This window comes from Pleurodeles waltl, chromosome 12 (genome assembly GCF_031143425.1).
Source record: "Pleurodeles waltl isolate 20211129_DDA chromosome 12, aPleWal1.hap1.20221129, whole genome shotgun sequence".
NCBI classification, from domain to species: Eukaryota; Metazoa; Chordata; class Amphibia; order Caudata; family Salamandridae; genus Pleurodeles; species Pleurodeles waltl.
The window spans coordinates 34,602,723-34,746,901 of NC_090451.1; the positions used below are offsets into that span (position 1 = coordinate 34,602,723).

At 47.2% G+C, this 144,179-nt stretch overlaps 1 protein-coding gene across 3 annotated transcripts; it reads left to right on the top strand.

Annotated features, from left to right (window-relative positions):
• The first annotated feature begins 34,226 nt into the window (after positions 1-34,226).
• LOC138267584 (occludin-like) lies at positions 34,227-91,907 on the top strand. 3 transcript variants are annotated; one of them, XM_069216641.1, is made up of 8 exons: positions 34,227-34,584; positions 46,349-47,188; positions 72,369-72,530; positions 85,171-85,343; positions 86,872-87,066; positions 88,926-89,097; positions 89,721-89,762; positions 91,359-91,907. In XM_069216641.1, the coding sequence occupies exons 2-8, from the start codon at positions 46,430-46,432 to the stop codon at positions 91,458-91,460; spliced, it is 1,605 nt and encodes a 534-aa protein (XP_069072742.1). In that variant the 5' UTR covers positions 34,227-34,584; positions 46,349-46,429; the 3' UTR covers positions 91,461-91,907. The 3 variants fall into 3 exon arrangements, with proteins under 3 accessions (XP_069072742.1, XP_069072744.1, XP_069072743.1); XM_069216642.1 differs by lacking the exon at positions 34,227-34,584 and adding an exon at positions 40,388-40,467 and having other exon boundaries at positions 91,359-91,595; XM_069216643.1 differs by lacking the exon at positions 72,369-72,530 and having other exon boundaries at positions 34,446-34,584; positions 91,359-91,595.
• The last annotated feature ends 52,272 nt before the right edge of the window (positions 91,908-144,179 follow it).

Sequence of the window (144,179 nt, forward strand, 5' to 3'; positions counted from 1 at the left end):
GGAGGAAAGACCTTCTTTAACCCCTCTAAAAAATCTTTTATTACTGGAATTCTGAAGAAAGAAGTTTGCGAAGGAGTCTTCCTATAAGCCGTTAAGGCTGCCAAATGGACTTTTATGGAAGAAAGCTGCAGGCCCGGCCGTGCCAATTGCAACAAGTACAGGAGAATGACATCCTCCTTGCAAGATGTAGGATCTATCCCTTTAGAGGAACACCAGATGCAGAATCTTTTCCACTTGAAGGAGTACGCCGAACGAGTAGACGGCCTCTTCGCCTCCTTTAAAATGTCCATACAATCCTGTGGCAGGTTTAGATGACCATACTGGACTAGCTCAGGAGCCATGCCGCCAAATTCAATGATGAGAGATTGGGATGCCTCATTTGTCCGCCGAACTTCGTCAGGAGGTCCGGTCTGCAGGGTAGCCTGAGATGGGGCTGGAGTGATCTCTGAAGGAGATCCGGGAACCACCACTGTCTCGGCCACTCTGGTGCAATGAGGATCATTGTAGCTGATGTCATCGACAGTTTGAGGAGGACTGCTGGGATCAGCGGAATCAGTGGAAAGGCGTACAGAAATTTGTTGGACCAGTCTATCCACAGAGCATTCCCCAGCGATTCTGGGTGGTAAAACCTGGCGGCAAAGTCGCAGCATTTCCTGTTTTCTTCTGTGGCGAATAGGTCGATAGAAGGTGTGCCCCACAAACGGAAAATGTCTCGAGTGACGTCTTCGTTGAGCACCCACTCGTGGTTCTCTTCTAGAACTCTGCTGAGGGCATCCGCTTGCATGTTCTGAACCCCTGGAAGATGGGTTTCCCACTATGTTCAATTTCCTGGCTAGGAGCCAGTGCCATATTGTCTGGGATTCCTGAGACAGGATTCTTGATCTGGTGCCCCCCTGTTTGTTCAGATAGAACATAGTGGTGGTACTGTCTGTCTGCACCAGCAAGTTGTCGGCTGTGATTGAGGGTAGAAACGCCTTGAGAGCTACATGTACCGCTCGTAGCTCTAGGAGATTGATGTGGTATAATGATTCCTTCTGTGTCCATCGACCTTGTATTTGAAGGTGATCCATATGAGCTCCCAACCCGTGGAGAGAGGCATCTGTGACAATAGTCTGCGTTGGGGGCTGTGCCTGGAATGGCATCCCCTTTAGTAGATTGGTTGGAGAGCACCACCAAGTCAGAGATCTGATTGCATGGGTGGATAGGCGAATTCGATCTTCCCAGCTCCCCGACAACTGATTCCATTGGTCCTCCAGGCATTCCTGAAGCGGACGCATGTGGAGGCGAGCGTTGGGTGTCAGATACATGCAGGATGCCATGGATCCGAGAAGTGAGGAGACTGTCCGCACTGTTGGGTGACGCGTTGATCGGAGATCCCGACACTTCCGGAGAATAGACACACGTCATTCATCCGAAGGACACACTTTTGCCTGTAGTGTGTCTATGGTAGCTCCTAAGTAATGCAACCTCTGGACAGGCACTGTCGTTGACTTTTGAAAGTTGATATGAAGACCTACTTGGTACAGAAGGTCGCAGGTCATCTGGAAATGCCGTTTTGCTTCTGCATAAGTGGACACTTTGATTAACCAGTCGTCGAGATACGGGTATATGAGGATTTGCTTTCTCCGGAGGTGAGCTGCCACCACCGCCATGCACTTGGAAAAGTTTCTGGGTGCAGACTTGAGACCGAATGGTAGGACCGTGTATTGGAAGTGATCTTGACCTACCAGAAACCTCAGGAATTTCCGATGTTTCCTCGCAATGGGGATGTGGAAATACACATCGCGTAGATCCACTGAGCAAAGCCAGTCTCCTTGCTGGATCTGAGGATATATCTGGTGTAAGGATAGCATCCTGAACTTTTCCTTTCAGATCCATTTGTTGGCCATTTTGAGGTCTAGAATGGGCCAGAATTCGTTCTTGTCCTTTTTTGGGATGAGAAAGTATCTTGAGTAAATACCCTTCCCCCGTTGGCTGAGGGGAACCGATTCCACTGCTCTCTTTTCGAGGAGGATGGAAACTTCTGTCTTTAGGAGATCGAGGTGTGCAGTCGAGGGTTTTGGCGGTATAGCCGGAGGTGGTGTGGAAAATCTGAGACAATATCCATTCTGTACAATGTCTAAGACCCAAGTGTCTGTTGTAATTTTTTGCCACTCTACCAGGCAATAGGTGACGCTTCCCCCCACCGGAGTAGTTGACGAAGCTGGGGGGAGGAAATTCTCAGGGCTTTGAGGTGGTAGGCTGTTGGGCGCTCTGAGTGGACTGATGGGCTGATCGTCCCCTCTGTGCCTTACGCTGGTGCTGGTAGGACTGCTGGTACTGCTGGTGAGGCCGCATAGGGGCCCATTGAGGGGCTTGAACCTTCTGCGTGGTATAACGGCAATGGAAAGGACGGAAGGACCTACGCTGTTCTTTAGGTTTGTCCAATCCTACTGCCTTTAATGTGTCCACCTCCGCTTTCACCCTTGCCATTTCGTCATCTGCGTGTGAGCCGAATAATGTGGATCCTGAAATTGTCAGATTCTAAATTCTTTGCTGCGCGTCCGGTTTTAATGCCGTGAGCCGCAGCCAGGAATGTCTTCTCAGCGACACACCATGGCAGTAAGAATGTGCTGAAAGCAGGGATGCGTCCACTGCCGCGCTTATGATTTGGTTAGAGACCGTAGCGCCTTCTTTAGCTATTTCTAAAAAGTCCTCTCTGTGATCTCTTGGGAGATGTTCTGCAAACTGCAAGATTGAGCCTCACAAAGATCTATCATACCTGCCCAAGAAGGCTGTGGCGCTCGCCGTTTTCATAGAGGACGCCGCCGAACCACAAACTTTGCAGCCTGTCGAGTCCAATCGCTTACTCTCCTTATCTGGAGGAGAGGTAGAAGTTGGAAAAGTTGCATGAGCCTTGCACGCAGCCAAAATAACTACAGAGTCCGGTGGCGGATCAGAGCGCAAAAATACCTGATCTTGCTCCGGAGGGCGATACTTCTTCTGCAGCCTGGGTGGTGCAGGTCTTGTTGTTGCCAGTGTGAGGAAAACCTCCATAGCAGGCTCCAAGAGGCCAGGCACTAGGGGTAGTAGTGGTCTGGCAGCTGAACGCTGTTACAGTGTTTCGAAGATGACAGAGGCCGATGGCGTAGGGGCGACCATCGGTATATTGAGTCTCGACGCACCTTGGACCAGTACCTCATAGAAGGTGTTAATGTCATCCACCGGTGAGGACCGTGGAGGAGGAGGAGTCCAACAAAGTAGGTGAGTAGTCTCTCGTGGAAGACCAGGAATCCCTCTCATGTTCTCTTGAACTTGATCTGCGCCTCGATCTGCAGTGCGATCTTGATCAGGATGAGTCATTGCCATGGCGTGAATGGTGGCGCGATGTAGAGCACGGTCTAGACGGTATATTAACCGGGTACTTGAGGTGCCGGAAGCGGTGCTAGTTGTGGCAACTCTTGGCCCGTTGGCTGGGGTGACGTTGCCGGAAGCTCTGGAGGAGGAGACCTATGTGGAGAAGGACGAGAAGAAGGTGACGAAGGAAGCAGCACTACTGAGGAAGAGTGCTCCGATGAGGAATAGATTCTCCGCCTCTTGTGGCTCCTCGACGTTGATGGTCTTCGACGTCGATGGAGTCCTCGACGTCGACCTGTCTCTCCGTCTCGACGTCACGCTGTGCGGGGTGTCGACCCATGACGTCTACGTCGACCTCTTGACGTCGACTCCGACAACGCTGAGCTGCTCCTCTACGTCGTGAGCCTTGGGGTCTTCGACGTCGTACGGTGCCTTGACATCGACTGGTGACTTCTGTTCGACGTCGAACTGGACTTTGACGGTAAACATGTCTGCGCCGTACCCCCTCTCTACGTCGATCTTCTCGACGTTGATCGGGACCAATGCTGTTTACGCCCTGAAGAGCGTCTCTCAGACCTCCCACGACCACTGGAGGCTGAGGTATGAGCTCTGGTGGAAGACTGACCTTCCCCTCACTCAGAGGTCCCACTGGTTCCTTGGCGTCTTCTCTCTGCTCTCCCTTGAAGGCGAATTTTCTCTCTGTCACGTAAAGTGTGCCTGGAGAACGTCTTGCAGATGTTGCAGGAGGCAGGAATGTGTGATGAGGGCAGACAAATAATACAGACCTAATGAGGATCAGTTTTAGCCTTCTTTCTGCCACATTTTGGGCACTTGTCAAACAAGGAAGGCATTTGGAGTAAAAAAGCCTTAAAGTTTTATCAGAAAACATCAAAATCTAGTAGAGAAAGACAAAAGACGTCGAATGAAGCCTTTTTTCTAAATGTTTCTCTATCTTTTTGAAGGAAAAAACCTAAAAAGGTCGAGTTCAATGCTCCAGGGTCCTGTCAGCAGGTGACAGAAAAAAGAACTGAGGTAACAGCCTCTCTCTAGGCATGATGGGATACTGGAGGGCTGGCTGTTCTTAAAGGCACAGTATCCTTTTTCTTCATTACTAATGGCAGCCTATGGGCTACACTGTTCTGCACTCCTTCTTAGAGGTTTTTCTGAAATAAAAGAAGTTTGGAAGTAGTTTGTCTGAAAAATGGCTTTTATTTGTCAAACACTTTAATGTTTTTACTTCAAGGGCAATCTGAATGAAGAAGCTTGAACACTGTAACCCTTCCTATAGGCTGCATGGGAACATTCTTAAGTTTCTTGGCAGGCCTTTCTGAAGTAAGGCGAACAGGGACACTTAAGAAGTGATATTGGAAAAAGTGCTCCGGGGTCCCCGCAGGGAAATCCCCTACGAGATAACTTTTTTTTTTTTTAATCTTTAAAAAATCGTGTTGTGTCCACTTTAAAAACTTATGACTGCGAAGAGGACAAGGCAGGTAGGATAGTGAGATTGTACCCCAAGAAATGAGACTATCCTAGCTAGGCACTGCTCTAATGTGTAAGGTTTGTACCCAATAAGGGGGACCGAAAACCAGGGCAGGGGATTCGCAGTCAATGAGAGTGACCGTGCATCTAAGGTGTGGACTCACACTGAATGAGGGAGAATGTGCACTTTTGGACTCACACTCAATGAGTGACACTTCCCACCAGGTGTGGACTCACACCGAATGAGAGAGTCTGCGCACCAAGGTCTGGACTCACACCGAATGAGGGAGACAGTGCAGTGGTGGACTAAAACTCTGAGTGAGACTGCTCCACAAAGTGTGGACTCACACCAAATGAGAGACTATGCACCGAGCTGTGGACTAACACCAAATGAGAGACTGTGCACCAAGGTGTATACTAACACCAATGAGAGAGACTGCAGTTGTGGACTCACACTCAACGAGTGAGGCTGCTCACCAGGGTGTGGACAACGACTGAATGAGTGAGACTGCTCACCAGGTTGTGGACACCCACTGAATGAGTGAGACTGTACACCAGGGTGTGAGGATCACGCCCAATGTATGGCATTTGCATCAAGGAAGTGAAGTGATTCTCAAAGAACTGAAACCTATAAATGATCGGTGAGACCGGGCTCTAAGGCGTGAAAGTCGCACTCAGTGAGAAGTTAAATCATTTAATGAGATAGATATGATGAGTGCGTTAATAACATTTTGGGGACCACTTAGGAAAATAGTTGATAATTAATATATAGGTAAAGTTGCTATGGACGTTGGTGTCAGAAGACTCTCCCTCCCACCAAGTATTTAGGGGTTACCCACACATCCCTCTTGTGCCTCTGTGTGTAAATCCGAACATGGCCTTCTCTGCAAAATAATACTCCAGTACCACAGGGAGTTTCAGCCCCCCCCTCCCGTGAGTCCTTTCACGGGTGTGCCATTGACCCAGCAGCTCCCAGATAACACTGTGTACCCGGATCACACCTCAGCTAATTCAAACATCGAAACTCCACATCAAACAACGCCAAGCCCTGTGCTCAACTGGGTATCGCTCCCTATCGCACAGGATTTATTTGTATCACGAAAATGTGAAACTGTGTCGCAAAACATGCGCGCAGGCCTTCCTTTGTAACATTCCAGTTTTCAAGCAGCAGCTACCCCTGGTAGCTTTATCTGTTTCTAAGCTGCCGCTGGCCCCCCAGGCTGTACCTATTCTGTGGCGAAGAAAGCTTGTACTGCTGCCAACACGGCTCTTATGCTGTGTGAGTTGGAAGCTTTAGCTACTGAAGTCCATTTGGTGCATGTACTGTTTGAAGTGAAGTTTCCATCACTGATGCCCACGTGCTGCTGCTTCAGTGTGTGAAAGAAGCTTGCACCACTGATGCATGTGTGCTGCTTCTGGTGTGTGTGAGAGACGCTTGTGTCACTGATGCCCATGTGCTGCTTCTGGTATGAGAGAAGCTTGCACCTCTGAAGCCAGTGTGGTGCTTCTGCTGCGTGTGAAAGAAGCTTGCACCACTGATGCATGTGTGCTGCTTCTGGTGTGTGTGAGAGAGGCTTGTGTCACTGATGCCCATGTGCTGCTTCTGGTATGAGAGAAGCTTGCATCACTGAAGCCAGTGTGGTGCTTCTGCTGCGTGTGAAGAAGCTTGCACCACTGATGCATGTGTGCTGCTTCTGGTGTGTGTGGGAGACGCTTGTGTCACTGATGCCCATGTGCTGCTTCTGGTATGAGAGAAGCTTGCTCCTCTGAAGCCAGTGTGGTGCTTCTGCTGCGTGTGAAAGAAGCTTGCACCACTGATGCATGTGTGCTGCTTCTGGTGTGTGTGAGAGAGGCTTGTGTCACTGATGCCCATGTGCTGCTTCTGGTATGAGAGAAGCTTGCTCCTCTGAAGCCAGTGTGGTGCTTCTGCTGCGTGTGAAGAAGCTTGCACCACTGATGCATGTGTGCTGCTTCTGGTGTGTGTGGGAGACGCTTGTGTCACTGATGCCCATGTGCTGCTTCTGGTATGAGAGAAGCTTGCTCCTCTGAAGCCAGTGTGGTGCTTCTGCTGCGTGTGAAGAAGCTTGCACCACTGATGCATGTGTGCTGCTTCTGGTGTGTGTGAGAGACGCTTGTGTCACTGATGCCCATGTGCTGCTTCTGGTATGAGAGAAGCTTGCTCCTCTGAAGCCAGTGTGGTGCTTCTGCTGCGTGTGAAGAAGCTTGCACCACTGATGCATGTGTGCTGCTTCTGGTGTGTGTGAGAGAGGCTTGTGTCACTGATGGCCAAGTGCTGCTTCTGGTATGAGAGAAGCTTGCACCTCTGAAGCCAGTGTGGTGCTTCTGGTGTGTGTGGGAGACGCTTGTGTCACTGATGGCCAAGTGCTGCTTCTGGTATGAGAGAAGCTTGCATCACTGAAGCCAGTGTGGTGCTTCTGCTGCGTGTGAAAGAAGCTTGCACCACTGATGCATGTGTGCTGCTTCTGGTGTGTGTGGGAGACGCTTGTGTCACTGATGCCCATGTGCTGCTTCTGGTATGAGAGAAGCTTGCACCTCTGAAGCCAGTGTGGTGCTTCTGCTGCGTGTGAAAGAAGCTTGCACCACTGATGCATGTGTGCTGCTTCTGGTGTGTGTGGGAGACGCTTGTGTCACTGATGCCCATGTGCTGCTTCTGGTATGAGAGAAGCTTGCATCACTGAAGCCAGTGTGGTGCTTCTGCTGCGTGTGAAAGAAGCTTGCACCACTGATGCATGTGTGCTGCTTCTGGTGTGTGTGAGAGACGCTTGTGTCACTGATGCCCATGTGCTGCTTCTGGTATGAGAGAAGCTTGCTCCTCTGAAGCCAGTGTGGTGCTTCTGCTGCGTGTGAAGAAGCTTGCACCACTGATGCATGTGTGCTGCCTCTGGTGTGTGTGAGAGAGGCTTGTGTCACTGATGCCCATGTGCTGCTTCTGGTATGAGAGAAGCTTGCTCCTCTGAAGCCAGTGTGGTGCTTCTGCTGCGTGTGAAGAAGCTTGCACCACTGATGCATGTGTGCTGCTTCTGGTGTGTGTGAGAGAGGCTTGTGTCACTGATGCCCATGTGCTGCTTCTGGTATGAGAGAAGCTTGCTCCTCTGAAGCCAGTGTGGTGCTTCTGCTGCGTGTGAAAGAAGCTTGCACCACTGATGCATGTGTGCTGCCTCTGGTGTGTGTGAGAGAGGCTTGTGTCACTGATGCCCATGTGCTGCTTCTGGTATGAGAGAAGCTTGCTCCTCTGAAGCCAGTGTGGTGCTTCTGCTGCGTGTGAAGAAGCTTGCACCACTGATGCATGTGTGCTGCTTCTGGTGTGTGTGAGAGAGGCTTGTGTCACTGATGCCCATGTGCTGCTTCTGGTATGAGAGAAGCTTGCTCCTCTGAAGCCAGTGTGGTGCTTCTGCTGCGTGTGGAAGAAGCTTGCACCACTGATGCATGTGTGCTGCTTCTGGTGTGTGTGGGAGACGCTTGTGTCACTGATGCCCATGTGCTGCTTCTGGTATGAGAGAAGCTTGCTCCTCTGAAGCAGTGTGGTGCTTCTGCTGCGTGTGAAGAAGCTTGCACCACTGATGCATGTGTGCTGCTTCTGGTGTGTGTGAGAGACGCTTGTGTCACTGATGCCCATGTGCTGCTTCTGGTATGAGAGAAGCTTGCTCCTCTGAAGCCAGTGTGGTGCTTCTGCTGCGTGTGAAAGAAGCTTGCACCACTGATGCATGTGTGCTGCTTCTGGTGTGTGTGAGAGAGGCTTGTGTCACTGATGCCCATGTGCTGCTTCTGGTATGAGAGAAGCTTGCATCACTGAAGCCAGTGTGGTGCTTCTGCTGCGTGTGAAGAAGCTTGCACCACTGATGCATGTGTGCTGCTTCTGGTGTGTGTGGGAGACGCTTGTGTCACTGATGCCCATGTGCTGCTTCTGGTATGAGAGAAGCTTGCTCCTCTGAAGCCAGTGTGGTGCTTCTGCTGCGTGTGAAGAAGCTTGCACCACTGATGCATGTGTGCTGCTTCTGGTGTGTGTGAGAGAGGCTTGTGTCACTGATGCCCATGTGCTGCTTCTGGTATGAGAGAAGCTTGCTCCTCTGAAGCCAGTGTGGTGCTTCTGCTGCGTGTGGAAGAAGCTTGCACCACTGATGCATGTGTGCTGCTTCTGGTGTGTGTGAGAGAGGCTTGTGTCACTGATGCCCATGTGCTGCTTCTGGTATGAGAGAAGCTTGCTCCTCTGAAGCCAGTGTGGTGCTTCTGCTGCGTGTGAAAGAAGCTTGCACCACTGATGCATGTGTGCTGCTTCTGGTGTGTGTGGGAGACGCTTGTGTCACTGATGGCCAAGTGCTGCTTCTGGTATGAGAGAAGCTTGCTCCTCTGAAGCAGTGTGGTGCTTCTGCTGCGTGTGAAAGAAGCTTGCACCACTGATGCATGTGTGCTGCTTCTGGTGTGTGTGAGAGACGCTTGTGTCACTGATGCCCATGTGCTGCTTCTGGTATGAGAGAAGCTTGCATCACTGAAGCCAGTGTGGTGCTTCTGCTGCGTGTGAAGAAGCTTGCACCACTGATGCATGTGTGCTGCTTCTGGTGTGTGTGGGAGACGCTTGTGTCACTGATGCCCATGTGCTGCTTCTGGTATGAGAGAAGCTTGCTCCTCTGAAGCCAGTGTGGTGCTTCTGCTGCGTGTGAAGAAGCTTGCACCACTGATGCATGTGTGCTGCTTCTGGTGTGTGTGAGAGAGGCTTGTGTCACTGATGCCCATGTGCTGCTTCTGGTATGAGAGAAGCTTGCTCCTCTGAAGCCAGTGTGGTGCTTCTGCTGCGTGTGAAAGAAGCTTGCACCACTGATGCATGTGTGCTGCTTCTGGTGTGTGTGAGAGAGGCTTGTGTCACTGATGCCCATGTGCTGCTTCTGGTATGAGAGAAGCTTGCTCCTCTGAAGCCAGTGTGGTGCTTCTGCTGCGTGTGAAGAAGCTTGCACCACTGATGCATGTGTGCTGCTTCTGGTGTGTGTGAGAGACGCTTGTGTCACTGATGCCCATGTGCTGCTTCTGGTATGAGAGAAGCTTGCTCCTCTGAAGCCAGTGTGGTGCTTCTGCTGCGTGTGAAAGAAGCTTGCACCACTGATGCATGTGTGCTGCTTCTGGTGTGTGTGAGAGACGCTTGTGTCACTGATGCCCATGTGCTGCTTCTGGTATGAGAGAAGCTTGCTCCTCTGAAGCCAGTGTGGTGCTTCTGCTGCGTGTGAAAGAAGCTTGCACCACTGATGCATGTGTGCTGCTTCTGGTGTGTGTGAGAGAGGCTTGTGTCACTGATGCCCATGTGCTGCTTCTGGTATGAGAGAAGCTTGCACCTCTGAAGCCAGTGTGGTGCTTCTGCTGCGTGTGAAGAAGCTTGCACCACTGATGCATGTGTGCTGCTTCTGGTGTGTGTGAGAGACGCTTGTGTCACTGATGCCCATGTGCTGCTTCTGGTATGAGAGAAGCTTGCTCCTCTGAAGCCAGTGTGGTGCTTCTGCTGCGTGTGAAAGAAGCTTGCACCACTGATGCATGTGTGCTGCTTCTGGTGTGTGTGAGAGACGCTTGTGTCACTGATGCCCATGTGCTGCTTCTGGTATGAGAGAAGCTTGCACCTCTGAAGCCAGTGTGGTGCTTCTGCTGCGTGTGAAAGAAGCTTGCACCACTGATGCATGTGTGCTGCTTCTGGTGTGTGTGAGAGAGGCTTGTGTCACTGATGCCCATGTGCTGCTTCTGGTATGAGAGAAGCTTGCTCCTCTGAAGCAAGTGTGGTGCTTCTGCTGCGTGTGGAAGAAGCTTGCACCACTGATGCATGTGTGCTGCTTCTGGTGTGTGTGAGAGAGGCTTGTGTCACTGATGCCCATGTGCTGCTTCTGGTATGAGAGAAGCTTGCTCCTCTGAAGCCAGTGTGGTGCTTCTGCTGCGTGTGAAGAAGCTTGCACCACTGATGCATGTGTGCTGCTTCTGGTGTGTGTGAGAGAGGCTTGTGTCACTGATGCCCATGTGCTGCTTCTGGTATGAGAGAAGCTTGCTCCTCTGAAGCCAGTGTGGTGCTTCTGCTGCGTGTGGAAGAAGCTTGCACCACTGATGCATGTGTGCTGCTTCTGGTGTGTGTGAGAGAGGCTTGTGTCACTGATGCCCATGTGCTGCTTCTGGTATGAGAGAAGCTTGCTCCTCTGAAGCCAGTGTGGTGCTTCTGCTGCGTGTGGAAGAAGCTTGCACCACTGATGCATGTGTGCTGCTTCTGGTGTGTGTGGGAGACGCTTGTGTCACTGATGCCCATGTGCTGCTTCTGGTATGAGAGAAGCTTGCTCCTCTGAAGCCAGTGTGGTGCTTCTGCTGCGTGTGAAAGAAGCTTGCACCACTGATGCATGTGTGCTGCTTCTGGTGTGTGTGAGAGAGGCTTGTGTCACTGATGGCCAAGTGCTGCTTCTGGTATGAGAGAAGCTTGCTCCTCTGAAGCAGTGTGGTGCTTCTGCTGCGTGTGAAAGAAGCTTGCACCACTGATGCATGTGTGCTGCTTCTGGTGTGTGTGAGAGAGGCTTGTGTCACTGATGGCCAAGTGCTGCTTCTGGTATGAGAGAAGCTTGCATCACTGAAGCCAGTGTGGTGCTTCTGCTGCGTGTGAAAGAAGCTTGCACCACTGATGCATGTGTGCTGCCTCTGGTGTGTGTGAGAGAGGCTTGTGTCACTGATGGCCATGTGCTGCTTCTGGTATGAGAGAAGCTTGCACCTCTGAAGCCAGTGTGGTGCTTCTGCTGTGTGTGGAAGAAGCTTGCTCCTCTGACACCTATGTTCTGCTTTGTGTGACAGAAGCTTTCACTACTGATGCCCATGTGATGCTTCTGTTGAGTGAGAGAACTTTTCACCAAGAAGCCCATGGGCTTCTTCTGTGTGGGAGAGAAGCATGCACTACTGATGCCCATCTGCTGCTGCTTCTATATGTGAGAGAAGCTTGCACCACTGATAGCTATGTGCTGCTTTTTCTGTGTGTGAGGGAAGCCTGCACCACTGATGCCCATGGGCTGCTGCTGCTGTGTGTGTGAGGGATGCTTGCACTGGTCCTGCCACTGTGGCACCTGTTCTGTGTGCGTGAGAACTGCTGCTGTCGTACCCTAAAAGAGCACAACCCTTGCTGTGTCAATGCTTTCCCTGGTGGGAGAGGATAATCACAGGGCGATAAAGTGAAATCCTGACAATAAAACAATTTGACTAACGGAAAGTCAGGATTCATGCTTTAGTGTCAATAACATGAGACCGCGCAAGGAAGGAGCGACTTGCAGGTGTGCTACTCATCCCAGTCACACTCCCGGAGCAGCGCGGCTCTCGCAGGTGCGTGACAGGGTCTGGGAACTGCGCGGCTCTCGCAGGTGCGTGACCGGGTCTAGGAACAGCGCAGCTCTCGCAGGAGCGTCACAGGGTCCAGGAACAGCGCAGCTCTCGCAGGTGCGTGACAGGGTCTAGGAACAGCGCAGCTCTCGCAGGTGCGTGACAGGGTCTGGGAACTGCGCGGCTCTCGCAGGTGCGTGACAGGGTCCAGGAACAGCGCAGCTCTCGCAGGTGCGTGACAGGGTCCGGGAACAGCGTGGCTTCGCAGGTGCGTGACAGGGTCCGGGAACAGCGTGGCTCTTTCAGGTGCGTGACAGGGTCCGGGAAGAGAGTGGCTCTCACAGGTACGTGACAGGGTCTGGGAACAGCGCAGCTCTCGCAGGTGCGTGACAGGGTCTAGGAACAGCGCAGCTCTCGCAGGTGCGTGACAGGGTCCGGGAACAGCGTGGCTTCGCAGGTGCGTGACAGGGTCCAGGAACAGCATGGATCTCGCAGGTGCGTGACAGGGTCCGGGAACAGCCGGCTCTCGCAGGTGCGTGACAGGGTCCAGGAACAGCGCGGCTCTCGCAGGTGTGTGACAGGGTTTGGGAACAGTGTGGCTCTCCCAGGTGCGTGACACAGTCCGGGAACAGCGCAGCTCTCGCAGGAGCGTCACAGGGTCCGAGAACAGCATGGCTTCCACAGGTGCGTGACAGGGTCCGGGAACAGCGCGGCTCTCGCAGGTGCGTGACAGGGTCCAGGAACAGCCGGCTCTTGCAGGTGCGTGACAGGGTCTGGGAACAGTGTGGATCTCGCAGGTGCGTGACATGGTCCGGGAACAGTGTGGCTCTCGCAGATGCGTGACAGGGTCCGGGAACAGAATGGCTCTCGCAGGTGCGTGACAGGGTCCAGGAACAGCCGGCTCTTGCAGGTGCGTGACAGGGTCCAGGAACAGCCGGCTCTTGCAGGTGCGTGACAGGGTCTGGGAACAGTGTGGATCTCGCAGGTGCGTGACATGGTCCGGGAACAGTGTGGCTCTCGCAGATGCGTGACAGGGTCCGGGAACAGAATGGCTCTCGCAGATGCGTGACAGGGTCCGGGAACAGCGCGGCTCTCGCAGGTGCGTGACAGGATTTGGGAACAGTGTAACTCTCCCAGGTGCGTGACAGAATCCGGGAACAGTGCGGCTCTCGCAGGTGCACGACAGGGTCCGGGAACAGCGTGGCTTTCGCTGGAGCGTGACAGGGTCAGGGAACAGCATGGCTCTCGCAAGAGCGTGACAGGGTCCGGGAACAGCGCGGCTCTTGCAGGTGCGTGACAGGGTCCGGGAACAGCATGGATCTCGCAGGTGCATGACAGGGTCCGGGAACAGCGCAGCTCTCTCAGGTGTGTGACAGGGTCCAGGAACAGCGCAGCTCTCGCAGGTGTGTGACAGGGCCCGGGAAGAGAGTGGCTCTCGCAGGTGCATGACAGGGTCCGGGAACAGTGTGGCTCTCGCAGGTGCGTGACAGGGTCTGGGAACAGCGTGGCTCTCGCAGGTGCGTGACAGGGTCTGGGAACAGTGTGGATCTCGCAGGTGCGTGACAGGATCGGGAACAGCGTGGCTTCCGCAGGTGCGTGACAGGGTCCAGGAACAGCGCGGCTCTTGCAGGTGCGTGACAGAGTCCGGGAACAGCGCGGCTCCCTCAGGTGCGTGACAGGGTCCAGGAACAGCGGGGCTCTCACAGGAGCGTCACAGGGTCTAGGAACAGCGTGGCTTCCGCAGGTGCGTGACAGGGTCCAGGAACAGCGGGGCTCTCACAGGAGCGTCACAGGGTCTAGGAACAGCGTGGCTTCCGCAGGTGCGTGACAGGGTCCGGGAACAGCCGGCTCTTGCAGGTGCGTGACAGGGTCCGGGAACAGCCGGCTCTTGCAGGTGCGTGACAGGGTCCGGGAACAGCCGGCTCTCGCAGGTGCGTGACAGGGTCCAGGAACAGCGTGGATCTCGCAGGTGCGTGACACGGTCCGGGAACAGCGTGGCTTTGCAGGTGCGTGACCGGGTCCAGGAACAGCGCGGCTCTTGCAGATGCGCGACAGGGTTTGGGAACAGTGCAGCTCTCGCAGGTGCGTGACAGAGTCCGGGAACAGTGTGGCTCTCGCAGGTGTGTGACAGGGTGTGGCTCTCGCAGGTGCGTGACAGGGTCCAGGTACAGCGTGGATCTCGCAGGTGTGTGACAGGGTCCGGGAACAGCGTTGCTTTCGCAGGTGCGTGACAGAGTCCGGGAACAATGTGGCTCTCGCAGGTGCGTGACAGGCTCTCGCAGATGCGTGACAGGGTGCCGCCACATGGTCACTTTCTGGGTTTGGTCCTGTCCACCGGGTGATGAAGCGGTTTGTGATGGTGGACACACCCCCTTTTGTTTTGATTTTTTTGTATCTCCACATTATTTGCAGGAGGAAAAAAGCGACAGTGTCAAAACTCTGAGCATCATCCCCTAACCTAACACAGTTTTGGTGATACCAGGTAGAGCAGAGCACAGGTGAAAGGGGCATCACCCTAAAAATAAAACCAGAGAAGAGAAAAAGGACAAATGACTTTACCTGCCATATTTTACTTTCCTCTGAGGATCCGGCTTCAGATCCAGGACCTAAAAAGGAGAGGAACAGAAAATGATATCCTGGAAAAATTGTGCTATATTCTGAATACTGTTTAAAGCTACCATAATAAAACCATATTTTAAATATCTCACTAGAACAACACTTTGCCTCTCTGGAAGTATATGACTGCCTGCCATCGGGTAAGGCCCATACTGGACAGTGTCGTGGTTCTTCACGCCCCTTACTCTCCGAGTCGTATCCCCCAGTAGAGAGGAAGGAGTGTGTAGGGAGTGAAAGGAGTGACTGTTAGCAAGAAGCCTTGTACAGTCCCTCCAAGGACATGATGGGATCTCAAACAAAGAACAAGTGACTGGATCTGAAAGCAGATAGAAAGACAGGGGGGTGATGGAGGGTGGTCAGGGGCAGACTGTCCTGAATGGTGGGCCGTGAGAGAGTCAGGCACACGCCTGACCACAAGAAATCACCCACAGGCAGCCTGGCATGGAGTGACTGTCCCTTTGTGACTCACAGCTTAAAGATGAGGGGGATGTGTGATGAAGCCATCCAGAACTTTTACCCTGCTTGTTCCACAGACTGAAGGCATGCAGTGATCAGTGGTATCAAAGGCTGCAGGAAGAAGTCAAGGAGCACAGTACGGTGGTGCTTGAAGAGCTTCGGGGGAGGTGGGTAGATGCAAAGAGAAGGCCAGCTTCGGAGAGGGACTTGGTCAGAAACCAGACTGCATTGGGGACAGGCATTGCACAGGTTGTGTGTTTATTGAGGGGGTTTCTAGTATGAATTAAGGATGGTGGTGAAAGAAGGAGGGTATGGCAGTACTGCTGAGCTAACCTCTCTTCGCCGAACTAGGCGGCCATCTGGATGTCGCAAGTTTGAATCTGGGGTCATAAGTATGAATCCCGGCAAGGTGGACTCACTCTTCCATCCTGCAGTCACAGAGTGAAGGTACTCACCGGGTTCAAACCATAATCCCTGCTAATACCAGTGCTGAATTTGAGCGGGTGGTTTCGGGAGCTCGGCACTGGCATTTAATGGTCAATACCAGCACTTATGACAGTCTGCCACAGGGGGGAGCTGCTGGTGTAATATGGTGATGAGCACAAGAACAGCTGTTTACTATCTCAATTTACATTAAAAACAAATAACACCTGCTGCTCAAGCCATTCGTATATCTTTAGACCAGTGGTTTTCAAACTTATTAATGCTGCATCCCACCCCCCCCCCCCCACATCCCCTGTGGGAAAAAAATAAATCAGACCCCCCTTAGAATTTTTCATAACTATTCTATTAAGTTAGCAATGTTTAATAAAGTCTGGACTTATTTAAACATCGCAGTTAAGTTCTGTTACCTTTTTACAAATGCAATAAAAAAAAAATTGGCTCAAAACAAAGCAGTGTTATCTGCATAATCCATCTTTTGGCTAGGGCCTGGCGTCCACGCTGTAGGAAAGTACCATCTTTCTTGGCATTTTACCTCCAATTTCTGCCTGTTTGTCCGTGTTTTTTGCTTATCTCACTGGGATCCTGCTAGCCAGGACCCCAGTGCTCAGAGTTTGTGGCCTATATGTGTTGTCAGTATGCTTGACTGTGTCACTGAAGTTCTGCTAACCAGAGCTCCAGTGCTTATGCCCTCTCTGTGTACCAAATTTGTCACTACAGTTTAGTAACTCCATACTCCAATTCTGATTGGCACACTGGACCCTCCTTATAAGTCCCTAGTATATGGTACCTAGGTGCCTAGGGCACTGGGGTTCCAGGAGATCCTTATGGGCTGCAGCATTTCTTTTGCCACCCATAGGGATCTCATACAAACTTTTCATCAGGACTGCCACTGCAGCCTGGGTGAAACAGTTCATACACTATTTCACAGCCATTTTCACTACACTTAGGTAACTTATAAGTCACCTATATGTCTAACCTTCATTTACTGAAGGCTAGGTGCAAAGTTACTGTGTGTGAGGACACCCATGCACTAGCAAAGGTGCCCCCATATAGTCCAGGGCCAATTCCCCGGACTTTGTGAGTGCGGGGACACCATTATAAGCGTGCACTACATATAACTCAATACATATATGTAGCTTCACAATGGTAACTCCGAATATGGCCATGTGAGGTGTCTAAGATCATGGAATTGACCCACCCCACCAATCCAAATCAGGTATTAGGGGGGCAATCCCATGCACCCTGGGGGCTCCACCATGGACCCCCAGTACTGCCAAACCAGCTCTCTGAGGTTTCCACTGCAGCCCCAGCTGCTGCCACCTCACAGACAGGTTTCTGCCCTCCTGGGGACTGAGCAGCTCAATCCCAGGAAGGCAGAACAATGCATTTCCTTTAGGAGAGGGGTGTTACACCCTCCCCCACTGGAAATAGGTGTTACAGGCATGGGAGGAGTATCCTCCCAGAGCCTCTGGAAATGCTTTCAAGGGCACAAACGGTGCCCTCCTTGCATAATCCAGTCTACAATGGTTCAGGGACCCCGAGTCCTTCCTCTGCTGTGAAACTAGACAAAGGAAAGGGGAGTGACCACTCCCCTGTCCATCACCACCCCACGGGTAGTGCCCAGAGCTTCTCCAGAGTGTCCATGGCGTTAGCCATCTTGGATTCCTAGGTGTTGGGATCCTCTGGGGGCATCTGAGTGGCCAGTGCCAGCAGGTGGCGTCCGAGACCCCTCCTGATAGGTGCATACCTGGGTAGGTAGCCACTCCCCCTCTCAGGGCTATTTAGGGTCTCTCCTCTGGGTGTCTTTTCAGATTCAGTTTGCAAGACTCCACCAGGACTCCTCTGCATCCTCTGCTTCAGCTTCTGCCCATCTGATCAACCGCAGACTGCTCCAGGAACCACTGTAACTGCAACAAAGTATCCAGGAAGATTTCTGTGACCTTCAACTTCAGCTCCAGACAGCATTGGCAACAGTTTCCAAGGTGTGTACACTCTGAGGACTGCCTGTCTTCACCCTGCACCAGAAGAACCAAAGGAATCTCCTGTGGAGTGACAGAGCCACTTCCCTGCTTCAGCAGGCACCTCTCTGCGACAACAACCGGTTCTCTGGGACTCCTCTCCTGTGGACGAGCAGGATCCATGGAACACAGGTCGTGGACCGAAGTGACCCAGACTGTCCAAAGGTCCAGCTGTCTTGTGCTGCAACAGTACCCCTGTGCACCGTGTCTTCTGCAGCTGCTTGGGCTTCTGTGCACTTCTTCCAAACATTCTTCATGCACAGCATAGACCAGGTCCCCAGCACTCCATCCTGCATGCACAGTTGTTCTCAGGTGGCGTGGGATCCTCCAGTATAGTGCTGCAGCAACCCCACTTTGCATCTCCTTTGTCCCCGTGTTTTGGGACTCCCGTGGGCGCTGCCTGGTCTTCTGAGGGCTCTCTGAAGTGCTGAGAGACCCCTCTGTCTCCTCAGTCCGCGTATAGACCCCCAGGTCCCTCCTGAGTCCAGGCAGCTCCTCTTTGACGCAAACCGCATACGTGCGGGAACCAAGGCTTGTTGGCGAGATACAGTGATGCAAACAGCCTGCATCCAACAACTCGATGTGGGACATCTCTTTCACCAAGCCGGAACCTGCAGCTGTCTTCTTTGGTGCATTCCTGTACTTTTCTTCCAACCGGAGAATCCACTTTTGCACCTCCTTCCAGTTTGGCAGGGGCTCCTGTTCTTCCCGGACTTTTTTTCAACTTCTGGGCTTGGTCTCCTCTCTCCACATGTCTTCAGGTCCAGGAATCCATTGGTTGTTGCTTGCAGTCTTGCTTGGTTCTTGCATAATTCTTGATCACAACTTGTAGTGTGTTCTGAGGAAACTTGCTGTACATTACTCCTGCTTTCCTGGGCTCTGGGGTAGGGGTACTTTACTTACCTTTGGTGTTTTCCTACACTCCCAGCGCCCCTCTACACACTACACTTGCCTAGGGGGGAATTCGACATTCGCATTCCACTATTTAAGTATATGGTTTGTGTTGCCCCCAGGCCTATTGCAAACTATATGTATTGTCTACTGTTTGCACTATTCTATGACTCTTTACTTACCTGATCTTGGTTACTACTGTATACATTGTGTATAATACTTACCTCCAGAAGGAATATTGCCTCTAACATATTTTTGGCCATGTGCCACTAAAATAAAGTACCCTTATTTTTGGTAGCACTGAGTATTGTCTTTTATTGTGTATAAGTAACGTGTAACTATACTGGTGTTGCAAGAGCTTTGCATGTCTCCTAGTTCAGCCTTGGCTGCTCCGCTACAGCTACATCTATCAGCCTAAGCTACTAGAACACTGCCTACATTTCACTAATTGTAAGTACCTTAAGTACTGTTAGAAATGGGATCTCTAGTTGGCAGTCGGTTTGCACCCTGTCCAAGTAGGGACCCTCACTCTAGTCAGGATAAGGGAGATACCCGCTCAGATAACCCCTGCTCACCCCCTTGGTAGCTTGGCACGAGCAGTCAGGCTTATCTCAGAAGCAATGTGTAAAGCATTTGCACATAACACACAGTAATAAGTGAAAACACTACAAAAGGACACCACACCAGTTTTAGAAAAATAGCCAATATTTATCTATATAAAACAAGACCAAATATGATAAAAATCCAACATACAATAAGAAAGATATGAATTCTGCAAGATTTACTCAAAACTACAGTTCCTTGAAGTCGATAACTCCCCCTGGGGCTATCACGGCGTCATGAACAACAAAACCAAGAGTTCAGGCTGGTCTCGGCGTTGCAGGCCAGCTGCGGTGTCGGGAAGACCCACGAACAGTACCTTGGATTCGCAGGGTGTCGTGATCCTCGTGGTGAGCTCCGGAGGGCGGCGTCGCTGGCGTTGGTTCCGGAGTCGGTGCAGGAGTCGTCGGGCTCTTGAAGTCACGCACCTCAGGGATCGAACTCTGGGCTGATGAGATCAGGTGCACTGGCGTGGATGGCGCCGGGGCTGAGGTGTGAAGCGGGATGATGCGACGTGTGGTGCCCACAGGTCACGGTGCAGGCAGCGGCTCGGTGACGGCATCCAGCGGCGTCGGTGAGACCAGGGCTGCGGTGTGAAACGGGGCGGTGCAATGTGCGGTGTCCACAGGTCACGGTGCAGGCAGCGCCGTTGTGGTTGCAGAGAAAAATAATAACTACAAGCCCCATGAGGCATATGTCCATTATCACGTGGCCCAATCACCACCCACATCTTCTGTCCATAAGTGTCACGACCTATCACGTCACTTCCTCTTTCTTTGGTTAGGTCCCTTCTCAAACAGTTATAACAACAACTTCTTAAACTCCAAACTTGATGAAACGAAATCCTCTGGAACCGAACTTCTTGAAGGATCGACGAACAGGACCTTGAAGGAGTTCCTCAGAGTGGGAAAAGCTGAGCTCAAGTGTTCTTCTGATCAGAACCTGAGGGGAAATATATACAAATGGTAATATCCCATACTAAGGTAGATAAGAATATTTTCATGTCAATAGCATTTTCGAGAGGAATATTTCAGTGTCAATCACGTTTCAGGGTGGGAAGAAATAATGCATATTATAAATTCAAACATATTGCAAACATATTATATTAATAACATTGTTTCTTAGGATGGGATAATCCTCGCCTCCGTGTCCTTAATAGAATTGAAAATTCTTGACGCGTAAGCTAGAATTTTTTTTATTCTATGTCAGGACCGGAGGCTCCGATTATGCTCGTTTAAAGCTGATTAACAACCACAGAAGCAACATCTAACACAGGTTTTTGGTAAAACTTTCTGAAAGTGGATTCTGCTGACCAATCGGCCTCTTTCATAATGTCCTCTAAGCGAGAACCTAGAGCATATGTCTTGGACGCCATTGCGCTTCTCACTGAATGAGCTCCGTTAATATCTATGCCCACTTCCTTCATTAACCATTTAACCCATCTAGGCAAGGTAGCAGCTGAGACCGGTTTAAATGGCTTTTGTATAGCTATAAGTAGCTGATCAGCGGTATCCTGTCTAAACGGTTCTGTAACCATTTCATATTGTTTTAAACATTGAACCACACAAAGTTTTGGGTTATCTAAGAATGCTGGGTAAGATACTGACCTGCAATTAGTCTTTGTCTGTTTGGAGATGTTCAAAGTAACTCCTTCTGGTGAGAAAACCCTACCTGTTAGGTCCAAGGCTTTGACGTCTGAGACGCGTTTACAGGAAACGAGGCATAATAACATTGTCAATTTGGCTGAGAGTTGTTTACGGGATAAGGAAATATTGTCTGGCCAGGATTCCAAGAATCTTAGTACAATGTTGACATCCCACAAGGCAGAGTATTTAGTCTGTGGGGGATTGGAAAATCGAATACCTCTAAGCAGCTTACAGACTAACGGATGTTCACCTACTGGTTTTCCCTCTAGGTGGTTATGACCAGCTGAAATGGCAGATCTAAAGTTGTTGACTGTTCTATATTCTAGGCCCGAGCCAGCTAGTTCGGCTAGAAAATTAACAATCATTTCAATATTTTATGCCACTGGATTGAGATCCCGTCTTTGACACCAATTAGTCCATCTTCGCCAGGCAGATGTATATCTCTTGTGGGTGCCTGTTGCTCAGGCTTGTTTAATGAATGACGCAGCTTGTTGCGAAATTCCTGGGGAGTTCCATCTTGCCCTGAAACCTTCCAAGCTATCAATGTTAGTTTCTGTGAAACAATCATTGGATGCTGATGATTCTCTGGGTTCAAAAGGAGATTCGGGCGAGGAGGAATGAGAAGAGGGAGAGCACAGGTTAACTGAAGGGCAAGTGGGAACCAAGATTGGGCTCTCCAGAAGGGAGTCACCAATATGATTTCCGTTTTCTGGCATCTTATCTGCGATAGTACTCTGGGGATCATTAAGAATGGTGGAAAGGCATATCCCCGAAACTTCGACCAATCTTGGAGAAAAGCATCGGTCGCTAGTGCCAGTGGGTCTAGGCGCCAACTGAAGAAAGTCGGAATCTGAGTATTGAGGCGAGATGCTAAAAGGTCTACTTCGCACGGGCCCCAAATCTTGGAGATCTGTTGGAATATTATCGGATCCAGTCTCCAGTCGCTGAAGTCTGTCAGGTATCTGGAGTTCCAGTCCGCTATCGCATTCTGGTCCCCTGGGAGATATTCCGCCATGATAGTCAGGCGGTGACTGAGGCAATAGTGGCAAAAGTCTTTGGCAATTTCTGCTAGTATCCTGGATTTTGTACCCCCCAGTTTGTTGACATACCGAACTGCAGATATATTGTCCATTCGTAGCAGAATGCAGCAGTCCGTCTTTTGAGGGGAGAGACTCCTGATGGCAAATGAGCCTGCTAGAAGTTCTAAGCAGTTGATATGTAAGGTCTGTTCCCAGGTCGACCAGCGTCCTCCGGTTACTATCGAGCCGCACCGGGCTCCCCATCCCCAACGGCTGGCATCGGACTCGATCACAACTTCCGGGTGAGAGCCGAAGATCGCCCTGCCGTTCCAAGCTTCCATGTGTTGAAGCCACCAGTGAAGCTCCTCTTTCACTTCGTCTGTCAGGGGAATGAGAGCTGAGTAGCTGAGACCCTGTTGGAGGTGTCTGATTTTCAGTCTCTGAAGGGCGCGGTAGCGTAGAGCGGCTGGGAAGATTGCCTGAATCGAGGAGGCCAGGAGACCTACTGTTCTGGCAATGTTCCTCAGGGAGATCATCTGGTTGGCTAAGGCCGCTCTCAGTTCTCTCTTGATGCCTCGGATCTTTTGAGGTGGGAGAATGAGAAGTGAAAGGCTGGAGTCTATCCTGAAGCCCAGGAAGTCTATCACTTGGGAAGGAGTCAATAATGACTTCTGCGCATTGATAAGGAAACCTAATTCCTGCAGAAGGTTGATTGTCCATTCCAGATGCATCAGGAGTGTCTGGGGATTCTGAGCCATGAGAAGGGTGTTTTCGAGGTAAACTATGAGTCTGACTCCCTTGGATCTCAGGCGCTCCATCACAGGCCTCAATAACTTCGTGAAGCACCACGGGGCCGATGAGAGACCGAAGGGGAGAGCATTGAATTCCAGACAATGTCCTTCCCAAAGGAATTGTAGGAATCTCCTGTGGGGTTGAAAAATGGGTACTGACAGATAAGTGTCTTTGAGGTCGAGACGCACCATCCAGTCTCCCTCTAGAAGAATGTCTCGTAACAAGTGGATACCCTCCATCTTGAAGTGTCTGTACAAAATCCAGTAGTTGAAGTCTTTGAGATTTAGTACTAGACGGTGACCTCCTCCCTTCTTGTCTACGACAAAGATGGGGCTTAAGAAACCTGTTGGATGCGGGGAGGCATAACTTACTGCTCCTTTGCGTAAGAGGTCTTGTACCTCTGCATCTATAAAAGTCTGATCTGTTAGGGAAAAATACATTTGTGTTGGGGGAAAGACTGGGTCGGGGTTCCTATAAACTCTAGATGAAAGCCAGTAACTGTCTGGAGAATCCACGGATCTCCTGAAATTCTTTTCCAATTTTCTAGGAATAAACCCACTCTGCCCCCAAGGCGTACTTGTGAATGAGGAATAATGCTCACCTGAGTAACTGGGGTCTTGGATTGCACCCTGTTGACCTCTGCGGGGTCCTCGCCTGTATCTAGGGCGGCCACCTCGGTAGCGGGTGGGGTAGAAGGTGGTATCCGATTGGTTGGCGTACCACGTGTTCCTTCCTCTTGGTTGGGAGTATTGAGAGCTTTGGTATGTCCCGCGGCCGGGCATACGCCCTCCAAAAGGTCCGGCCCTGGCAAAAAGGTTACGTTTAAAGACCTTTTTAAGTGATAAGTGCGCTTTGTCGAGTGAGGAGAAGGTAGCGGAAAACTTTGCTAAATCCTTAAGAAAGGACAAGCCAAAAAGGAGTCCATCGGCTGAGGGACCAGCTTCGGAGGTCGCCAAGTCTGTTAGTTTGGGATCTATTCTCATCAAGATGGACTTGCGACGTTCTGACGACACCGCGCAGTTTGCGTTGCCAAGAAGGCAAAGCGATCTCTGGGCCCAGCCGATCAGGACATCTGTGTCTACAGGGGTGTTAGATTGTTTGGCGAGGAATGCCATGTCTAGGATTTTTGTCAAGGGTCCTGTGATGTCAAGAAGTTTGTCCTGGCAAATCCGCCATGATCTGTCCAAGCCTTTTTTGGGGTCTTTGCCAATTTTTTTCATGAACGTTACCATGGTGGGGTCAATATCAGGAGTGTCTGTCACTTTTTCGTCAACATCAGGTCTAGGACATTCGGCCTTAAGGCGTGAGCGCACTTCCTTGTCAAAACTTCTTCTGACATTGTCATGTACATATGACGCTCCTTCAGGGGATGGGGTCCAGTTAGAAGCTCTGGGATGCATGATTTGGGTGGGATCAAAATCTAGGGTTTTAGTCAAGGTAGGTTCTTTCCTAGGTTTTTTGACAGGAATAGGGGGGTCCGAAGTGTCAGAGTCGCTGGAGTCAGAGTTGGAGGTAGAAGAGGATTGAGAGGAATCTAGGTCCTTAGAACTACTATAATTATGCTCGGAAGCATATTTCTTAAATAATTTGTTAAATGCGTCCGCATGAATACCAGAGATCGTGTTTTCAACTTCTTCCAGATTTTTGGTTTTAGTTTTGCATTTAGATTTTTTCTCTTGGGGTTTCTTCTCTTGTGAAGAGGATTGAGGTTCATTATGCCAACCCTGTGTCTTGGCGAAGTCAAATAATTGCCCTGAAAAGGGGCCCAAAGCTTTTACCAGGGTGTCATTCACAGATTGCTGTACTCTGTTGTCCAGGGCTTCAACAAGGTTTACCTCTAGTTGGTTGCCCAAATCATCAGGATAATATCCTGTGTCATTGTCACTCCATTGTGCCATAATGAATAAAGGGTATATATATGCTTTCTCAAACAGGGGGAGTGTGAGCCCCTGGCAGGCAATTTATAGCCCTAGTCTAGCGTGGAGGGAGCTGCCTGAAACAAAGGAAAGCACTCTAGGCAGAAGCCTTATTTTATTTTACAACCCGTGTTCTATTCTGAACCGGGCGTCAGGGAGCAGAAAAATCAATAATCAGTACTGGGGAAGCGAGGCGAGCACTCCGCGCATCTGAATCACGAGCCGTCTCATCAAGAGTGATGAGCTCGAATCACAATAAACAACGGACTACACGTCTGTGTAGCGCTCCCGCTCCCACTCCACAGGGCTAAGAAAACAAATCGGCGAAAAGCCGATAAAACTAAAAACACTTTAAGCATATAAACACGGGTCAGCGCGAGCGGAATCGCGTCGCTACCCGGTTATAAGCATTCGGCAATACAATTCAGTAAAATACTAAGTAAATACACAATTAAATAGAGAGTAAAGAAAAAGTCACTTATCTGCTGCGGAGCAGCAAAGAAAGAGGAAGTGACGTGATAGGTCGTGACACTTATGGACAGAAGATGTGGGTGGTGATTGGGCCACGTGATAATGGACATATGCCTCATGGGGCTTGTAGTTATTATTTTTCTCTGTATATTGATTGGCTGCTGTTTGGAGGACAGCATAATCGGAGCCTCCGGTCCTGAAATAGAATTCACCCTTTACACTCTTTTCAGGCAGAAGCAGCAACTGCAGGCCAGTCCAGCAAAGCAATACAGCAAAAGGACAGTACTCCTCCTTCAGCTCTTCAGCTCTTCTCCTTGCAGAGGTTCCTCTTGATTCCAGAAAGATTCTAAAAGTCTGGGGTTTTGGGTATTCTTATACCCAGTTCTGCCTTTGAAGTTGTCAAACTTCAAAGCAAAGTCTCAAGTGTTTGCAAGATCCTTCCTTGTTCAGTCCAGGCACCAGACGCACACCATGGGGTCGGAGGCTACATTGTGTGAGGGCAGGCACAGTCCTTTCAGGTGTGAATGACCACTCCTCCCTCCTCTCTAGCTCAGGTGGCTCATCAGGATATGCAGGCTACACCCCGTCCCCTTTTGTGTCACTGTCTAGAGGAGAGGTGTGAACAACCCAACAGTCAAACTGACCCAGACAGACAATCCACAAACAGGCAGAATCACAGAATGGTATGAGCAAGAAAAATGCCTACTTTCTAAAAGTGGTATTTTCAAACAGACAATTTAAAAACCAACTTCACTAAAAGATGTATTTTTAAATTGTGAGTTCAGAGACCCCAAACTCCAAATTTTTATCTACTCTCAAAGGGAATGTGCGCTTCAAGGATATTTAAAGGCAGCCCCCATGTTAACCTATGAGAGAGATAGGCCTTGCACAGTGAAAACCGAATTTGGCAGTATTTCACTGTTAGGACATATAAAACACACTAGTATATGTCCTACCTTAAACATACACTGCACCCTGCCCATAGGGCTACCTAGGGCCTAACTTAGGGGTGCCTTACATGTAGTAAAAGGGAAGGTTGAGGCCTGGTAAGTGGGTACACTTGCCAAGTCGAACTGGCAGTTAAAAACTACACACACAGACACTGCAATGGCAGGTCTGAGTCATGTTTACAGGGCTTCTAATGTGGGAGGCTCAACCAGTGCTGCAGGCCCACTAGTAGCTTTTGATTTACAGGCCCTGGGCACCTCTAGTGCACTTTGCTAGTAAATCAAATATGCCAATCATGGATAAACCAATCAACAGTACAATTTATATAGGGAGCACTTGCACTTTAGCACTGATTAGCAATGGTAAAGTGCGCAGAGACAATAAACCAGAAAAAACAGACCTCACAAAATAGGAGGAAAAAGGCAAAAAGTTTGGGAATAACCCTGCAAAAAGGGCCATTTCCAACAGGTACCCCCTACAAACCAGGCCAGCCTCGTACATTGGTGGTGCAGCGGTGGGATACGTACTTGCAATTGCTTTACCACTTTGTTACTAGTGCTTTTCACAAGAAAAGTGTACTCTAATACTTAGAGCTATATACAATTATACCTAGCAGTCATTTTTTCACTCCCAAAAAGCTTTTCCAAACTTTTGACAAGTTTTACAAAGTTCTGAAAAGTTTTCTTTTCCTCCAAAAAGTTAGGTGAAATAGTTGGCTTACTTCTTACTCTTCTCTCTAACTTTTTCTATCACTATGTCTTTTATAGAGGTTACCCACGGGATTGTTAAAACCACTTATGAAAATCTTAATTTCAAAAGTCTGAGGGGTCTCTGTCTAGAAAGAAGCTTAGTGATTGGGAAGAACCCTAACAAGGATTTCCTCTTGAATCTCCTCTTACAAGATGACCAGGAGCATCCTAATGGTCATATACAATCAGAAGGGGAGGTAGAGGGAGATTCTGACCATGTAGATTCAGGAGAGGGTCCTAAATTTGCAGGGGAGGGTCCTTCCACAGATCTTTCCCTTTACAAACCTCTTAGTGCAGCTGGCAGTGGGAAGGGGTCACAAACAGGTAGAGCACCATTCAAACCTAGAGGCCAAGTCACTAGAGTAACACAAGTTAGGCAAAGGACAACCTCTGCTCATGCCCATGTCACTTCTGTGTCAGAATTGTCCCACACATCCAACCATGAGGACCAGTCCCTAGATAGGGAACTCAGAAAGCCGAGGTTGGAGGAGGCCAGACTGGGGCTACAGCAGCAACAGTTTGCCTTAGATAGGGAATCCCTAGATGTGGAAAGGGAGAGACAGGGGTTGGGCTTAGTTTCACATGGTGGCAGCAGCAGTAGTGGTTTCATAAGTTCCAGAATTAGAGAAAACACATTTGGTTCTAGAAACCTGCACAAGATTGCCCCCCCTTACAAGGAGGGGGGTGACATTTACAAGTGGTTTGCTTCACTTGAGAGGGCCTGTAAAGTTCAGAGGGTCCCTCAGGTACAGTGGGCTGCTATTCTGTGGTTGTTCTTCTCTGGCAAGTGGAGAGATAGACTCCTTACTGTTAGAGAAGATGACCCAGACAATTACACTATTGGATGGATTTGCCTTAACCACTGAACAATATAGGATGAAGTTCAGAGAAACCAGAAAAGAGTCTTCACAGGATTGGATAGACTTTGTGGACTGTTCAGTGAAGGCATTAGAAGGTTGGTTGCACAGCAGCAAGGTGTCTGATTATGAAAGCTTATACAATTGGATCTTGAGAGAGCATCTTCTTAACAATTGTGTGCCTGATTTGTTGCACCAATATCTTGGGGACTCAGATCTGACCTCTCCCCAAGAATTGAGAAAGAAGGGAGACAAATGGGTCAGAACAAGGGTGAGCAGAAAAACTCATACAGGGGGTGACAAGGACAGCAAGAGGAAGGATGGTAAGTAGCATGACAAGGGTGGGGACAAAGATAAAAATTCATCAGAGTCTCATCAGGCCCACAAAAATCCCCTGGGGTGGTGGGCCCAAATCATCTTTTAACTATCAGAATAAGCCTTGGTGCTATTTATGTAAGCTCAAAGGCCATTGGGCAAGGGACCCCACTTGTCCCAAGAGAAACACCAAGCCTCCCACCACCACAACCCCCACTGCTTCCACTAGTGCCCCTGGTAATAGCAGTGATGGTGGGAAAAACTCTACAAATAGCCAAACAAAGGGTGTAGCTGGGCTCACGTTTGGTAATGTAGTGGGGGTTGGTCTTGTTAGGGAGACCACTGAGGCTGTTTTAATCTCTGATGGTGGCATTTACCTTGCCACCTTAGTTGCTTGTTCCTTAATGTGGATAAGTACAAGCAACTACCCCTAGTAAATTGTGTTCAGGTTGAGGCCTACAGGGACACAGGTACCAGTGTCACTATGGTGATGGAGAAACTGGTTGCCCCTGAGCAACACCTACTTGGTCATCAGTACCAAAATACTGACGCCCATAACAACACTGTTAGCTACCCCATGGCTGTTGTGAATCTCAACTGGGGAGGGGGTGGGGGGAAGTTGCTGGTCCTAACAATGTTGTGGTATCCACTGACTTACCTGTATAGTGTCTATTGGGCCATGATTTGGCAACTTCAGCTTGGGCTGAAGTGGAGTTGGAGGCCCATGCAGCCATGCTGGGCATTCCAGGTCACATCTTTGCTCATACCAGGGCTTGGGCCAAGAAGCAAAGAGGACAGGGAAACTTGGATCCTGGAACAATGGACCATCTGCTCCCAAATACAAGGGGTAGAAAGGGCAAACTCTTGTCCACTATCCATCCCTCTCCAGAAGATTCCCCTTTTGATGAGGAGGAGTCAACTCCTTGTGCAGAACCTACACCAGAGGAGCTTCAGTCTGACACAGCTGAGCTCTTGGGTGCAGGGGGGCCTGCCAGGGAGGAACTGAGTGTGGCACAGCAGACCTATCCCACACTAGAGAGTCTAAGCAAGCTGTCAAACAGCAAACTGGGGATATCAGTGACTCACATAGAGTTTACTGGGAGAACAATCTCCTTTATACTGAGGCAAGGGGCCCTAAACCTGGTGCTACCGGGAGACTGGTCATTCCCTTGCAGTATAGGAATTCCCTCCTAACTCTAGCACATGATATTTCCTTGGCTGGGCATCTGGGGCAAAGTAAGCCCTGGGACAGACTTTTTCCTCACTCTCACTGGCCTCACATGTCAGAGGACACAAAAGAGTTTTGTCACTCTTGTGTGACTTGCCAAGCCAGTGGCAAAACTGGTGGCACCCCAAAAGCCCCCTTAATCCCACTGCCAGTGGCTAGGGTGTCCTTTGAAAGGGTAGGGGTTGACATTGTTGGCCCCCTTGACCCTCCAACTGCTTCTGGTAATTGGTTCATCTTAGTGGTAGTGGACCATCCCACAAGATACCCAGAAGCCATCCCCTTAAGGACCACTACAGCTCCTGCAGTGGCAAAGGCCCTCCTGTGAATATTTTCCTGGGTGGGCTTTCCTAAAGAGGTAGTATCAGACAGGGTAGTAACTTCATGCCTGCATACTTAAAAGCTACGTGGAAGGAGTGTGGCGTAACTTATAAATTCACCACACCCTATCATCCACAAACAAATGGACTGGTTGAGAGATTTAACAAAACTCTCAAAGGCATGATCATGGGACTCTCTGAAAAACTCAGAAGGAGATGAGATATACTCCTGCCATGCCTCCTTTTTGCCTACAGGGAGGTACCCCAGAAAGGAGTGGGCTACAGCCCCTTTGAACTCCTTTTTGGTCACCCTGTTAGAGGTCCCTTTGCTCTTGTGAAAGAGGGGTGGGAGCAAACATTGAAGCCTCCTAAACAAGACATTGTGGACTATGTACTTGGTCTAAGATCAAGGATGGCTGAGTATATGAAAAGGCCACTAAACAACTTCAGGCCAGCCAAGAGCTTCAAAAGCAATGGCATGACCAGAAGGCTGTCCTGACTGAGTACCACCCAAGACAGAAGGTGTGGGTTTTGCAGCCTGTGGCACCAAGAGCACTCCAAGACAAATTGAGTGGACCACATATTATTGTGGAGAAGAAAGGTGAGGTCACCTATTTGGTAGACCGTGGCATTGCCAGAAGTCCCCTCTGGGTACTTTATATCGACCGCCTTAAACCCTACTATGATAAAGCAGATTTGACCCTACTCATGGCCACAGATGAGGGGCAGGAGGAAGAGAGTGACCCTCTCCCTGACCTCTTCTTCAACACTGAAGCTGATGGCTTAGGGCAGGGCACTGCAAAGTCGGTCCTGGAGAGCCGGGACCATGCCAGATTTTTAGCATATCCACAGTTAGAAAAAAGATGTTTCAGAAATCTACATTTTGCTAAATGTGGATATGCTAAAAATCTGGCATGGACCCGGCTCTCCAGGACCTACTTTGCAGAACCCTGGCTTAGTGGAAGGAGTTGTAATTGCAGACTGCCTCACAGCAGAGCATAGGGAGGACTGTAAGAATTTACTAGGCCAATTTTCTGAACTCTTTTCAATCACACCTGGTACCACTACTTGGTGCGAACATACCATTGATACTGGAGACAGTTTGCCTCTCAAAAGTAAGATTTATAGGCAGCCTGATTATGTCAGAGGCTGTATTAAATCTGAGGTTCAGAAAATGTTGGACCTAGGTGTTATTGAGCACTCTGAAAGCCCCAGGGCCAGCCCAGTGGTGCTTGTCTCCAAACCTCATTGTAAAGATAGAAAAAGGGAAATGCAGTTTTGTGTGAACTACAGAGGGCTCAATACTGTAACAAAAACAGATGATCATCCTAAACCCAGGGCAGATGAGCTCATAGATGCACTGGCATCTGCCAAGCATCTAAGCACCTGTGATTCCACCTCCTGAGTCCAGGCAGCTCCTCTTTGTCACAAACCATGTACTTGCGTGAACCAAGGCTTGTTGGTGGAATCCAGCAACACAAACAGCCTGTATCCAACAAATCAATGTGGGACATCTCTTGCACCAAGCAGGAACCTGCAGCTATCTTCTTTGGTGCATTCCTGTACTTTTCTTCCAACTGGAGAATCCACTTTTGCACCTTCTTCCAGGTTGGCAGAGGCTCCTGTTCTTCCTGGACTCTTCTTCAACTTCTGGACTTGGTCTCCTCTCTTCCAGGTCTTCAGGTCCAGGAATCCATTGGTTGTTGCTTGCAGTCTTGCTTGGTTCTTGCATAATTCTTCATCATGACTGTATTCGGAGGAAACTTGTTGTACTATACTCCTGCTTTCCTAGGCTCTGGGATGGGGTACTTTACTTACCTTTGAAGTTTTCCCACACTCCCAGTGCCCCTCTACACACTACACTTGCCTAGGGGGGAATTCGACATTTGCATTCCACTATTTTAGTATATGGTTTGTATTATCCCAAAACCCATTGCAATCTATTGTATTTTCTACTGTTTGCACTAATCTATGACTGTTTACTTACCTGGTTTTGGTTACTAGTGTATATATTGTGTATAATATTTACCTCCAGAAGAAGTATTACCTCTAAGATATTTGTGGCCTTGTGTCACTAAAATAAAGTACCTTTATTTTTATAAGACTGAGTATTGTCTTTTATTGTGTATAAGTACTGTGTAACTATAGTGGTATTGCAGGAGCTTTGCGTGTCTCTTAGTTGAACCTAAGCTGCTCTGCTACAGATACCTCTATCAGCCTAAGCTGCTAGAACACTACTGCTTCACTAATAAGGGATAACTGGACCTGGTATAAGGTGTAAGTACCCAAGGTAGCCACTACAAACCAGGCCAGCCTCCTACACATGCTAGGATCATTTGAGGCCCCTCTAGGCAGGCCCGCCCCCCAGTTTGAAGACCCCTGCATTAGACGCATCGAACATTCTGAGTGGTCACACTTGTAGCAGAGTGATTAATAATCGATGTATTGATTCCGTCACTGGTAGGGCTGCAGTTACTACGGGTGGTGCTGGCTGCAGTGGCCTCCTGATGAGGGACCTGGCAGTTTTTCTTTTAGTTTTTTACAAATTAAGCACTGGATAAAACCGAACCACTGGAGTTTGCAGGACCCTTAGTATTGAGTGTGAAATTGCCACCTTCAGCATAATAATGAGGTGAGTAGTAAAGATGGACCGCAGAAGGCGGTCAGCTCTAGAAAGAACACATAAGCCAAAAAGACATGAAATTGATGAGTTAAACAAGTAACACCCTGACTTCCACTGCCTCCATCGGGCAGAAAGGTCCCACACATGTAAACAAATGATTGTGCAACCATTGTTTGGCTTCATTTCTCACTGCATGACCTTAGCGATGATTGAAACTCCCACGCGCTCTTTCAGTTTTCCACATGCGCATTGGATCTTTCATAACATTATGTCACAATCTTAAATATTGAATCGCTTAGATTTTATGCTGTAGACAATACCCTCCCAGTAAACCTTAAATAAATGTATATATGAATACATGTGAGCACACACTCACACACCCCCTACACACACAGACACACATTAAGGCATACTGGCAGAATGCATTAAATTGCAGGCGTGTAAGAGCCCAGAGAAAGAAAAAGGCCAAGTGCAGAGATACCAACTGATAGACAAATACGGATGGACACACTTGTGTGGAAAGTTGTGGACACACAGAAAGCAGCACAACAAAAGGCCAACTGCAGAAAAGGACACGTCACCAAATGAAACAACCAATGTCACCACAACTCTGTAAACGGATGGTGTTGTGCTTTATAAGTGTCATGTAACGTTATATGCACACCGGCATGAAAAGAAGGCAATATCTGGGCATACATCTGAATGAAACTACATAGGGACACAAAAAAGGGGTGCCCACATGTAAACGTACATCCGCGAACAGAACACAGACTGTTCTGTGTTATCATTTTAACTCTTCTTTTTTGTTTATTATTTCTATTATTATATCTGTATTCTTTATATTATTAATCAATCAGTACATTTGTAGAGCGCTTCTTGTAACCCGTGAGGGTATCTTGGTGCTGGCGGGTTCCAGGTCATTAGCCAATAGGCGCCCACAATTCTATCCCCTCCCCCTCAGAACACGCACTCTTTTGGGTCTGGCTCGGCTGTGCACCTCTTTGCAGCCATGACCAGTTCTTTAAGTATACGCAGGATGCAGGCTGGCTTCACCCTTGGAAGTAGCGCTCTCTCACCTCCTGCTATTGGCTGCTTGGGGTACCAGTCCGCTTTAGAGGGAACGCTGGTGTTAGAAAGTAAGAAGAACTCTTACGCATCTGGAAACTGCTGGTACTCATCACGCTGCTCGTCTCTTCCATGTGTTTATCTCATGTATGTTTTCCATGTAGGAAGCAATACTTTTTTGGTGCATTTCCCACAGCATTGGCGAAGCCAGTGGAGGAAGCATGAATCGTGTCATGACTTCTGAATGTCTGTGTTTACACGGGTTGGCAGTCCTTAATTTGTAAATTGAATAGTACAGGTGCCCAAAGCTCTGCTCTGAAACCGGCGGCTGCTGCAATTAAATATGCGCGCTCGGACTTTATCTAACTTTTGTAGGTTCCTGCTTCCCTCCTTTGTGACGGTTTTTATGTCTTTCTCTTCCTCCCTCTTTCAGGCTTTTTATTTCATTTTTCCGTCTCTTGCTCTTAGTACAAGTCTAAGGCAGATAAATAAGTGTAGCCCCCTCACCGGCTCAAATTAAGCACTGGTTAGTATATTAAAGTGTATTGACTTTGCCAATGCTTGTTGCACGTTGCAGTACTTACACAACCCTCCGTTTTTCTCCCACAAAGAGTTCTCAGTTTCCCTCCTCTGCCCCTCACACAACGCCTCCTCCATCCACTCTCACCTAATGCCCTCACACCTGTGCTGCCCTCCACTTGCCTCAGGGTTCACCTCCTCCGCCCAACAAAACTTCTCTCACTCGGTTTTTGTCCTCGAGCAGCCATCCAGCGTCTACTCTCACACACCTCCGTTATCTTCTCCCCTCCTTTCCCTCTGGAGACCTCACCTTCTAATCTCACTCATTCCTGCCCACCCCTGCCCAGCCTATCAGTCCACCCCCCCGTTTCCTTCTCCCCCAGCTCCGTCTCTCCCCCCTCCCAACTCCCACCCCCGTCTGCCTCCCCACGCACCGCCCCATCCATGAAGTTTCCTGCTGCCCTGGTTTTCCCTTGCCCCGCCTCCTGGTGGTGGGGAGTGGTACCCTGTGGACCTGCCCCCTCTCCTCCCGCAAGGAGGGGGGGCTCTCCCAGCCCTTAATGATTAATCCGAGGCAGTGCCCTGTGCAGGGAGAGCCAGGAAGGGAAAGAAAACACCTGAGGAGAGAGGAGAGAAGGTGGTCTGAGGGCAGTGCGAGGACTGCGTGACCCCCGAGTCCAAGCTACTGGGGTCCCCCATACCGGCGGGCCTCGGAGGAGCCTGAGGGGCTGTGTGGCCCCAGAGCCGCAGGGACTGCCGAGGGAGAGAGGGGCCCTGAGGGGACTGAACCCACAGATCTGACACCAGCCGGGCCCCCGCGGGGGACGAGTGGCCAAGGGGGGCGGAGGACCTGCCTGGACCCCCAAGGGCACAGAGGCCACCAGCGCCCTCCGAGGACAGGGTGGGACCTGAAACACAGAACAAGTGACTGGCTCTGAGCGCAGGTAGGAAGCCGTGGGGGATGGAGGGGTGGGAGGGCGGTCAGGGGCAGACTGTCCTGACTGGAGGCGCGTGAGAGAGTCAGGCACGCACCTGACCACAAGAAATCACCTGAAGGCAGCCTGGCATGGCGTGACTCTGTCCCAATCCCACCTGCCTTTTGAGGCACGTCCGGATGCCACGAGTCTTCCCTAACAAGTATTCGGGTCGTGTTGGGGTTCAACCCTCCCATCAGCCGAGCTTGTGACTTTTAATCGCAACACTCGCTTCGTGGCGCTTTGGAAAGGTGCCCTTGTTGTCTCTTCGTCTCCGAAAAGTACACAATGGTTCAGGACTCCTTAAAAGTTAACACGCGCCCTCTTTGACCTATTGAATTTAACACCACAGCGCCGAGAGTCCTCGGGTTCACAGACATGACTTGCGGCTAGGTGAAATGAAGCGCCTGGCGCAGGATCACATGGTGAGGCGGAGCGGAGAACCGGGATTAGAACTCGCATCTCCTGGTTTCACGGTTGACAGGTTGCCCAAAACTTGGATCCGTGCCGGAGAAACGGCCTCTCTGAGCCTGTCAGGGAGCCAAGTTTCGCTGTTGTCAGGAAAGCCCTTGAAGTGGACGTCCGCTGGGTGACGGCCCGGGAGAGAGGGGCGCCCTTTCCTTCCTTAGCCTGTTTGTTGGGGTGTTCAAGGGCGCCATGTGCTGGGGTGAACTTCAGGGGTCTGCACCAGCCAAGCGGGGCCAGAGCCGCTAAACGGTTTTGGTTGAGTGTGAAAAGGCCACGAAAGTTACACCGAGAGAAGAGAAAGGTGCAGGCTGGATGTTGTAATATACTTTATTGGGCCAATAACAGTGATTACGCTTTTGGAGCGAGAGGAGGGGGCGGGACACCTGTCACTTGTAAGGGTGACAGCAAGAGTACTTCTTTGCACTGAAGCTCGAGCTGTCTTGTCTCTAAGCCAAGATAGCAAGTGTAATGTATTACCCACCTTGGGTACTCAGTATATCCACCTCGGAAGGCGTAACCTTGGTGACTTCTGTGTTATGCTTGTTACGCAAAATTACGCCATAGTAGCACGCTGCGTAGTTATGTGAAATTCATTGTAGATTTACCTTGAAATTAACCATTCGAGGGAGCACGAGACCATGTTGTTCAGTCTGCTTTTGTTAAAAGCATCCTGAAGCTAAACATTTTTGCAAGAACACGTTTTGCACTAACCTATAGGGTGAAACCACACATGTGTACTAGTAGCCCTGGTTTAAAACAGTTTCACATCTGATGAGATCAGAAGGGTTCTGTGAACCCACAGTCCAATAAATTCATGCACATCAGGTGCTCCAAACAGTGTCCAGGCGCCCGGCCACCACCCGAGGCGCACACTACGGCCAAGAAGCATTATTAATCTAGGACACTGGAGCAGACCGGGCTCGCCTTGCCACATAATGAGTTCACCACTGTAGATATTGCAGATGGTCCTGACTGGACAGCACAATTCACTCAAACATCTGGCAGCCGTCACGTGTTTAGTCTTCAAGAAGACTTTTTCAAGGCTTCAATAATAACAGAGTAAGAAATAGAATTCCTAGATAATACAGCGTGAAATTATGGTTTTACATTTTACAATTATACATAATTGTATGTAATTTTGCCACAATGTAGCATAATTACGCAAAGGCAAATTACAGAAATGTGTCACATTGCTACATATGTCGCCCAAATCCAACTGGAGATAGGCTCAACTGTTGCACCCCCTCAAGACAAGGCTTAAAGGGTGGGAGGGAGGGGGACGGGAAGTGTTCCAAGTTACTAATTGTGAAATATTTAGAAACTTGGGGCTGATTCAGAGGGCCTATGGGACATGGGTGGAAGCCGGCCCCCAGATCCCCAAAACCTTGCCAGATTTTACAAATACGTGACACAGGACCCGTGGAAGCTCCCCTGAAAGTTGGGCACTTTAAAATCCCCCCAGAAGTGGTGCTCGAAGGCATTGGATCTACACAGTGCTAGGCTGGAGGGATGCACCTTACGCTGCAGGTGCGAAGCGCCGTGGCCTGCTGCATGGTCCTGGCTCTGCCTCCACCCAAATAAGCACAGGGAGGCTGCATGGGACACGCTCGGACGACTTCTTGCAAGCTGTGTGTGCTACACAACACTTCTGACGCATCAGCAGCGGTGGACGTCGGTCACCCGGGCCACAGGTGATGTGATGACTTACACTGGAATTCACCTAACATGTCATCGCGTGACAAACCGCGATGAGGGATGTACGGAAACCAATCACCCTGGCCACAGGTGATGTGTGCACACTTGTACATGCCATCTTATGACGAACCGTGAACACACATGTATGGACTCCGGTCACCCTGGCCACAGCAGAGGTGTGCACACTTGTACATGCCATCTTATGACGAACCGTGAACACACATGTATGGACTCCGGTCACACTGGCCACTGCTGAGGTGTGCACACTTACACATGCCATCTTATGACGAACCGTGAACACACATGTATGGACTCCGGTCACCCGGGCCACAGGTGATGTGTGCACACTTGTGCATGCCATCTTATGACGAACCGTGAACACACATGTATGGACTCCGGTCACCCTGGCCACAGCAGAGTTGTGCACACTTGTACATTCCATCTTATGACGAACCGTGAACACACATGTATGGACTCCGGTCACACTGGCCACTGCTGAGGTGTGCACACTTACACATGCCATCTTATGACGAACCGTGAACACACATGTATGGACTCCGGTCACCCGGGCCACAGGTGATGTGTGCACACTTGTGCATGCCATCTTATGACGAACCGTGAACACACATGTATGGACTCCGGTCACCCTGGCCACAGAAGAGGTGTGCACACTTGTACATGCCATCTTATGACGAACCGTGAACACACATGTATGGACTCCGGTCACACTGGCCACTGCTGAGGTGTGCACACTTACACATGCCATCTTATGACGAACCGCGAACACACATGTATGGACTCCGGTCACCCGGGCCACAGGTGATGTGTGCACACTTACACATGCCATCTTATGACGAACCGTGAACACAGATGTATGGACTCCGGTCACCCTGGCCACAGGTGATGTGTGCACACTTACACATGCCATCTTATGACGAACCGTGAACACAGATGTATGGACTCCGGTCACCCTGGCCACAGCAGAGGTGTGCACACTTGTACATTCCATCTTATGACGAACCGTGAACACACATGTATGGACTCCGGTCACACTGGCCACTGCTGAGGTGTGCACACTTACACATGCCATCTTATGACGAACCGTGAACACACATGTATGGACTCCGGTCACCCGGGCCACAGGTGATGTGTGCACACTTGTGCATGCCATCTTATGACGAACCGTGAACACACATGTATGGACTCCGGTCACCCTGGCCACAGAAGAGGTGTGCACACTTGTACATGCCATCTTATGACGAACCGTGAACACACATGTATGGACTCCGGTCACCCGGGCCACAGCAGAGGTGTGCACACTTGTACATGCCATCTTATGACGAACCGTGAACACACATGTATGGACTCCGGTCACACTGGCCACTGCTGAGGTGTGCACACTTACACATGCCATCTTATGACGAACCGTGAACACACATGTATGGACTCCGGTCACCCGGGCCACAGGTGATGTGTGCACACTTGTGCATGCCATCTTATGACGAACCGTGAACACACATGTATGGACTCCGGTCACCCTGGCCACAGCAGAGGTGTGCACACTTGTACATTCCATCTTATGACGAACCGTGAACACACATGTATGGACTCCGGTCACACTGGCCACTGCTGAGGTGTGCACACTTACACATGCCATCTTATGACGAACCGTGAACACACATGTATGGACTCCGGTCACCCGGGCCACAGGTGATGTGTGCACACTTGTGCATGCCATCTTATGACGAACCGTGAACACACATGTATGGACTCCGGTCACCCTGGCCACAGCAGAGGTGTGCACACTTGTACATGCCATCTTATGACGAACCGTGAACACACATGTATGGACTCCGGTCACCCGGGCCACAGCAGAGGTGTGCACACTTGTACATGCCATCTTATGACGAACCGTGAACACACATGTATGGACTCCGGTCACACTGGCCACTGCTGAGGTGTGCACACTTACACATGCCATCTTATGACGAACCGTGAACACACATGTATGGACTCCGGTCACCCGGGCCACAGCAGAGGTGTGCACACTTGTACATGCCATCTTATGACGAACCGTGAACACACATGTATGGACTCCGGTCACACTGGCCACTGCTGAGGTGTGCACACTTACACATGCCATCTTATGACGAACCGTGAACACACATGTATGGACTCCGGTCACACTGGCCACTGCTGAGGTGTGCACACTTGTACATGCCATCTTATGACGAACCGCGAACACAGATGTATGGACTCCGGTCACACTGGCCACTGCTGAGGTGTGCACACTTGTACATGCCATCTTATGACGAACCGCGAACACAGATGTATGGACTCCGGTCACACTGGCCACTGCTGAGGTGTGCACACTTACACATGCCATCTTATGACGAACCGTGAACACAGATGTATGGACTCCGGTCACACTGGCCACTGCTGAGGTGTGCACACTTACACATGCCATCTTATGACGAACCGCGAACACAGATGTATGGACTCCGGTCACCCTGGCCACGGGTAAGGTGCGTAAACGTGGACACGGGCGTTCACCTGCTGTGTCACCAGATGGCTAATGACTCCAGTCACCCTGCCACTGCTGAGCTGCACATACTTAGACCTTGGTGTTTACTTTGTGTCGTCACATGACGAACGGCTAAGAGATGTACAAGATGGCGTTCCACGATCAGAAAAAAAAAATATATATATATATAGAGAGAGAGAGACTCCTGGACCAGATGTCTCTATTCTCACATATTTCACCGCCTTTCCTGGGGCGTAGCGTCGCTGTCAGGTCAAGGCTTCGGTCAGTGCTTACATCTGAAATCTAAAAGTAAAGGTACTCACTATGTTAGAGTACCTTGCAGCTGCTAAGAAGTACCGGTACTTTCCAACTGAATGAACTGCACACCTGCTCAGAAATGCTGCTACTCTCTAATTAAACGTATTGCACCCCTGAGAATTGCTGGTACGCGTCATTAAAGGTAATGCCCCCCCCACTGAGTAGTACCGGTACTCTCATTTTGAAATGAGAGACTGTAGGCTCTCCATACCAGACATTACCTGTCTATAAAAAACACTGCTTTGGGTAACAAACGCTACCGTTCATGGACCACTCCACGGTGCTCATCCTGGCGCAGCCTGAGGGGTGCATATGGATAATAGTGGGGCTGAGCCTACCGAGGACACCCTCCTATTACTCACTTTCACTTCCTGTGGCTAATACCGAGGTATCACTTCCGTCTCACAGGGCATTACACACCTCTTGTTGCAGTGACTGGGCCCTGCTGGGCCTGCTAGGGATGGCTCCCACGGGGTTCGCCCTTTTCATGAGCAACACGCCCTCTGGCTGGTTATTGCATTCATATAACGCTTACTACCCCGACGAGGTTATTTGCTGTTCATCAACACATTCATGCAAGTTGTTGTGCCAGTGTGTTACTGCTCCTTCATCGTCTTTCTAATCCAGAAATGCTCAATTAAGAAATGCCAGGACAGACAATGGGTGCATTAACCCACTGAGCTACCTTCCCAACAAAAACAAGGCCCGGGGGCGTTGCCGTGTGTTACTTCCGGGACGCGCAGCGGATGTTTGTTGTAGGTTGAACAGCGAGTGCTGCTGGGAGCCGAGAGGGGTAACAAAGGAGCAGTGTGCACGTCTCTCCCGGGACCTCGTGTCCCTGGAAACAGGTGAATAATTTAAGACGGTGATGCTGGCAACAGACCTCACTGGCAAGGGTTCCGGCAGTGGCCGGGACACCAGTTTCCGTTTAGCAGGCGCTGCATTCTGGGAGTTGTAGTCCACGTGGGTTACTACGGGTATCCTAATTATGTGTTTTGTGACAAATATCGGCAGGTGAAGCTTGGTAATATTTAACAGGGGAAATAATATCTGGTATTGACTGGAACCTGTGGAATCTGGCACCGTAGGCACCACAAGCTAGTCCCCAAAAAGATATAACTGGATGGTATTTGTCACACTTGAAAACTCCACCTCTGCAACAGGCATTTCTAGGCTGACACCCCTTGCCCACAACCCTGGTGTCCTGCCTCCACTGAGGTGCAATCCCTAGCTGCACCTGTGGGAGGTGCTACACGTCGTGGGTGTGTTATGAGTTGGACTACAGAGGTGCGGGGTGCGACGCGCTGTAATCCACATCCAGTCAACATACATGTAATATGTACTTTGGCCAGTTAGTGCTATGTAGAGGGCCAATGGAGTCGTGCGACAGCATTTTTTGTATAATTATAGATTTGCCGCATATCCCTCATAATTAGTCATCTGCATAACATCCGGATAAAAAAAAAAAAAAAAAACATTTGTAGCTCAAACGTATCAAAAGCTGCTAAACATGAAGACGTTCGTACGCAGCGAAAGAGCCTTTGCAAAGCTTAACTGGCCATAATCAGTTCTTATTTCCGTATTTGGCTGTTACACTGGTACTAATAGGATGAAATCTGTGTCCAGACAGTGTTGGAATGCGTAAAAATGGCAGTAAAATGAAGTAATACTATAAAAAAAATTGTGCTGCATAATTTGCCTTGACTTGCTGCGTAATTTAGTCAAGCCTCCCTCATAATTTTGTGCACCCCACCACATAGCGTCAGAATTTGTGGATAAAAATGGTCTCCTGAGTGTTGCCCTGAAGATGCCCAACAGCGGGGAGAGGGGTAGTCGCTTGAGCCATGACACGCTGACATGTTGATACTAAGAGCACGAGGCCGCCTATGTTCTTTGCAAAGCGTTGGGGGCAAAGGGGTAATAATTGGGGCTATCTATATAGTGCAGCCCACCCCCTTGCATGTCTGCTCCCCATGATCCTGGGGATGCGTGTCACTGTTACCGTGTGTAATTGTGCTTTCCCACCACTGCACCCAAGGAAGCGCCTGGCACCCTCTGGGTACATCGTGCTATATCAAAACACTTCGAGGATATACAGCTGGAAACCATGTAGGGCAGTCCTAGAAAGCTATCCCTGGTCTCAGGACATATAGTAATTACACGCATATATGAATTAGGAAGGTGTAATTTACTGTAATTTTACTGGCCATGTGGTGTGCAGTTTAACCACAGCCCTCGGGGTGTGTTCAGACTCCTGCTCAACAAGGGAATCTTCCGAATCCCGCTTGGAAGCGTCAAAATTCCCAATGGCCACCTTCCAATGGCAGAAACACTGAATCGAAGCCTATGTATTTGAACGTTGCAAAAGGTGGATACATTGTTGCCATGATATTGCCACTGGACACGCATCACCGCACCTGTCGGTCCTGCTTCTCTCCTACCTGCCGAGCCGCTGTAGTATCTCTTTAACATCCGACTCTCCGTTTATTAAAAAACTATTCCTTTGCCTACGGCCCTGTCCTCTTAGGGTCGAGCCTGCGAGTGCCTGCGCATGCGTCTTGCTTGCGAGACCCTGTTGTGTTCAGTAAATGGCTTGGAGCCCACCTATTGCTCACCATTTGTTGGGTTGCGTGGCACTCTTCTTAACAGCCTGGTAATTCGTCAAGGCTCACCAGGCATCACTTCCGTTCCTCTGTGTGGAGCAGAGATCAAGCACTAATTGATGCAACTTCATTCGTGCTCGTCCGCCGCTCCTGACGTGATGGATGTACTATTTGTTGTTTTTAACTTCCAATCCCTGCAAACAGATGGCTTGTGACTGGCAAAAACTTGCCCAGCAGGCTCAAAATTGCAAAGTTTTATTTTTTAAAGCTAACTTTATTTTATTAAGTTGTCTTTTCTCAGTTTCCACTCATGTTTTTTTTCTCCGGTTTTGCTCGTGGGCAAAACATGACAATTAACGTTTATTTTTGTTTTGTCATCCAGTGGTACAGCCACAGACTTCGAGAGTTGACGCAGTGGAGAGTATGAAGACAGAATGTGGCCTCTGGATGTGAGCGCACACTCCAGATGAGGCCTTCAGAATAGGACCCAAGGCCTGCTCTAGAGTTTACAGTGCAGTGCATACCCCCGGTGCCCTTACATAGCACTGTGTATGTACACTGCAGTGGCACCTAAACAGGGCTGGAAGAGGGCGCTGCCCTCTATGATTAAGAACCACTGCAGATCAAACTTTGTTCTGCAGTGATTTTTAAACATTGAGGGACTGCGCCCTCTTCCAGTTCTGTTTAAACAATTACAGCGCTGATTTTAATTATACCAGCGGAATGGCTGAATTAATTAGCGATTCCGCATTACTCATGTAACGCGGAATTGCTAAATTACTACAATTTTGCCGGAGGGAATTAAACATTTCACCCACCCCTATTGTAGACACAGTTCACCCGTCTTAGCTTGCAGACCTGGCAGAGTTTGCATGAAGGTGGTATTTGTAGGTCACAAATCTAGCCAGAGGGCAGTGGAGTGCTGTACGGGTTCAAGGGTAGGGCGCATTCAGCGAGTGATAAGAGAAGTAGTGGGTTTCTGAAGCAGAAATGGATGGTTACTCCACTGTGATGTAGTGTTCTTTAAAGATGTGTGTCTTCAACTCTGTCCTAAATTGGAGCAGCGTTAGGGTGGTCCTCATGGATACCGGGACTTCGTCTAATCCTGGGCGTTCATCAGCGGGAAAGACCTGTACCCTAATATGGCCTTAAAGAACAGACACAGTGCTACACGCGTGGCCTACACCTGGATTAAATACTGTTGTGCTATCTCATACCTTTTTGTGTGTTTGCCCCTATTTCCTATCTTTCGCTACATGCTTCTAAGTAATAATGCCCACCTGTGCTGTGTGGTACCTTGTACGGAGGAGTTATGGGTAATGTGCAGTGTTGGATTACAAGCATTGGTTCCATGGCGGATTGCCAACTATCATAAATCCACATCACTTACGTTTAGATCAAACCAACCTATGTGGAAAACACTTACAGAAGGGCAGCCTTGAAATCATGGCCACGCTTGGCTTCGTAGACCGGTGTAGGGCTGGACTAGACCTCTCGACCATCAGGCGTGAATAACCCTAACAATACCGGGGTAATTTCTTGAGTGTACATCATTTACAAGTGCAAATTTATGCTTTGTGAATCATAACATTGCATTTAAATTATTAAATGCTGATGTTTGTGCACCTGTAAAATAGCTCCATAGGTGCTCCAAATTGCTCCATAGGTGATTAATCAACTAGAATGGATTACTTTAAAACGATGCAACAAACATGAGTTTTTCACAGAATGTAAGGTGACACGGGAAACACCAGCCTTTTAAACCAATTACTTACAAATAGTTGGCTTTGGAGATTGTTGTAAAAGAAACATAGATCTATTCTGGGCATTTTTAGAGGTGGTGAATCTGGTCCAAAGGATGACTGACAGAATACAGGAAACTCGAATATTGTGACAAAAATATCGAGGACCAGAACATCGAGAGAAGTGTAAATAGGTGAGGATAGATTTACTGTTCTTATGGTAAGTACAGATTCTTAACTGCACATCTAAGTACCTTGAAGACATACATCATCAAGGTGTATAGATGTGGTTATATTTAGTAAGACTTTGCTTACCTATAGAAATTTACCTTCACAATATTTTCGCCCTCGATATTTTTGACATGATATTTTGTCCGCATGATATTTTTTTTCTGATATTTTGTCTGCATACCGGACAAAAACAGGTAACTTGAGGCACCAATTGCATTAAACTGTCCATGTTAGCAAATCAAAATAAAATGTTTGACAGTTGTTTCAGTGCATTCTGCATTCAGGTGAGCATTTCCCAAGATGCTGAGCCTGGCCAAAAGGCCGAATGTCAGTTGTGCAGTCAATATTATCCGCAGCATCGCTGGGAGGTAGTAACATTTACCAATGGTGCCATCACATACTTCTGTCCTGCAGCTGAAGGCCAGCATACTCCTCTCGTGCACTTGTCTCTCCAATGGTAGCAGGGATGAGCAGTGAGAGTTTAGGCCAGGAGGGTGTATAGGGTTTGCAGCTCTATTGGGGTGGTGCTGACGTAGGTACATACTGCCCCCTGAAATCAGATTAAACTGCATCATTCAAGAAATAAGTTAAAGTACTACTGTGGAACACATTTCTGCACTTGGAACTCACAAACTTTTCTCCTGTCCGGATACGTTGCATTGTCTTCACCTATGTTTGTTACTCGCATGTTATGTTCTTATTTTTGGTTTTGTTGTCTCGGACCTTGACGTGGTCCCTCCCCTCACCGGGGACACCTTGTTCCATCCTTGATTATGTTGTTGTTTATTCCATCTGCCTCCTCTTTCCTGAACATTTGTAAAGTGCTATGATACCCACAAGGATCATGTTCGTGCTATATAAAACTTTATAAATAAATAAACATCAACCGGTGGATTTCTAGCTCTGTGGCTTCCGGTGGCCTCTTTCCTCGAGACACCCTCCACACTGGAGTCTGTCCACTGGGCCTTCCTTCAATGTGCCCCTGGTCAGGGGCCTGCAGTAGGGCCCAAACCCGCACAGCTTTCGGCTGGTGAATGTCACTAAAACATAGAGCACTTCTAGTGGACCCACACCTTGTTCAGTGCACAAGGCAAAATAATTTGCTGAGCCAGAAAAAACATATTAGAGGCACAATTTTCACATTCATGACAATACTTTTATCCCATCAGCACCCTCCAAGAAAGCAAGACAGCTGTGGGTGTGCAAAATATTTCGACAAGTTTATGCATAATAGGCAAAAGGCGTGTTTCCTCCATGAGGGTGTACCTCACAAAAAATGTCAAGCAGAATTCTGGCAAAATACTGGTTTCAAGAGAAAATGTCTCATATGAGGATGGTGAGAAATGTTCTATTGATCCAGTCGCCTGAGGCCAAAACTTATGAAAGCTTTCAAGTTAATGTGAAATGGTGAATATTTCACATTTTTCACTTTATGCAAAAAATAACAATTTTCTCTCTCCAATACACTACTGTCTCACCCTAGACCCTCTCTCAAACTACCCTCTATCCCCACCCTCTGACTCATCCCAAATCTCATTCTTCTGCTCCATTCTCCAAAGTAACCCAGTCTACATCCTTCCCTCCTTGGATCACCCCAAATGTCATTTTTCTACTACGGTCTCCAAAACAAATTCTCCCTCGTGTATCTCTCCATTGAGTTCTCCCAAACCTCGTTAAATGCTATGATCCCCCTAATCCTTTTTTTACAGACTCTTCCCTCCCCAATCTCTCCTTTTACTCATCCCAAACCTCATCTTACTACTGTGGTCTCCCAAATAACACTTCTGGATTCTTCCCTCCTCCGTCCCTCCATAATTCTATTCAATCCAAGTAAACGACTCGCATGTCCACCCCTCAGATTAACTCATATTTCCCTATACTAATCCACCACTAATCCTTCTGAGTTCTGGAGTAGCGTGCTACTCACGAAAAGCGCTTCAACGCCTCGTCAGGGGTAGTAAGTGCTATATAAATACAATTACAAGATTATGCTGGCATAAAAAAAAAAATCACATAGACCTAATTATAGGTCATAGTATATTAACTTGCATTCCATCCATGTGTTTACATTTGTTCTTGCAGTACAGCACTGAATGAGATATGTCTGCTAGCTTATGTTTTATTAAAGTATTTGATATGTTTTATCTTTTCAGATTAAGGCTACTGTTGCCTCTCCTTGTACAGCCCGGATTGGACCACCGTCTGGTGTTGGGCCATCTTACCAACAGAACAAAATGTATGACAAAAGACGCTATGACAGCCCCCCAACGTACAGCCCACCGAGTGCCTACGTGCAGTCTGTGAGCTACATGCCCCCCGGCGACCCCTACAATGTCCACTCACCAGGGCCTGGCATGCCCCCCGGCGACCCCTACAATGTCCACTCACCAGGGCCTGGCTCCTACTACATGGAGGATGTGCCACAGGAGTTTTATAAGTGGAAGTCGCCGCCCGGCATCGTCCGGATCCTGCAGGGTACGGTGGTCCTCCTTTCCATCGCCATCTTTGCCTGTGTGGCGTCCACGCTGGCCTGGGAGTACAACTATGGCATGATGGGCATGGGGTCCATGGGCGGGTACTATGGCAGCAGTGGGTACTACGGAGGTGGGTACTATGGGGGCTCCATGGGTGGAATGGGCTATGGGTACAACGGCATGACCAACCCACAGGCTGCCAGCGGGTTCATGATGGCCATGGCGGTGGTGTGCTTCGTAGCCATCCTGGCGCTCTTCGTCATGAGTGTCACCAAGTCCGACGGGTCACGGTCCCGGAAGTTCTACCTGATTGTGATCATCGTCAGCGCCATTCTGGCCTTCCTGGAGGCCATTGCCTCTATTGTCTACATCGTTGGGGTGAACCCGCGCGCCCAGATGACCGGCAGCCTGTACTACAGTCAAATGATGATGATGTGCAACCAGATCTACTCACCGGTGGGCGGAGTCGGGCTCATGAACCAGTACCTGTACCACTACTGCATGGTGGACCCACAGGAGGTGAGTCACCACACGTACCAACCACTGCAGGTGAACAGCGCACGTGCTGTGTGAATGACTCTGTGGCAAATGCAAAGAGAGGAGCCAGGTCAACGGATGCAAAGGCAACCGTGGGCCAAGGAAGGTGCAAGCAGTCTCCGTGCACAGTACACATGCACAATATTTACGCACCCTCACACATTCCCCTTTCCTCATGCAATGCACAAAGTCCTCGCATACTCCCACCCTCTAGTTTATACACTGCTTCCCTCAGAACACACATACACACCAAAGGGACCTAGGAAATACAAAAAGTGTGCCATGAAAGGCAAATCATGCACAGAGACGGCAGCTCCTTTGAATATCCTCGGACCACAATAAAAATCAATTATTTGTGGGTGTGCATTGCATGTGTGGACATAAAATAACGGGAGCGCTGTATTTATTGTGGGCTTGTGTGTATGTGCTGTTCTAGGTTGTATATGTGTACAGACGTGTCTGTGAGTGTGTGTTAGTGTGATTTGTGTGTACGTAAGTGTATGGAGGGGGACAGACTGTGCTTGTTGTTCTGTGTGAGCGTTCACGCCCTCGTGTCTGTCAGTCAGTCCCAGAGGGACTCTGGAAAGGAATTAATGAGGAAACAACATAAAAACCTGCGCTTTGTGAAATGCTGAACCTGACTGGGGTACCTGCTGCTTTTGTTCTGTTCTCTTAACTTCCTGGCGGCCTGCCCACACATCTGCTCCAGAGATAAAAACGTGGAAATATTAAGAAAATAAACACCATTTCTTGCCGTGGGGCGTAGGAGCAGGGTTTGAACTCTGGGGCTCCCCACCTTCTGGTGAGACTGGAGCCAGTAAGGCGCGGCTGTGAGCAAAGCAGTACTTAATTTGTGCTTGTTGTTTCCGGCGCTGAGCACCGGCACTTATTTTTGAGGGCCGAGGCTTATTCTTCGGCCTCAAACATTTGCTGCGAGCAAAAGACACATATGGGAAAAAAGGATGAAGGGAAAAACGGAAAAGCGTCACAAAGAGAGAAAGTAGAAAGTTGCAGGATAAGCTAAAGGGGCAGGGAGTGGCTGTAAATGAATTGAAGAGGCCCGAGATGGCTTCAGGATTGGCTGCCTCAGTATTCAGTGCTGGCAGATTTAATTGCAGCAGCCGCGTGTTTAAGAGGAGGCCTTTGAGCACCGGCACCTCTTTATTTACAAAGTAAGCACTGGAGCAAAGCTCTGTCTGGGCTCGGATTGTCTTTCCACTGCTGGGGTGTGAGTGTAGAGCTGTCGGGTAAGGCTGAGGAGCCCTGACTCCTGCCCTTCCCTAAAGAAGTACTGTCTGCTGCCTAACACTCGGTGGAAAGTACCCCGAAGTGTAGAGTACCCCGAAGAGAAGAGCAGAAACATTGTGCCTGGCTACAGGAGTCAGTCAGTCCATCTGAAAGACGAGAAGGGCTCAAACAGAGTTTGTCACACGTTTGTCCTAAATTTAGATGTGGATTTCTTCCTGGAAACCCAGTAAAATGTTAATCACATTTAACGCTACACCAGTTTCAAGACGGAGCTGATAGATGAAAATAAACAAACATTAGCTCAGAATTTTTCTTCTGCAGAATATTCTAGCTAATTTCAATATTTAGATACAAGTTACAATGATCCATAGTTCTTCGTATCCCACTTTATTAATAATAAACAAATGTTCTTCACATTTCGTGAAATATAGGTTATTTTTTAGTCATTCTTAGCATGCTGTTGGATGTGGGAAGGAAGTTCACGGCGTGGAACTCCATGCGGGTGGATACTGCGAGACTCCATGCGGGTGGATACTGCGAGACTCCATGCTGGTGGATACTGCGAGACTCCATGCTGGTGGATACTGCGAGACTCCATGCGGGTGGATACTGTGAGACTCCATGCGGGTGGATACTGTGAGACTCCATGCGGGTGGATACTGTGAGACTCCATGCGGGTGGATACTGTGAGACTCCATTCGGGTGGATACTGTGAGACTCCATGCGGGTGGATACTGTGAGACTCCATGCGGGTGGATACTGTGAGACTCCATGCGGGTGTATGCTGTGAGACTCCATGCGGGTGGATACTGTGAGACTCCATGTGGGTGGATACTGTGAGACTCTATGCGCCATGCGGGTGGATACTGTGAGACTCTATGCGCCATGCGGGTGGATACTGTGAGACTCCATGCGGGTGGATACTGTGTGACTCCATGCTGGTGGATACTGTGAGACTCCATGCGGGTGGATACTGAGAGACTCCATGCGGGTGGATACTGAGAGACTCCATGCGGGTGGATACTGTGAGACTCCATGCGGGTGGATACTGTGAGACTCCATGCGGGTGGATACTGTGAGACTCCATGCGGGTGGATACTGTGAGACTCCATGCGGGTGGATACTGTGAGACTCCATGGGGGGATACTGTGAGACTCCATGCGGGTGGATACTGTGAGACTCCATGCGGGTGGATACTGTGAGACTCCATGCTGGTGGATACTGTGAGACTCCATGCTGGTGGATACTGTGAGACTCTATGCTGGTGGATACTGTGAGACTCCATGCTGGTGGATGTGGGGAGGAAGTCCATGGCGTGGAAATCCATGCGGGTGGATACTGTGAGACTCCATGCGGGTGGATACTGTGAGACTCCATTCGGGTGGATACTGTGAGACTCCATGCGGGTGGATACTGTGAGACTCCATGCGGGTGGATGCTGTGAGACTCCATGCGGGTGGATACTGTGAGACTCCATGTGGGTGGATACTGTGAGACTCTATGCGCCATGCGGGTGGATACTGTGAGACTCTATGCGCCATGCGGGTGGATACTGTGAGACTCCATGCGGGTGGATACTGTGTGACTCCATGCTGGTGGATACTGTGAGACTCCATGCGGGTGGATACTGTGAGACTCCATGCGGGTGGATACTGTGAGACTCCATGCGGGTGGATACTGTGAGACTCCATGCGGGTGGATACTGTGAGACTCCATGCGGGTGGATACTGTGAGACTCCATGCGGGTGGATACTGTGAGACTCCATGCGGGTGGATACTGTGAGACTCCATGGGGGGATACTGTGAGACTCCATGCGGGTGGATACTGTGAGACTCCATGCGGGTGGATACTGTGAGACTCCATGCTGGTGGATACTGTGAGACTCCATGCGGGTGGATACTGTGAGACTCCATGCTGGTGGATACTGTGAGACTCCATGCTGGTGGATACTGTGAGACTCTATGCTGGTGGATACTGTGAGACTCCATGCTGGTGGATACTGTGAGACTCCATGCGGGTGGATACTGTGAGACTCCATGCGGGTGGATGCTGTGAGACTCCATGCGGGTGGATACTGTGAGACTCCATGTGGGTGGATACTGTGAGACTCTATGCGCCATGCGGGTGGATACTGTGAGACTCTATGCGCCATGCGGGTGGATACTGTGAGACTCCATGCGGGTGGATACTGTGTGACTCCATGCTGGTGGATACTGTGAGACTCCATGCGGGTGGATACTGAGAGACTCCATGCGGGTGGATACTGTGAGACTCCATGCGGGTGGATACTGTGAGACTCCATGCGGGTGGATACTGTGAGACTCCATGCGGGTGGATACTGTGAGACTCCATGCGGGTGGATACTGTGAGACTCCATGGGGGGATACTGTGAGACTCCATGCGGGTGGATACTGTGAGACTCCATGCGGGTGGATACTGTGAGACTCCATGCTGGTGGATACTGTGAGACTCTATGCTGGTGGATACTGTGAGACTCCATGCGGGTGGATACTGTGAGACTCCATGCGGGTGGATACTGTGAGACTCCATGCAGGTGGATACTGTGAGACTCCATGCTGGTGGATACTGAGAGACTCCATGCGGGTGGATACTGTGAGACTCCATGCGGGTGGATACTGTGAGACTCCATGCGGGTGGATACTGTGAGACTCCATGGGGGGATACTGTGAGACTCCATGCGGGTGGATACTGTGAGACTCCATGCTGGTGGATACTGTGAGACTCTATGCTGGTGGATACTGTGAGACTCCATGCTGGTGGATGTGGGGAGGAAGTCCATGGCGTGGAAATCCATGCGGGTGGATACTGTGAGACTCCATGCGGGTGGATACTGTGAGACTCCATGCGGGTGGATACTGTGAGACTCCATGCTGGTGGATACTGTGAGACTCCATGCTGGTGGATACGGTGAGACTCCATGCTGGTGGATACGGTGAGACTCCATGCGGGTGGACACTGTGAGACTCTATGCTGGTGGATACTGTGAGACTCTCTGCTGGTGGATGTGGGGAGGAAGTCCATGGCATGGGAATCCATGCAGGAAGGAGAGGGACTCCAAGTAACCGTACAATGCCAATGGCGTAACCCCATAGTGCTGTGTGGCCATGAAGAGAGACTTCAGTCAAGGGCTGAAGGCCACTGATATGAGAGTTAGGGATGCTCCACTGAAGGTCAGGTGGCCAGTGAAGCCCACCGTTTGAAGTTTCTTTGAAGTTTCTGAGTCAAGTAACTGGCCAGTGAGTGACACTCAGTTGAAATAAATGAGGCCAGTGCTGAGACCCGAGTGCTGAATTCTGCGTGGCTGGTAATGGAGGAGCGAGTGAGAGTCCAGTGGATCTTTGTGGTCAGTTAGTTGGGTATCCTTCTTGTGGTGCTGTTCCACCGGTGCACAAATAATGGTGGACTCACTTCGAAACCTCTGAAGTCTATGATGGCCGTGAGGAACGAGCTTCTACTGAAGAGTATTAGGTAATTCTTGAAAAACTGTTGCACCCACATCCTCCTTCTGGCACCCCAAGTTCTACCTGATTCGCTGAGCAGAAGCCTGAATCACAGATAGATTCCACACAGTAGTTCCGTAAATTCCAGAAGGAAAATATAGAATTAAGCCACCTTCTCAGTTCTAATCCATGCATCTGGCTCGTTGGATGGACGCATCCTGCATCTTGTAACTGCTGAGGTTAAATATCTCGGCAGAGGCTGAACCTTTTTAAGGTTGAGCGCTTAAAGCACTCTCTCCCTGGTGTAATCTCTCTGTGGGCTTTTAATCACACCCATGTCACGCCCATCAGTTTGGTTGGTTCATGGGCTGGCCTTTTAAAATTTGCTTGATTTAATTAGTGAAAGACATGCATACGTCATGCCTTTTCCGGTGTTTAGCCTGCCTCAACGCACCGGCCAACTACTGAAAACATATAAGGCTCCATGTTTTCGGTATGGTTTCTGGACTACTTTTTATTTTTATTTCCTATGCTGCGCGTTCTCGCTGGGCAGTAGTTAAGTGCTTTGCATGACATCGACTCTGTTACATGGATATTTGCACTTTGGCCGGTTACATGTGATAATTGCAATTTTGCCTGTTACATAGATAATTGCACTTTTGCCAATACGTTTCACTGCGAGCGAACTTCTGTTTCCTTTTGTGTGTCTGCTTTGCGCTCATGGTGACCGTCAGCTCGCTTATGTGAAACTGTTTTACATTTAATTTTCAGTTTATGTGGCAAGAAAAGTCTGGTTAGGAGTTTACAACGCTAATAGCTTTAACTTGAGCAAATGCGAGACCCATTGCATTGCAAAAGCTTGTTGTTTATTTTTTGTGAGTTTATATGGTACAAACTTGACACTAAGGCATTGTAAACATTAAATTATGCAAGGTCAGATTTTTGATGTTTTTATAAGGCACGAGGGGAGAGTACATGATTTGCTCAGAATCGCAGGATGTTAAAACAACGCCAGGGCTTGCACCTGAATGCCTATTTAGAGAGCCAGGCCAAATCCTTCCCCACCAGGCCTCCACCTTTGCACCTGATTGCAAGGCATGGACTAGAGAACAAGGAATCGCTAGGGGTGTAGGGAATGGGCGGAATACAGCCAGAGCTAGAACGACGGGAGAAGAACCCAAGGCCTACTGACCATTCCAAGCTGAATCACAGCCCAGAAAAAGGAAACACCTGACCGAAAGAGGCCGGGCACCTCTGGACCTCTGTCAGATAGATAACTCAGTGCTTATCACGCTACATACAGTGCTTACCAAATGTTCCTAAAATAGCAAAGGCAAACAGAAGGCAGTAAATCTGTGCAGTGACATAAGTCAACAAACCTACATGAGGACATCTTAAAATGGCTGCAGGGGAGCCATGATGGTTTGGGATAGCTCGCTATTAGATAATGGTCCAGCTGCCACGGTGGTAGCTGACCTGCCAAGGATCCTGGGACAACATTATAGATACACAACTCGACTTGCCATCTTTGGAAGCAGCCATGTGGTTCCTAGCACTGCATTGTTTACAACAACTGTGCATTTACACACTGAATTTCCAATTCCCATTGCACACATTTACAACTCCTTAGGCATGGAGAAATGTAGTTGCTTGCCCTGACCCCAAGACTTTCGGAATGGGCTCCAGCTGGGATTAGCACTCAGCTCCCTAGGTTTCTATGTCTCTACCTTAAGAGTTAGAGCACATCTCCCACCTATTGATTAAAGAAACATTGTTTTTATCACAAAGGAAGTCACAATGTGCACAGGACAAGGAAGCGTCTCTGGGTGCAAACTCAGATCATATTTTTTAATCTAGGGTACAGCACCTGGGATGAAAACGAGAGAATTGTTGGTGAGAGAATGGTGGTGCTGGGAAAGGGGCAGGGAGGGATCTTTAGGGGTCTCCAGCCTACTCCCCTAACTCATTTGTCATTCATCCAGCAAGACGCAGAAGTTGCACCTGGAGCTATGAAGTGGAAAGAAAATAGGGATGCAAGGTTCTTCCTCCACATTTTAATGCATCAAAGTTCCCTTGCAGTAACCAGTCTTCACTGAGCTGTATATAAACATGTCATTGACTCCCCCCCCCCCCCCCCCCCCCCGACTGTCCCATACAGATGCATCTTTCGACACATGTGGCACTCATTCCTCTATTCACTAAATCATTCTTGCCTGCTCCTAGCAGCCCCTGGTCATATCAGCCCAGCAGAGAGGGTCTGAAGACCACCATGCTATGACTACTATTGACTGGGCATCCTCGCCGAGGCTACATTCTGGTACATCATGTTTTTGGTCACTGTTCCGCTACAGTAAGGGACTTACCTTCTGCAAACCAGTCTTGGCTCCAGCCCAGTAACGGCAGCCCAGACTGAGCTGCGAGAGCATCCCCTGTGGGAGGTAACACAAGTTACCCCAGATAGTCTGTGACCTGTAACTCATCACCGAGCTGCACCCTGAGTGCCATGAATACACAACCCACCGTGTACCATGCCCACAGGGGTAACAAGACATGATAGAATGAATTCAAAAATATCAGCCCATGGGGATAACTTTGGTACACATTTCAGTCTGTTTTCTGTTAAAAGCTGCCACTATAGACAGGAACCAAATGTTTGCAAGTCCGTGTTAGTTCTGCCCCAGTACTGAGAGACTGAAGCAAACTGTTGATGACGTACCTCTGCAAGGACAGAAGTAACCCAGGCCTGATTTTTTGCCTCTATGTACTTCTGCAGGGTAGGGACTCCAGGTCAGGGGACCACACGTCGGAGGTTCCCCCTCTTTTGACTGTGGCCTTAGCGGTCCATGAAGTGCCGTAACCAGTATTACAGGTACCTGTTTGCTACTCAGAAGTGCTGGTACTCTCCCATTAGGGCAATGCACCCCTGCTGGGAAGTGCCAATACCCCATCTTTACACTCAGTACCTACCAGTGCCCGCCCTTGTAAAGCCCTGGGCCTGGTGCAGCAGTCCTCCAGGGGAGCCCGGGGTGGTTTATGCCACAACGAAGGATGCGTTGCTTACTTTGTCTCAGGGTGCCTTGCAGTGGCTGTAAGGAGGCATCATGGCGCTATGCAAACCCTACGCATCGTATCAGACCAGCATCTGTGGAAGTCGTCTTGCTTCGAGGGTCCGTCTTCGCCGGGTCGAGGGTGGGGTGCAATCACTGTGAACTCTGAACTCTCCGATATCTTGGCTGCGCCGGACAGCTAGTGACACAGCAGAGAAGCTACGTTTTGTTGACCGAAGTCCGCAGAGTCTGAAAACTTTGGCTGCTTTCACAAAATGTGAAGTTTCTCAGCTTTGAACACCCCAACAACTGTCTGTGGCATGAGGGTGACTATCACCCAAGGCCCTTTAGCCTTGAAGCCATCAGCACAAAGCATTCTGGGACCCGTAGGCACATTCATAGGGACAAGTGAAGTCGCGCAGCAGTGGGGGCTGGTTCTGGTAAACCATATGAAACGAGACCTTCGCAAACATCCGGTTGGGCGGAGAGGTGTACGCCCCACTCCGCCCCACTCATGTCTGCCTTTTACAACCACCCCACTTATCCGTAGCCCGGACTCCCTTGGCTGGCCAAAACTTTCCTTCGGGAGGGCCTAGGAGCTGGCACCGTTCCCTGGCCCCTACGACAGAGGCCCGAGGATTAATTGGCATGGAGACCGCCCCCCCTCACTGCCTCCCCCCAGATCAGAGGCAGGGGGTGGAGGCCGAGCTGGGAGCCTCAGCATGCCTCAGTACCACCGGTGGAAACCTGGATGTAAACAGCACTGAGTGCCCGTGTGTGACTTACCCCGGCTAACACCCCACCCCCCAACACCCGACCCCCCAACACCCGACCCCCCGCTTCCGACCACCTCCCACGCGCGAGTCCTGGATTTATCCATTGTCTCAGTCTCCCTCACGGGTTCTACTCACGTCTTCCTCTCTACTCCGCCTGACCCTCTACCATCAGTCTCTGAAGCCCCTGATCTCTTCCCTCTGTTTTCTTTTTTTTTTTTAACTCTCGTTCCCTCCATCCACCATTTGTTTCTCTGCTTCCTCACTCTCCCACCTTTCTCTTCCGCCTCTCTCTCTGCTCAAGTTTCCCCAGCGCCCTCCTTCATCGCTCGCTCCCTCACCTTATTTTTATCTTCCGCCTGAGTGAGTTCTGCTTCGCGCTATGGGCCTGTTTTATACATTTACAAGTGTTGCCCAAGGTTTATAAGTTTACATTCAATGATAACGTTTCACAAGGTGATTGCCGCAGGGTGGCACGCGCCCGTCTGCATTTTATGCCATCTCCAGGGTTACCAGCGATATTTCGGATTCCAGTACCCCCCTTGTCCATCTCCAATACCCAGGGCCACTGGAATTACGCGATTGTGCGGTTGCAGCGTTTTTCGCATAAAATGTGCCACATAATCATCGGCCGCATAATTTGCAGATTTTAACAAAAAACACTAAGGCCCAGATTTAAGAGGGCCTAGCGTCATTCTAACAACACAGCGTAATGTTTTTGACGCTAATGTGGTGTTAGACGGCCAAAAACGCTGCGCCATATTTACAAAGTGGCACAATGCATGCATTGCACCACTTTGTAACGCCTTGCACCACATTATGCCTGCACCAGGCATAATGTGTGCAAAGAGGGAGTCCCCCGGATAAGGGGGCTAAAAAAAAATGGCGCAAAGAAATCTAAGAGATTTTTTTCGACACTTTTAACGCCTTCTCAGAGCAGGCGTTAAAAAGAGGCTTCCATTGTTTATAGGGGCCTCAATGGGCTTTGCAGGATTAGCATCAACATTTTTCACGCTAATCCTACAAAGCGCCAGACTAGTATCAAAAATTCTGACGCTAGTCCGCCATGGTGCGCAGTATGTTAAATATGACGCACACATGGTGGCGTTAGGGGGAGGCGCAAGAAAAGTGGTGCTGCACTAGGTGAGTGCCACTTTTCATAAATATGCCCCAATGTTTCTAGCTCACATGGTTGAAAAGTCCGTTACTGCATAGTGGAAGTCCCTTTCCAAAAGTTGACTGGTCATCTTTTTGTTGCGTTTTGCTAAATTTGGAAGCTAAACAACTACTAACTTGGAGCAACCTATGCCCAGTGAGTGTTAAAAAGTGTAAAAATAATGAAGTAATAGTATCATAAAATGTGCTGCATAACACCACATAATTTGCCTTTTCATGCTGCATAATTTAATGAACCCAGCTGCATATTTTGGCTGTCCACTGCCACAAAATGTCAGTGCCCTGCTCCTATCGTCTTCTCCACGTGGCCCAGCCCACGGCCTTGCTGTGTTTTGCTAAAAATCCTTTCTTAAGTACCAACTGCTACCCAAGAAGATGTCCTGACCCTGATCTGAGAATGACTGGAAAAAACACTGCAGACACCTAAAATAATTAGGTTTTTGTCTTCGGATGAGCGACTTCAGACTTGCCAGGAGAGGATGAAATAATTTGTTACTTACCTGTAACTCCTATTCTCCAGTATTCGGATCTTTCGTAGATTCACATGCTTGAATCATTCCCTGTTGTTGAAGTGGAAGCCCCACGGTATCATAGTAAGCAGTATGTATCAATATAATGGGCTGAAAAGGGAATGCAAGATTCAGCTTAATAGCCTATTCATGTCTTTTTTTTTTAAAAAAGGACCAAAGTTGAACAGTGGCCAATCAGGCAACAGCACCCTTAGAACACGCCTGACAAAGGCATCTCCGCGCAGATTCTCTAAGCACGAGTGGGGTAGACCTTACAGGTCAAGAAGGAGCACCTCTGAGGGGAGGAGGGTGGGTCGCATGTGAATCTATGAAAGCAATACTGGAAAATGGGAGTTACAGGTAAGTAACAAATTCTTTCTCCAGTATTGGGGTACCTTTCATAGATTAATATGCTCAAATCAGAATAGTTAGCAGTGCAACACACAGCAACAAATAAGAACGATTGTGACAGAGGATGGTGGGTATAACATTATATAACGTATGGTAACAGGATCACCTTACTGGAAAAGATGTTGATGTACCGCCTGACCCACGGCTGCAGCCAAAGTCTGTGCTGGGTGAAAGTGTGCCTGCTCCTCCAGGTTGCAGCACGGCGTATACTTTCAATGGACACCTCAGCAATTAAGGTTGCTGTTGTGGTGTTTGCTCTGGGAGAGTGTGCTCTAGTCTTCTCTCTTAAAGGTCTCCCGCCTTATAGTGGCAGAAGTGACGGGTAACTAAATCCATCTTGCTATGGTAGATTTGGAGACTGGTCCGCCTTTATTGTTACCATATGCTGCAAAGAGTTGATCGTTAGTGCAAATATGCTTTGTTTGTTGAAAGTAAAATTTCAAACGTCTCGACATCAAGAGAATGAAGACTGTGTTCTGCTGGTGTTTGAGGATTAGGGAAGAAAGTCATAAGCATAATCGATTGAATTAGATAAGAATCAGTGGGAACCTTTGGTATGAACCTGGGATTAGTTTGCAGGATTACCAGGGTATCTTTGAATTGTAAGAAAGGTTTCCTAATAGTGAACAGTTGAAGTTCACTTACCCTCCTGGTAGAGGCAGGGGCTAGTAACAATGCCACCTTCCAAGTAAGGAACTTTAGTTCAGCTCTGTGAATTGGTTCAAATGGAGTTTTCATCAGTTGGGATAGCACAGTGTTAAGTTGCCATGCAGGTGGTGGTGATTTTATTGGGGTATATGCCCTGAAAAGGCCTTTAATACATTGGATAATTTATCTGTCTGACCATAAGGAAGGTAATTCCAAAGTCCGCCTATACCTGGAAATAGCAGCCAAATGCACTTTAACAGATGAGTGTGTTAGACCAGATTTGGCTAGAGACCGTAAATATGGCAACACTTGTTCAGGAGGAGATGTGATAGGATGTACTTTAGATTTCTCACACCAAAGGCAAAAACATTTCCATTTGAAGCAATATGTGTTATTGGTAGACTCGGCTCTGGCCTTTGCAAGAATACTCCGACAATCCTCTGGAATGTCTAGGTGCCTTATTTTATGGTGCTCAGGAGCCAGGCTGATAAATGCAGATAAATCGGGTCTGGATGAAGGACCTGGTGATTGTTCATCGCCAACAAGTCTACTTGGGGCTTGAGTTGAATGTGTTTGTCCACTGACAGCATGAGGAGCTCCAAAAAACCAGTGTTGTCTGGGCCATCGTGGAGCTATGACCAGCAAGGTTCCCATTTGATTTTTGTTTTGGAGAACCCTGGGAATAAATGGGATCAAGGGAAAAGCATAGGCATAAATCCCAGACCATTCCATCGAAAGGGTATTCCCAACAGGATACCTTTTGAGGGTACCTGCTGGCATAAAACCAGCATTTCTTGTTCTCTTGTGATGCAAAAAGATCCAAGTTAAGTTTGCCCCATTGGTGAAATATGCCACCCAGGACCAGTTGGTTCAATTCCCATTCGTGAAAATTTGGGATGTTCTGCTCAAGGTATCTGCAAGAGAGTTGTGTACTCCTGGGAGCTGTTCTGCCATTAAGGTTACTTGATGTCTTAGTGCCCAGCGCCTGATAGTTTGAGCTTCCTGGAACTAAATCCTGGATGGTGTACCTCCCTGTTCGTTGAGGTAATGCATACTTGCTGTGTTGTCTGCTCTTATCAACACAGAGAAACCTTGAACTCTTGGCAAGAAAGCTTGAAGAGCCAGTGAGATTGCTCTGAGCTCAAATAAGTTGATAGGCAGTTTTGACTGTTCTGGAGTCCACTTGTCTTGAATCTGGAGATCTTGCTAATGAGCTTCCCATCCTTCTAGAGAAGCGTCTGTTGCAATGATGTATTCTGAAATGGGGGAAAGGAATGTGAGTCACGCAGAGAGATTGTTAGAGCTTGCTTTCATGACCGGTGTGATTTGTACAATGTCGTTGAATTGTCCTTCCGATTGGAGCCACTGTGCATCCAATTGCTCCTGTAAAGGTCACATTTTGAGACAAGCATGAGGCATTAAGAAAATGGCTGAAGACATCATGTCTAGTAGAGATTTGATCAGGTGAACTGAAGCACACTTTCTTCTTGAAAGGGAGCGAGCCAGAATGGTTAGTTTTTGTTGTTTGTCTATGGACCACAATGGCTTGATAAGTAATGTGTCGAGAGTTGCTCCCAGGAGAGTAATCCTTGTCAAAGGGGTTCCAGGAGAGACTTCTGGAAATTGACTGTAAGGCCAAGGGCTTGAAAGAGATGAAGACACTTGGCAGTATCTTTTGATGCCTGTTGGAAAGATGGAGCCATTATCAACCAGTCGTCGAGGTAAGGGAAAACTTGAAAGCCTTGTTGTCGCGGATGGGCTGCCAGTGGGGCAAGACATCCAGGGAGCGGATCTGAGGCCAGCGGTAAGGACTCTGAACTGGCAGTGAGTACCGGCTACTGTAAACCTGAGGAATTTGCAATGGTTGCGATGTGTGGGAATGTGGAAACATGCATCCTGGAGATCGAGGTTGGGAAGAAAATCTCTGTGGTTGAGAAGCTGGAGAATTTCCTGGAGGGAAAACATACCGAAACATTGTTTCTTCAGGTACTAGTTAAGTTTCCTGAGGTCGAGAATGGGATGCCACTCCCCTGACTTCTTCCTCACAAGGAACAAACTGGAGTAAAATCCATTTCCTTGTTGGGAATGCAGGACCTGTTTTATGGCACCCTTTGACAACATGGCCAAAACCTCCTTGCGAAGAAGATGAAGGTGAGCTGGGAGTAATTTTGTTGGTGGAGTCTGAAGTGGAATTTGAGTGAACTCGAGAGTATGGCCATGCTGGAAGAGATCCAGGACCCATTTGCCCGTAGCTATCTCGCTCCACTGATGTAAGTAGTGGGAAATTCTGGCACCCATTGAAAGCTGAGAATGGGTTACAGCTGGTACTTCGAAGTTGTCACTGCTTCCTAGCGGTGTCTCTGGCAGAAGCAGCCTCTCTCCTTCGAGGTTGCTTAGAATAGGCTGCTGATGGTGGGGTTCGATAGGGTTGATATAGTTGGTAGGTGGACTGAAAGGACTGCTGGTAAGATTGAGCTGGTATCTTTGGTATTCTCCACGATACGAGTAAAATCCACGGCCATGTACGCCGTGAAAAGGGTTCTTACAAAACTGGAGAGTTCAGAGGGATGAGCTGTTTCTGTGTCTGCCTTTATGGTCTGTAGATCGTCATTGATGTACTTCCAAAGAATCGCTGCCAAAGGGCATATCCCGGATTTTGGTTTCCATTTCTGGGCGGAACGTCATGGCCTTAAGCCAACCTTGGCATCGAAGTACAACCGACCTTGCCAATTGCCAGAAGCCTATGAATGCAATATCCATTGCACAGTTGATAATTTCAGCTATCACTTTTTTGCCCTCCTGTAAAATGCGAGTGGCTTCCGTAAGAGGCTGGCTCAGTATATGGTGTACACCTATAGGCGAGGCACCCTGTACTGATCCAGGCAACCCTTAGTGATAGTGTAGGTGGTGCTAAATAACCAGAGCTTTCAGAGGGGGTAGCTGTGGAGAGCAGCTAAGGCTTATCCAGGAGGGAGTAAAGCCGTCGCAGATATCACATAGGTCAGTCAGTGATTTACACACAGGAAACAACCACACCAGTGTTTGAAAAATATGTTATATTTCTTGTAACACACACTGTAGAACTAATTTTGGTATATCTCCTAACCGAGATATGAACATACAAAAATATACAAAGCCGCAAGTAAGTAAAAGCGTAAAATAACATGGGCCTCTGTGGGGGGGCCAAACCATATACTGGAATGCGAAACTCACTCCCAACCCACACTACCACCCAGGGACCCTCAGGACTGGGGAAGCACTAAAACCACAAAGGTAAGTAGGTAGGGTTCCCCAGGCAGCCCTGTGCAGAATAGTAATCTCGGGTCAGTGTCCATAGGCTAACATGGGGAAGTCGCGGTTGGAGTTTTCGTGATTAGGACCCTTCCCAGAGGACCCCAAGGAAACCCGTTGGGAGAAGGGAGGTTGGATACTGCCCCACCCACGGATACCCAGAACAGTGAATTACCTACACCAGGGAGCCCAGGTGAATAGGGGTGAAGTTGTGTCAGAACCCCTGTTAAAGTCAGAGGTCAGTGGGGACCTCGGTAGTCCAGCTGCTGTCATGATCGTGGACCAGGTTGGTGGAACCCAGGCATGAATTCTGGAAGAGGAGGACCTGGGGAGAGAGTCCAGACCACCCAGAGGTGCCCAGTCTGTGCAGGAGGGCAATGTCCATCATTCTCGGTGATGCTTCCTGAAGGACGGTGGGTGAGAATTGCAGCTGTGGAGACCAGGCGAAACAGGAGGATCTCAGGAGTTGTCCACGAGCTGTCCCATGCCGGTCGTTGAATTGCAGAAGGGTCAGTGATCAGCGGGACTGCCTACAAGCCTTGGCAAATGAGAGAAGCGTTGCACGTAGTTTGCAGGATTTGTGGGCACCAGCAAGGTCCAGGTGACCCAACCTTGTCAGGTAGGTCAGGGCCAGCCCTCAGCAAGCAGGATAACCAGCCGGGAATAGTTGGAGCCCCCCAGCAGGACCCTCTGGCAGCAGACACAGGGAGTCGAAGGGAGGCCTCAGCAGCACAGCAAAGAGGGATGCCTACATCACAGGAGTTGCAGAGAGGATGTCGTTCTTGGAGCTGAAGAGTGCAGGAGGCTGGGGCTTATTGAAGTTAGGAGGTCTACAGACTGAAAAGCCCACAAGCCTTGGCAACGACTAGCAAACGTGGTGCACAGGTGTTCCGGCCAAACAGCTCCAGCGAGGGACCACAAATGTCCTAGTTGCAAGAAAGATAGGTCAGACCTCCCGGGAGCCACAGAACCACCACCTGTGTTGCAGAGCCAAGGAAGTTTGTGGGACAGCATCCACAAGCCGTTCATCGTCGTTGAGATGCCTGCGGCGCAGGGGAGTGACTCCTTCGCTCCAAGGGAGATTCCTTCTTACTTTCCTAAGTGCAGGCAGAGTCCCAGTGACTCTGGAGGATGCACCGCCATGGGGTTGCAAAAGCCTTTGCAGAACTTGAGAACAAAGTTGCAGTAGGAGCCCTCCTACTGGTTACAGTCTTGCTCTTGGTTCCAGCGAAGACCAGCAGCGGTTCTGGTGTCCAGGCTGCAGAAGTGTCTTGTAGAGGAGACTTGCAGTTAGTTCCTTAAGTCTTGCAGATGAATCTGGGGTTTCACCCGTTTGGGAGCCCTTACGTAACCCAGGAAGGGGGTTGGACACTAACTGCAATGACCCACCTATCAGAGATGGTCAGGGACATTACCCAGCTGGACTAACCAGTCTGAGGCTCTCAGGGACCTCTGATCATTTTATTGCCAAGATGGCAGAATCAAGTGGCCACCTAGCAGAGCTCTGTGCACCTCCCCAGGGGACGAGCTGGCAGGGGAGTGGTTTCTCCCCTGCCCTTTGTGTGGTTTCATGCCAGAGCAGGAATCAGGGGTTCCTGCACTGGTGCAAACCAGTTTATACAAGGAGGGCACCAAATGTGCCCTTCAAAGCAGTCTGGTGGTGCTGAAAGGCACCCACCCAGCCTAGAGACACCTATTTCTAAAGAAGAGGTGGTCACACCTCTATCTTACAGAAAATCATTTGTTCTGCCTTCCCTGCCCGAGTTAAGCTCAGCAGCAGGAGGGTAGAAAATTGTCTGGGACTGACAGCAGCACGGGCTGGCATGCAGACTCTGCAAGGGTGTACAGGCAGACTTTGGGGGGTCTTCTAGGGAACTCCCAGCGTACATGGTATCATGCAATTAGTACTGCAATCGGTGTAGTTGCATGATTCCAACATGTTTAATAGCAAACATGCCTAGGTTTGGTGAATTAATTATGTAGTTGAACAACTCGGGTTGACCAGTGTCCACTACTTACCTTAAGATGGCTTCCACACACCTTTAAAGCCCAGGAAATGGAGTCTGGGGTTTGTAGGTGCACCTCCACTCATGCAGGGGTACCCTCACACTTAGAACCTTGCAACCTGCCCTTGGGCTGAAGGGCCTACCTTATGGGTGACTTACAGGGTCAAAGTGCAGTGACAATGATTTAGGGGAATCCTTATATCTGGAGTGAAATGTGCCTGCACCATTTCACACAGGCTGCAATGGCAGTCCTGTAGTCACAGTTTGCATGGACCCCCATGGACGGCACAATACATGCTGTAGCCCAAGGGGGGGCCTCTGGTGTACCAATGCCCTGGGTACCTAAGTACTATATACTAGGGACTTGCATGGGTGCACCAGGATGCCAATTGTGGGGTGTAAGAGTCGCCATACAACTACATTTAGGGGAGAGAGCACAGACACTGGGGTCCTGGTTAGCAAGATCCCAGTGTACTACAGTCTAAACACACTGACGCCAGGCCAAAAAAGGGGGTAATTATGCCAGAAAGATGCTACTTTCCTACAGCTTCAGTTTTCTTATCCTCTGGCAGTAAATCCAGGTATGTGGATACGTCAGACCACATTTGGTGATCATATCACCCCCAGAATGGCCTGGGAGTTTGCAGCCCAGACAGTCGTACCTGACATGACAGTGAATCTTTTGCCGATATTGTCCAGCCGCCTGCATTGTGCGGTCTGAGAAATGAGGGAATCAGGTCTTGGCTGTCCGATTAAACAAGCAGTGAGTCCTCTTGCGCTTTGTATTTCTTGTCTATTCTAGGAAGAACGGCACTGGTGCCTCCATGATCTTTACTCCTTCCTTCCGTATATAGTCTTCAATTGGTGTTGCTCTGACTCTTTCTAGACTGATCCCTGAAATCATATACAAAACAGTCAGTCTGTTTAGTAGTGATGGGCAGTTGGAATCGCTTTGCCGCTCTCTCCACTAACGTGTGAAAACCGCCAATATCCCATGGTGGAGAATCCACTGGTTGTGGTGCTGGTGGAGAAGGTGGGGAAATTAGGTAATCATCCCATTCACTGGTGATGGTGCAATTGTCTGTTATCTCACCTTCCTCCCTGTCTCCATCATCATCAACATCATCATTGTCTGATGAGGAAGGATCTTCTTGAGGAGGCATGGCAATGCAGGACTGTAGAATCATTCTTGGAGTAGGTGATGGAGGTAGATGTTCTGGCGATCTAGGTGCAGGTGCAGTTCAATCAATCAATCAATGTATTTGTAGAGCACGCCTATTAACCCATTAGGGTCTCAAGGCACGGGGGAAACGGGGACAGAAGTGAAGGTCAGAGGGGATCAGGTGAAGAGCTACGTTTTGAGGTACTTTCTGAATTGTGATAGAGTGGGAGATCTTCTGAGGTGGATAGGAAGGGAGTTCCAGGTCTTGGCGGCATGGTGGGAGAAGGACCTTCCTCCCACTGTGGCCTTTCAGACGCATGGGACAGCGGCAAGGGTGAGGTCGGCGGAGCGGAGTTGATTGTTGAGCTTCAGCTGGTGTCGGGAAACGCTTGTAATAGTCTGTAAGCATACTTTGCAGGTTCCAGAGTAGCTGGAACCTGGACCATGCCTGGTGGTCATGGTGGAGGAGCATAATGATGAAATTGCTTTACATAATGCTGGCTTTGGTACACAGGCTCATAATAATCTTGTTCTTCATCTTCATCCTGATATTTAACTTGTAATTCGGAGGGACTATGAGCTGTACCAACCATCCCCTGATCGTCGTTTAAGTCCTGAATATCTAACAAATGGCTGGGTATAATTGGAGACACTTTAGTAGGCGATGTGACTTCAGGACTTTGAGGAGATGGTAAAACTGTTGTCAACGAGGTCGTCGACGGTAGCGTCGACTGTGTGGGCAACAATAATGTGGATACTCTATTTTTGGGTTTCGCAGACAAAGAGGAGGATTTTTCCAACATCTGCATCGTCAATGGTGTCTTCGACGAGGTGGACATCGACGGTGGCACTGACACTGATGCGGTCGTCGACAGTGTTGACACTGTCTTCGTCGACATCACTGTTATCGTTGTTGCAATGTATCCTGTTGATGGTGTGGTGGTTGTTGTCGACGAGGTAGTCTTTATCAATGCAGAAACCGTCATCGATGACGACAGGGTAGAGGACAGTGAAATCATCGTTGGGCTTCTGGTCGCTGCTGTTGAAGATGGTTTTGACATTTTTAGCATCGTTGACAATAATTTAACAGTGATTTTTGGCCTCTTTGAGAGAGGTTCAGATAATGATTTCAGTTTTAAAAGAAGGGTTGTAAATGAAGTTAAGAGCTCAGATATAGTCTGAGGGAGCCCTTTTTTGTTTTTACTCATTAGAGGAGCCTTCTGCAGATCCAGTGTGAGTCTTTTTTGAGGCTTTTCTACTGTGATGAGGTGAATCATGGCAAGACCTTTCCCACTTTCTGGAAGTCTGTGAGGAGATGGAACACTCACTGCTTTCTTCCTCAGAAACTACGACAGTCTTGGTTTTGAGTTTCTGTAGCCATAATAAAAGCCTTCACTCAAAATCTTTGAGGGTTTTTGTAGAAAAAGTTTTGTGTATCTTGCAGTCTCTTATCTTGTGGGATGGATGAAGACAATATACACATTCTTTATAAGGATCTTCCAAATGTAGTCTCTTCTTACCACAGTTGGTACAAGGTCTGAAGAGGCCTCTCTTAGCCAGTGCTGACATGCTGGAACTGAGAGAGGCCAATTTGGAAATCACCAAATCAGGAAAAACTGAGCAGAGCTCAGGAAGAAGCCCTCACACACAACTTGTGGTGAAAATCTGAGGGAAGATGCCTCTTTTGGGAGTGTTCTAAGGGTGTTGTCGCCTGACTGGTCACTCTTCAACTTTGGTCCTTTTTTGAAAGGCATGGAAAGGCTATTAAGCTGAAATCTTGCATTCGCTTTACCGCCAATTGTAATGATATATACTGCTTACTATGATACTGTAGGACTCCCATTTTGACGACTGGGAATGATTCAAGCATGTGAATCTATGGAAAATACCAATATTGGGGAAGGTAGAGTTCTGCTAAGTTGATGGACCGATCATTTGTTCTGAAGGTGGCTAGAGCCAGAACAATGAACCAACCGGTGGGCAAGGCAGAGAGATTAAAGCAACAATCTTTGCTCAATAGGAAACAGGTGTTAGTTGGTGTCTACTTGGAGAATTGTGCGTTCTTCCTTCCAGACTAAAAAGATCACATATAACCCAATTATGAGTCAGCTGAGGTCGGTGGATCTAATTTTAGATAAACAGAGGAACAGGTTGTGGAAATAATCCAATCTCAACATTATTGTGGCCAGGACCACATGTTTACAAGATCTGACAGGCAAACAAGGGCTACTTTTCTTTGCAATTTGTAGGAATAAAAAATGAAGACCTGATCTTATGGCACTGTAGGTTGAGGTGAGAGATTTGACCAGTCAGACACCCAAACTCCTGACATATAAATTAAGAAGAGAAGGACACCCCAGATTTTCGGGCCACCAAGTATAAGAACAAACATCTTGTGGACAGCCTAAGACAATTACTTACATTTTGCTTATGTTTAATCTTAGCGTTTTGTACTCTTCACAGAGTCAATGCTAGAGAGGCCGTTTTTAACCTATTTGTTAGTGTAACTGATAGGGGCCAATCAGACAGATGAAGAATTTTGCATCATTCGCATAGGTCACCAAAGTGAAGCTGTGTTACGTGATCAAGTATGATTGAGTAGAGCTTAAGGAAGAGCCCAATGGGACTCTTTGGTTTCCAGGCCTAGATGCAGGGATCTTAACTACTTCTCTTTGGTCCTGTGGGTTGGATCTCAACCAGTTCTGAGCTGGGACTTGAATACCAAAGTTGTATAGTCAAATCAACAGAATGTTGTAAGAGATAGTGTCAAATGTGCCCAAATAGCCATGAAGAATGAGTACCGCACGGCCACCTTCATCCAGTGTCCAACGAAGTGCATCGATCATCTCGGTCAGGGCAGATTCAAAGCTATGGAGTGTCCGAAAACCTGCCCGAACTGGGTTAAGCATAGAACTGGAGCCTAGAAAGGATGTAATGATAGATCCGAGTTGCTTCTCCAATACAGTAATGGGAAGTGGAAAAGGGGATAGGACGATAATTAGTAAGGCTGTCTGGAGCAGCAGAGGGCTTCTTTAGAAGAGGGATAACAACGTGAGCTTCCAGGACAAAGGTACTAGAGCAAAGAACAAACCTGTATTGTATAGTACTGTGAACAGCGAAACAGCTTATCCATGCCTAGTAATATTCACTTCTCAGGGAAAACCAGATTTAACCTAGAGAAGGGGTCTTGGGCCAGATGTACCTAGGTTTGGCTTTGCGATTTTATAATTGCCAATTCTTGCAATTAGGAAATTGCAAACACCCATGTACTAATGTGTGTTTGACACATTGTGTGATTTCCCAGTGGGTCGCAAATAGACCTACCTCATTAATATTCATGATGTAGGTCTCGCTTTGTGACCTTGGGAAGTTGCAAAAATCACAGGGATGGCCAGCTGGGGTCAGCAGACCACAATGTCTGTGATTGCTTTTTAAATAAAGCAATTTGTTTTTAAATGAAGTCCATTTTTCTTTAAGGAGAATGGGATGCGTTTCAAAAATAAAAATGAAAAATTTATTTTTTGTCCATTTTTTTAAGAGTTGGCAGTTAGCACCCCCTTCAAGGAGTCAGTAAAATGTAAATGTTTTGCGACCACATTTCGGTCGCAAAACATTCACATGTACCAGTGCGATTCAGTATTAGTAAGAATCCCCCAAAACATGCCCCTTCCCAATACCGACTCGCAAACCATATTTGTGATTTGGTAATAGGTTACCGAATTGCAAATAGGGCCTTTGTATATCCAAAAATTGTTTTTAGCGGTTGCAAATGGCTTGATTCTCTGAATCGGACCTTTTACGACTGCTAAAAAGTTTTGTACATCTGGGCCTTTGTTTTTCTGGAGTCAGATGGTCAAAGCCTGTGAGAGAGCCATGGATTCTCATCCACTGATAAATCTCAAATATTGACCAAATTACCTTCAAAAGTAGTATTCATGGAAAATGTTCAGCCGATGTTATTGGGTTTGTCAATAACAAAAATATTGACTAAGAGTTCACTCACTGTATGTGGCAAACAGTATAGAAGGGATACATGTGGGATGAAGAAAAAAAGTTAAACATTAAAAAAAACAGGAAGTTAGTGTTAAGAGCAAATTGTTTTTGAAGATAAGAGGCTTGAGTATTCCTGAGTCTGAGACAGAACCTCATATGTCAGCTTGTCCAACCTCAGACTTCCTGACTCTCTACTGTTTTACAGAACCTCTGCGGAAGAACACATCAGCACTCCTAAACACATACCACAGGTGAAATGATAGTTCATAGCTGCACAAGCCCCAAAAAGTGTCTGGTGCTCTGGTGCTTTGTATTTGGCTATTTTCTTCTATTATTTCTTGCTAATTTGTTTTATTCTTTCCTGCATTTTATTGATTGTATTCTGTTCATTTCTAGGTCTGGCCTTTGAAACAGTTTTAGCTGTCGCACTATAACATTGTTTTTGTACACCGTTCATAGCGCACATACAACATACATACATTGAGGTTCTTTTGCTCAGCAGGTTTCGTCCACTAGTGTGTTAAATTGTCAATCACATTTTGGTTCTGCTCACCACAGCACGCAGCATGGGGCAGTGGGCCAGCCCTCTTTACCCATTGGCTCCCTTCACTTTGAGTGACTTCACAAAACCTGTGTGCATTGCTCACAATCGCCTAAAAATAGTTCCTTTCTCTTTAGCGATTAGCCTGTAAGTGTGCTTTTATCATTCTTGTTAATTTTTATGTCAACTTGAAATATATTAACTTTTAATAGCAGTTATTAATTTTGCCTGCACCTCAGGTGCCCAGTTTGAGGGTGATTTATTTCTGTCTTCAGTTTAAAGTTATACCTATTTGCAACCAACAAACATTGTGCGGAAACCCTTAACATCATGAACACCAAACTAACTGTCCAATGTGTTTTTGGGGCACAGTCAGTAAATTCTGCCTTTAATTTAAAGGCATGTTGCTTTCGGAGTGTTTTTGTGTCAATTGGGAGAGAGAGAGGGAGAGAATGAACGTGCATGCATTTGAAACAGACAAACCAGTGCTGCGTTTAAATCATAGTAGGACAGAACATTTTCACACAAGTAAACCTCAATTAAAATTGGCGCCAGTAAAAAGAAAAACTAGCATTGTCCAATAAGTCACCATTGGATGCTAGCCTTTTGGCTTTGTCAATGCCTCTTTCGTTTTGTTATGACCTCTGTAAAGTTGTATTGTTGATGAAGTCGGCTAGGGTGTGCCAATATTACGAAAATGGGCAAACATAAAAATATTTTTTTGTCTCAAAAAGCGCACTTTGTCATAAAAGTCCATGTTATACAAGGGAACTACTTTGTGTGCGCATGGGTTGGTTGTGAAAGGGCAGAACGCACTTCACTCACTGTGAAGTTAGCCAATGGCTGAAGAGGGCTGACCCACGTCCACATGCTCCCTGCTGCGGTGGCCGGAAGGAGAATGACAATCACACAGCAACAGATCAAAGGATGGAGGTGGCTGACACTTCCTGTGATTAGGATGACCAGACGTGAATAGGGTTCTCGAGAAAACAAAAAATACAAGTTAAAAAATACAAGTTGAAATATTTACATATTGATCCACTGTGACATATTAAAACATTTATCTGCTTAAAAAAACACTGACACGCTTTCTTTATCAACTTAAACCGCGAACTGCGCGGGATGGAGGCAACATCGTGCTGTGGGGGTGTCCACAGGACAGCTCTCTTACTTTAGACTGAGAGTGAAAGAGCTGAGCCTCGAGGGGCCTGGCGCAGAGATGACGTTGAGCAACATTTGCCTTAGGCCTGGCTAGAAACAGCTTTTTCGGCCTGATGTTATTAACTCTTCAACAGGCAGTACAGAGAGAGAGAGACTCGGGCATAGGCTCCCATGTGTTTTCATGGCCGGGAGGATGGTCTATCCGTAAAGATCAAGGCACTTTAAAGTTATTAACATTGTCCTATTTGCGTTCATATCAAGGTCTGGTGATGGGTGAATTAAGTTCTTCTTTTGTTAGACTGCGGCTTGTAAGTAAGGTCAGGTGTGTGCTCTTTGGTGTATTTATTTTTCTGACATAGAAGGTGGTTTGATTGCTGACTGAAGTCTTTTTTTGTTGTGGAAGTGCATGTAGTGTGGATGCCTTACCCTGCCTTAATGTCATGGCGTGATTCACTAATCTCCATCACATGTTCATTTATTTCACTTTGCTTCATGATATAGTATTGTTGGATCTAACTATTTAGGGTTTTCTTAAAGATGCAAGGGCAATGCTGACAAAGTAAACAATGTGTAATATTTTCCATGTGTGACTTTTAAGGTCACCACTTTCGATGCACACTTCAACTTCTGGCTCCTACTCATAACATTTTGGGGGTAAGTTAACTCTGTTAATGCTGTCTGCTCTGGAAGAGGGTGATGCTTTTGTCATCAATACTGCGGTAGCCCAAGATGTGGTGCCTATTGTGGGATTTTCTTTCTAGGCCAGTTAGTGGCAACACTCAAAACATCACCCAGCTCATACCAAAGTCTTTCTTTTACAAAAAGCCAGAGTGGACTTTGCCAGTGCTTCTTCTAGTGTTTGTGTCTGTAACAGGACAAGTCCCTGAGAATCGGAAGATTAACCCATTCATTTGTTTATTAGCCAAGGGCTACTCTTATGCATCTGAGCATCTGTCACAGACTCAGGGGGCAGTGGAGGAGAGGTGTGGGGGAGAGAAAACCAGGGGATGACGCCCATTGTAATGGACATTCTTTCTCTAGTTCTCCTTTTAGTCTCTCCCCTGCTCTGACTTTCTTGCTTTCCCCTCACTTTGAACAACTCCTCTGGACTTTTATGGGAATTGCAGTAGTTTTGGGTTCCTGCCCACAAGTCTTCCCCCAGACTCTTCTTCCACTCATCCGCTCTCATTACCTCTCCCTCTCGTTCTGTTTCTCTCCCCATCCCAAAGTCTGTGTTCATCCTCTCCTGGGAATCACCACGGTCTGTGGGACCCAAACCACCCTCCTTCCTCTCCGCCTACATTCCCACGTAATCTCTTTTATAACCTCCTGCCTCGCTGTCTCTCTCTGATGCTTTACCCTTCTTCACTTCACTCTGTCTCCTCTATTCTCTCTAACCATTTGTCTCTCTCCTCTCGCCTCACTGTCTCATCCATACTCTCATTGTCTCTCTCCTTCTGCCTCACTGTCTCTTCCCTCTCTCACTGTCTCTTCTATACTCTAAATCATTGTCTCTCGTGTCCTTGCCTCACTGTCACTTCTACTCTCTCTAACTCGTTCTCTGGCTTCTCCTGTCTCACTGTCTCTTCCATACTCTGATACATTGTCTCTCTTCCTTACTCATTGTCTCTCTTCTCCTGCCTCTCTCTCTTCTTCTCTTACTCATTGTCTCTCTCCTCCTTCCTCACTGTCGGTTCTACTCTCTCTAACCCACCGCCTCTCTCCTTGTCCCAGGCCATCGCCATCGTCTGCGGGTTCATCATCGCCATCCTCCTGTCCGTCAGCTGCTACTTTGCGCACAAGACGCGTCACAAGATCTGGAGGTACGGGAAGCCCAACGTGTACTGGGACAAGCCCCTGGCGGCGGTCCAGGAGGGCCCCAACGTGGAGGAATGGGTGAGTGTGGTGTGGAGACCCCAGAGGGCCAGTATCGGAGAAGCGGAGAGCTGAGGGGGTCTGGACCAGTTAGGAAGATGCACCACTGCTGTGTGATGAAACTCTGGCGCACACAGTTGCCTGGCTGGAGACAGCCTGCACAGGCTCCCACTCTGCCTGGCCGCTCCCAGCCAATCCTAATGCTGCTCTAAGCATAGTCACAGTTGGCGCAGGGCAGGCTGGGAGCCTGTGCCTGCAGCCAACAGAGGAGCGCTGCGGCGGTGGAGATAAGTGGTTTAAAAAAAATATATATATATATTATTTTTAATTTAATCTCTCCCCGCCACCCCGCCCCTTTTGCATGCTGTGAGCCGTGACTGAGAAAGGCAAAAGCCGGCTTGATCATTAGAAGAAACTTGAAATAAAAATCACTGACTACCTGATATCACTGGGAGATTCATAAAATACATGATGCTCCTTTCCAGTGCAATGAGGCATCCTGAACTATCTATCCTGGCCTCTCTGTCACACCCGTCCACTTACCTTGCAGAAGCAGAACTCACCCATTGTAGCCACTGTCATATATTCCACATCATCGCTTCTGCGGCTAGAAGCAAGCAAGTCCTGCAGGGGGCGCTATATAAGCAGCATAAATCTAAACATATACCAGGCCCTTGTGAATGCAGAGAGCTGTGTGAGAACAGAGCCTTTTCTGGTGATCAGGAAGACGTATACTGTTCCTTGTAGATTCCCAGAGGGTTCGATCTGCTCATGATGGTTATCCTGGGATGCCTAGAGATGCAGGATGCAAGACAGAACTGCCTATGGCTGATTCTGATTTAGAAACAGCATTTGCAAACCAATACTTCTGGCTCGAATGTGCTAACACGTGCAAACATAAATGCTGGTGCCGTTTGTTGTACAAAAGCTGATTACTATTGGCTTTGTCGGTGCTGGGAAAATGCCCAGCAAAAGAGGGTTGCTTTCAGTAGTGAATGTTTATAGGAGATAAGGAACTGAGCGTGACAAACAAGGTGATGAGTGAGTGTATTTTTCAGATGTAAAATAGTCCCTCTTGCATTCCAATGGTGGCCCTTCCAAGCGGGCGGAATGATGCAGCAAATAACCAATGCCATGAGGCGAGAGAGTGTTCTTCCCTCGGGAGAACCAAGGCTCGTTTTGTATATTTTAAAGACTTAGGGCCAGATGTAGCAAAAAAGCAAATTGCGACTTGCAATTTGCAAGTCCGTGCGACTCTCAAATTGCAAGTCGCAATTTGGAATGCAGAAAGGTGTCTCAGACACCTTCTGCAACTCGCAATGGGGTTGCAAAGACCCACCTCATGAATATTAATGAGGTGGGTCGCAGTTTGCGACCCCATTGCGAGTATGGGCACTCACGGGGATGGTGGCCTGCTGGAGACAGCAGACCACCATGTCCGTGACTGCTTTTAAATAAAGCAGTTTTTTTTTTCTATCTGCAGCTCGTATTCCTTAAAGGAAAACGAGCTGCACTTAAAAAAAAAAAAAAAGAAACCTTTTGTTTCGCTATTTTTCAGAGCAGGCAGTGGTCCATAGGACCACTGCCTTCTCTGAAAAATTATTTTTGTTTCTATTCACAAAGGGGAAGGGGTCCCCTGGGGACCCCTTCCCGTTTGCGACTGGGTTACCATCCACTTCAAGTGGATGGTAACTGCGATTTCATTTGAGACCGATTTTGCGGTCGCAAATGAAATTGAATAGCGTTGCGAGTCGCAAATAGGAAGGGAACACCCCTTCCTATTTGTGAGTCGGAAATGCATTTTGCGAGTCGAATCAGACTCACAAAATGCATTTCTGCATACCGGAGAGGCTTTTGCGCCTCGCAAACGGTGTTTTTCGCCGTTTGCGAGTCGCAAAACCCTTTTTACATCTGGCCCTTAGCAGTTGAGCAGTCCAGCCAGTCCTAAAAGAGACCAGCTGGCTTGGGGAAGGGTAAATCAGACAGTCCCCTTTTCTCTTTCTGGTATCTCTAGATTCGTTTTTAGGTCCAGCCTAGGCAGCGCACATGAGCAGTCTCTTGACATGTAATCTGCTTCTGTGGGCTTTCACCACACCCATCACAAACCCATCACTTTCATTCATTCCTTGGCCTGCCTTTCAAAATTCCTTTGGTTTGTTAGGCAAATGCTTTACTTTTGTCCCACCTTGAGGCTGTTTAGTTACCGCATTGGAGCCTGACCCTGTTACATCGATTATTGCAAGAACGGCCATATACCTTACTTTCGGCGCACTACTTTTTTCTTTTGCCCCTCCGCTTCGTGCTCTGTGGTGGTATATTATTTCTTCCTCTTCCTTGTTATAGGGCATTAGTATTTTTTTTGCAGTTTTATATAGCACAAACTTGCACTGAAAGTTGGAGCGCTTTACATAAGCACTGGTTATATTACACAAAGACACATTCGTTTTTGGTAGGCAAGGGGAGATTAAGTGATGAGCTGACGCCGAGACTCGAACCTGGTTTCCCAGCTCCAAAGTCAGCAGCTCCGGCCCTTACGCCACATCCTTCTCCCTTATGCTGCACTCCGTGTGTGATGCTTGTACTACATTAGTTTAGCAGTTGAAAAATATACAAACTGGGCCTTTTAGATAGAAAAAGCACAAGAGAATCCTCAACGTGACTCTCCCTGGCACAGCAGGAGAGCCGATACTACAATATTCACTACACTCAGGAAACACACCCATAATGCTTTGCGGGGCATTTCTTTTTCAAAACATTTTTGCCCATAAATCCGCTTGTGGTAGTCCTAGGACGATGCAGCCACCACTGCAATGTTCAGCACAACATGCTTTTTCTGTCCAGGTCATCTTCTGGGCTCCCCACAATAGGTTTGGAAGGCCCCAGAATCATAACCTCTCCCACTGTTCAATGTCTCTTTAAGCTCCCTCATGGCTGGAACTTTTGTTTTACAGCTGGGAGTAGTTTGTGTTCTAAGTGCCTTGTTTTTAATAATATCTATCTGCCCTGCTAGGTCTGAAATTGTGTAATGCACTATGCCCTTTAGGGGCTGAATTTATAGTTACGTTGCAATGCTCTCTACCATTTTGTTTCCATGTGGAAGTGCCCTCTAGTGGCTCACTATATGGTTACATGAACATGTTTCTCCCAAATGCTATTTTTATTGTGGTGCCCTCTAGGGGCTGTTCTGACCATTACAGTCTAATGCCAAGTGTATGAAGGAATGCAGAAACACAAAGTTTATTTCTGATAATGGTTTTTATTGGGCTTACATGACGATTGTTTATGTTTCATTGATCTCTCCTTATTGCAGTTATGACCATTATTCATGCCAACGTAACATCCTTATTACACTATGACTGTTTGAACACGCTATAATATATTCCATATGCCAATGTATATTTGTACCTATTACGTGTGCTGGCCACACGACTAATAGTATTTCCAATGTTGGAATCTGGCAGTGGTACAACAGGTAACATATTTTTTATTTACAAAGCGAAAACAACGCCAGTGGTCCAGCAGACAATAATAAGACAGGCAAAGTAAATGCAGCCAATAAGACGGACATCTTTTAATCTCATATTCATTCACGAGCAACATATTCGTGCAACCGGACAAATCAAATACAGACCAGGACAGAGCACTGCAAAGAGAGGACCCCTGCTGGCAGACTCTGCTCCCCAAAGGCAGCGCGCCGTGCTTCCCCCTCTGTTGGAAAGCAACCTCTTCTTGATCAGACAGAGCCCCTGTAGCACTCCGTGGTAACAGACAGCGCCATCTTGTGGCAGAAGGTGCTGTCAGATGTGTACTCTTCCTCTGATGGGGCAGTGGCACTCTCCAGGGCACTCTACAGCACTCTCCAGCGCACTATGGTGGCAGCACTCTCTGGCGGCAGGAAGCACTCCCTGCAACGGGGAATCCACATTCGTCATTATCAAGCACTTGTGGTTTCTTTACTCCCGTCCAGTAATATTTACTTGTGATAAGGTGGTTTCGGTTGGGTTAATCATCTCCTACCGAAGGCAGAACCGTGACAAAGGCTGGGGCAAAGGAGGGAGGGGGCAGAGAGGTGGGGAGACGGGAGCTCACAACTTTTATGTGGGCAGTCAGTGTGCGTCTCACCTACCAACGAAGGAGCTTAGTTCGGGGGGGGGGGTGCACCCCAGCTAATATTTTTTTGTGCTAAATAGTTGGTACAGGTGCTTTCAGTTGGGTATTGTGAGATGTCAGTCAGATTTCACCAGGAATTTTTACATACACACAGAGAAAAACGCACACACACTCCATCTTTGTTTTTAAAGTTCTCAAAAATATTGGTTATTTTACAACATATTATGTTTTCTCTCTTAGTACCCCATCAATCCACATTTTTCTCCCTTTCCACTGCCCCGTAGGCCCCTCTCATGCACCCTGCTTGTGGTATAATGTATTTAAACATTACATGCCAGTCTGATTGTCGGAAAATCCGAGGCCCACCCCCCACCCCCTCAATCTTACTGATCAAGCTACGCCGCTGTGCCTGCCTCATCGGTGGCAGCCTCACCCTGGCTGTGACTGCACCAAGGCAGACTGCACACTGCCTGTGCCGCCATCCTTCTGAGAGCGGAAGCAGACAGGACATCCTCTTTCTTTCAATTTACATTAGGATTCCCAACTTTCCATTTACAACTATCTCTTTCCATGATCGGGCCTTTTCTTATTGTCTACAGGCCCCAAACATTGTGTTCGCCTTTTGTTTTTTGTGGGACTCGTATATATGTGGTGTTTGTGTAGCGCAAATCTAGCCAAAGACAACGGACTGCTTTACAAGATCAAAGGCAAGGATACAGAAATGAGTGTTAGGCAGAGCTTAATTTGTGAAAACATTAAATAAATAAGTGCCAAGGCTCTCGTTAGGAGGTTATTGCAGCCTGCACTACGCACTGCCCCGGCCAATGATAGTAACCACAGAGCTATTAACCATCGCTCTCCTGCAAGTCCGACAGTCGGACTATTTCAGGCCCCCAAAGCTATGGTAAGGTAACAGTAATTTTTTTTAAAGTATTTAATAAATAATTAATTGTTGTTGTGGTTGTCACTAAATTAGTCAGACAACGCCACCCTGTGGCAGACTGTCATAGGCACCGGTGTTGACAATTAAATGCTGTGCCTACCACCAGAAACCACCGGCTCAAATTAAGCACTAGTGATAGGTCAGGGATCTGGCTTCTGGAAGCAGAAGTACTCTGTTTATGTGGTGAAAGTCGAGCCTTAAACTCTTTCCTAACATGGAACAGCCTTGAGACGGTCCAGATGAATAAGAGGATGTTATTCCACATCCCGGGTGCAGGGGTGGAAAAAGGTCTGTTGCCATGTTTATTCCTTTTTTTTTTTTTACACTTCTTTGCCTGTAGTCTGATGGTGTCCTGACTGTGCTGAGAGCCACCGGCAAGAGGCGGGGGGTGGGAGTGATGGAGTTTATGAGGCCTTGGATGAGACTTGCTGCGGTGTGTAGGACGCCCCTAAGTGGTGCAAGTGAGGAGCCTGGGAGACCATGGAGCAGGGTGTTACCCCCTTCCCAGTGCAAGAATACAAGGGCTTGAACTGCAGTTCTAAAGTCGCTTTCTGAAAGAAACAGTTGATCTTTCTTTAGGTACTATTCTGACTTTTTTTTTGGGGGGGCAAATGTGTTCCTTGAGGATGAGATTGGTGCCTAAAGTGAATACAAATGGCTTAGTATTCAGTGCAAGGACTTCAAAGCCAACTGGCTTTGTCCTCCCTTCCATCATTGGTGTTCAGAGTCCTTCCGTGGGCTTGCATCAGACCACCGCGTCCCACCTGTGAGAGGCTAGCAGTGCATCAAGGTTTTCCACACTAATTGTGCCTCACCGGTTGAAGTGGGTAGAGGAACTATTCTGACACGTGGACCCACATCCATCCTTCTCAGTCCCAATTCTCGTCAGACAAGCCCAGTAACTAATGGCTGATGTTAGAGACAGAATGATTGATAATCTGGAACATACCTGACTCTACTATCTTGACTTGAAATAAAGGCCTCTTCCCTTCTCCCCCAAATATAATGTTCCCATAACCTGGACCACATCTGGTTCTGCCACCTTTAAATAAAGGCATTCTTCTTGCTCCTCTGAACCTGGACTACATCTTGACATAAGGGGCTCTTTCCTGCTCTTCCAAAACTTGACCGCATCTTGAGTTAGACGTCCTTCCTGCTCCTCCGAACCTGGACCACATCTGATTATGACAACTTGAGATGAAGGTCTCTTTTCTTATTCCTCCAAACCTAGATCACATCCCTAAAGTTATAAACTGTGGATATGTTTAAAGTGTTGTATCTCCCCCTTCTTTGCACAGATATCAACAGGTAGTTCCAGGTGTTATTGAACTCTTCATAGTGAGCTGCTGGCAGGAGGCTATCAGAGGGAAGTATGTGTGTGGCAAACGGGGACACTGCTGTCCATGTTCATGCTCCCTGGAGGACCATCTGCATTATTCTGCAGCATGAGGATAAAGGTTCAGGAAAGCACAGTCCCTCCATCTCTAGTCCTCTTTATAGACCATGTTCTAAGGATGAGGCTGGGACTAAGCCAATGAGCAACTAAACGGCTATAAAATATATTGAAAAAATGGAGCAAGGAAGCCAGACCCAAACTGCCTTTGCTTTACCTAATTCTTTTCACTCACAATCAAGCTTCATTCAGGCTCACATTCTATGCTGAACAAAAATATACCTGTGGTACCCATGACAGCCACCATCAGCACTTCCAAGCACAACTAACTTTACCTGTAAGAACCGCAACAATACCTGTGAGCAACACCACCAGCACCTCTGGTACCTATAGACACCACCGACAACTCTTGAGATTTCTTGTGAAATCTATGAACACCACGTGATCCCTTCAAGCTCCCACTTACAACTATGTGCCAGTCACTGCCTTCAGCTATTACTGGGACCTGCAGGTACCTCCAACTTTTCATACTAGATACCAGTATTTAAATCTGTGTATCTGCAAATAATACTGGAAAGCACAGTCAAATCACCCACAAGGAAACTAACACCACAAAAAAAGCATTAAACAACCCAAAAGAGAGGCAGGATTGAGAGGAGGAAAGGAAATGAATGTATCTCTTCATCTCGGTTGATGAAGAAGAGTTGGTACTACCGTCAGAGAAGAGGAATAATTTGTAAGACGAAGAAAGCAACTTCTTTGTTAGGAACTTTAAATTACATTTGAATGGAAATTCAAGCTCTAGTCTGTAACAATGTGTCACCAAATGACTGATTGGCATTCACTACTTGTAATGATGTTTTCAAATATTCATTAGAATATTTATAATATGTTGTAAGACCTACCCTGGGATGAGCACTTTTTTCAACTGAAACAAACGGGGCAATGTCTCATGAACCTGACACAGGTACCTCAATGTTTAACATTAAGAACAGCTTCATTTGTTGAATGAACTGTTCACATTAAATCATTTTATCCAGCTGGTAAGATAGGCCTTTAGGTTGCGGCAGAGATCTGTGTTCGACAGCCAGTCATCGAGTGACAGCCTGGCTTGGCAAGCTCAAATCAGTCTTGAACCTGCTCCAGTGGGAATAGTCCAGCCGAACTGCCAGCTCAGGTCCTCTCTGAACTGAAAGACAAGCAGCCCAGGAGCGGGTTCACCCTTATTAGGACTCATCAGTCGGGTGTGGCTTGGCTCCAGAGGCACAGTGATCCACGCCTGAGCATACCCTCAGCCATCTCGGCTACATAGGGCATTCAATCAATTGATCAGTATATTTTAGAGTGCTTCCTGTCACCCATGAGGGTATCCATATGCTGACAGAGTCCAGTTGATTAGCCGAAGAGCCGTGTCTTAAGGGACTTTCGGAACTCTGAAAGTGACAGGGAGGTCCAGAGATGAAAGGGTGGCTCATTCCGTGTCTTCGCTGCTAAGTAGGAGAAGGAGAGACCTCTGCATCTGCTACGTCGAATGTGGGGGAGGGGGTTAGAGAAAGGGAAGCTGAGCAGAGGTGTGTGGTGGGCTGATGGGAGTTCAGCCTGTAGTTCAGGTAGGTGGGTCCACAGTTGTGTAGGGCCTTGGACGCATGGGTCAAGAGCTTGAACTACATCTTTTCTGTACAAGGAGTTATTGGAGTTTCCAAGATAGGGGGTGATGTGGGTTCATCTTCGACAGGGGGTCTTCAAACGGGGGGGAGGGCCCCACTAGCTCTGGTCAAAAGAATTATTATGCAGATAACAGATCTTTGTTTTAAACAGAAAAAAATGTATTGCATTTTTAAAAAGGTAACCGAACTTAACTGAAGTGTTTAATTAAGCCTAGACATATTTCAACATTGCCAACTTATTGGAATAATTGTGAAAAATTCTGATGGGGCCCCAATGAGTTTTTTCCACCTGGGGGCGTGGCATTAAAAAGTTTGAAAACCTCTGATCTAGGGAGAGCTAGGACAAATCAGGCTGTGGCGTTCTGGATAATCTGTAGTCAGAGGAGGAGGTGAGCTGCAATCCCTGCACACAGAGCACTGCGGTAGTCGAGTCAGTTGGAGATGAGCGCCTGGATGATGGTGCATCCTGAGCTTTGGGGTAGTGTACTGCCATTTGATAAGTTTTGTTTTGACCAATGACTTTGTGTTTCACCACTGCGCATATTAGTTGCTCAATGTTCACCAGTAGCACATGGTATGTTTTGTTCAGTTGAGCCGCCTATGGGCTTTGACATGGCATTAGCCATTACTTTCTGTATTCAGTTGAGCCGCCTATGGGCTTTGACATTGCATTAGCCATTACATTCTGTATTCTGCCTATTGGCTTTGACATGCTGTATCCAGTCTAGCCGCCTATTGGCTTTGACATTGCATTCCTATTGGCTTTGACATGATGTATTCAGTTTAGCTGCCTATTGACTTTGACATGCTATTAGATATTCTGCCTATTGGCTTTGACATGATATCATATATTACATTTTGTATTCAGCTCCGCTGCCTATTGGCTTTGACATGATATTCAGCTCCGCTGCCTATTGGCTTTGACATGATATTATACATTGCATTTTATATTCAGCTCCGCTGCCTATTGGCTTTGACATGATATTATACATTGCATTTTGTATTCAGCTCAGCTGCCTATGGGCTTTGACATGATATTATACATTGCATTTTGTATTCAGCTCAGCTGCCTATTGGCTTTGACATGACACTAGACATTGCATTTGATATTTAGGTTAGCTGCCTATTGCCTTTAACATGACATTGCATTTGATATTTAGGTTAGCTGCCTATTGCCTTTAACGTGGAGTTAGACATTGCAGTTGAGAATCCAAGCTGTATTTTTCCAAGCTGTGTTTTTGCACCAGAGAACCAAGATGTTTTTCTCACAGTAGACTAGACATGATAAGAGAGAGTACATGGGTGTTGTTTTTTCTTCGCTTGAGCTTGGGAACAGGAGTAGTCTTGGAGACCTGGCCAGTCTCCAAAAGGCTTGCTCAGTTTCCCAGGTCTGAGAGGAGGGGGCACACCTTTGTAACGAATGTAACAGGCTGCAGAGGGTCAGATTCGAATCTGCCGGACCTCGTGCTGGAGCTTGGCGCAGGCTACCAGCAATCCCGTGTGGGTAGATGAATCTCTCTTTCTCGCGGCTGACAGGGGTCATCAGCTTGCAGACCTTAGAAAGATGAAGCTGTAGATAATTCCCACACGGTGAAGTATTTGTTTTGCTTTGCATTCAATATCTTATAAATATAACCTGCTGTGTATATTGCAAACTGATATATTTTGTTTGATTAACGCGGACTTGAAAGCTACTAATTCGTCATACATAAAATATTGTGGTTGGGGAAGAATTAACAACAATAAAAGTCTTCTTTGACCTCAGAAGTGCATTTCTGTTGTGTTATGTTAGTGCTTAGAAACTAAATAAGAGGAAAGCACTACAGGTAGCCATCTGAATATCTTATGAAGCATGCAGAGGATGAAGAAGCAGGAGGAGGAGACATGGTTAGTTTGTTGCCCAGAATGATGCCTGGGTTCCTAGCGTAGGTCTGAGTTCTGAGGGCCACCAGGATACATCTCATGGGGAGCTTTTGTTTCCTAAGATCAGTACCTCTGCTGTGTCTGTGCTGAGCTTCAGGCAGTTGTCCTTCATCCAGTTCACGACGTCTGTCATGCAGTTGTGGGAGTTGGTTTTGCTGTTGGTGGTGTCTTCAGAGAGGGAGGGGATGAGTTGTGTGTCATCGGCGTAGGATATGATGTTGAGTTTCTAGGCTTTGACAATGCTGGCCAAAGGTGTCATGTAAGTGTTGAAGAGGGTGGGGTTGAGCAAGAATCCTTGGTGTACTCCACAGATGTTTTCCTTGGGTTTGGAGGTGAAGGGCTGAAAGCAGACTTTTTTCGGTCTTCTGGTGACAAATGAGGTGATCCAGCTGAGAGCGGCTCCTTGGATGCCTCTGTTGTTCAGCCTTGTCATGAGTGAGTGGTGGAAGACTGTGCTGAAGGCTGCTGAGAGGTCCAGGAGGATCAGAGCCGGTGTCTCTCCTCGGTCGAGTAGGGCTCAGATGTTGTCGGTAGCCGCAATGAGGGCTGTCTCGGTGCTGTGGAATCTGGATTGGGAGGAGTTGAGTGGGACGTTCCGTTTCAGATGTGAGTAGAGTTGTTGTTTGATGGCTTTTTCTAATACTTTGGCCGGGAGCAGAGAGATCGGTCGGTAGTTGAGCTCACTGCAGTCTGCCAATGGTTTCCTTAGCAGGGTGTTGACTTCTGCATGTTTCCAGTCCTCGGGGAAGGTGGCCATGGCAACTGAAGTGTTGAATGAGGTGGTGAGCATGTGTCTGATTCTGGCTTCACCTAGGTTGAAGATGTGGTGAAGGCATGGGTCGGTTGGGACCTTAAGTGGACCGAGTTCGTGATGGAGGTGGAGTCCTGTGGGGTGAGCTGGCTCCATTTGGTTAGTCAGATGTATGTGGTGGTAGCGAGGTCATTGCGTTGCTTAAAGAAGTCTGTATCCTTGGGCTGGGGTTTGAACTTTCTGTAGATGTTGGCAATTTTGTCGTAGAAGACGTTTGTAAGGTTGTCGCAGAGTTTCTGTGAGTGGGTAATGTTTGTAGCAGCTGAGGGGCTGGAGAATTCTTTGACGATGTTGAAGAGTTCTTTGCTGTTATTACAGCTTGATTCGATACGGGAGGCTAAGGCACTTTTCTTCGATTCTCTCAACTGTCTGTGGTAGAAGTTGAGGGCTGTCTCGAATGCGGTCTTGTTGGTCATGTCCTTGCTGGTGAGTCATCTCTTTTCCATTTGTTTAAAGTGTTGTTTACGAAGGTGCTCTAACAATTGAGACTCAGATGCATTGCCTAGCATGGCACTTTGAGCAGCTACATGAAATCATGGAGATTTATTAACATATATTACAGAATAGACACATTCTAGAGTAATGGTAGACACTTCAGTTAAGAAAAATACCTGAATATGTACATATTGGTTCACTTGAGACCAAATATCAATAAAAACAGAGTGGGTATGTAAGTGCCTGTTTATGAGAGTGAGTTGGTGTTTGAATAGTTGTACAGTTGAGTGATTGAGTGTGTAGGTGACTGTAATAATGAGTCAGTAACTGTGTTGGTGACTGTATGGGTGAGTGTGTGGGTGTGTCAGTGTTTCTACAGCTGATTAACTGGATGTGTCACTACAATAGTGATCTATTAATGGGGTGCGTGAGTATGAGTGAGTGTGTCAGTGGGTGTATGAGAGGGTGTGTAAGTAACTGTATGAGTGTGTGAATACCTCAGTAGTGTATGGGTGAGTGTCAGTGGCTGTTTGACTGAATTAATGTCTGTATATCACTACTCTTAGGCATCTCTGAATAAGTATGTGAGTAGGTGTGTGTGTGTGTGTGGGTATACAACAGTCTGTATCAGCAAATGAGTGGGTGTATGACTGTTTGTGAGGATGATGTCATCAGTGATGTCACTGACCATGTAATGAGTGATGTAATATGTGAGGTCAAAAAGCGTGCATTACAGGAGCACCAGTTATAGTTAGCTGAGGTACCTATAACTACAGAATTTCTACAGTTTTGTACGTGTAAATTCAGAACCTAAAAATAACGTTCATGTAACCTTTGGTTTTTCAGTGAATTAGACATATATATATATATATATATATATATATATATATATATATATATATATATATATCTCGATATGTATAATGGGCTTACTCTAGCAATCCCAAGGTGCTCTTTTAGGGGGTAGAGTGTGGTCGAGCAGCCTTGAAGAGTTATAACGGAGAACAGGGGAACTAGTAGCTAGCTGGAACACTTGTAGTCACATCTTCTAAGGCAAAGATCTTTGATTAATGAGGTGATGAGTTAGAAATCTCTTGTTCAAACAATTGCACTTTTGTGTAAAAAAAAGATGTATCCATCCGCCATAACATGCCTCATAGATTAAAAATTCCTTTTGACCATGCCTTAACTGGCACCTTCTCCCCTTGTTGAGGATCTCACTCCAGAATGGAGGCAGCAGCAGAATTCAGCGCCTTGAGACCCTATGGGTGATTAGCCATGCTTTACAAATTCTCGATTGATTGAATCAGTGAGTATGCCCCTCTCTTCCTATGAATGCCTTCTTTGTTTCTTCAATGGGATACTTGCTTTCCTCCCAGGTGAAGAATGTTGGAGAGGGGACCCCTGACGACACAGCCACCCTGACCTACTCCGAGAAGCCACTCAGCCCAGTTAACGCCGCCAACACCATCAATACTGGCAGCAGCTACAAGGTGAAGGAAAATGGCTACTTCGGCCCGACTAGCACAGCGAGCTACCACAACAGCAGCAGGTGAGTGACTGGCAGAAAGGAAAGTGGGCACCGGTAGAGTTAAGAAACTGGCACGAATGGCACCAGCTGCGTGGACTTGGGGGCATGAAGATCCCCTGGGACAGACATGAGTGAGGAGTATGCATGTGTATGTCACAAAACAAGAGACCGAAACAAAGATACCAAAGAGATTTAACCAGGTAGGTGTTCCAGCTAGCATCAAGCGAGAATAAATTGCTAATCCTGCACATGGCCTTCTTCGATGCCAGCTTTTGTTATATATCCTGGTACGGTACACCCAATCTTTCAACTCCTACATTCTGTTAGAGTAGAGCCTGCAGGTAGAGCGTGTGCAGGTAGAGTGTGTGCAGGTAGAGCGTGTCTGGCATCAAACTGTGGCAAGCTGATATGTACAAAAATAGCTAAGTAAACAATTGGTGCAAAAGCCAGTAAAAATGTATTGGTTGTCAACCACGAAATAAGGTAACAAGCCTACGAAGTGTCGAATGGCAATGGGGTTGGTGACACTGTGGAGGAAGTTAAGTATAGGAAAGCAAATGCAAAGATGTACACACACACACGTATATATATACACACACACACATATATATATATATACACATAGAGCTTGTACAGCACCAGTTCGTTTACAGCAAAGAAAAGGGAGATGTGAGCAGAAAGTGCTGCAGAAGACATACGGATGGGGCCCTAGTTGTCCAAGCTTCTCCCACATGCAAACATGCAGCATAAACACACTGAGATGTGCCTTGGGCAGAAGCTGTTCCAAAGGCCTTACTACACAGATAAGGTACCACACGTGGCAGGTAATACGACTAAAAGCATCCCACACTTATAGCTTGGGGGACAGCAGGGCAAGCACCTACAGCAGAGGCAGCAATAGTGAAAATGGTTCTTTTGTAAGGCTGGGCAGAGCCTGGGCAGCAGTGCACCTTCTCTTGTACTGACCGTGCACAGCAGGAGCCCTAGCACAAGCTTCCATCACATAGACTTAGGAGGCACGAAGCAGCAGCGGCACAAGCTTCTGTCACACACAGAGCAGACAGTAGCAGTGAAACTGCCCTTCTCAAAAACCCCTTTAGATACAGGCCGCTTTATAAGCTTCACTTACACATAGGACTTCTACGGAATGATACACTTGAACACTCAGCTTCTTCCATGTCAATTTCCACAAACTAGCACAGAACTTGCATAGACACTTCCTCACACAAAAGGTTTTTCTCCAGCCATCCCTAACCAGGCCCACACAGGGCAGTGCCTGGAAGTGTCTCATGTTGGCATGTTTTGCCCACTCAGGCACCTATGGGTAGAAGGTCAGACCTCAAAATATCACCAAAGTGAAGATGTTTGGGCTTCATCCTTCCAATACAGCATTATCGAGCACACATGGATGACTTTTCGAAAGGAAAGCATGATCAAGTAGATTTATCTCCTGCGGAAAGGTATCCCTGCCTCACAATGTGTTCTCTAGGACAGCTCCTTCTGGAGACTCACTTTTATGATGGTAATGTCTTCCCTCTTTCCACTCTAGCACCCCAACAGCAGGAGATTACCCTGCAAGAACCTTCAGCACCACCACTGAGGAGAAAGAGACCCCTAGCAGGCCTGCAGCTCGCAGGGGAAGACGCAAGAGACGCAACCCTGAGCTGGACGAATCTCAATATGAAACGGACTACACCACGGCCATGGAGTCCGGAGACGACCGCGATGAGACCGAGTGGGACAGGTCTGTACTTCACAAGCATCCTGTGAGGCAGAGAGGGCTGGTCTGGGAAGAAGTGGCCAAGTGTCCTCTTAGAACAGGCCAGAGGCTACACCTTACAGCTTAACCTTCCTACAGGGTTAAATGTTACAGGTCAAAGGTCTCCCCTAAGGCGCGAGATTCCTCTTGCATAAAGCAATGCAAATCAGAGGTCTCACTCTAGTCCATGATGTTCCGACAGGGCTATACTACAAACTTCAGAGGTCACATGTTACTCCATAGTACCTCCATTAATCTAAGAAGCTCTTCTCAGAAATCATACCCTGTTCCATAAAGTATCTAAGAAGCTAAGCTTGGCCAGTCCTCGGGCACATTCTTTCAATGTGGCTTCTACCAAAACATTCTGGCCGGCATCTCCTGCATGGTGCCTTACTCACCCGCAGCATACCAGGGTTTCAGAGGCACTGGCCCACTGCACGATCTCTGTTTTCCAACAGGGTGATTGACTCTGTTTTATTCCTGGAAGGTGAGTGTAGAGGACGGAGTAAAAGAAACACATTATAGGTGAATATATGAAGGAGGGTCCATAAGTCTGCCAGTGGAGCTAAACAGATATTGCAGTACTGTGGACTTGGGCCCTGACGCAATAGCAGGAAACAGATAAGGTAGTGATGGTCTCAGCCACGCCTTCTACAAGTATGAAGAGAGATGTCTGCCATCTCTTTAGAAGGGGACAGATGTGGCTGTTCAGAGTCCAAATAACAATGTTTACACAGAAAGCTGATGAGTGAATGAGGTCTCGCAATAACACAGCTGGCGCCCTCAGAGTTTGCTCAAATATGACCCATCTGATGACTATGCTCATTTGGTCAACATTGTGAATTTATTCGATGTTTGGCAACTGGGAGACAGGTCAACCAGATGACCCTCAACTATAGAACATGCAAATCAGATGGAAGAGCACCAGGACAGTCTGTGTGTTGAGCTGTTATACAGATGCAGTGCTTAATTTGTACAAAATAAAGTGCTGGGGCCCAGAGTTTTGTTCAGAAGCTAGTAGGTGACACCACTGAAGGTCGGTGGTGCCGAATACTAAGGCTGCATAGCCTTGATTGCAGGTCATGCCGCTTTAACCCACCACGCGACACTCACTGCCCCTTTATCTCACTCTTTCAGGTTCTCTTTCACCCCTGCGTCCTCTCTCTCATTGTTTTTCCTTCTTTCTCTTTCTTCTTCTTTCCCGCTTTTGAGTTTTTCTCTTTCTTTCTGAATCAGTTTGTTGAGGCAAACTAAGTGCTGATCCCCACAAATGGGGGTGCTGGGGGTAGAGGGGCACCTGCAAACACCAGTTCAAAGGAGGGACAGAGCAGGTGGCAGGCTCGGAGGCAAGGCCTGGTGGTACTCAATGGTGAACTGTTTTTTAAATCCAGAATAGGTCTGATTTCTTGGTACGCTCAATGAGACGCGTGCTCAATTTGTGTTATGGTCGCCGAAGAGTATCCTCCCTCATCTGCTTTCTTGAACACCGGCCAAGGAGGAGCGATTCCCTACTATAAGCAAGTTTAATATCTACTTTTTCATATTTGAGACTAAGGCAACACTCCATTTTCCTTTTCAAGGAACCTGTAGTAGCAGCTTTTGTGTTTCTGTACAGGCTAATACCAGATGTAGTATGACTTGGAGAGTAGGAAGTTTTTCTTTCAAGCTCCCTCTTCCTCTAAGCGTGTGACCAGTGGCTCGAGTCATGGCCGCGCCTGCTTTCTCCCACCGTAGAATGAAGCTCTGGGTCTGTCCTGTGAGACGGTCTGAACTGAATCTCCTACTAAGTACCAAGTCTGTCGTATGCTACAATGCCCTCACCTCTCCCCTGTCTCTCTTGGCAGTGTCTACCCTCCGATCACCACTGATGAGCTTCGCCAGGAGTACAAGAGAGAGTTTGATCTGGACTTGAAACACTACAAACAGATGTGCGCCGAGATGGATGACATCAATGACCAGATAAACCAGCTCAACAAGCAGCTGGATGGCCTGTCCGAGAATAGTCTGCAGTACCAGGTACCGGTAGAGATTCACATTATCACAGTGCAGCCGGTTAGCACAGTGTTTGGACAACTTGATCACAAACTAACTTTACCATGCTCTCAGTTCTACAATTTCTATACCTGTCTGTGTCTGAAAGAAGCTTGCACTACTGCTGCTCATGATGTACCTGTTTTGCATCGGAGGGAAGCTGGTACTGCTGCTGCCCATGATGTACCTGTTCTGCATCTGAGGGAAGCTTGGACTGCTGCCCATGATACCCCTGTTCTGTGTTTGTGTGTCGAAAGGGTGAACTGCCTTTGCAAGTGCTGAACATGTTCTATGTGTTAAGGAAGCTTGCCTGTGCTATATCTTCTCAATGTGACGGTAACATGTATTGCTGCTGCTTGTGCTGTGCCTGCTCTGTGTAACAAATGTTGCACTCTGGTTGCCTCAGCTGTGCAGGCTTCATGTAGGTGACGACTGCTTGTCTGATTACTACGATGAGCTGGGGAGATGAAGCAAGTAGATACGGCTCGACGAGCTTCCAGTGCACGAACTTGAGGGGCTTGGGCAGCTTCCATAATTTGTGTACACGCTTATGTCCCACGCAAGCATAGATAAAAGTAAACATGTGCATGTTTTTATTTTATTTGCAGGGAGTGGCTGAGGAATACAACAGACTAAAGGATTTAAAAAGAGTAAGTATGTCACTTGAACTACTGTAAACTAGAATTCTGCAAATGTCTTGCTCTACAGTCTACAGTATTCCCCACTCCCCAATCTATTGTTTAAAAAAAAAAAACTGATGTATAGACAGACCATTTGCATATATACTATCTTACAGAAGATTCTAAGAATTATTACTTGCTCACTGTGCCATCTACAGCAAAACATCAGGATATATTTCACTAAAGGAGTTTTATAAGCATTCTACCGAACACCGAGAGTGTAACATATTCCCAGGTGTCACTGTTTGTATTTCATTCTCTTCAACAAAATATTTAATTGCAAACAAACTGCAAGAAATGTTGTAGAAAAACTTGAAATTCCTTTGCAACAATCTTTTTATGCGTACATGTAAACCTCGTATAATGGCTCAGTACAACTGCTGCAAAGATCTGTGCATAACCGTAACGTCACCGTTACTTTACAGTCACAAGTTGTATAGCATGTAGGGTAAGGACTTGGACTTGAGGCTTGGCTCAGCATTTTTCGGCTTTAGTGGGTGATTATTTGGGTTTGAGATACATAATTTAAGTTACACTCCTTGCTTGACTGCTTCTGTTCTGGTTCCCCAAAACCCAGACATCGAAAGGCTGAAATCTGTTAGAAGCACGCACTGCATGAGAGACGGGCACTTATGGAGTAGAGTTGGAATGCAATAAGCCTAGAGTAAGAAAATATAGAGAACATGAGAGATACAGGAGTCGAGTGTGGGCATCACTGACAAAAGGAATGTGATGGCAACAAGGAACAGACAACAGAGAATTAGCAAAGAAGGAGACACCATAGACACCAAATGGAAAGCCACTCAACCTCCCTGACTGGGTGCAAGTCTCAAGCACTGAAGCCCAATGTCTGCTATAAGGCGCAGGTTTTACTTCTGGGTGAACAGTCTCACTCATTGGGTTCAAGACTCCCCACGCTTTGCAGCATTGTAAGGCATCTGGTATGGGTTTCACTTCTTGGAGCTCACGGTCACGCTCTGGGTAATCTCTGGCACTCATCGGGTGTAAGTCTCACTTCTTAGTGCACAGTCTTACTCGTGTGGCATGAAACCACACCTCTGAGTATAGTCTTACTCACTGGGAGTGAGTCTCTTTTTTGGGGGAACATTATTAACACTTCCATTGAATTTAACAGTTTGCGTGCCAGAGATCTCGGTCCAAGCTCCCTAAATCTCAGTCCTTGGTCCTAGGAACTCTGATAAGGCTTTTTCTGGGGATTCCTGGCCCTAAATGTACGGGTGAAATAGGAAGAGGTAATGCAGCTGTTGTGCCAGGGGCATGAAAGACTCTTTTGTTTGCAGTGATCATTGAAAAAATATGGGGTTTCTCTCTCCCTGTCCTGCTTTAGGTGTGAGAATGTGAGATTACAAAGAGATAGAACTGGCAAGAATGAAAAAGAGAGAGTGGGAGAACACAGTGGGTGAGGAGGGAGGAGAGGTCACTTCCCTTAAAAAAAAAACACAAAAGAATTGTGACTGTCGACATACCGTGGTGGCTGTGGTGCACAGGAAATCGTGTGACGACGAAATGATTTTGATGGCTCACCAGCTCTTTTTGTTCTTCTAGACTCCAGACTACCAGACAAAGAAACTGGAGACCAAGCACCTTCGGAAAAAGCTCTTTCACCTCAAGCGGATGGTTGGTGATTATGACAAAGCAAGAGGATGAAGAGGACACCGGAGCCCAGACAGTCCTCCTTCCCCCATTTCTGAGCAGAGTGTAGAGAATGAACAAAGTTCTACTTTGAAGTGTGAACATTGCTAAGAACCATGCCAAGGACCTTTGCCAAAAAGAAGCTCCCATGCATTTTGTCTGTACACATGTAGGGTGCAGCTAGAAACAATTTTGGGTTTGAAATTTTTGAAGTGCGGACTCTCGCATAGGATCTCACCATTCTGAATCTTCTTCCTACACCAGCCTGCTGGCTGGCCTCAAATCAGAGAATAACTCAAAATGGCAGGACCCTGCACGGACGGCAGTCTGCAGATGCCTCGCTTGTTCATACTGGCACTTCTGCACGCTTTTCCACTCCAGAAAGAGCATCACCGATACCAGCACAGTGAGTGATCAAGCATGGGCTGGTGCACATAAGCATGGATATTCCAGAGCTTAGAGAAACAAAGTTAAAAAAATTAAAATCTAGAAACATTAGACAGTTAGACACAACTAAATATTATTTTCCCACACTGGGACTTATCAATCACCTTGCGAAGGTATCCCTGAAATCCCGATTACTCACTCCATTAGCTTCATACACAATCATTCCATTACATTTCATGTGGGGTAAAAAGGCCATAAAGATGCTACAGGTGAAGAGTGAAGCTCCGCGTAAGATGTAAGTGCTGGACAAGAGATGGAAGCTACACAAGCAAAAGAACAATTGGACACAATTCGAAACCAAATAGAGAAACGTGACGGACCAGAAATTTCAAGAATGTCTAAGATATTTTACACTCGGAGTAAACTCTATAGTAGCAATAATTGTGACTTGCCTAATCTGAGTCTAGCCGTATGTATAGATAGTAGCAAAGTGTATCGTCAAGGAGCTCTACTCAAAGGGCTCCGAGCACTCAACTGTCCAATTTACACCCCCCTTTCCCCGATCGAGAAGTCCAAAGATACGGCTTTGGTCTCCTGAAACCACTGCACATCTCTTCCTTTTATGAGTTACAACCGATATTCCAACTTTCTCAAAACTACTGAAAACTCAACTCTTCTTGTAAACATTAAACCCATCTCATCTTGCGTGAAACTGTGTATTGTACCCGAACCTCAAACACTCTTAACCGATCTACTGCTGACTACCAACCCATGAATAAGAAATCCACACCCTCACCCTTTCACTCACCTGCCCCATCAATGCCACAGGTCATATGCCAGGCACATAGAAAAATGAAATCTTCATCCTGTGACATGGCCTATATCTACCACAGAATTACTTTGTATGCTCTCAACCATTTGTGGCGTGGTAACACCGCACATGGCGTATTGCACTATATAAAAATACATGAATAAAGTAACATCATCAATGGAGGCTCAAGCAATAGCTCAGCTAAAGTTATGACCTTCTTTGGTTCTGGTGACGTCACTAAGTAGCAGTCCAAGAAATTGCAAAATTGTATTTAATCTTGAATGAATGAATGAATGAAGATCCATTTGTAAAGCGTAAGTGGCTGCTCCTGAAGGGAGCGTCCCGGGCGAAAGCCCATTACAGTAACCGACATGTAACTACAACTCTCTAACAAGGAAGGTCTTCAGGCCTGTGTTAAAGCAGCTTTCATTTTTGTCTCCTGTAATTGCTTTGGCAAGGGAATCTTCAATAATAATACTTTGTTGTCTCCTATTTTTAAGTATTTGTTCTTCATAACAAATTTAAAACATATTTGAAGCAAACGAAAATATGGACAGGCTCACTTTTTAGAAGACTGAAATAGGAAGGCCCAGGGCATTGTCCACATATATAAAGCTGGTATTTAAGTATCCAGTTTTTATATATTGCTTCATATTGCCATTTATTTTCTAGACACTCCCAAATTTGGAAGATAAGAAATCAAAAACCAAGGACCTAGAGTGCACATGGTCAATTCACATAATGTGGCAAAATGGAGTGGGATTCGAGTCTACAACTGATGTCATACCCATCAACCCACAACTTTTAAGAGTTTTCCATAAAGGCATAGCACTTATATTCTCCGGTTGCACCAAGCTATTAATTAAGTCTAATTAGATATCCATTTAAAACACTGATACTCAAAGTACAGCCTGGGAACCACTTGTGGCCCTCCTGACCTTTGCATGCGGCCCCTGCTCAACAGCAGCACTGGGCTGCTGTTTACTCCAGTCAGCACTAACATTAAAAAGATGTTATACAAAGATGCTAACCTTTATTTAAAAGTTAACTAGAGTGAGAGAAAGGAAGTAACTGGGGTGCTCTGCACCGCTTAACTTCAAGAACAGCTTAAATTTCAAAAACATCTTGCAGCAAAGTTGTAAAAAAATGCGAAGTCTTTTGAAAATTCCAAAAGTGCATTTCATTAACATACAGAAGCGTTTCCCTTTATCATTGGCGCATTTAAATATTTTTTTTAAGTGATGCTTTTCAAACATGAATTTAGAAACATCCATTCTTCGCCCCCGCACTGACAACAATGCCAGTAGATAAGTAAGAGGCAAGTCAGATATTATGTACACCCTTTGGGTGGCCTGAGTTGCTATTATACGTGAGCAGCTTTATAATTTATTAAGTCAAGAGAAGGTTTTGTACAGGGCAAGTCATGAAGCCTTGTACTTAGAGATCCTCTCATATGTGATAATGAAGAAAAGGGAGGGAAAGTGAATTAAAACAATGCCTAGGATCACACAGTTTGGTCAGGTGGGGAAGCTGGGATTCATCCCAGGTTTTCTGGTTTCACATTGTGCAATTCAGCCATTACATGTACATGCTTCGCTTCCACTACACACCCACCTTACCCCTCCTCCCCTCCTGTACCCCCAAAAACACCACGTGACCCTGCTGGAATCACTGCAGCCCTCTGTCACACCACAGACCAAACGTTGTGGCCACTGGGACAACTTTTGTGAGTTCCCATGATTTAAGAGCTTCATTTTCTAATCTGCATCACCGACAGCAAGGATTTCTGAATTTTTCTGTTTCATTTTGTCTAGTTAGCTTTCAAGGTCTAGGCTGTTCCTTTGTTTGAGGATGTTTAGTTGGGACTTAAATTCCAAATGTTCCCTTTGTTTGATGGTATATGGCTGGATTTTATATTAGAATAGGTCTGTGTTTGATGATGTCTGATTTTTAGAATGATACTTTATCTAAGGATGTCTGTTTGTCTGACTTTTAGATTCCAGGCTGGCTCTTTGGTCATGTTTGGCTGGGACTTCAGTTCCAGTTACCCTTTGTTTGATGGTTTGTAGCTGAGATTTAGATTTCAAAATGTCTCTGACTTTGATGATATCGGTATGAATTTCATATTTCAGAATGTCCCTGTGTCTGATGAGGTTTGTATGTGTTTTAGAGTCCACATGTTTGATATCCGGTTGGGTTTCAGATTCAAAATGTCACTGTCTTTACCAAATTTCTGGCTGTATTTTAGACTACAGAATTCCCTCTAAGTGATGATATTTAGCTGGGTTTTTGGTCCCAGATGAGCTCTTCTTGGGTGAAATGATTTCAAATATCACACTTTGTTTAATAACGCCTGTTAGGTTTTATGTTTACCAATGTCATCTGGCTTTATCAAGTCTCATTAGGTCTCAGAGATGCTGTTTGATCTCTGATTAGGTTTTAGATTTCAACGTATCTCTTTGTTCCATAATGTTTGTTTCAGTTTTATATCCTAGAATGTCCCCTCTTTAATGTTTTCTGCTTTGCTTTTAAAGCCTATTGTGACATCATTCACTGTCGCCCCTTTAAGCAGACTGCTGGACTTGAGCACGTCAAAAATTATAGGTCAGGGAGTTTAAATCGATTAATGAATATGTACTACTACAAATTACTACCACTGCATGAAATGCTCTACATTTCAGATCAGAATACCAACATTTGCCAATAAAGCCTTTCTCATGACCTTTACATGCCATGATATAGCTTGCAAGTAGGTTCCTATTGGAATCACCGCTAAAGGGAATAATCATAAGTTTCATGTAGATACGTTTTTCGTTTAAATCTAATTTTTTGCCTTAGTATTTGGAACAAATAAGTTCTTGAGTTTTTTTTCTTGTTTTTGATTAACTCTTGGTAATAACCTTTCAATTTAATGTATGCCTTTGCTACTTGCAATGTATGTGCCTAGGTCTACATCGTGCAGCACTATGTAATTGAAAATTAGGATGCGCTATTTTAGGTCAGACGTTCCACACAATCAGTTGTGCAATCTGTATTCATTCTGGTCCAGGGCGTGTAAGAAGTACTAATATGCAGAAATGGCAATTTGTAATATTATGTTAACAAGGCAAAGTCAAACTTTTCATGGACAATGGGGAAACTGCGGCCCTCATCCTCCTGGACCTCTCCGCAGCGTTCGACACTGTCTGCCACCGCACCCTGGTACAGCGCCTGAACAACACCGGCATCCAGGGGAAGGCCCTGGAGTGGATCGCCTCATTCCTCGCCGGAAGAACCCAGAGAGTCCGCCTCCCCCCGTTCCGGTCAGCGGCCACCGAAGTCATCTGCGGAGTTCCACAAGGGTCATCGCTCAGCCCCACCCTCTTCAACGTCTATATGAGCCCCCTCGCAACCATCGCACGTCAACACAACCTCAAGATCATCACCTACGCCGACGACACCCAGCTGATCCTCTCCCTCACCAGCGACCCGGACGCCGCCAGAGCCAGCCTACACGAAGGGATGAAAGACGTCGCCGAATGGATGAAGAACAGCCGCCTGAAACTGAACTCAGACAAGACGGAGGTCCTCATCCTGGGATCATCACCATCCGCCTGGGACGACTCCTGGTGGCCCCCCGCCCTGGGAGCCACCCCCAAGCCAACGGACCACGCTCGCAACCTAGGCTTCATCCTGGACTCCTCCCTCTCGATGACCAGACAAGTCAACGCCGTCTCATCTTCATGCTTCAACACCCTGCGCATGCTTCGAAAGATCTTCCGGTGGATCCCCACCGAGACCAGGAAGACGGTCACCCAGGCCCTCGTCACCAGTCGGCTGGACTACGGGAACGCCCTCTACGCCGGCACCGCCGCCAAACTCCAGAAGAAACTCCAACGGATCCAGAACGCCTCAGCACGACTCATCCTGGACATCCCCCGACACAGCCACATCTCCGAACACCTGAGAGACCTGCACTGGCTCCCCGTCAACAAAAGAATCACGTTCCGACTCCTCACCCACGCACACAAGGCCCTCCACGACCTGGGCCCCAAGTTCCTCAACAGCCGCCTGACCTTCCACAAGCCCACCCGCCAGCTCCGCTCCGCCAGCCTCGCTCTCGCCACCGTCCCCCGCATCCGCAGAGCCACCGCCGGAGGAAGATCCTTCTCCTACCTGGCAGCCAAGACATGGAACTCCCTCCCCATCCACCTCCGGACAACGCAAGACCATCTCGCCTTCAGGAAGCAACTCAAGACCTGGCTGTTCGAGCAGTAGCGTTTCCCCCCCCCCCCCCCAGCGCCTTGAGACCCTCCGGGTGAGCAGTGCGCTATACAAATGCCTTTGATTGATTGATTGATCAACATGTGATTTTCTAATGGTTGAGCCATTTTGCAGAGTTTTTGCTAATCAAAAGGAAATGTTATTAAAGGAAGAGACACTTAATCTCAAGTAGTAAAACAGAAATATGATCAAATAGAATAAAGATTGTGGACAGATTAAAAAGAAATACCACATTTCATTAAGACCTCAGATCTCCCCTCTTCAGAATCTCCTGCAGCAGGAAATTGCATTATCCATTATACTGAAAACATCAGTGGTTACAGATCACGTGCGTGTGTGTGTGTGTGTGTGTGTGTGTGCACGGGTGCGTGTGTGTAGGTCTAACGGATTGACCAAGGTCAACTGTAGGACACAATAACATTGCTACACTGAAATAAACATTAAATTAAATGCCAAGAAAAGTAAACTCCCCTTGATATCATCCCAACCCTACTCCACCGTTCTTAGCAATGGCTTGACACGCTACGCTCTGTTCATCCTTGATAATGCCAAACCACAGGGCTTCACTCTTCATTCACCTTCAGAGTTGAACCTCTCATCTGAAAACAAGACCTCAAGTGTGACCTAAGCAGTGAAATCCCCGAGAGTTGGCTATGAAACTAATCTAATATTTGCAAGAGTATTTCCAAAAGCTCACTGTGCTCCCCTCAGGGCTTCCTTGCATGCCTCCGCTCGCTTGATCTCATTGACTGACTGCTCTGACCAGGTCTGTTCACTCCCTACGGGTGGCAGATAAATCTACAAACTTGCATGCTTTGTGTACAAACTTTTAAACTTTGATCACTACATACAACAGTAAATAGAAGATTTTGAGACGTTCTTAACAATATGGTAGCTCAGATACTGATATCCTGGAGATCCGTGTATTTAACAAAATACTTTTTACTACCCCCTCTCTAGATGTGCTCCCTGAATTTGGGGTGCTATTCTGGGTTTGAATTCACTTTCTTTTTATCAATCCTTCACTCCACACTCTATGTAACCCGTGGCCTCCACCCCTCGTCGTCCTCTGCATGTCCTGGGTCTCCTGGTCCGCTCAGGAGTGCGGGCTGGCAGCTGACATCTTGCCCCTGGCAGTCCCACTGCACGCACTGTGAGCCTCTGTGGCTACTCCATTGTCAACAATCTTTTTTTAATGCAACCACCTCTGTATTTTATTCTGATTAACTTTTGAATATTATTTTCTTTTAATATCCACGACTCTGTATTTGTTTGATATATTATTGTATTTATTATCATGCAATGTTCTCTCTTTTCCTTGTTCCCTTTTGTACAGTGCCCTGATGCTTTTGGGGCTTGTAAGCTCTCTACTAAAATGTGTAATAAATTAAATAAAAAATTGACACTTCTTCATTGTAGAAAGGGTCTTGAGATTTACACGAAATCATCAAAAACAGGCAAGCCACTCGGAGTGGGAGCAACTGCTCCACGTGAGTCTGTGCAGGAGACTTGCGAGCACCTGAGATCTGGACCCAACCAGAGAGAGCAGCAGTTTTGTCAATGGTGACTCTCAGGGAACATTCAGTGTGGGAAAGGGGAACATGGGCTCTCTAATTTAGAGAAGAGAGAGAGAGAAGGGAACAACACAGGAACGTTGTCTGGACAACTTAATTGTTTACCACTCATACAACCCAAAAAAGGTGGTCTCACCTGTACCCCTCAAAAGGAGTACAGCGGCCGCACTCCAGGCGCTGGAGCACGGAAGGTGTGCCCCGGTGCTGCTGGCCGGAGTCTGGTGCTCAACAATACTCCGGTCTGGGTGTAAGTACAGATATTGTTATCAATAGAAGCATGCATGTTGGTGAGATGATAGACAGCTGGAGGCAGAGGTGAGTCACGTGCCCTTGGCACAAGTACTCTGCAAGGTGCAGAGGGTGAATGCGGCTGGGACAGAGGTTACTTCAAGTACACCAGTCGCAGGGCAAACTTAAGAATGGAAAACCACCACAACACGTATGTGCACATGTATCACATGTCGCGCATTGCGCGCCTGACATGAGCATACCCTCCTTTTTATAATTAATAAACATGTAAATATGTAACATATGCTTTGCAAGTAGCAAAACGAATGTTTGCGATTAGAATTCTTTTTTAAGAGAACGTGATGAAAACATCCCAGATATGGTGAAAATATGTAGTTCTCGGTTTATCTTTTTACTTCCAGTTCTGTGAATCGTACGCCTCTGCTATCCTAAGCTGTGCTACAAACACTATTTCTGTTGTAAAAACATGTCAATGTGGAACTGTTAGACTATTACCTGTAAATAAATTATGAACTCCAACCTTACCTGTTGCAGATACACTCAATTAATGTTTACAGAAGCAAATGCGTTTAGTGCGCAAATGGTGTTTCTGCCGCTTCCAAACACGCCCAGGAGTGCTAAGTGCTCTATGTGGTGCAACACTTTTAGACATTTATGCTTTTTTTTTTTTTTTAGCCCATTGCACTTTGCACTTTGGAACTTCTAGGTTTGCCATTAAGGCTGTAAAATGTAAGTTCAAAAACCCAGCCGGTAGGTGCTTTTGGCCAAAAGGCCAGGAATGGCTGAAGGTGCTATGGATGACAAGGGCAGCTCTACAAGCCGCAAGCATGGGTCATGGACTTCATGTCGACGCCTTCACATGGGACTGACATCTTGCTTCATGACTGAAAGACAACACTCGGCCATTACACGGGTGACTGTCTGCTGTCAAGCTGCACAGCTGAAGCTAGAGGCAATGGTTGTGTGTGTTGTGAAGGCAGGAGAGCACTGATATAATAATCTCACAGAGGTCATTTTGCTTTTTTTGGCATGGTATGATGGTTTCCTTCCTTCTTCTTATCAGGTTGGGAGCCAAAGCGAAAAACTAAAGTGAACAAGAGAAGACGACGGACCTTCAAGCAGGAAGGTACAAATAAAAACCTTGGAACACCTTTCCGAAAACATGCGCGCAAGGAATAATGCTTGTCAAACCCACAAGGAGCGGCTCCTATGGGCTCCCAACACATTTCCACAGTGGACATATGGATTTTGTAACTTAGGAACAATATCCTAGCACTGGTGGGGTAGACATGAAATCTTTCAGGAATCTTGTTGGCGTAAGACAGGGTTCTGCAAAGTCGGTCCTAGTGAGCGGGTCCATGCCAGATTTTTAGCATATCCACATTTAGAAACAAGATGTTTCAGAAATCTACATTTTTCTAAATGGGGATATGCTAAAAATCTGGCATGGACCCGGCTCTCCAGGACCGACTTTGCAGAACCCTGGTCTAAGAGATATGACAAACAAATGCATATAGCAACGGTCAACTACTTAAAATAAGAGAGTGAAACAGAAGATTTGAAGACCTGTATTGTTTAATTCTCCCACAATAGAAGTTAAAAACTTCGAAAAACACCAAGTTAAGTTAAACACATTCATCTAAAGAAAAGAGGGTTATCTCATGATTGAGATGAAAAGCTGACAAATCTGGATTAAAAAAAAACATAAATACGGCTATGCAAGTTAAGCACTTACTTGTGATATGTGTTTGTATGTCTTTATACAGCGCAGCGCAACCCAGCCTCATTTCAATGCGCTTTACAAGCCGACAACATTGGGGATCAGAAATCTCCTTTATGAGAAAAAGGACAAAGCTATAAACGAAGAGCTAAAATAAACTAGACCTGCAACAATACTGAAAGTGACAAAGTACAAAAAAGGAAAAGGAACAAAGAACCATTTAAAATTGAGCTACAGTAAAATCTATGCTTGATATCACTAAGTAGCTGTATTTTATTTTTTTTAAACTGCAGTAAACACTATATAACAAAAACAAATCCAGTTTTTGCAATGTGCAAACAAACTCAAACAGAAAGCACTGAAACCAGTAAAAGGAACTTTCGACTGCAACCATTGAAATTTAGGAATAAACTTGGCTTTCCCTTGTATTACTATAGGCCTGATTAACAGTTAGGCAGTCGAAAAACCCGACCGCCAGACCTGTGGTGAAAAGACCGCCACGGAGCTGGCAGTCTCCCCTCCGGCCCCATTACAAGTTTTCCCCTGCTGAGTGAAAAAAGGTGGAGGGGCATTGGACACGAGTCCGATGGGGCCACACAGGGTGCCCCCCTAGCATGCCCGGGATGCGCACTGTCTGCACAGCGGATAGTGCACATTCCGACTGTGCTGTGGGAGGGGGGCCCTGCACTGCCCACGACAATGTTGTGGGCAGCACAGGGGCCTCCCTGTGGCCCCCAGCACTTGTTCTCCACCAGCCTTTTCATTGCAGTTCAACTGCCATGAAAAGGCTGGCGGAGAACATGGTTGTAATCAGCACAGTGGTGCGGACTTCAGCATCGCCGTGGCTGATTACAACCACAACCGCCGTCATCTTGTCAGCATCAGAGATCCTGGCGGAGACGGTGGTCTTTTGGCGGCACCGACCGCCAATCTCGTAATGTGGCATTTGGACCGCCACAGCTGCGCCACAACTCGTAATCAGGCCCTATAATGCTTTTAGCTGATGATGCCTTAATTTTGCATCTCATTTTGGGTTATGTGATGTCCACAAAAAGGTCAAAAGAATTACTTCACAAGGTGACGTAGCCTCAACAGGCGTGTGCATAGCAGAAGCAGTGGCAGGTTAAGATGGAGACCGAGGCTGTGGAATCTCAACATGATAATATGTCAAACTTTGTACAACCCCTTATTTCTATAGGTAAATGCTTCAGACTTGTTGAGCTCTGCACAGAGCTCATGCTGAGAGACGTTAAAAAAAAGTGGAGGGCTTAAATAGTGGGAGATTTAAGAAAGAATTGGCCCTGTGCATATTACTCCCATATAAATCAAGGAAACATGAATGCACAGTTCCAAAGAGATCTAACAAATATTGACCTAACCCTAGCCCAGGGAAAATCAAGCTACGGTTCCTGTGAGTAACCTGAATCAGGAACAAGTGCCCTCACTCACCAATAGGTGATAACATTAATCATTGCGCTTTGCTTCTCGTCAGACCAGCATTGCAATGTCTGATGGGCCCCTCGTGGGGGATCTTTGCTGGAGATCTTTTGAAGAAAAATGCAGAGAGTGAATGCAATAATGTGGGACTGGGGTAGTTTGCATGAACTGTTAAAATTGACTAGAAGGACCAAGTAGTGAAATGTTTAATGAAGATATGGGCCTCTGTCAAGATTTAAAACAATATAGATAAGGGGAAGAAAGAATGTCAGTCTTCCCTATTCAAAATGTAGTGTTAAATGTAGATGAGTCCTATAGTCTAGAGATCAATTATGTGTAAGGCAAAGTTGGATATCCCTACACTGCCCAAACAGAAAAATGTCAACAAGTTTAAAAAAGTCTAAAGAGATCTGGGTGTCATTTGTCAGGACCTACATTTAATCATACCTAATTCTCACGGCTGTAATAAGTTACGTTTGTGAAACAGGAACCTAAAAGTAAAGAAAGAATTCAACATGAACACAATGATGTAGTAACATACAGTGTTGAAAAAGCATGCCAGTGTAAAACCTAACGAGGATCTCTCATGGTGCTCCTCTGACTTGTCACAAGTTCTCACCCTCCCCAAATTAAAGGATGGGCCTCAAGGGAAATAGCGGAGAGCCTATGTGATCACGCCAATATAATAATCAGCAAATCTGGAGTATAAGGAAGAACAGAAGTCAATGCATATCATCATTAAATATCTTGGGACCGAATACATGAATCAAAAGTACTCATCTATACATGAACCAAATGTATCAAGGGAAAACCAAGGGTCTAAAATTGCATAACGTAATGTGAGCAATACATGGTGTATATAAATCTTAGGTAGTCGAATATGATGTTGATGATCAGCCCTCATCTACGTGACCATATGTATGTCAAAAAACAAGGTGGTCATATCTAGGTGAACTCGATATATGTAATGTAAGTCTGTATAAATAAACTTCAAAAAAGTAGGGAAAATTATTTTATGTCGGGTGTATCACAGCTCCCACCAAGGTACATATGAGTAATACATTAGGCTGACACTGTTGCGCTATAAACAGTGTTGTCCACTGTGTAAATTTACAACTCCCACCAAGGACTAAAATAAATCCTGAGTGTTAAGGACATCAGATAATCTGATCGTCAAGAGGCAATCATAATGTGGGGCCTGCTGGGTCCCGTATTCACACGTGGTTCAAGATCAGCACACTCACATCATCAATACACAAATATATGCCCCACATGGTTTCGTACATGTAACCTGGAAGTGAAATGTGCAGACCACTCATGTCGTAATGAAGTCGTTAGTAATACAACGTGGGGTCTCCGGGTGTAGTAAATATATCTAGGGCAGATCGAAAGCACCATCATGCACACGTCAAACTAAGTCACCAAAAGTGTGACAAACACATCAAAAGTATCCCAAGGTAGGGATCCTGATGGATGCCATCAACAAAATGTAAGGCTCAGGAAGGGGGCACCTACTTGGTTGATGATCATAGCTGGCGTTAGCACCTACCCCAGCTCCGCATATCTGGAAATGGCTCCATTGCGGAGAGACCAATATTTAAAAGCGGGTAGAGTTTGCTACGGAGCATAAACATCAAAAGGGGACTAGCGATGCTAGTTCTAACACATAGCGGTCATCATCTTAAAAGTCTTTGTAGAGTCTGGCTCAGGAGCATAGATATAAAAAGAGGACTAGTGGTGCTCGTCTAGACTGGCGGTCGCCATTTTGGAAAGTCGAAGTGAAGTGAAAACGCTTGTTTTGGAGGGAGGCTGTTTGGTATGGGGCAAAGAAATGGAAAAGACGATTGGTGGTATTAATAGAGTATTGCAGCCGCCATCTAAAGAAGACTAATACTTCAAAGCACTTTTATAAGCAGTCTGCTGTAAAAGTGTTCAATGATAACTATGTTAGTCCATAGGAATATTAGGTCGTCCCGTGTTACTTAAAGGAACCATGTTGAACTCAGGACAGTGATGAAGGTGGAGGCAAAAAAAGGAAGTGGCTGCCGGAAAGACACACACATGGCCCACATGCTGAAGTACGGATTGTCAATCCTATGGTGAATCTGGGAGAGAGAATCCTACCATGCCCCTGAACATAGAACAACAAATGTAAAGGATATGTATACATTCAAAAAATTGGGGTTACAATTCAAGTTCTGGTTGGGGGAAGGATCCACTGCCTATGCCCTCACAAAACAAGTATTGAATATCGATAAAAAAATACGTGGTAAAATCATATTAGTTCAGACCAGGGAACATCACTGCTAAGGCCCCTGATAAGGGTCCTCTGTCTATGCACCCAATGTTGTTCCTTCTCAAAGAGTCTTTTAGTACATTCTCTATTGTCCATAACACTCTCCAGGACGACCCATTTCATGTCATCCGGTGTGTGTTTGTGTTCAATGAAATGTGTTGTCAACTTTGAAGAGGCTCGCTGGCATTTTATAGTACTACGACATTAATTGATTCGTGTTTTAGCCATCCTGGTAGTCATTCCTATATATCGGAGATCGCAGGGGCATAGAATCATATAAACACAATTTTTGGTGAAACAGTTCGTATGCCTAGTCAATTGCCACTTATGCGTCTCCCCTAATTCTAATTCCGCAGTGCTCATAGACAAGAGACAGCCATTACAATGCCCGCAAGGATGGTGCCCTTTGACCTTTAACCAAGGGTGTGGCAAAATAGTGTCTGAGGTCTTTTTTCATCTGGGTCTAGTGTGTACAATGAGATCCCTGATGTTCTGTGTTCTCTTAAAAGCAAATAGGGGTTTTTCTAAGGACTCCCCGTGCTAGTCAAAATCGACCAATTCTGATTAATAGTCAAAATCGACCACTTCTGATGAATAATAATCTTGACATGATTACTAAGAGGTGTAAAAGTGGTCACACAAGTTCATCTGGTCTGCTTCACTTTCATCCAATCAGTCAATAAAGTCTCTCCCGGAATATTGCGGGCTCTTTTCCTGGCTTGTGCAATAACCCGTGGGAGGTGGTGTCAGTCCTTTAATTTCTGACTGAGCATGGCAGAATGTGTATGAAAATCATTGATGTCACCACAATTACGTCTCAATCTAAGAAATTGGCCAAAAGGTAAATTGTCCTCAAGGATCTCGGGTGATGACCGTCAAAGAGTAATAAGCTGTTTTTATCAGTCTGTTTGTGAAAGATGAAGGAGTGTACAATTCTGTCTTTCAATATGATCCGTAAGTCCAGAAGTGCTACCTCCTTGTCAGAAGTGGTGGCACTAAAACATAAGTGTTGGTCTAGAGCAGGGTTCTGCAAAGTCGGTCCTGGAGAGCCAGGTCCATGCCAGGTTTTTAGCATATCCACATTTAGAAAAATGTAGATTTCTGAAACATCTTTTTTCTAAATGTGGATATGCTAAAAACCTGGCATGGACCCGGCTCTCCAGGACCCTCCAGGACCGACTTTGCAGAACCCTGGTTTAGTGTATTGATCCAGTTCAAAAATCTACTGGCCTCATTTGTTGCACCCTTCCATACAATCAGGATATCATCAATATATCTTCGCCATAACCGAATGTTAGAGAAGGGTTGTGTAGGTTCCAATTTGTGCCTGAGAGATGATCAGTTCACGTGACATCTTTTAACCGCAACACCAAACACTCATATGCTGCAACGTAACACCCCGCCAACCTTAACGTTCTGAGTAGCTTACTTAATCACTCAGAAAGTGCTTTGAGGCCCTGTGGGAGTAGGAACCAAAGCCACACAGCAGTGCAATGTATTTAATAACCAATAATAAATATACACAAGAATAAAATTAATCTTCTCTGAAGAGCGCTTACAGGTTCTGAGCCTGTGGCTGCATCTTAGGAGCCAGTGCGCACACTGGTTAGTATTGCCACTCAAAATCTTCAGATGGTCATCCTTTACCTTTTCAGAAACCATGGGCAAACGTCAGAGATTGATGGGGTCTGCAGATAACATAAGACTCAAGGCCACGCAAAGCACCAAAGAGGTTTGCATAGAGAGAACCAGGACTAGTGAGACTGTGTATGGACCATGGCTCTCAAGCCCAGGCTCTTCCAGGCCGAGGACATCCCAACTGTCTTGTGGTTGAGAGCAATGGAGTGAACACGCAGTTAAATTACTGCCTTCGGACAAGCACTCTCAACGAAAGTTCAGGTCTTCGTGGGAGGCTGCAGTTTATGTGCCCAAGACAGAATACAGACTGGGTGACTTAAGGAGTCAAATTCCACTTGAAAGGAGTAGTGATGCGGGCAATGGGAGAGCCCACCTCCATTTGTCTTATTCTCTCTGGGTGGGCAGGGAAAAGCCAACATTATTGAGGACACACCGGACACGCATCTGCATAGTAAGAAGACATCGACCATGAGAGACATGGTGGGTGCCTACCTATTGAGGTAGAAAACAACTGGTATGTGGTCTGTGTTGTCACATTTGTATAGCGCTTCATCCGTCCGCTGAAGCCACAAAGCACTTCAATTTATATCAGGACCTAGGTACCCTTCAGCGTGTGTGATTGGATGGGTATTGGATGTGCTGTGCCCTATGTAAGAGATGGTGACGGCAGTGTGTGAGGTTCAGCGAAATGCTTCAAACAAGATGTGCCGCGCAGCACTCAGCTCACGTATGTTCTGTTGCAGAGTCAAAGGACTGATGCAACCACCCATACCTACTAATTTATTTGTAAACATATTCTGGATCTTAAGATTATAATGTTGGAAACAGCCATCATTTTAATGCTCCCTGGAATTGGATTATATTGTCCGTTCTTATACAAGCGGGCGGGGCACTCCAGAGTACGGCTGACTAGCGGGAAAGATCCATCAGTTTGAATCTGTTATGAATGGAGATACAGACCATGATGGGAGAAGCTTTCTGAACGAACGTCTACTTTGGAAATATACACAGAGTGGCATACTGCCAATGATTGCTCTGTGATCTATGTACTGTGCCTTACACGGCCTTTGTGTAACTGCTCGGAGCCTGTGTAAAATGATTGTAAGGTGAGTTCAGCCATGATATGAGAGCTCATTTTAAAACTGAGCAATTATCCAGAGGTCAAAGATTGCTTTTCTGTAGTTTCTGGGACAGTAGGTGGGATTTTCCAGGATACATTCCAAAAGTTTGTCGAGATTGCTAGTGCAGCGGTACCTTTGATGGAAACGCAAACTACGGCAAATTCAATTAAGACATCTCATCAAGAGGAACCATTGATGGCTATTTGACTTATTTTTGGGATGCTATAGACTGCAGTCCATGGTCACTCCTGCCTTCATCACTTGGGCAAAATATCATGTTAGAAATCCTAGGTCCTGAGGCCAAGTGATTGATGGGTGATGATTAGTCCAGGATCCACATGGCAGCATCTCGATTTCTGAAGTGTTGCACTCAGGTGATTGACGAACATCCAGTGATCAAATGCATGCAGATCTATCCCGCATTTACAAGGGTAATGACTGGATCAGCCGTCAGGCTTTAGAATAATTGTTTGCTATTTTTGCAGCAAATGCAAAAAGAACAAGGCGATGGATGAAATGCTTGAATTAATCTCAGCCACTGGCAATCGCTCCGGCTGCATCCCGATCCGGCGTCTTTGTAGTTCTAGCGGAATAAATTAAATGACGTAATGACATCTAGAAGTGGGCAAGGGAAGATGCTGAAGAGGGGGTGAAGCCTTGAGGTGCCTCTGTTGCGGATCTGAACAGCTCAGAGAAGGGAGGAAGCAGTATGTTGAGCATCCTGTCCACAAAGCATGATGAATGCATGAACCCCTAAGTTGTGAAGTCGAACTAGTGAGGATAAAGGTCGATGTGAACTGTGCCAAAGGCAAGAGCGTAAGTAGGAGGACAGCTAAGCCATTAGAGGCTACAGCTGTTTTGACATCATCTAACACTGTAGTCATGAAGACAAGTTACTTAGCTTCAGTAATGGTCATTCTGCTAGATACTGGATGGACATTTGTCGCACCCATCGAAGCGAGCGTTGGTTTATATTCTGGTGCTGCGCCTGTCTGAAGGCAGATATGATGCGGTTGTCTAAGCTTTGTTGGGCCAGTTACAGTGGGGAGGTTAGTTTAATATAGCCTTAGAACCCGCCGTAGCGGGCTCTACCGGCTATTAAAGGCCCGCTCCCCGCGTTAAATGCCCGAGCCGAAGGCGAGGACCTTTAACAAGGGAGAGGGCCTTTAATAGCCGGTAGAGCCCGCTACGGCGGGTTCTAAGGCTAGTAGAACATTCTGCCACTCAGGGCAGAATGTTCTATTAAAAAAAAAAAATGTTCACGGAGCCCGAGGGGATTAAAATCCCCTCGGGCTCCGTGAGGCTTTGTTCACAGCTGTTGCTGTGAACAAAGCGAACATTGGAATGTTGGCGCTGCGGGCTTTTACCGCCAGTAAAAGCCCGCAGCACTCCATTGTCTTCAATGGAGCCCCCAGCATTCCAATGTTCTAATGGGGATTTATGCACAGATGTAATGTCAGGACGTGGCAGATGGTCTTTGGGGAAAGATAGTTGTTGGCGGCGAAGCTGGACTATCAGAGGAGATGGAGGTGAGTTGTACGCCAAGCAAAAGTTCAATAAAAGACACACTTTGTAGGACAGTATGGAAAATATTCTGGAGCAGAGGAAGGCTTGGCAGACAGATTCTTGATAAGCAGCAGCTCAATCAGATCCCACTTGAGATTAACATCTGGACGAATGGAGCATGGCTTCTGGCAGGGAGATGTTTGCGTCACTTGGGCACTGTGACTACATTCACTTACGTTGTCATGCCGCTGTTGCATTAGCTGGCTGAGAGGGATCGTTAGATGATCTGAGAGGTCATCAGAGGAGTGGACTGAAAGGATCCCTTCATTAAAGATCTATAAACTTCCACAAGTTCCCCCCTCAGTAGGGAGTCTAAGGGGGCCACCGAAGACTGGAGTGAAAGGCGCCCTGCGGTGAGGGCCTACACCGTTCACAAAACAGAGGAGCAAGTGAGCCTTCAATAAAAGGGTGTGCCGCATCAACACAGGAAGGGAGTGAAAGCAGGCGAAGCAGAAGGTCTAACAAGGGCACCCTGGTTTGGAAAAACTAGTCTTGTCCATCTCAGTGGAGAGTGATAAATGATCCTGTAGTAATAAACTTGCTTTGAATTCTAGACGTTTGATGTATAATTGTTCCATAACTATGTTCCAAATACTTGTGTTTAATTATCTCACCGCTCAAACCTAGGCCCAGATTTAAGAGGGCCTAGTGCCTCATTGCCTCACATTACCGTAATTTTTAATGACACTAATGTGGACCAATGAGGCCAATGTCGGCGCGCCATATTTACAAAGTGGTGTAATGCATGCATTGGGCACTCTGTAACCCCTTGCACCACATTATGTTCCCCTGTTAGGGGGACCGAAAAAATTATGCGCCATTTCCAGCGGCTATTTTTAAAGCATGCACAGAGTAGGCGTTAAAAGGGGGCATACCATTGTTTTCAATGGGCCACTGTGTACTCTGCAGAATTAGCACCAAAATGTTGGCGCTAATCCTGAACTGTACATCAATAGCGTAAACAAATTTGATGCTATTACCCTTACACTGCGCCGTATTGCGCATTGTATTAAATACGGCGTACCTATGATGGTGGTAGGGGGATGCTAAGGGGCACTAGAAAAGTGGAGCTGCAGTGCATGCAGGGTCACTTTTCTTAGATCAGGCCCTTAGTGTGTTTCAGGTAACCTAAACCTGAATAACAGAAGTCTACGGAGTTGGCCAGAGGAATGACACACATTGAGGGGCCTTTTGGCCTCGACCAGGAAAGAGAGGGGGAGACTGTGAAGAGAACCCTTTATCGGGACTGAGACCCCTCCCCCATGTCTTCTTCCAACGAGAGGCGAGGCTCTGAAGAGACCCTGAAAATGGGATACAGACGCCCCATGTCTGCTTCTAATATAGAAAGATCTCACTTTGGTTTTCCATGAATTTCTTGAGCTGCATCTGAAGGTTATATCAACTTTTGCAGGGTTTCTTCGCTTCGTGAAACACCATAGTATTTATTTATTTACTTACTTAGTAACGTATACCATGTGGTGGAGTAGAGCATCGGAGTACTTTACACAGAACAGCAGCCGATGGAGCAGCGGAAGAGCATCATGTGAATGAGTATTGTTTGTACCTCTACCTGTGGCTAAGAACCAAGTATTACATTACGCTTCTGCACAACCTACTGTTTCCCATGCAGCTCAACGCCTCAGTACCAGCCCACATGCAACCAGTAACCTTACGCGAGACCCTCTTTCTGCTCCTACATGCATGTTCAATCTATCAAAGGACCCTGACCCTACTACCGCATGAATGTATTTATCTACTGGGACAGGATATAAGCAGAGATAATCCACTACCTCGTGCAAGTCACTATCACTTATGCAGTTATTGGGCTCCTTCACGTACTCTTAGTCGCTGCTATAAAACCTCCAACATCGTACTCATGTGCCATCACACAACTTATTCCTTCGCTTCCAGACCCGTACTCCAGCATAGGGACCATTTTGAGACATAGATTAACATAAATACAAAGCTAATGTCAGCCACCTTGAAGGAATTATGATGTCGGCTGAGCTGGCAGTCCTGGAATGGAACATGTGGACTGCTGGTCACCTACAACATCAGCAGTGAGTCACCTGTTACACAGGAGGCTAAGGAGTAAGGGGCTGTAACGATAAAGGGCACCACTCTCTCAGCCACACTTGCTTCTCCACCTTCAAGGTCATGGTTTGAACCGGTTCTTCCCACATTTTGGGAAAGTAGGACACATAAATTGGTCAACCTTGCCTCATAATTTGCTCTTTCCCTGCCACATAATTCCAGTGGCCCTGCATATAACTAAAGCACTTCCATTTACCTTCTTCCTCTGTCTGCAGCAAAAAATTAAAATGTTGCCATTTAGCATCCTAATTTACACCTGCCATGCTAATTCCAATAGAAGACCACTTTCACCATCCACCATCAGAGCTGCTGGCGGGGTAACACAATTACCCCAGAAAATACACAAGAGAGCCACAGAGGAGAAATAAACAAGGGTCACCCAAACATATCAAGAGTGTTCAAACAGTCATAGTGTGATAGAGATGTTAAGTTAGCCTGAATCATGGTCTTAATTGCAATAAGGAGAGATTATTAAAACATATACACTTATTATGGGAACCCAGAAATAAACATTTGGCATTAGACTGTAATGCTCAGAACAGCCCCAAGAGGACACCACAATGAAAATAGCACTATAATAAACATAGTCATGTTACAATATAGTTATCCCCTGAGGGCATAACCACATGAAAAGAAAGTGACTGAAAGTACTGCATTGTAACCATATATTTACCCCTAGAGGGCGTAGTGCATCACATATTTTCAGGGCTAGCCGGCATTCTGCAATGACATAACAAAGAAGACTCTTAAAACACAAATTATTCTCAGCTGGAAAAAAAAAGTTCCAGCCATGAAAGAGGTTAAAAAGACAACGAATGGAGGGAAGGGTTATTATTTTGGCATCCCCACTAACCTAGTGTGACGAGCCACAGATGATCTAGGCAGAAAGAGCAGGTTGTGGTGAACGTTTTGAAGGTGGTCCGATTGTCCTAGGACCACTACAGATTGAGTTATGAGCAAAAATATTTTGTAAAAGAATGCCCTGAAAAGCATCATGTTATGACCGGGTGCAGGAAATATTGTAGTATGTTGACTGTAATGCTCAGAACAGCCCCTAGACTACACCAAAATAAAAATATCATTTGTAAGAAACATGGTCATGTTACCAAATAATTAGCCCCTAGAGAGCATAACCACATGAAAACAGAATGGCACAAAGTAATGTAGTGCAACCATATATTTAGCCCCTAAAGGACATAGGCCCTCATTTTAACATATATACCACCTACCGCCGCAGTGACGAGATTTCCACCAAAAGTATGGTGGAAATCCAGCTGTGGTCATGCCAGCGGATGGCAGTAAGGTGGCGCTGCTGCCAGCAGCAGCGCCACGCCATTAGACCGCTGCAGACTGTATCATGATACATGATCCGGCCTGGTGGTGTTCTGCTGGTGGACGCTGCTGCTGCCAGCAGCGCCCCGTCCTGTCTCTTGCCAGAGGACCGGCCTGACATCAGGTAAGTCGGGTTCTTCGACAGGGGAGGGCGGTGCAGTGTGTTTGTGTAGGTGTGTGTGTGTATGGATGTGTGAGTGCGTGTATTTTGTGTTGTGTGGATGTGTGTGTGTATGGATCTATGCATGCGTGGATGAATGTGGGTATGAGTGTGTGTATGCGTGAGTTCGTTGGTGAGTGAAGGTACGTGTATGTCGTGGGGGGGGTCTGGAGAGGGACAGAAACCAGGGGAGGGGGAGGGTGCATGGAAGACCCCTATCAGTGACAGGGAAGGAATTCCCTGTTACTGATAGTGCCTACCAGCATGGTTTCCGTGGCGGTAAGGAGACCACGAAAACCATGGTGGTATGCAGGGTCATAATCCCGTCGGCAGCCTAGTGATGGCTGTCTGGCTGGAGACTGAAGTCTCCAGCCCGGCGGTCAATACCGCTATGGCAGACGGTGTGGTACATTGGAGGTTTGGCTTGAGCCAAACTGCCAATGTCATAATATGGGGAAAAGTACCGCCAACCTGTTGGCAGGACTTTTCAGGCATACCGCAATACTAAGGACCTTAAAACACAAACTACTCCAAGCTATAAAACAAAAGTTCCAACTGTTAAAGAGCTTAAAAAGGGACTGAATGGTGGGAGAGGTTATTATTTTGGGGGTCCCCACTAACCTAGTGTGGGGACCCAGAGATGACCTAAATAGAAAGAGTGTGTCATGCTGATTGTTTTGGTGGCAGTCCCATTGTCCGAGGACCACCACAGGCAGAGTTATGGTCAAAATGTTTTGAAAAAGAATGCTTGCAAAGCATTACGGGGTGACATTTCCCAAGTGCAATGAATATTGTAATATCATCTCTCCCACTGTGCCGGGAGAGCCACGATGTAGATTTCTGTGTTTTTTAGTAAAGCATGTAGCAATTTTAAGTGTTTTTGGAAAAGCTATGGGCTGGAAGGGGAGAGACAAAAGAAATTACTCTGAATAGGTAAAAGTATGAACAATGTGACCAGTGCTCTAGTACAACCAATGGAGTTTGCGATGTTGGCGCTGTTGGAGCTGTGAGCACCATGGCTGCTATGGAGCATGAAGGGGAGAGACAAATAAAAAAATTAGTTCACCCACCCTGAAGCATATCGGCAGTCGTGCAATTATCCATGTAACAGGGTAAGTCTGCAAGGCGGTAACAAATTCGCTCCAAGGCACGAAAAACATAAAGCAATTACCAATTACATCAAGGGATTTTTGAAAGGCAAGTCCACGAACGAGCGAAAGTAATGGGCGTGGTTAAAAGTCCACAATACTTAAGAGGTGAAATTGCTTGCGTGCTCAACCTAAAAAGGCACAATGATGTGAGTGCACCATTCCGTATGCATCACCACCTATGCGTGTGACCATTGAATCAGGAAGGTGCCATTTTCTTTTTTTAATTGAACAATTTTAGATGGCCCTTTTTTAATTGACCCATCTAAGACGGTGATAAATAAATAAACGGGGAGAGGCATGTAAGAGAGCAGCACACTAGAGAGCAACAAAGCGAGCAGGGTATGGTGGGGAATGGCGGAAGAGAGCTAGAAAAACATATACACCCTTCTGGAGAAATTAACAAAAAAGTAGCTCGCTCTCAAACTGAGCAACAGAAGCATACAGGTCAGTCAATCAAAGGATGACAAAGAGGGTATGCTTCTGGGGAGGGACAGATGCAGGAAAAAGAAGAAAGAGGAATGAAAGCCGCCAAATCAGGAATGAGCAAATTAGTTGGACAATAAATCCAACCAATAGAATTGTCCGTGGTGGGCCTGAAGTTCGCTGTAAATTCTTAGGCCTATATTTAAGAATTTTAGGAAAAAAGTGGTGCATCAGAGATGATGCGCCACTTTTCTTGTGCCACCCTACTGGCACCTAACGATACCATGGTTATGCCTTATTTATAATACAGCACACCATGGTGGTCGTTAGTACAATAGCGTCAGCATTTTTGACACTATTGTGGTGCTTTGCTATACTATCATCAAAAATGTTGCCGCTAGTGTAGTAAAGTGCGAGGAGGCCCGTAGGTTTCTATGGGAGCATCATTTTAACGCCTGCTCTGAGCAGGTGTTAAAAATTACGCCAAAAATGGAGAGGTGAAATCTGTTAAATTACACTGCCACATTTTTGCAGGCCTCCTTGCGCCGTGCCGCTCCCCTTACATATATTCTGCCTGGCGCAGGCATAATGTGGCGCAAGGGTTTACAAAGTGGTGCAATGCATGCATTGCACCACTTTGTAAACATGGCACAGGGAAAAAGACACTTTAGCCCTGCCTTTGTGTAAAAAAATTACTCTATGCTGGCGCTAAGGTGGCACTAGGGGCTCTAAAATATGCCCCTCAGTATATCCCACATTAGGGCTCATATTTATACTTTTTTAGCACCGCATTTGTGTCATTTTGTGACGCAAAAGCAGTGCAAACTTACAAAATCTAATTGTATTTTGTAAGTTTGCGCCACATTTGCATCAACAAATGATGCAAATGCGGAACTAAAGAAGTATAAATATGGGCCTAGATCTTTCACAACCAGACAGCTAAAAACCTGTCTGGTAGAGGACTCAAGACCTGGCTCTTCGAGCAGCAGTAACCCCATCCCCCTAGCGCCTTGAGACACTCACGGGTGAGTAGCGCGCTTCATAAATGTTTGTGATTTGATTTGATTTGAGCTACAGAGAGTTTTACAACATGAATTTGCTTTAGTTTCACATTCTTTGTTTACTGCTGCCACCCAGTGACTGAAAGCATAGCTGCACTCGAAAATCTGGTAAAAACACCAAACGATCTGAGTTGAGGGAGGTTGTCTCTGAGTCATCAAACCCGTTTAGTGAAAACCACAATTTTGTACTCTGCAAGGCGAACAATTCTTTACTTTTGAAGACAAGTCAAACCGAAAATGATGGGCGATTGGCACAAAAGTTGAAGACTTCTGCGGCCCTTTTTATAGGTGATACACAGCGATCGAAGGGCAGGTAGTTCACCCTGATTACGATGGAGCGGGGTCAGACAGATAAAAATAACACAATATTCTTTAACGATTTTGTTGGCCTTTCCTCTGCTGGTAACTGTATATATAACACACACAGCTTAAATGAAAAATAAATGCCCATTAAACTAATCTTTGGCCAATGCATGGTTTTGGTAGGAATGCCCAGTTGGTAAACGTGATGACTTTAGATGTCTGCTTGTAAGCAAAGGGTCAGTAACTTGAATCCTGGTTGGTGAATTGGGATTAGTGGTATGCATGTACACTGCAGTGACGTCCCAATGACAGAAAGCAATGAATACATGTATGACATTAGTCTAAAAAGGTTATTACAAACAGTATGAAGGTAACCCACTGCAGTGTAAAAATGTATTACAGGCACTTTCAATGAGTCTGCCATATACTGTGCAAAAAGAGTGAAGGCCTGCTGCAGAGGTTGGCGGACGGGAATACTCGTCACAAATGTGGCAGACATCCGGTCCGTGGTGTTATGATCACATATATGTCCTACTGAGATCGTAATACGGTGGACAGGATGTCCGTATCGTTTGTGGTGGTGTAACCCCTCCGCCAAGGTCTAAATCAGGCCCTTAGTGTGCAGTGTGTACACACCCCTTTCAAAAGTTATTTGTTATCAATACACCACCAGGTTCCAGCTGGAGCAAACCTTTTTGCTGCATTCCAGAGCTGGTAACACCCTTACAATACCTCTCAAACAGAGCACCCCCCTTTGCTGCTGCAAACGGTTCTATCAATTAAAGCCTGGAGTGCCTCCCAAGGAGCCTTTATATTTTCTGATTTATCACTTGTATACATTCACATTTCTTACCGGCAGCGGGCACCGTGGAGAGAAGCTTTCTTCATCCTTAGCTGCCTGTCCTTTCTCTCAGTTCACAGTACAGGAGACCTCCTTTCCTTTCAGCCCGAGGCCTATCAAGTCTGGAATTACCCATGCAGGAACTGTTGATGTTTTGGCAAAATAAAAAATATGGGAGATCTATTACTACTTTTTTTTTTTTAAAACACCACAAATATTTGTTCACAAAAGATCCCACCCAGTTTGGCCTCCGGTCATTTACAAATGGAACTTTACTGTAATTGCCACACTGAAGCATTTCTAAATACAGAAAACTAACTTCAAAAAACTGACTTTTAATGTTTTTATTGAATAAAAGCCACGAAGTGTGTAACTAGTGTGGGGTTTTAAAAAGTTACAAACTTCCCACAATTCTAGTGAATACTAGAATTACTGCCCATTCGTATATATATATATGTGTGTGTGTGTGCATTTTCATGTTTAAATTGCCAGTTTCAAGCATGCAAATAACTGGATTCTATGCAAAATCTCACGCGTGTAATAACTATTTTGCACAGTCCAAATTCCCACCAGAGATGTATCTATTTGAAAGTTTTTTTCAAGCAGCAGCAACATGCCACCTAGCACAAACATAAGAAACATTGTGCCAACTCAAGAGATCTCTTTCACGAACCCTTCAAATTCACGAAATATGCTACAAGTGGGGGCCTTCATGAGTCAAAATAGCCAAAAAAAGCAGAATGGGGATCCACATCCTAAAAAAACTAGTTTGAAAAAATACGGTGTCTGGGCCACTGTCCCAAACCTGCCAAGAAAAGTGCTCTCGATGAAGAGAACTGGTCCCTTGTCCCTTCTCCCTCCTCCTCATGCCTTTATCTTCACGTCACCTAACACAACATAACAGGGAAACGTTGGTCCCGAAACAAACAGCCAAAGAAGGAAAGTTACTTACTTGCAGTCCTAATTCTGTACCCTGGGTATTCCCTCTGAGTTCATAAGCCAGAATGTCTCCGGCGCGTGCAGGATCCCGCAACAAAAAATCATGACATTCTGGTGTTTTCCAAGCCAATCAAATAAAAAAGAAACATGCTTCTAAACAGCAACATTTTATTTTTTCCAATTAGCCAAAATGTTGAATCAACAGTATAATATGGCTGAGAAGCACTTCTAAAAATAGTACAAAATAAAAACGGTACCCCAATACAAGACAATATTATATGCAGAGTAAACATTCAACTTTGCCCCGTTAACCCAGGAAGATTGCATTATCCCCTCACACCCAGAAGGGTGTAAGTTAAGCAGTTTGTTTTTAGAGCATTGGGAAGCTACATGTAAAGACGAGTGAAACGAGCCCCCCGAGCGGAAAGCTTATAAAACATGAGGTATATTGAAGCTCACTACATCAGGGGTGACTGGTGGGATCCCAGCTATTCTGAGAGGACGAAAGCCTCATACATCAATGGTGGCATGCTTCATCACTGGACCTGCTTTTACATACATGTCTGATTGGCCTCCTGATGTATGGAGCTCTTACAGAGATCCTTTTCTGATATAGACTGATTCTTTGAAGATGGGATCCAATCTGATTTCTTAGAAAAGATTAAAATGACCTGGGGTTCAACCAGTTTCAATTCATTAGGCTTTCAGATGATAACATTACAAAATAATACTGTTTGGAAGTCAATCAGCCCTACATCCAGTTGGTCAATATGTTTGGAAAAACAGAAATCAATATACACCATTAAATTCAACCTGTAACCAGCATTTGCCTAGAATAAGGTAACAATGCAAACAGATACGTAAATTGGCCTATCGTATTCAACATTACTTACTTGCTATTACACAAATTTGGCACACTGTGACCCACAGAGTATGCCATGCTGCAGCCAAGTGTCTCAGTGCAAAACAACAGTGAAAGGAATGGTCCTGATGTTGCCCTAAGATAAAAGGGGATATTATCCCTTGGATAGAATGCCGTGGTCACCCCTTGTAGTCACACAATATGAAAGCAAATTCAATTAGAAAATAAAGTATAAAGGTGCCATAACTCTCCTTTTTAAATTTAGAGTCTACCTACATCAAGTGGACTATACCTGCTCCGGACCTAATATCCGTGTATTCGCCTCCAAACTGTGTTTCATTGCTCCGTAGAGCATTTTTAGGTCTAGCCGAAGACCGCATGTTCTTTACTTTGGATCATAAGACAGATCCTGGATCAGGTTGAGCATGTTCTTGGGCATGTACTCAGGTAGGGGGGCACCCAAGCTAAGAGGGGCCTCAAGAACCATTCACAGAACTAGTCATCTGTGGGCGGGAATGTGGCATATGTCTTTTTCCATAGAGCCTGGGTAGCTAAGTCCGACTACAGACAGTACTGTTTAGCCAAAATATGAACCAATCTCCAAGTACCTTTCTTTAAGATGTCAGGAATGGGGACATTCCTCATCAGTAATAAGATCCTTTCCCCTAGAGCCTTAGAGGAAATAGAACAATTATCTTTCACATGACAGGCAAAAAGGCAAAAAACAATCCACCTGGCTATGGACTGTTTAGAATAGGCTAACCCTCAGTCTTAATATCAATGACAAAGAGATATTTAACCCTCCAGAACTCTTTAGTGTTCTCCAAATAATATTGTTATGCCAATTTAGCATCAAGAGTATGCAAAGACCTCTCTGCTGGAGAACTTAGGATTTGGGGAGAAAAGTAGGCAAAGAAATAATCTGACTTATGTGAAAATCTGAAACAACTTTTGGTGGAAATAAAGGCTGAGTTCTTAGCTACTTTATTATAATGAAAAATGGTGTACGGTTCATTAATAAAAGAGTGCTTTAAACTCGCTCGCCCCTTTGACAGAAGTAACAGCCATTTCACATGCTGCATTCCATAAAAGATGCAGTAAATCAAACAAGTGCATTGGCTCAAATGGTGGTCCCGTCAACTTTGGAGGTAACTACATCCAATTCCCAGATAGGAGGAGGTCTTCTGATAGACGGAAACAATTTAACACCCTCCACATAAAGGTTTCATCATTGCAACAGGTAAAAACAAAGATTAATCTGCTAAAAGTGATGCCTTAGATGGAGACTTCCAGCATGTAGTTATGGCAACCAAATGCACCCCAGTAGAAGATAAATGTAAACCGGACTTTGCCAAATATAGAAGGTAAGACAGCACCATCTCTTCTTGGCATGTAATTGGGTCTCCTTGTCTGTTGATACATCATATACAGGACCTCTTTCATTAGAATGCATATGACAACCTCGTAGGAGGATGGTTCGCTTCTCTCAGAATGGCCAGGCAATCATCAGGCAACTCCGAGTGCCCATACCAGAGGACCTGAGGAGCTACATAGTACATAGTTAACATATTGTCCATCTGAAGTAGAAGGCCGGACTGTCTAACGGCCAGAAGGATTTCAGAGCAAGATGGACTGCTGTCAGCTCCAGCACGCTGATGTAGTATTCCTTCTCCACTGAAGACCTAAGAATGACATTTTTGTGTTGGTGCTAATGTTAGCTTTGTGACATTGAGTTGAAGACCTAGCTGAAAAAGAAGGTCTACTGTCAACTAAGTTCCAAAGCAGCCTAGGGGAGAGAAGAGGCTTTGATCAAACATGTAGGTAAACATAAACACATTTCTTGGTGTGGTATGCTGATACTACTGCCACAACAATTGCAAAAGCTCTGGGAGCTTACTTCAATCCAAACAGAGAATGTTGTATGTATGAAGACTTTTGCCCAACTTAGATCTGTGACTTGAGCATAAGGGTATATGAATATGAATATGAATATCCAGAGCGCACACCCAGCCGCCTTGCTGAAGATGTGCAAAAATCTGATAAAGAGCCAGAACCAAGTATCCATTTGTTTGCTTTTTCAGACCCAAAACAGGATGGAAACCCTGTTTGGGGCCCTTCTTCTTCATTAGGAAACAGCACAAATACACTCGTTTGATCCACTGATGTCTTGTATGCCTTTCTCCAAGTTTGTTGGGGTCTCCTGAACTGGGGAGTTGGAATTGGAAAATCTGATATTGTGCCTGTTAGGCACAATATCTAGCATCCACAGGTTTTTTGTGATCACCCACCATGCCAGGAGCAGCTGGAAATATTCACACCCATTAAGATGTCTATTGGGGAGGGCAGAATGATGGAGGCATTGTTTTGTTGGGTTCTTCCACGAGGCACATCAGAGGGTGGTTGACCACTTCCTATTCAATATGAAGATGTCTGCCTCAAAGAAATGCTGCTCCTGCTGTTTTGCACATGTTACTGCCTTTTTCAGAAAGGTATAGGAGAGTGTGGTTTACCCTTGTCACGAAATCTAAACTGAATGCAAGGACATTCCTTTCTGTTTTCCATCCCCACAGACTTCAAGGTCTTAACCTCCAGTTTCAGTTTCTGGATCTCCTCATATGCCCGAAATCCTAAAAGAGAAGACCAATTGAACAGTGACTCCAGCAACTTTTGGTAACGAGGATGTCAATTTGAGCCCGACAGACACAAATCCGCAGTGGATAGGTCTACAATGTCTCTTGGTACACTAACAAGGCTGTCCAATGTTAACATCCTTTCTTTGACTACTTCCATGAAGCCTTCCCTTTTATCTCTTGGGAGATATTAAATGAACTGGCCCACTAACTCCCTAAGAAAAGGGTTATGGCGGCTTAAGGAAGCTAAAGGACTGACCACTTAAAAGATGGTTCCATAGGCCTGGGAAATCTTCCTCTTGAAAGTATCTCATCTTATCCTTTTCTTCTCAGACATATTCAGAGAAGCCTAAGCAGCTACATTAAATTATGTTTTTATTGCCACAACCATTACAGAATAGGCTGGTGCCAACTCTTTCAGAAACTTATGATAAAAATCATCAGCTTTGAATTTCTTCTCCAGATGGCTCTTCACTGACCAAAAAAGAAAAATGATTTGTGAAGGTATTCATCATTGGTTCCAAGAGGCCACTGACCCATGGAATAATTGAGCATTTGGTTTTGTCAGGGTGGTCTTGAAAATGATGGATGTGCTTGCTTCTGAAGTGACGGGCTGAGGGTCACATTTCTTTGCAGCTCTGTCTGAGAGCTCATGGACTGTGTCAAAACTGAATCAAAGAAAAATCTCAGAAACCAGATGAATAGCAGAATTTACAGCCTGATTCCGGAGGGGAAATCTGTGTTGTTTCTCCTTTGAGTGATTCAGAAAAACAAACACCACGACTTCTGCAATGAGAGATATGTGCAGGCTCCTCTCCTTAGCATCTCTTGCAAGAATGCCTTGATAAGTAGAAGTTACTTACTTGTAACCCTAGTTCTCTTCCAGGGGAATCCTCATCAAAGTCATCAGCACTGAATTGTCCCGTCCCAAGTGCATGGATCACGGAGCACTCGTAAAAATTTTCTATATATGTATGCAATAAACTTTGTACCTTGTACTTTACATATATACCTTCAGCTTAAAGAAAGGCAAAAAAGTGCCAGAGTACATTGAATTTCCATTTTAAAAAGAATCCAATTACATAGAAATGTCATTAATAACAAATTACTGTAGAAAATCTTTCAAAAACCTATTTTGAAAGGAAAAGGAAAGGGAATATGAGACATTCTCAGCCAATAGGCTGATATTCAAAGAAAAGTAGAGAAAACTGGCATTGTGCTTTTAACAATCTCACAGTAGCCTCTGTATACCATCATGCCTCACAGGTGACAGTAACGGCAGGTAATTTTTACGGAAATTAGGAATCCTAGGTGAAGTAATTGTTGAGAGCTGTAATAGCTCACATCAGGGAAGGTCGGAGGGGGGTTGCTTATGATTTTGATGAGGATTCCCTTGGAAGAGAATTAGGACTACGGGTAACTTTTCCTGCTCGTGGGGGGCATGGACGAGGCATCAAGATGGCAGCCGAACCTTAGGAGTGCTCCAGACCCCTCCGTCATCTGCCTCAATCAGCACCCAGATTACCAGTACTCCAAGTATGAGCTGGCTTCCCGAGGACTCTGAGACCCCCTTTATGGTGAAAGCAGAGATGTAGGAGTGTTGGGGCCCGCAGAACGCGGCCACTTTGATGCACTTGCCACCTCACAAAATGGCGGCCAACGTTTGATGAGCCCAGCCTGGACTGAGCCTGCATCGCCGGGGGCATCGCGTCATGGGACTGAGAAGCTTGAGGCCCCTGCAGTGCTGTCTGAGCAACTCGGTGAGTGGGGCTGTGACTCCCTCTCCCGCTCCCTTCTTCTCCTGCCGCACCTGCCTCCTGATGTGCCGGTTGCCAGCAAGAAGGATTAACAGACTGCAGGGGGAGGGGGAAGCAGCGCCAATTGGTGTGCTCGGTACCATGGCATCGGAGAGGGCCAGTGGACCGCGTGCTCAAGCAGTGGGGTTGGAGTAGTGCCTAGGTCCCCCTTGTTGGTGTCTTGCTGGTCTGGCGCCCCTACTAGCTTTTGTGGGGGCCACGGGACCGTGGCAATAGGCTGTCTGCAGAGCAACCCGCATGGCCTGGAGAGTTGTGCCGGGCCAGAGTGGGTGAAGGAGGGATTGAGGATGTGGCACTTCTGGCAGGATCCTGGTCAAGTCAAGGTGTGCATGGTGGCTGACTCTGTGGAGACACAGGGGTCGCAGCAGGGTATGCCTAAGGATGGCTTAGCCTGTAATTGAGGTCCAGCATGACCTGTCAGGATACTTCAATTCGATTTCCTCAGAAGCAGAAGATAACTCCTCAGTCCCGACCTGAGCTACTCACAACGAATATTAATCCTTCGTGCTGAGTACCCCGGAGGGGGAAAGGGGAATGGGATGGTAGAGAGACTGCCACAGAGATGATGAACGCCAGTACTCAGTCTGCCTCTTCACATCTAAGATTGGATACAGCACCTGCAAGAGTCACAGTCGCAATTACTAGGGACATACAACATCAGTTTTTCACTTTCTACTCTCAACACTTAGGCCCTGATTCTAACCCCGGCAGTCTTCGACCGCCGGGGCGAGGGTCGGCGGGAGCACCGCCGACAGGCCGGCGGTGCCCCGCAGGGCATTCTGACCGCGGCGCTTTGGCCGCGGTCAGAAAGGGTAAACCGGCGGTCTCCCGCCGGTTTACCGCTGCCCTTAGAATCCCCCATGGCGGCGCAGCTTGCTGCGCCGCCATGGGGGATTCTGACACCCCCTACCGCCATCCTGTTCCTGGCGGTTCGCCCGCCAGGAACAGGATGGCGGTAGGGGGTGCCGCGGGGCCCCTGGGGGCCCCTGCCGTGCCCATGCCAATGGCATGGGCACGGCAGGGGCCCCCGTAAGAGGGCCCCGCAAAGTATTTCAGTGTCTGCCTTGCAGACACTGAAATACGCGACGGGTGCCACTGCACCCGTCGCACCTTCCCACTCCGCCGGCTCGATTACGAGCCGGCATCCTCGTGGGAAGGGAGTTTTTCCCTGGGCTGGCGGGCGGTCTTTTGGAGACCGCCCGCCAGCCCAGGGAAAAACTCATAATACCCTCCGCGGTCTTCTGACCGCGGAGCGGTATTATGGGGGCGGAATTCTGGCGGGCGGCCTCCGCCGCCCGCCAGGATTAGAATCAGCCCCTTAATTCTCTTTAATTCTATTATTTCTTCACTCACCCTGAGTTCTCTGTAGCCTTGCTTCTCTCTATAAATGATAGCTCTTCTTAAAAAAAATGCTTATTACTGATTCTGGAAGAACTTCTCAACCTTTGTTAGAGATTGGTTTTATGTTGCTATATATATATATATATATATATATATATATTTGGTGATAATGCGTTCTTCAAATCAGCTGATGTTATTTAATTTCTCCTGTCTTATTGTGACTTCTGTCAATACTTGTATTTGTAAATGCTTGTTTATTAAAGTTTGTTTCTCCTTTCTTACTTCGACATTTGTTGATAACTTGTATTTGTAAATGCTTGTTTATTACAGTTAGTTTCTCCTTCCTTACTTCGACATCTGTCGATAAGTTGTAGTTGTAAATGCTTGTTTATTTAAGTTTGTTTCTCTTTTAAACTCTATTTTGGTTTATTACCATTGAATTTGTAAATGCTTATTTGTTAACAGTTCGTTTCTCCTTTTAACTTGGCCTTTGTTTATAACCTTGACATTTGTAGATACTTGCTCTTTTAAAGTTCGTTTTTTCTTTGACTTTAATATCTTAAACAAGAACCTTGTAAACATAAGGTTAATTCATACATTAACTCTGTAGCCTTGCCGACTTCCACGGGAACGGTCTACTATCAAACTCTTCGAATAAACCTTGACAATATTTATCCGTTTTCTGTAATATAATCTTCAAATGTAATTTTACCTCACAGGAGTTTCTGTTCTGAAGCGCGCTCTCTCTCCACACAGCTGATTCCTGTCAGACCTCAGTTGAAGTGCAAGGCTTCCAGCTGGAGAGCTCGTAACCTAGCAACCAACCGATTGCAAGACTAGAACTGTAACTAACCTTCAGGACTCACAGCGGCCATCTTGGATCTTCTCTTCTTGATTCTTCCTTTGAAATAAGCGCAAGATTACTCTGCAAACCTTCTTTCAGTTTGGGCTTTGCTGTCTCCACTGAGGATATCTCTTTGCTTTTCTCATGCACTTCTTTGATTTGACTTGGTAAGTTTGTGTGATCATGACATGACCAGAGAGAGGGGGCGGCACCAGACACGGGGCTCTCAAGCCAGTCTTGAATGGGTATGGAGGAGGATGGGTGATTGAAATGTGTAAGAGCCCCGGTTGACTGCAGCCAGTCTGAAAGAAGGCCAAATAATCGATGAGTGGATTGGCCGGTGGCCAAACTTTAATGGCGGCCTGATACTGACCATAGGGGCCAGGGCCCAGGTGGTGGAGGCTGCTGCACTGTGACAGAGATAGACTGAAAACCTCCCTATCGACGGCTTGGGAGAATTATCCCCCTGGATGCCTTGGAAGTCTCTCCCCACTTTCGCTCCTGCCGAACTGGGTTTGCCTTGGCCTCTGGACTCGGCTGCACGTGCTACTGCAGAAGTGCTAAGCAGGTCGAGCCCAAGAGCCACGCTTTGGGTTAGCTTGGAGTGGTATTGGTGCAGCTGCCTGGTGAAGTGGATCATTGAGGGCAGCTCCTGGCCCCACAAGACAGCGAGGGCCTGCGACTACCTGCTTGGAAAGGCGCATCGGTGGAAGGACTCCAAGGGTTCCCCCTAAGGACCTTACTGGGTGGGGCACCTCCGGCGATCCAATAAAGTTGCTTCTCCGGGGTGGGAGCAACAGCCCTAGCTCCAGAGTTCAACTGCTTGTGCTGCCACGAGGGGTGGCAAGCAGGTTGCACTGTTGGAGTACACATTCCTGGCTGGTGGTGAGACGGACATGAGTAGAGATAAAGCAGCCTGCTCCTCGACAGCTCAAACACGCATGGATCAATAGACCACTGGCCCACCTGCAATCCCTACGGGCGGGGCTGAGTCCAGAGTGACAACTCAATCATCCGGGGATCTGGCCACGATCCTCCAGGCTATCCAGTCACCACAGGAGGTTGTCGAAACAAAGGTTGGAGAGGTGAGGGTGGACATGGCGCCAGTGTGCCAGAACCTCTGTAATGCAATGGCCAGGATTGCAGAAGCAAGACTGTCCGATGTGGATGATGAGGTGGAGAAAGTCAAGTCCCAAGTTTCAGCTCTCTTGGCACGTATTTAGGAGTTGCATTGACGTGCTGAGGATGCCGAAAACCAATCATGGCGGAATAATGTATGCATAATTGGCATTCCCAAATATGTGGAGACCCCAACCCATGGCTGACTTTCTTGCTAACTGGTCTAAAACCTGAATTCCATCCACCCACCTGTGGCACTGGTTCGAAACTGAGGGGGCCCACCGTGCCTTGACCGCAGAGCCCCCACCAGGCTCCTCCCTCAGTCAAGTGATAGTCCGTTTTTTCAATCAAACCAAATCAAAAATCAAATCAAATTAAGGTTTACAGAGTGCAACTACTCACCCGTAAGGGTCTCAAGGCGCTGAGGGGGTTTGTCCTCTGAGTTTCAGTCGAAGAGCCAGGTTTTAAGGTCCTTCCTGAATTGATGGAGCCATGGCGACTGCCGGAGGTGCAGAGGCAGGGTGTTCCAGCTCTTTGCTGCAAGGTAGGCAAAGGATCTCCCACCAGCCGAGGTCTTCCGTATGCGAGGTACGGTGGCTAGTGCTTGTTGAGCGGAGAGGTCTGGTGGGGGATTAGAAGGTGATGCAGTGGTTGAGGTAGGCAGGTCCTAGGTCGTGGAGGGCCTTGTAAGCATGGATGAGGAGTTTGAAGTTAATTATTTTCTCAGTAGGAAGCCAGTGGAGGTCTCTTAGGTGGCTGAAGATGTGTTCACGGCGGGGAATGTCAAGAATGAGTCTGGTGAGGGCGTTTTGGATGTACTGTAGTTTCGTCAAGCTCTTCTGGGTAGTGCCAGCATACAGGGTGGTGCCGTAGTCGAGTCTCCTGGTAACCATGGCATGGGTTACAGTTTTACGGCAGACCTTTGGGATCCATTTGTAGATCTTCCAGAGAAGTTGGAGTGTGTGAAAGCAGGAGGATGCGACTGAGCTGACTTGGTGGGTCATGGTGAGCGATGAATCGAGAATGAAGCCGAGGTTATGTGCATGGTTTGTTGGGGGACAGGGGGTTGCCGAGGGTGGTTGGCCACCAGGAGTAGTCTCAGGCTGATGTGGATGGTCCCTCGATGAGGATCTCCGTCTTGTCAGAGTTGAGCTTGAGGCAGCTGTTCTTCATCCAGGTGGCAACAGCTTTCATCCCGTTGTGAAAATTCTTCTTGGCAGTAGTAGGGTTTTTGGTCAGTGAGATGATCAGCTGGGTGTCGTCAGTGTAGTAGACAATGTTCAGCCCATGGTTCCTGACAATGGATGCAAGCTGGGCCATGTAGATGTTGAAGAGTGTGGGTCTCAGGGAGGAACCCTGTGGAACTCCGCAGCTGATCTCCGTAGATTCCGACAGGTAAGGCGGGAGTCTGTTCTGCCAGACAGGAAGGAGCATATCCATTGTAGGGCCTTTCGCAGATGCCAGCTGCGTGGAGTCTGGAAGAGAGGGTGAAGTGAGAGACCGTGTCGAAGGCGGCCAAGAGGTACAGTAGGAAGAGGGTTGCTGTAAGGCAATGGTCGAGGCGCAACAGGATGTCATCTGTGGCAGCGAGGAGGGTGATCTCCATGCTGTGGTCGCTCCTGAAGCCTGATTGGGAGGTGTCCAGAATTTTGTTGTTGTCCTCAATGTGCTTACGGAGCTGAGAGTTGATGGCCTTTTCGATGACCTTGGCTGGGAAAGGCAACATAGAGATGGGGCGGTAATTCTTGAGGTCCAGGTGGTCGGCCATGGGTTTCTTCAGGAGCTGGCGGATCTCAGCATGCTTCCACTCCTCTGGGAAGGTGGCTGTCTCTATAGAACAGTTGAGGGTGTGGCAGATCAAGCGGTATCTATTCAAATCTTCACAGGAGCAGAATGACGCCCTGAACCCAATGGCTCTCTAAAGTTCTCAGTCCCTAACTATATTCTTATCTGGAGACTAAAAAAACTCGAGAGGGGAAAGGGGTTGGGATGAAAGAAGAGACTGCCTCTTTCTCTACTCCACACTCATCTATCGCTTCGCCTGTTTTTTGAGGACTCTGTGGTTATGTTACTCGAGCTGTAAGATAAAGCAAAACATTAATACTCTCTCTCACTAAGTCCTACCTTCTCTACTCCTTTTAACAAGGATCAATCTTTTCTTTATAAAGGTAACTTTTAGTGTGACCTACCCCAGTGTAGAGAGGCGTTAGCTTCTCTTCTGGGTTTGCAATTAATGGTAAAAATTGCAATGAAATTTTACTTGTGGAGTTTTTTGGTATGTGATTATACAACTTCTGTTTTCATGTTCTTTTCCTCTTCTTCAGCACACTGGATTTGATTGAAAACGAGTATCGTAGGAGAAAACCTGTTCTTCACAATTTTCACAAGTCAGAAAACTAATGTTCTTGAAATAACTGCTCTTCCTGCTCTTCACAGTTTTCTCATGGCTAAAATGAATGTTCTAGGAATTACTGCCCTTTACCTTTTGCATATGACAGAAGACAATGGTTCTTAAAATAACAATTCTTCTTGCTCTGTACTGTTTTCTAAGGACTAAACAAATGCTTTAGGAATAACTGCTCTTGACTATTTTTAATATGACAGAAAATTAATGTTCTTACAATACTGTTCTTCCTGCTCTTTACTATTTTCTCATGACTAAACCGAAGGTTCTAGGAAGTAAAGGTTTCTATGGCTTGAAACTGGACCTCTTAAGAATTCATTCTCTCTCTCTCAGAATACTTGCGTGACTGCAACAATTGACTCAGGAAAACAACGGCACAACTTCTACAGAAAGGCTTCTGTCGCTCAAAATCTCCTCAGTGAAGTGCACCACTTCAGAGGCTGCACGCGCACTTCACATCACTCAGCTGTCCACAAGAGCTCCTCCAGCCGCAACACTAGAGCGGCAACCTTGACTCCCAGCGGCCGCCATTTTGAGGGCCCTCCACTTCCAGGAAACTCTCCATAATGAAGTCTTCAGATTGTGCGGGTGTCGCCAACTTCGAATAACCCACAAAACCTGGAGAGGGGGAGCTTTAGACACTGAGGATTTCCTGACAGTACCCCTCCGCAAGGACGACTTTCCCAATTGAGGCTTGTAAGGGTATTGACGATGAAAGGCCTTAACCAATCTAGGAGCATAGACTTCAGTTTGCGGTTCCCAAGATCTTTCCTCAGGGTCATAACCCTTCCAGTCTATTAAATAGTATAGTTTTCTACTAATTTTCTTGGAATCTAGAATTCTTTTCACCACAAATTATTCAATTATTCACCTCCTTCAGTTTGTATTGGTTTGGGTGGTGATTTTTCTTCGTAACCTGGCCAAGTCTTCTTCAGCAAAGATATATGAAATACTGGATGGATTTAGCGTTGGGAAGGCAACCCAAGCCTATATGTCACTGGAGTTTTCTTAACAAATAACCTACAAAGGGGTGAGAGGAAAAACGTCCTTGTCCAACCTCCCAATAAACAATCACTTTCACTAGAGGACAAGAAACAACCAGTGCATCAATAGCCCCAACAATCGGTGACCACCAGTATGGAAAAAACTGCCCTCACCCACAAATTGTTGCATGCCTCATCATCGGGCCACTGCTAACACACTCCTACATAATCCAAAATTGGAGTGGAGCAAAAATGGTGGGGAAACATAAATTGTCACGCAACAAACATAAAACACAAAAACGGGGACCTAAAACAAACAACAGAACAATAAAACATCTCCGGACATAGTCACTCTCTTAATTTTATTATGGGTCCGCCTGGACAGGATTAAAAATAGACCCCTGGTGGTGATATCAGGATATCATTACCTGTTCACCCCACTCTCTGTATATAAGTAAACATGTTTCAGACATTTTTTTGCTGCCCCTTTGGGTCAATCGGCCTTCATCAGGACCTCTACACCTCCCCGTTATAATTCTCCCCTACCTGTCATTGATCAGGATTTATATTGTTCTGTGCATCTGGGAAAAAATTTCCCTGTTCGTATACACACTGTGGATTATCGAGTTTTCATTGGCTCTCTCTTCAAACCGGCGCCGGGTGGGAGCACCACCCTGTAGTCACACATTCATCAAGGGACCAGTGCTGCCTCATGCACCGGCGCCCGGCTCCATGTGTGGAATGGATTTTGCTTCTCATCTACGTAAGGACCTATGAAACGGGGTTGGAACTTACGGTTCCCTTTTAGCCTCAAATGTTATGTACCTAACCAAACTTTATCTCCTGCCTGGTATTCCTTTTCGACTCTTCTTTTTCTGTCAGCATATTTCTTATATTGTTTCTTAGACTGCACCAGGTTCACAGTACCAACTCCTGAATGGTCTTTAAATGTTGTACCAAATCCTTAACTGCAAGAACAGAAATCTCTTTAGTGCTGACTGTGCTATTTGAGTGCCTACTGTGATTTAAGAAAAAACACGGTATAGCCTATGGAAGTGTTCTTGGCATTGTTATGCGCAAAGTCGGCCTCCCAAAGGAGATTTGTCCAGTCCCCTTTTTGACCTAAAAGGAATAGCCTCAAGTAGTATTCTAGCTCCTGATTAACCCTCTCAGATTGCCCATCGGTTTCTGGTTGATAACTAGTGGAGTATCTAGTCTCTATATTTGATCCTAGGGTGAATGCTCTCCAAAAATGGGACAGGAATTGGGAGCCCCTGTCAGAGATTCTAATTTTAGGTACCCCATGGGCTCAGACTATAGGGACACTGAATAAATTAGATGACTCCTTAACGCTTTGTACGTGCCTTACTGCAACAAAAATGCCCATCTTTGAAAAGGCATCTACCATGACCAAGATAGTGTTGTACCCTTGACTAGAGGGTAAGCCAACAATTACATCCATGGTAACGGCACCCCAAACCAATATTGGCAGCAAATTTCATATCGCAAAAGTTCCCTGTGGCACCTGAATCTATCATTACTGATACATTGGGTAGGATTCTTGCCCCAAATTTTAACGTCTTGGATAAGGTAAGACAGGGAGCAAACGACTGCAAGGTATTGGCCAGCTCATGAATCTTTGGAGTTGTGTCTTTGATAGCACTCACCAATCCAACTCCTCCTACTGGCGGTGCTGCACGTTTTCCTTCAGCAATTGCTTCGGTTTCTTTGGACAGATCTTCACAAAATAACCTCTTGCTCCAAATTACATACAAAGGTTATTTACTCTCCTCTTTTCTTTCTCTTCCTTAGAAAGAGGTCCCCTGACTGTACCTATCTGCATCTGTTCTACCCTAGAACCACTGGCTGAAGTTCTTAAGCTTTCTGTCTTCATTCGATCAAATCTAGGAACACTTGGATGAAAATATCTCTTCTTCTCTCCTCTCCTTTCTGTTTGCTTATAGTCTATTTCCTGAACTAAATCTATTAATGCTGAAATCTCTGTGGGTTGATTAGGAATCTGGGATAAGATGTCCTTGAGCTCGTCTTTTAACCCTCTATAAAACAAGGCCGCCCTCTTGTCTTCCGGCCAATCTGTCTCGACTATCAGCTTGTTGAACTGGGCTAGGTAAGTCACCAGCTCCTTATTACCCTGCCGCAATTCCAACAATTTGTTATCAGTGGCTTGGGAGACTCTTTTTGTATCAAAAATCCTCAGGAACTCCTTCTTGAATTCTTCAAAATTATAAACTCCTTAGCACTTGGTACGTGCTTTAATGAAACAAAATGGGCCATTTTTGAAAAGGCATCTACCATGACCAAGATAGTGTTGTACCCTTGACTAGAGGGTGAGTCAAAACTAGATCCATGGTAATGGTATACCAAGTATGAGGGGGAACTGGTAATGGTTGTAAAAGCCCCTGCGGAGCTTGTCTAGTTGATTTTCGCTGTGCACAAATTCCACAGCTGGCCACATATGGCTTGATATCTTCACTCATGCCTGGCCACCAGAATTGTCTCTTAGCCAATTCTTCAGTTTTCTAAATTCCTTTGTGACCTGCCAGAGGATTATCATGACAATCATACAGCGCTTTTTTCTTAACTCTGGGCAGTGTGCAGATACAACGTTTCATCATGGTACGGCAATTGGTTTAAAATTTCTCGTGAAGGATTCTCATCCACCCACTTCTGCATCTCTTCTTAGGTAAGTGCCTCTTTAATTTCTTCGTCCAAGGGCTCTCTAAACACTGTTCCCACTATCTTTGATTCCAGAATGATTATTTTTATCTTCGATAAGCACCTTCTGTCCTTCAGTGTTTATTCTTGACAAGACATCTGCTTTCCCATTTCTGTTTCCACGATGGTAAGTGATTACAAAGTTATAATCCACAAAAGAGTGATCATTGAAGTTGTCTAGGAGTAACATTTCTTGCAGACTTTAGAAATTGTAAATTCTTGTGGTCAGTAAACAATGTTACTGTGTGTTTAGCTTCAAGCAGGTAGTGTCTCCATTCTGTGAATGCATCTTTTATGGCTAACAATTCCTTTTCAGTGATTGTATAATTTACTTTGGCTGGTAACAGCTTGCGAGATCTAAAAAGCCACTGGATGCAGCTGACCGGCCTCTTTGTGTCTCTATGATAAAATTCCCCCAATTGCCAGATCGGAAGCATCTGTCTCTTGTTCTGAAGGCCAGCATGCAGCAGGCTAGGGGCAGAAGTAAAACTCTTCTTCAAGGACTGAAAAGATTCTTCAGCTTCTGTTGACCAGACAAATGGAACTCCTTTTCTCAACAATTGCGTGAGTAGAATAACCTTTTGGGAAAATTCTTTAATGAACCTTCTGTAGAAGTTGGAAGACCCAATGAAACTTTGAATTTCCTTCACGGCTGTTGGGACGGCCAGTCGATTACTGCCTTGATCTTTTTTTCATCCATGGTTATACCCTCTGGAGAAAGAATAAACCCCAGAAAATCTACCTTTTGAACATCGAAGGCGCATTTCTCTAGCTTCACATACAGATAGTTTTCTCTTAAATGTTGTAATACGCCCATCACATGATCGTGGTGCTCTTGCTCTGAGGCAGAGTAAATCAAAATATCATGTATGTAAACTATGGTGCATTTATCTACAAACTCACTCAACACATCATTGATAAAGTGTTGAAAGGCAGAGGGAGCATTGCACAAATCATGTGGCATGACTTGATACTCAAAGAGCCCATACACTTAGTTCTAAAAGCTGTTTTCTATTTGTCTCCTTCCCAGATACTAATAAGGTAATAAGCTCCTCTCAAGTCCAATTTTGTATACACCTCAGCCCCTTTTACTCGGTCAAGAAAGACTGAAATTAGTGGTAACGGATATCTGTTTTTAATGGTTATCCGATTCAAGGCTCTATGGTCAATCCAGGTTCCCAAATCTCCTTCTTCCTTTGTGGGTACAAAAAATAGGGGAGAAGACACAGGAGACTGTGATGATGTGATGAACGAATAAGCCCACTCTAAGTACTTCTGAATATACTCCTTCAGATGTTCATTATACTTTTCTGTTAAGGCATAGATTCTGCTACAAGGGGATCAGCCCCTGGCTCCAATTTATTCTTGCAGTCATATGACCAATGAAGAGGTAATTTCTCTGCCTCTACTTCACTGAATACATCTTTGAAATCTTGATACTCGTCAGGAATTTCTCCAGTGAGTATCGTACAAATAGCTAAACCCGCTTCACGTAAACAAAGGGCTAGACTAGATCCTCTGGATGGTGAAACCTCACTGAGAGTAGTCTGAATTCATTTCTACAGATCTCTCTTCCCAATTTATGGTGGGATTGTGCTCGGGGAGCCATGGGATTCCCAAAATAATTTGGAACTGATCAAATTGAATCACAAGATTTTTTGATGCCTTACTTCACAAATGAGCTCCACCCATTCAGTATGACTTACTATTGGACCAGAGGTGAGGTTTGTTCCATCTACTGCTCTTACAGCTTCACTTCTTGCCTTTCGTATAGCTCTCAAACCAATCTTGGCAGCAAATTTTATATCGCAAAAGTTCCCTGTGGCACCTGAATCTATCAATCAATCAATCACTGCATTTCTAAAGGGTGCTACATACCCGTGAGGGTCTCAAGGCGCTGGGGGTGGGGGGGGCGCTACTGATCGAAGAGCCAGGTCTTGAGAAATCTTCTGAAGGCCAGCAGGTCCTGAGTCTGTTGTAGGTTGGTAGGGAGAGTGTTCCAGGTCCTGGCGGCGAGGTAGGAGAAGGATCTGGCGCCGGTGGTGGTTTTCCGGATACAGGGAATTGTGGCGAGGGCAAGGTTGGCTGAGCGGAGGCTTCGGGTGGGGGTGTGGAAGCTGAGTCGGTTGTTGAGGTATGTAGGTCCGGTGTTGTGTAGTGCTTTGTGTGCGTGGGTGAGGAGTTTGAAGGTGATCCTCTTGTCGACGGGGAGCCAGTGCAGGCCTCTTAGGTGGGGTGTGATGTGGCTGTGTCGGGGGACGTCGAGGATTAGTCGTACCGAGGCGTTCTGGATTCGTTGTAGTCGTCTCAGGAGCTTGGTTCTTGTTCCTGAGTAGAGGGCATTCCCGTAGTCGAGTCTGCTGGTGATGAGGGCCTGGGTGACGGTTTTCCGCGTGTCAGGGGGAATCCATTTGAAGATCCTGCGGAGCATCCGCAGGGTGTTGAAGCAGGATGCGGAGACGGCGTTGACTTGCCTGGTCATGGAGAGGGTGGAGTCGAGGATGACCCCCAGGTTGCGAGAGTGGTCTGTGGGTTCCGGGGCTGTGCCTAGCGATGTGGGCCACCAAGAGTCGTCCCAGGCTGATGGGGTGGGTCCGAGAATCAGGACCTCCGTTTTGTCTGAGTTCAGCTTCAGTCTGCTGTCCTTCATCCAGTCGGCTACGGCCTTCATTCCTCTGTGGAGGTTGGCTTTGGTGATGTGGGGGTCTTCGGTGAGGGATATGATCAGTTGGGCGTCGTCGGCATAGGAGATGATGTTGAGGTTATGTTGTCGTGCGACGTGGGCGAGCGGTGCCATGTAGATATTAAACAGCGTCGGGCTGAGGGAGGATCCCTGTGGGCCGCAGCAGATGATCTTGGTGGTTTTTGAGCGGAAGGGTGGGAGGCGGACGCTCTGGGTTCTGCCGGAGAGGAAGGATGTGGTCCAGGCCAGGGCCTTCTCTTGAATTCCGGCATCATGGAGGCGTGCTGATAGGGTGCAGTGGCAGACTGTGTCAAAGGCTGCTGATCGGTCCAGGAGGATGAGGGCGGCTGTTTCTCCTTTGTCCATCAGGATCCTGATGTCGTCAGTGGCGGCGATGAGGGCGGTCTCGGTGCTGTGGTTGCTGCGAAAGCCAGATTGGGAAGGGTCCAGGATGTTGTTGTCTTTGAGGTAGCGGGTTAGCTGTTTGTTTACAATCATTCTCTTTCACTTTTGCTGGGAACGGGAGCAGGGAGATGGGCTGGGAGTTCTTGAGGTCTTTGGGGTCCGCCTTGGGCTTCTTCAGAAGGGCGTTGATCTCGGCGTGCTTCCAGCTTTCCGGGAAGGTTGCTGTCCCGAAGGAACTTTTGATTGTTTTCCGGAGGTGGGCGCGATGGTTGTGCTGGCTTTGTTGAAGACGTGGTGAGGGCAGGGGTCGGATGGGGATCCAGAGTGGATGGAGTTTATGGTTTTGATGGTGTCTTCGTCGCTGACGTAGGACCAGGCGGTCAGGCGGCTGATGCGGGTGGTGGTCGCAGGGGTGGTGGTCTCGGGGGTGGGTGCGGGGGTGTCGGAGTTGAAGCTGTCGTGGATGTCGGTGATCTTGCAGTGAAAGAAGGTGGCCAGGGAGTCGCACATGTCTTGTGATGGTGGGATGTCGTTGGTGTTGGAGCTGGGGTTGGAGAGTTCTTTCACGATGCTGAAGAGCTCTTTGGTGTTGTGTGCGTTGTTGTCTAAGCGGTCCTCTTGGCGGTCCTCTTGGCGGTCCTGATGAGTTGGTGGTGTCTGCGGGTGGCGCTCTTGTGGGCTGTGTGGCTGTCTGGTGTTCGGTTGTGGAGCCATTTCTTCTCCAGTTTCCAACAGGTGCGCTTGGAGATCCGGAGGTCTTCGGTGAACCAGGCAGCTTTCTTGTTGGTGTGGTTGGTTGTGGAGGTCTTGAGAGTAGCGAGGGTGTCGGGGCAGTCGTTGATCCACTGTTTGAGGTTAGTCGCGGCGGTGTCTGGGTCGGTGGGGTCGGCAGGTGGTCTCAGGGCGAGGGTGGTAGTCAGTTGGTCTTTGGTGATCTTGCCCCAGCAGCGGCGTGGTAGCTGTTGGGTGCGGTGGAGTGTGGTGGGTTTCCTGAAGGTGAAGTGGACGCATCTGTGGTCGGTCCAGTGGGGTTCGGTGGTGTGGCTGAAGGACACATGGGGGCTTGTGAAGAATATGGGGTCCAGCGTGTGTCCAGCGACGTGGGTGGGTGTTGTCACGAGCTGTTTGAGTCCGAGGTTGGCGAGGTTGTCGATCAGGGCGGTGGAGTTGGCGTTGTTGTTGTTCTCGAGGTCGAAGTTCAGGGCCCCGAGGAGGATGTAGTCCGTGGAGGCGAGGGCGTGGGTGCTGACGAGGTCGGCGATGGTGTCGCTGAACTGTGGTCGTTGTCCGGGTGGTCTGTAGACGAGTGTTCCTCTGAGGGTGGTGTTGGGGTTGGTGTGGATCTGGAAGTGCATGTGCTCGGCGGTGGTGAGGGTGTCGTCGGTGTTGGTCGAGACTCGGAGGGTGTCCTTGTGGATGATGGCAATTCCCCCTCCCACTCTGTTGGTGCGGTCTCTGAGGGAGATCTTGTAGCCCTGTGGGACGGCTATGGCGATATCTGGTGCTGATGTGGTGTTCAGCCAGGTCTCTGTCAGGAAGGCGACGTCGGGAGTGGTTGTGTCTAGGAGGTCCCAGAGTTCGATGGCATGCTTACGAGAGGAGCTGGTGTTGAGAAGGATGCAGTGGAGGTGGTTGGGTTCTCTGGTTGGTGGTTTGGTGGGCTGGATGCTGGTGAATCTGCAGTTCTGGCAGGCGAAGGGCCCTTGGGTGCGCTTCGGGGTGGCCCGGTAGCAGGGGTGGTCTCGTCCAGTGTTGAGTGCGTGGAGGGTGCTGGAGTCGTAGTGTAGTCTGGCGTTGCAGGGGGCGCGGGGTCCAGGGGTCCTGGTGCTGGGCGCGGTCCAGGCGCGGACGGGCACAGAGGGGCTTGCCTTCCGCGCTGCGACCTCCATAAGAAGCGAAGTGGGCGGGAGGAGCAGCTGAGAGGCGGGAGCGGGGCGGCCAATGGACGAGGGCACAGGAGACAGAAGGTAAAAGGGGGCGGGCCGCAGGGGAGCAGCGGCGGGAAGTGGGGGGTTGGGGGGGGGCACAGAGGGCAGTGGCACAAAGGGAGCGCCTAGCAAAGAGACAAAAATGAGAGACAAAAAGCCAAAGCATAACGCCAAAATATAAACAACAAGTTACAAGACAATTTGGGAGAAAAAAAGATTAGCAGTGCAACCAACAGTCATCAGGGGCGGCAAACCCTCGGCAGCAGCGGGAGTGAGACACGGGCACCCAGGAGGAGCCGTGCGGCGTGGGGAGCGACCCAAGGTCAGGTCATTATTGATACATTAGGTAGGATTCTCTCCCCGAATTTTTATGTCATGGATAAGGTAAGACCGGGAGCAGATGACTGCAAGGTATTGGCCAGCTTATGAATCTTTGAAGTTGTCTTTGATAGCACTCACCAATCCAAATCCTCCTACTGGTGGTGCTGCAAGTTTTCCTTCAGCGATTGCTTCGGTTTCTTTGGACAGATCTTCACAAAATGACGTCTTGAGTCATAATGCATACAAAGGTTATTTACTCTCCTCTTTTCTTTCTCTTCCTTAGAAAGAGGTCCACTGACTGTACCTATCTGCATCTGTTCTGTCCAGCGGTTCAGGATCTGTGATGGTTTGGTGGATCAGAGCTGGGGGTTGTTGGAGGGCTCGGAGGGTCTTGTGATCAGAAGCTGTTGTATATGTCTTTGATTTTATGGTGGAAGAAGTTGGCTAGTCTTTCACAGAGGTCTTGAGATGGAGGGATGTTTGCCATTTCTGATTGGGGTTTGGAAAACTCTTTGACCATGGCGAAGAGCTCTTTGGTGTTGTGAGTGGAGCTTATTCGGTCCTGAAGGGCGGCTTTCCTGGTAACTCTGAAGAGATGGTGATGGGATTTGGTGGCAGCTTTGAAGGCCTTGAAGTCATCCGAGGACTTGCTGTTCCTCCATCTTTTCTCTAGCCATCTGCAGGTGCACCTGGAGTCCTGGAGTGTGGGGGAGACCCAGCTTGCCTTCTTGAGGTGGTGTTTAGCTGACATCTTACGGAGAGGTGTTAGGGTGTTGGCGCATTCGGAGATCCATTGGTGGAAGTTCCGAGCTAAGATGTTAGCATCTGCGGTGAGGGGAGGGGCAAGGGAGACTTGCTGAGGGTGTTGGAGAGCTGTTCCTCAGTGATCTGGTTCCATTTTCTGCTTGGGGCTCGAAGTGTGCGGAGGTGGGTGGTCGGTGAGGTGATAGTGAAATAGATGCAGTGGTGGTCAGTCCAGTGAAGCGTGGAGGTGTTGTCGACGGTGATGTTGTTGCTGGTGGAAAAGATGGCGTCAAGTGTATGCCCAGCAACGCTTGTTGGCGAGGTGACCAGTTGCTATAGTCCTATTGTGGCGAGATTGTCAATCAGGGAAGCGTTGTTGGTGTTGCTGCCGTTGTCAATGTGGTAGTTGAGGAGGAAGTAGTTTGAGGAGACAAGAGAGTGAGGAGAAAAGATGCTGGACAATGGAGTCGCTGAAGGCTGGTTGGGGGCCGGGGGGCCTGTAGATGAGGATGCCGCTGAAGGATGACTTGGAGGTGACGTGTATCTGGAAATGGAGGTGCTCCATGAGGGGGGGGGGGGGGGGGAGAGAGGGTTCTTCCGCCTTGGTTTTCAGGACGGATGGTGGATTTGTGTACGATGGCCAGACCGCTGCCTGGGTGAGAAGGCCAGTCTCTGCGGAGCAGTTTATAGTCACTGGGGATGGCGATGTCTGGTACAGATGCTGGGTTTGTCCATGTTTTGGTGAGAAAGGCGATGTCCAGGTGGGTGTAATCTAGTAGATCCCAGAGTTCTATGGTGTGTTCATGGAGGGAGAGAATGTTGAGGAAGATGCAGATAAGGCGCTCCGGGTTGGTGTTCGATCTTTAAGTGGCGGGAGAGTCTACCGCTTGGTGTAGGGTAATGGTGCGGTGGCAGTAGAGGCAGAAGAACGGTCCATGGGTGTCTCTCGGTGATGAGATGGCAGGCGGCGGAGTGTCCTGTGTTCAGTGCGTGGAGGGTCTCCACGTTGTAGCGATGGAAGGTCGGAGGACCAGGGTTCATGGCGCTGGGTGCGGTCCAGGCACGGACAGGCACAGACAGGCTTGCCTTTGGCACGGCCTCCATTAAGAAGGGGAGGGAGGTAGGGGGTCCGGTCAGCTGGGAGGTGGGAGGGCGGGAAATCGCTTCACATGGAGGGGGGGGCACAGGGGCACAGCGGCAGGGAATGGAACACAGGAAATACGGGGAGAGTGAAAGGTTGAAGGAGAGAGAAAGAGACAAGAAAGAAAGAAAACAAAGAATAAAAGAGACAGGAAGATACTTACATACAGATGGTCACTAGGCCACCAGGGATGAGGCGCAGGCAGGAGCCTGCAGGTGGAGGTGGGCCTCGAACTGAAAGTCAGGCAGTCTGTCAGTTCAAACACGGCAGAGGCAGCAGCAACAGGTGGAGCTGTGCAGAGGAGAGCGAGCAGACACTGACCAGGAGGTCAGAGGAGTTGCCTTCAACTTCCAGGACAGAGATGCGGTTTTACAGGAAGCTCGGGTTTATGGTGATCTTCGATGTGGGGATACCAAGGTCCTCCTGTTTCCGGACTTTACCAAAGAAGTCCAACAACAGCGCAGGTCATCCCTTGAAGTTAAGCAGAAGTTCAGGGCTATGGGGCTATAATGCCAGCTCATTTTCCCTGCTCGGCTTAGGGTGGTTTATGACAGCAAAACCTGGTTATATGAGATACTGGCATCCACATGGGTATGGCTCACAGAAGAATGTCCACTGGCCTGCCACAGGCAAAGCCCTCATCCCGCATCTGCCCTGGCTGAACTACATCACAATGATATAGGACCCAAGACTCAAAGGAAAAGCCCTCGCTCTCGGCCATTGGAAGGGAGTACGATCAATCCAGTAAGTGCATATGCTCCCCCATGCACATTACAAGTTTTCTTGAGAGAGCGTTCTAAAGTAATCTTCATCCTCAAGCTGTCCCAGCCATCGTTCCCATCTGCCTCTGATATCATGCAAATCTCCTGAGGTATTATCAATCAACATTTTGTAGATGTGGGACACTCCCCCCCCCCCCCCCAACACCCCCATAAGAAGTTTGGCCTCCAGCGGGGTATACTATGATAGTGGGGTCAGTGCATGATGTGTGTGCATGAAGAGCTTGGCAGATTTGGAAATTTGTAGAATTGAGTGTGGGAAAGCTGGTAAGTAGTTTGTAGATCTGTAAAAGAACATGTGCGTTCCGATCCACACATCCCCAAGCTGAGAGATACCCAACTGATCCCATTTTTTGAAACCTTGCAGTGCTGCTGATTCACGTAGTCAGGCACCCCTCCAAAGGGGATGCATCCACTGAGTGTGCTGCAGGGCAGCCCGCCATGCTGTGAAGACCATCTTGGTCCCCAGGGCCATATCACTGGGGATCAGCGAGCCATAGAGTAGGTCTAGTATTTGAGGAAAACTGAGGAATGTAAGTCGATATGCCAGGTCTGACCACTCCCCATTGAACCAGTCACGTAGGACAAGGAGCTGAGTTGCCAAGTAGTAAAGATACAGATTAGTCCCTAATAGATCTCTTGAACAAAATTGCTATTCCCCTAACACAGCACGTCTGGCTGGTACCTACATATTAGTCTACCCACTTTTGGTTCTTTAGTGTGTCTTCCCATTCTGCTCATAGCAAATGTGTCTCCTGAAGAAATATAACTTGTTCCTCCACAAGTCTCAGATATTCAAGAATTTTATGCCCTCTACTTTTAACTTTGAGTCCGTTAACATTCCAAGATAAAACTTTTAACAAGGCCGGTGCAGTCATTAACATATTAAGCTGGTGTTGAAAGCCCTAACTCATGTGTACCCCAAATGGAGCACTCAGTACTAAAATTACAAATGAGGACTCCTTTTTTCCCCTTTTCTCTCTCATGCTCCCCCACCCAGTGATTAAGAATCAATGACAAACTGACTGTGCCCATGACCCACCTGCCCTACCCTAAGGAACCCTCCCTACAACCTTTGGGTAAATCCCCAGGACTGAATCCAGATGAGCTACCCTGACTCTGAACAACTTTCAACTCGAATTCTGTTGTACCTTTATCTGCTCAACTAGGATATCCACTTTGCTAGGATCTCCTATATTTTGCATTTTGTTTTCCACATAATTCTTAATGTGGCAGGGAATCGTATCTGGGCTGTAGGTCCCAAAGATCTGAGCTCCTGAATGTATTTTCCTAGTTCCCACTGCCTATCCTGCGTGGCCCTGGAAATGTCTGATCTTATACGAAAAGACCATTCTCCTCTTCAAAAGTTACCAAATTTAGGAGCCTTGGAAATATGTTTTTCTTTAATGGAGTAGGACTTAAAGTTAATCAAGATTCTCCTTGGATTCTTCCTAGCTTCACTTCTTTTGAATGGGTCATGATGAACTCTCTGCATATTTTCCTCCAATACTGTATGATCTACGGAATTGATGGAATCCTTTATTAGATTTATCACAAAGCTTTTGATGTCCACCCCCTCTAGGCTCTCTGGAACATTCAAGACTCTAAGATTATTCCTTTGCATATTATTTTATAATGTTTCAATTTTCTCTAGCAAAACCTTTTCGCCAGTTTTTAAGGTTTGTGTTTCCTCACGACTTAGGTCCACTTGCCTGTTTAATGTCTCCACTGAGGCTTCCTCTGCTACCGCTCTGTCCATCAATGCATCAATTCTTGCTTCCATAGCGTCACGGCTCCCTGATCTTCTTTTGTTTTTTATCCGAGATCACAAACTTCCCTCTTATTTCCTCTGCTAACATTATCAGCAAATTCTGCAAGTCTGGCTGCCCTTGTAAGGTAGGAGTTTGAGGGGGAGACCCCTGTAAGTCAGTTTGTGGATCTGACATGCCTTGTCTTAGTGCTTGGAACCTATTAGTGGTTCCTAACATCTCAAAGCTGCTTCTCCTGACCTCATCCCTAATAGCACTAATCTCACTATTATCCTGCAAGGCGGGCCCCTCTATGCCAGAATAGGGTGGCCAGGTGCTAAAATCTCGATCCTCTACCACTTTCTTAGACTGAACTTTAAAGAAGGAACATGGTGATGGGGTAATCTATCACTCTTTCCTTCTTGCGTCTTAAAGTCAACTTCCACCAGTCTATTTTTGGTTCTGATATGTGGCACTGCAATGGAAGTCTTTGCGAGTGGGTCTCCTGAGACACGCGCCCCATCCTTGGGGGATGAGGACTTCCTTAAAGTCTAGCAGGGAGCCACATACCCTGTGCTGTTAACATTTGCCTTTTTATTTCTCAGGGAATAGCTTCAAGTAAAAGGATCATCAAGCCTGTGCTTTTTGTCTCTTTCCCTCAACCCAATAACAAACCAGGAGGAGGAATCGCCATAGTCCATAAAAACACCATTAGAATCTCCACCAACTCCGACGACATCATCAAGTTCGCCGAGCACCTCCACTTCACAATCTACGTAAACGCCAACAACACACTCAGAGGAACACTGGTCTACAGACCCCCCGGCCTGAGACCACAGTTCTGTGACGATATCGCTGACACCATCAGCTCCCAAGCCCTTGCCTCAACAGACTACATCCTCCTAGGCGACCTGAACTTCCACCTGGAAAATAACAACAATACTAACACCACCAACCTAATTGACAACCTCGGCCTCAAGTAACTTGTCACCTCACCGACCTACTCCGCAGGCCTCACACTCTATCCCATCTTCACAACCAGCAACCATGTCGCCTTCAGCCACACCACCGAACTCTACTGGACAGACCACCGATGCATCAATTTTTCCTACCAAAAACCAGTCACTCACCACCACCGCACACAGCTGCCCAGACGCAACTGGAGCAAAATATCCATGGACCAACTGATCTCCACCCTCGCCCAGACCCCCCCCCCCTGGGCCACAGACCCCAACACAGCCGCCACAACCTGCACCACTGGTTAGAAGACTGTGCCAACAAACTCGCACTGCTCAAAAACACCCCGCACAGAATCAAGGCCAGCTGGTTCACCCCAGATTTACAGGAATCCAAACGACTTTGCCGCAGAATGGAAAAAAACTGGCGCCGTGACCCCACCGCCTCCAATCGCTTCACCTTCAAGGAGGCCCTACGCAGACATCACCAATTGATACGCACCGCCAAAAGGACCCACTTCAAAAACCGCATCAACACCAACGCTCACAACACCAAAGAACTCTTCAGCATCATCCAAGATCTAACCACCCCGGAGGCATGCTCCAATGAACCCCCGCCATCACAGGAGCTCTGCAACTAGCTCGCATCCGACTTCCATCGAAAGATAGAAGAAATCCACAACAGCTTCAATTCCAAATCCTACCAGCTAACTACGAACACCCTCAAACCCTACGCTCCAAGAAACACTCACCTCCTCCACACCTGGACCCCAGTCAACACAGAAGACACCGCAAACACCATGGCCACCATCCACTCCGGATCTCCATCGGACCCCTGTCCGATCTTCAACAAAGCCAACACCATCATCGCCCCTAATCTCTGCCACACCATCAACAGTTCCTTCGAATCAGCCACCTTCCCAGAGAGATGGAAGCACACAGAAATCAACGCCTCGCTAAAGAAACCTAAGGCAGACCCTGACGACCCCAAGAACTACCGACCGATCTCCCTCCTCCCCTACCCAGCCAAGGTCATCGAAAAAATTGTGAACAATCAACTATCCCGGCTCCTGGAAGACAACAAGGCACTCAACACCTCCCAATCCGAATTCCACAAAAACTACAGCACCGAGACCGCACTCATTGCTGCAACAGATGACATCAGGACCATGCTTGACAACGGAGAAACAGCAGCGCTCATCCTCCTGGACCTCTCCGCAGCTTTCGACACAGTATGCCATCACACTCTCCGCACACGCCTCCACAACGCTGGAATCCGCGACAAAGCCCTGGACTGGATCTCGTCATTTCTCACGGACAGGACCCAAAGAGTTCGCCTCCAGCCGTTCCTATCAGAAGCCTCCAATATCACCTGTGGCATCCCTCAAGGATCTTCACTCAGCACCACACTGTTCAACGTATACATGCCCCCCCTCGGCAACATTGCACGAACACACCACATCAACATAGTCTCGTACGCCGGCGACACTCAGCTCATCATCTCCCTCACGAAAGATCCCACCACTGCAAAGGACAACCTCCACAACGGACTCCATGCCATAGCCAGCTGGATGGAATCAAGCCACCTCAGGCTAAACACAAACAAGACAGAATTACTAATTATCGGCACCAAACCCTCAGCCTGGAACGACTCCTGGTGGCCCACCTCCCTAGGATCCGCATCCTCACCTACCACCCACGCACGCAACCTGGGCTTCATCTCGGATTCCACACTCAGCATGGCTCAGCAGGTCAATGCCATCTCCTCTTCCTGCTACAACACCCTCCGCCTGCTCCGCAGAATCTTCAAATGGATTCCAATCGAAACCAGGAAAACCGTCACCCACGTCTTGGTCAGTAGCCGATTGGACTATGGAAACGCCCTATATGCAGGAATAACAAACAAACTCCAAACAAAACTGCAAAG

Excerpts from the sequence above, each read along its gene's own strand:
- LOC138267584 (XM_069216641.1), top strand. The coding sequence starts at position 46,430 with ATGTATGACAAAAGACGCTATGACAGCCCCCCAACGTACAGCCCACCG. Across the intron at positions 47,189-72,368 it reads GCATGGTGGACCCACAGGAG|GCCATCGCCATCGTCTGCGG; the intron begins GTGAGTCACCAC and ends TCCTTGTCCCAG. Across the intron at positions 89,763-91,358 it reads GACTAAAGGATTTAAAAAGA|ACTCCAGACTACCAGACAAA; the intron begins GTAAGTATGTCA and ends TTGTTCTTCTAG.